The sequence below is a fragment of the Lepidochelys olivacea genome (assembly GCF_965140295.1).
Source record: "Lepidochelys olivacea isolate rLepOli2 genome assembly, chromosome: 6".
NCBI lineage: Eukaryota > Metazoa > Chordata > Testudines > Cheloniidae > Lepidochelys > Lepidochelys olivacea.
Genome location: NC_140416.1, coordinates 112,717,154 through 112,861,332, shown reverse-complemented (window position 1 = coordinate 112,861,332; position 144,179 = coordinate 112,717,154). Strand labels below are relative to the sequence as shown.

At 42.3% G+C, this 144,179-nt stretch overlaps 1 protein-coding gene and 1 long non-coding RNA gene across 5 annotated transcripts; one reads left to right on the top strand and one right to left on the bottom strand.

Moving 5' to 3' along the window:
- Positions 1 to 23,203: 23,203 nt before the first annotated feature.
- On the bottom strand, positions 23,204 to 33,889 carry LOC311522098. The gene is made up of 3 exons (XR_014712056.1): positions 33,753 to 33,889; positions 30,110 to 30,284; positions 23,204 to 23,597 (listed from the first exon to the last, which is right to left on the bottom strand). It is a non-coding gene; the product is annotated as an uncharacterized lncRNA (long non-coding RNA).
- Positions 33,346 to 133,266, top strand: NUDT14 (nudix hydrolase 14). Of its 4 annotated transcripts, none has more exons than XM_084631035.1 (5): positions 33,346 to 33,473; positions 92,871 to 92,914; positions 108,369 to 108,433; positions 112,731 to 112,968; positions 132,995 to 133,266. In XM_084631035.1, exons 2-5 carry the CDS (start codon positions 92,898 to 92,900, stop codon positions 133,233 to 133,235), a joined length of 561 nt encoding a protein of 186 aa, XP_084487161.1. In that variant the 5' UTR covers positions 33,346 to 33,473; positions 92,871 to 92,897; the 3' UTR covers positions 133,236 to 133,266. The 4 variants fall into 4 exon arrangements, with proteins under 4 accessions (XP_084487161.1, XP_084487158.1, XP_084487160.1 ...); XM_084631032.1 differs by lacking the exon at positions 33,346 to 33,473 and adding an exon at positions 33,754 to 33,928; XM_084631034.1 differs by lacking the exons at positions 33,346 to 33,473; positions 92,871 to 92,914 and adding exons at positions 102,034 to 102,058; positions 106,029 to 106,077.
- The last annotated feature ends 10,913 nt before the right edge of the window (positions 133,267 to 144,179 follow it).

Sequence of the window (144,179 nt, the reverse complement as noted above, 5' to 3'; positions counted from 1 at the left end):
GATTCTGTGATTCTATGTGTGCAGGCATGTTGCTGACCAGAGAGGGGGCATGGCCAGGGGATGCCCTGATTCATTGCACCCTTCAGCAGCCTCCCCAGCAGTGCTCCTGCATATCCATTGCCAGAGCTTAAGGCCCAACTCAGAAGAGCCTGCTGATTCAGGTGACCACTTTAAATACACGCTTAACTTTAAGCCTGTGCTTAAGGTCTTTCCTCAAGCTGCCCCTAAATGGTGTAGCCCACACCAAACCAGGATGCTGGAACAACACACTTTCTCTCCTCCCAGAAGAGAGTCCTGATTCCAGAGCCCTGGCTCTTCCTGGAACAGCACCTGAGATGGACCCAAACACGAGAGCTCTACATGTTCTGAAAGCGAATGGATACCATCTTGCCTTCATGTTGATTTACTTCCACTGAAAGCTGAAACCTTGATGTGAAGTAGCCTGGTGAGTTAAACCTTGTGTCATGGGGTCCTCTGTGGGGTAGAGGAGCCTAGTGGTTAGCGTCTGCTCATTGCGGGGGCAATGGTAGGGGAGCCCGGGTCTGCCCACTCCACCAGGCTCCGATCCAGGGCCCTAGCAAGGTCAGCAGCGTTTTACCTCTGGAGGGGAGGGACCCTTCTGAGCTGCCTTTCCTGGGTCACTTCCTACCACTGCTTCTGGCCTCAGATAAGTTGGGGGGAGGGAGGAGAAAAAAAGGAAACCAAAACAGCTCTTTTTGGTAGGAGCCTTCTGAATACGTCTGCACTCCTCCCCAGCTGCCCCCTTCTGAGCTGGGTTGATCCCTTTTTAATCCTATCTTCATTTGGAGCATGCTCTGCAGGGCTGAAGGGATGGGGCTAGCTGGGCCCCATGTAGTCCTTTAACCCCTGCCATCCCAGGGTGAAGTGTGAATACCCCATCACACTCTGATAAAACTTTGTACTTTTAAAGCACCTTTCAACTTGAGGATCTCATCATGTTTTACAAATTGCAACTACTTCATTAAGCCTCTCTGTATGCCTTTCAGGAAGGTAAGTATGGCTCCCACTTTACAGATGGAGAAGCTATAGTGCAGGGAGGTTAACGTGACTTGTCCAAGGACTAACATAGTCTTCAAGGTAGGTTCTGATAGGAGGTAGGTCCTATTAGAATGAAAAATTGATCTCTATTGGCTGTAGAGCCATGGTGATTCTCGTGTTTCTCTCTTACTGTCAAACTCAGGTGGATTATACACAAGTTTGATATCAGGTAGAATAAAATGTACCAAAACACGGAGAGCCAGAAAGTAGCATTTATCCTATTGCTTATTTAAAAATAAGAGGGAGACTATTTTACGCTTGAGTTACAACCATCTGGCTGTGAAGGTAATGATAGTAACAGCAGGAACATGCAAACATGGGACTAATGCAAATGTAAAAAAAACCAAAACCGTTCATTTATATGTAAATAAAAGAGGATCCCAAAAAGCTGACTTTTGTAATGGTGTTCTTGTCTCATTGTAATTTGTGTCACAGGGATGATGCTGTGTGTTTTCCTTGTCTTTACTTCAGGACAGTTACACACTGCCTAACAAAACTCAGCTGTGACTTCTGATCAGAAATGTGAAATTTAGGATACTGAACTCAACAAAATTGAAACGTGTGGTCCTTAAACCTTAAAATCCCTCCTGATCTGCAGACTTGATTTCACTGAATCACTGAGTTCCTGTAAAATAAGACTCTCCCTTCCTCCCAGACAGTGGCAGTATAAGGTTGGAGGACTGTAATTTGATCAAGAATCCAAATTATCAAAGATATTCAAGGACATTGCAAGATCAAATACACCCTTGCGTTGGCTCTGCCATTGCTGCAAAAACACCTCAAAGCCTGACTGAGCAGATGAAGAGACATTGATCTTAGACTAAGTTAATGTATTTTATTATATTTGCTTAGAAGATGCTAACACAAACATAAGAGACTCCTTGACTTCAATAAGTCTCCACCTTGGTATACGGGTGTGACTTGGATGTTGCAGCTTGCAGGATCAGGACCATAGGGCCCTACTCAACACATCCGTTTTCCTTAACAGTTAGCTAAATCAGTGGACCAGCTCATAACACAACGGTAAATTAATAAATAGTACTCCTGTAATTCCATGTGCCTGGGAGATAATAATATGGTCACAATTAGAGAAGAGCACTTTTCATGCCCTGTGAATCCTTGTGAACCATTTTATATTACTGCATGCTATTGTCCATTCTCTTTGCAGCACAGAAGGGGAGTGTGTGTAAAGGTCACTTTGCGCAGGGAGTTTTAAATTAAGTGAATTGTGATTTTGCTGTTCTAGATTAGTTTCATTTATTAGATTTATAGGAAATGTTTCAAGGCAGCTATCCAGGGCTCTAGTTCTTTTCAGTAATTTTTAGCTTGCAGGTTGTATGCAGGAAGAACTATCTTGGGAAAGGCTTCTTAGATCTAGTCTACCACAAAGACTTTAAAAAACTTTACCTTTAGTTTCAAAGATGTTGAAATAAACAAAGGAGCTAGATTTCTGAATTATTATATTTATGGTGTCTTTCAACTTTTTCTTTTTCCCAATGGCTTTACATCTGTCTGTGGGTGGAGGTCTAATGCTGACACATGCAATTCAATACTTTAATCATTTTTTAACTACAAGATCAAAGCAAATAGGTTTTTATTACTCTGGTATCCAATAGTTCATAACTATTTAATGCCAGGAGTCAGGATTTCTTGATGCATTGTAGTAACAGAGCAAACCTTACTGGTTATAATAGGAGTGTTAGCCTTAGGCCAAGTGATTTTTTTTTTAAGGTTGAAAGTATTTTGATAGTCATTCTGTATAAAAATGTGTCCAATGAAATGATGCAACTCTCATTTTATGTCTAGCCTGGAACTGTGTATGCAATATACTGCATAAGGAGAAACCCAATAATAGACAGACATCATTAAAACATAATGTTATTTTCTAGCTTCTAGCACTTTTCTGCATCTTGTTTTGCTGCTCTGCAGGGCTCAGAGAACTTTAGGGGATGACCTTGAATAGTCTCTAGGAAGAGTCGGAGGGCATGTAATTACCCACTGGTGGAAGCAATGGGCGAGTTGTAGTGCAGGAAGGGGTCAGATATTTTTACCACAGTGTTGCCTAACCCTAAAAATGCCTGCGCCATGTCTACACCACAGCTTCCACCATTTCTGCCACCAGAGGAGCTTTGCTGGCTTTGAATTACTGCTGTGAAGTTTGCTAATGCAGACATGTCCCTGGGCCAAGATGTTTACCCTCTCTTGTCTGGGTGTTGCGGGAATGAAATTTGCTAGACTTCCTGTGACACCTTAAGGATTCCTTCACACTAGTATTTTTTTTCTGAAAAACTTCCCATCATCACTTGTACCAGCGGAGCTCCTCTGCTAGCATCAGTGGTGGGACCACTAGCATAGGCAGGGCCACGTTTGGACCACTGTTATTTCAAATACACAGACAAGCCCATTTCAGGGGAAATGTCAAAAATTTCATATTCTTGTTAGATTTTTTTCAGGGAGAATTGGCCAATATTGGTCCTTCGGTTATATTAAAAATTAAGCATGGCTTGGTGCTTTGTTTTTGTATCAACCCCAAAGAACTGAAGTCCATTTCTTTACCTCACCTTTTGACTCGCTCTAGATCTGCATCTCCAGCATTTCTTTCTGGATGTCCTTCTATCATCTCTGTCTCTGCATGGAAAAAACAGAACAACCATCTGGCTTCCCAAATCCTCCCTCATATCTCTTGACACCACCCTCTCAACTGGCCACTTTAATTCATTGTCAGATTTCTCAAACCATGTCCAGGGTTTTGCCAGCTCCTGTCTCTTCTTCCTCTATAACATCTCTAAAACTCCTCCATTCCTCTCCATCCCTCTAAAATCCTTGCCCTATAGGCTGCTGTATCTTATGTTGGCTGCCAGAAGCCCACAGAAGCCAACCCTGCAGCCAATGTTTGGCCATATGCAGAGGTGTCCCAGACATATCTCCTTTTCAGTGGCTACACCCCGCTACGCAAGGACTTGGTGGTGGTGGTATAAGAGCTACTTACAGCAACCCTATGCCATCCAAGTATCCCTACAGATGGGAAAATCCACAACTGGCCCTTTAAGACTGATTTACGTGGCATGAAGCAGATGGAATACGGCTGAGGATGAGGCCCCATATATCCAAAATGGCGTGTCCTAGAAACTCAATTTTTTGGGGCCTTGCTAAGGAGAAGTCCCTCTTAGTATTTCTTTTTTGATGGCAGAAAAGGGGTTCTAAAGCTAGGAAGAGGAGATCTTCAGGCTAAAAAGAACAACATTTCAACTCATCAGCATTATATATGCTCAGATAGCCTGAGGTGCCAGGGGAGATTGGAAGGATCAAGAGAGAAGGAACCTGCAGGAATCAAGGCAAGAGGTGGCCCAGGATTTTAGAGGCAGAACTTCTCTATTTGTGTTGTGGACTGGGGCTGGCAATAACAAAGGTGCCAAATTTGCTCATTCCTCACTCTAGACCTGGGCCAAGCATCGATCAGCTGGCCCAGAGTTGGTGGGCTATCGTGAATCAAAACAAGTTAGAAAAATCTTTAAAGAATGAAGGGCTATTTCAGACCAAGATGAGGCCTGATTCTCTGTTGGCTTTCACTTTATCACTAAGGCCAATGCAAGGTGCCAAGCACTTCTGATTTGGTGTTTTATACCCACTTTGCACAGTGATGGTGACGCAGTGCAGGACAATGACAAATTTGACCCAGGGAGGCTAAGGGCTACCCGATTAAAGTCAATTGAGTTACAATTGGTATTATTGTTAGCGCACAAGCAGTGCTAGATGGCCCAGCCACAAAACACATCTTCTTAAAAACTTTCCCAATACTTCAAATAAAATTCAGCTTCATTTCTGGGAGCAAGGTCTGATGTAACATGATGGAGATAGAGAATAGGATGGGGTTAAATGTTATCATTATCATCTTCCTCCTCTGTTAGTTTGGCCAAACGCTATATACAGCAATTTTCCAATATGCAAAACGTTAAAAACTGCTTTGACTTAAGAGTATTCTCACTGGTTTGCAAAATGACAAAGTTAATCTGTTTAAAAAAAAAGAAAAAGCTCTTTTTCAGTCCTTTTGGCTGAACTCGGAAAATGTGATTATACAATGGGAAAGGGCAGACCCACCCTCCCCTCTCCCCTGCCCCCACTTTTTTTGTATGACAACAATGGCAGGATAAGGGAGGAACCACTTATTAAAAGGGATACACTTTAATCAAGTTGCCTAGCACCAAATATTTGCTCTTATACCACTGTAGAGGCTGATGTTTGTTTTCAGTCTGAAGGAAGAAACAGACAACACTCCTTATTTTAACAAAGATCTTTCAGATTAAACAAACAAATTACCTAAGTCACAGAACTTAATTTTGTGCTTGATTTGCAAGTGACTTAGGAGGTAAAAATATTTCTCTTCTCTCCCATTATGGCTTTCCCAAAGAAGCCTTAACACTTTCATGCTCAGTTGCCTAGTTAACTAATGTGAAACTGTTAAAGGGATGGATTCTGTAATCTTTACTCCAGCAAAACTTCCCATTATTTTCAATGGCAATTATGCTTGAGTAAGATCTGCAGAATTGGATTGTACATTTGCATACACTGCTATATTGCATAATTGAATGATCTGGAATGTTGCATTGCAAGAGTGTAGGTGAGAAGTAGGTTTTCATAAGACAGAGATGAAATTTTGCTTGTGACTGTATTTATACATTTTTCAAAATCAAATATGCCTTTGCTTCTAGCTGCCCCAACCCCCCCCCCCCAAATCCTCCAGGCATTAGATAATCCAATATTACTAACTCTCACCACTTTATCATGAGTCTTGGGATATTTTATGTGTCTTTTATATCCCCAGCTCTTGGGCTCATGTGTTTATATGACAATCTTAGCTTTCTTTTAAAAGCATTCATTTCTAGCCCTCAAGCTTGTGGAAGAAAAACTTGAAAACCTAAAGTCTCAAAAACCAGAAGGTAAATAAAAAAAGGTTTTGTTTGTTTTTTAAATATCTCATCATATTAAAACCAATCTCATTATTTTTAGTGGTCTACCTTATGATTTCTGAATATTATATGTTGGCAATACTTTTGCTGTTAGCCACTTTTCCCAGCACTCATCTGGTGCACAGTACACATTTGAGAAAAATGATGCAAATTAAATCTATTTGTCTTTAAAAGAGCATAATTGACACTAATAAGTCTTCTATTTTATTCATAGATTCTTAGTTTGAAGGCCAGAAGGAACGCTGTGGCCAAAAAGTTAATGTGATCCATGAATGGCTAAGCTTATGTAGGAATAGAGAGGTTATTTTACCTCTGTATTTGGCACTGGTGGGACTGCTGCTCAAATACTGTGTCCAAATCTAGTGTCCACAATTCAAGAAGGATGTTGAAAAATTGGAGAGGGTTCAGAGAAGAGCCACAAGAATGATTAAAGGGTTAGAAAATATTCTTTATAATGGTGGACTCAAGGAGACCAATCTGTTTAGCTTAACAAAGAGGTTATGGGATGACTTGATCACAGTCTGTAAGTACCTACATGGGGAACAAATATTTAATAATGGGCCCTGTCTTCTGGCACGATCCAATGTCTGGAAGTTGAAACTAGACAAATTTATACTGGAAAGAAGGCGTACAATTTTAACAATGAGAGTAATTAATCATTGGTGGTGGTGATGGTAGTGGAGGATTCTCCATCACTGACAAGTTTTAAATCCAGATTGGATGTTTTCCTTAAAAGATCTGCTCTAGGAATTATTTTGGGGAAGTTCTATGGCCTGTTTCAGAGTAGTAACCGTGTTAGTCTGTAACGGCAAAAAGAAAAGGAGGACTTGTGGCACCGTAGAGACTAACAAATTTATTTGAGCATAAGCTTTCGTGAGCTACAGCTCACTTCATCGGATGCATTAAGTGGCCTGTGTTATAGAGGAGGCAGACCAGATGATCACAATGGTCCCTTATGGTCTTTATGAATTTACATATCATTAAATCATCTAGTCTGACCTACTGCATAACTCTGGTCACAGAATTTCACCCAGTTGTCCCAGTATTGAGCACAAAAACTTGTGCTGGACTAAAGAATAGCTTCCTGAAAGGTATCTAGTCTTGATTTGAAGACATCAAGCTACAGAGAATCTAGCACTTCCCTTGCTAGTTTGTTCCAATGGAGAATCACCATTGGGAGATCTAGGTTCAGTGTGCTGGACAACTGACTTAATACTGATTTGAATGGGAATTAGGTGCCATGGTGTTTTGCAAATCCCACTGTTAGCCTCTCTGTGCCTCAGTTCTCCCCACCCCTGCAATAGATTGGGAGGCAGCATTTCCCTACCTCACAAAAGTATTAAATATTGTGAGGTGCTCAGTTACTACAGAAATGGGAGCCATATTAGTACCTGAGATAAATTAGAATCATAGAATCATAGGACTGGAAGGGACCTCGACAAGTCATCTAGTCCAGTCCCTTGCACTCATGGCAGGACGAAGTATCATCTAGACCATCCCTGACAGGGGTTTGTCTAACCTGCTCTTAAAAATCTCCAGTGATGGAGATTCAACAACCTCCATAGGCAGTTTATTCCAGGGCTTAACTAACCACCCTGACAGTTAGGAAGGTTTTCTTAATGTCCAGCATAAACCTCCCTTGCTTCAATTTAAGCCCCTTGCCTCTTGTTCTAGCCCCAAAGGTAAAGGAGAACAATTTTTCTCCTTCCTCATTGTAACAATCTTTTATACTTGAAAACTGTTATCATAGAATCATAGAATCATAGAATCATAGAATCTCAGGGTTGGAAGGGACCTCAGGAGGTCATCTAGTCCAACCCCCTGCTCAAAGCAGGACCAATCCCCAATTAAATCATCCCAGCCAGGGCTTTGTCAAGCCTGACCTTAAAAACTTCTAAGGAAGGAGATTCCACCACCTCCCTAGGTAACGCATTCCAGTGTTTCACCACCCTCCTACTGAAAAAGTTTTTCCAAATATCCAACCTAAACCTCCCCCACTGCAACTTGAGACCATTACTACTTGTCCTGTACTCTTCTACCACTAAGAATAGTCTAGAACCATCCTCTCTGGAACCACCTCTCAGGTAGTTGAAAGCAGCTATCAAATCCCCCCTCATTCTTCTCTTCTGCAGACTAAACAATCCCAGTTCCCTCAGCCTCTCCTCATAAGTCATGTGTTCCAGACCCCTAATAATTTTTGTTGCCCGTTGCTGGACTCTCTGCAATTTTTCCGCATCCTTCTTGTAGTGTGGGTCCAAAACTGGACACAGTACTCCAGATGAGGTCTCACCAATGTCGAATAGAGGGGGACGATCACGTCCCTCGATCTGCTGGCTGTGCCCCTACTTATACATCCCAAAATGCCATTGGCCTTCTTGGCAACAAGGGCACACTGCTGACTCATATCCAGCTTCTCGTCCACTGTCACCCCTAGGTCCTTTTCCACAGAACTGCTGCCTAGCCATTTGGTCCCTAGTCTGTAGCTGTGCATTGGGTTCTTCCATCCTAAGTGCAGGACCCTGCACTTATTCTTATTGAACCTCATCAGATTTCTTTTGGCCCAATCCTCCAATTTGTCTAGGTCCCTCTGTATCCTATCCCTGCCCTCCAGCGTATCTACCACTCCTCCCAGTTTAGTATCATCCGCAAATTTGCTAAGAGTGCAATCCACACCATCCTCCAGACCATTTATGAAGATATTCAACAAAACCAGCCCCAGGACTGACCCCTGGGGCACTCCACTTGACACCGGCTGCCAACTAGACATGGAGCCATTGATCACTACCCGCTGAGCCCGACAATCTAGCCAACTTTCTACCCACCTTATAGTGCATTCATCCCGCCCATACTTCTTTAACTTGCTGACAAGAATACTGTGGGAGACCGTGTCAAAAGCTTTGCTAAAGTCAAGAAACAATACATCCACTGCTTTCCCTTCATCCACAGAACCAGTAATCTCATCATAGAAGGCGATTAGATTAGTCAGGCATGACCTTCCCTTGATGAATCCAAGCTGACTGTTCCTGATCACTTTCCTCTCATGTAAGTGTTTCAGGATTGATTCTTTGAGGACCTGCTCCATGATTTTTCCAGGGACTGAGGTGAGGCTGACTGGCCTGTAATTCCCAGGATCCTCCTTCTTCCCTTTTTTAAAGATTGGCACTACATTAGCCTTTTTCCAGTCATCTGGGACTTCCCCCGTTTGCCACGAGTTTTCAAAGATAATGGCCAATGGCTCTGCAATCACAGCCGCCAATTCCTTTAGCACTCTCGGATGCAACTCGTCCGGCCCCATGGACTTGTGCACGTCCAGCTTTTCTAAATAGTCCCTAACCACCTCTTTCTCCACAGAGGGCTGGCCATCTATTCCCCATGTTGTGATGCCCAGCGCAGCAGTCCGGGAGCTGACCTTGTTAGTGAAGACAGAGGCAAAAAAAGCATTGAGTACATTAGCTTTTTCCACATCCTCTGTCACTAGGTTGCCTCCCTCATTCATTAAGGGGCCCACACTTTCCTTGGCTTTCTTCTTGTTGCCAACATACCTGAAGAAACCCTTCTTGTTACTCTTGACATCTCTTGCTAGCTGCAGCTCCAGGTGCAATTTGGCCCTCCTGATTTCATTCCTACATGCCTGAGCACTATTTTTATACTCTTCCCTGGTCATATGTCCAACCTTCCACTTCTTGTGAGCTTCTTTTTTATGTTTAAGATCCGCTAGGATTTCACCGTTAAGCCAAGCTGGTCGCCTGCCATATTTACTATTCTTTCGACTCATCGGGATGGTTTGTCCCTGTAACCTCAACAGGGATTCCTTGAAATGCAGCCAGCTCTCCTGGACTCCTTTCCCCTTCATGTTAGTCCCCCAGGGGATCCTACCCATCCGTTCCCTGAGGGAGTCGAAGTCTGCTTTCCTGAAGTCCAGGGTCCGTATCCTGCTGCTTACCTTTCTTCCCTGTGTCAGGATCCTGAACTCAACCAACTCATGGTCACTGCCTCCCAGATTCCCATCCACTTTTGCTTCCCCCACTAGTTCTTCCCGGTTTGTGAGCAGCAGGTCAAGAAAAGCTCCCCCCCAGTTGGCTCCTCTCACACTTGCACCAGGAAATTGTCCCCTACGCTTTCCAAAAACTTCCTGGATTGTCTGTGCACCGCTGTATTGCTCTCCCAGCAGATACCAGGAAAATTAAAGTCACCCATGAGAACCAGGGCGTGCGATCTAGTAGCTTCTGCGAGCTGCCGGAAGAAAGCCTCATCCACCTCATCCCCCTGGTCCAGTGGTCTATAGCAGACTCCCACCACTACATCACTCTTGTTGCTCACACTTCTAAACTTAATCCAGAGACACTCAGGTTTTTCTGCAGTTTCGTACCGGAGCTCTGAGATGTCATACTGCTCCCTTACATACAGTGCTACTCTCCCACCTTTTCTGCCCTGCCTGTCCTTCCTGAACAGTTTATAACCATCCATGACAGTACTCCAGTCATGTGAGTTATCCCACCAAGTCTCTGTTATTCCAATCACGTCATAATTACTTGACATCACCAGGACCTCCAGTTCTCCCTGTTTGTTTCCAAGGCTTTGTGCATTCGTATATAAGCGCTTGAGATAACCTGTTGATCGCCCCTCATTCTCAGTATGAGGCAGGAGCCCTCCCCTCACAGATATTGCTGCCTGTGCTTCCTCCCGGTATCCCGCTTTCCCACTTACCTCAGGGCTTTGGTCTCCTTCCCCCGGTGAACCTAGTTTAAAGCCCTCCTCACTAGGTTAGCCAGCCTGCTCGCAAAGATGCTCTTCCCTCTCTTCGTAAGATGGAGCCTGTCTCTGCCCAGCACTCCTCCTTCATGGAACACCATCCCATGGTCAAAGAATCCAAAGCCTTCTCTCCGACACCACCTGCATAGCCATTCGTTGACTTCCACGATTCGACGGTCCCTACCCAGGCCTTTTCCTTCCACGGGGAGGATGGACAAGAACACCACTTGCGCCTCAAACACCTTTATCATGTCCCCTTTCAGTCTTCTTTTACAGGCTAAACAAACCCAGTTTTTTCAATCTTCCCTCATAGGTCATGTTTTCTAGACCTTTCATCATTTTTGTTGCTCTTCTTTGGACTTTCTCCAATTTGTCCACATCTTTCCTGAAATGTGGCAACCAGAACTGAACACAATACTCCAGTTGAGGCCTAATCAGCATGGTGTAGAGTGGAAGAATTATTTCTTGTGTATTTATTATTATAATAAATGATTTCAGCATCTTTTGCCTAATATCCAAGTTGTAGCAAAAGTAGAGCAAGAAAGTGAAAATGGACTTGCATTTTTTCCTCTGTAAGTGCCATAAAATAACCTCAAGTTGAAATGGGTGTTGCCCAATCCAGTTGTCAGACGCTACTGCCACAATACAAAGATAAATGTTTATTGGCTTAACTTTGAAACTGAAGCAAATGCACTTCTGTTCAATTGGGTAAACAAATGCAGTGCTGAGTATATAATAGTGTCCTTTCAAGTGAATTATGCTTCATAAATCATGTGTAAAGGAAAAATGACTTTTAATATTTATATTCCTGTAAAAAATCATCAAGGTTTTCTTTCTGTTAAATAAAAATTAAAAAAGGTTAAATTATGTTCATTTTGTGACAAACTGAGCAAAGCAAGGCAAGTCAGTGAGGCTGACACTCCAACCTTTATTCTCAGTTATGACAGGGCTAGAAAACAAGTCCCAAGTCTGATCTCATTTACACTGGTGTAAATCTCCACTAACTTCACTGACTTCAAGGAGTTACTCTGGACTGATGTGGGGATAAATGAGATCAGAATCTGGTCAAATGTGAGTTAAGGACAGCATGGCGGCATTCCCTTAAAATTTCCTTTCCTTCCTCATGTAAAAACAAGAGATAAAACTGTTATTATGAGAAATGACTAATTGTATATTATTGGTTTAACCTGAAGCACTGGAATGGCTAGTTAGGTACAAAACAGAACAGCTCGGTCAGATAAATACTTAATTAGACCCTTGCCCTGCAAATGGATCCATCAGTACAGACATTTATGTCCACCCAGAGTTTCAGAGACTGCAGAATCGAGCCTTTAGGCAGTAGTTTAAAATGAAGAAATATTATACATCCAAGTACACTGAAACCATCTCCTCCTGAGGTTGCTTGTTTTGCTTATGCCGAAGGCTAGCCCTTTGTGAGCTGTTACAGATTCTCATGCGCATACATATTTAGACCAAGGATTATATGTTTAATTGAGCAAGACTGCCAAACCACTGGGGATTATATATATATATATATATATATATATATATATAAATTAGCAATATGTATAAACTGCTAAGTAAGAATCCATATTAGTCACTTTTTGGAAGTTGTTATTAAAGCAATATATATTACCTGGATCTGGTGAAGGAGAGAGGTCTTCTCCATGCAGTTGATCTCATTATTATTAAAGCCACAGGGGGGTAACAAAACTAATAACAGAAAAAAGCAATAAGATTGGTGACCCCTGTAACTTTAAAAACACTTACCCCCCCTGGAGGGAGCGCACCCCCCTTCTGACCCAGACTCCCCAGTGGCTTGGCAGTCTTGCTCAATTGTCCTCAGTCTAGGCTGGATTAAATGGGTGTTTCAGGTATGTGAGAGCAAAGCTATCTTTTGGGTGCCCAGTATGAGACAACTAAGACATGATTTTTCAGAGTAGTGAGTGTATTGTCTCACAGAGATGGTTTGATTTTGATAAAACTGTTCCAGAAATCAGACAAGTTTCTCGTGCCCAGCTTGCCTGCCCAGCTCCTTGGCAACTCACCTGGTGGGCTGATGGGGAGTTCAGACTTCCAGAAGCCCCCAGGCTGGCCGCCCCTGAGCCAGGCTCACTAGAGGTTCCAGGGTACACAGCTCCAGGGCATCCAGACAGATAGCACTTTGAATGGTCAAAGTCCAGCTCCCAATAGCTTCCTCTGCAGCTGTGAGTACTCAGCACACCTACAAATCAGACCCCGGGATCTCAAGTCAGGTATCCAGAAAATGAGGATTAGTGAAATGTTTGGTTTTAGTGACATGCCCAGCATCAAACACCACATCACACAGGAACTCCATGGCAGAAGGATAGAATCCAAATCTCCAGGGCAGCATTCAACTGTTTTAATCATGCGACCCTCCCTTTTGTTCCAGCAATCCCTGCCTCATTCGCTGAACACCTTCCAACTTTTGCCATAAATGAAGCAAGGGTCCTACCGACAAGTCTTCTTCACTACACACCCCGGATTCATTCCCAGAGCAGGTCCTAGGTGACCTTATCTGCTCATATGCTAGCACCATCCCTTTGCTGATGATTTACAGAGCTTCCATATCACTCTTAATTTGTCTCAATCTAGTCTTGTATTTTGGCCCATCTGTCTGACCTCGCTTCCTGGTTGCCTTCCTGCCAATTTAAACTTAACATGGTCAAATCTGAACTCCTTCTCTTCTCTCCCAAACACTCCCCAGCTATCCCTTTCCAGTTCTCCATCACTGTCTACACCACCTTTTTTCCTGTCATTCAAGCTCATAACCTGGGTGTAAACTTTGCAAATCCAAACTAAGTCCAAATCTCCATAACATTTCCTGCCTTTCCTTTCTGTCCACACTGCCAACATTCTCTCATCCAAATCACGATCATTTTCATCCCATCGTGTCTGCTGCAGTCTCCTCCTCTCTAGCCTTTCTGACTCTCACCTTACTTCAACAGGCCCATTCAAAATACGGCTCTTACGATAATCTTCCAGGCCCATCATTCTGACCCTGGTACCCCTCCTTACCAAGTACCTCCTTTGGCTTCCATTTCCCCGCTGTATCAAATACAAGCTTCCAGAGTTTATTTTCAAGTTGCTTCACAATTTTGCCCCTTCCTAATAACTGTTCTTGTATCCTGTTGTCTCCCCACTGCACCTGTGACACCAGCTTTCATTGTCTGCTTTATCAACTTTTCCTGCAAGCACCTTTGCACTTTGTTCCTGGCTGTCCCTACGGCATGGAACACCATCCTGGAAAGAGTCTGTAGAGACCTTACCCTGTCCTTATTTGGATCTCTCCTCTAGATTCTTTTCTACTATGATACCGATGGGGAAACTGCCAACTAAGCTCTTTGGGGGTTTTGTTCTGTATTTGTACAGCACCTAGCACTATGTTGTCTTGGCCCTGACTGGAGCTCCCAGGCACTACCTCAAGACAAATAATAAATATAATAATATAATTAATAACTATGAGCTAGGACGGTGACCAGTAGGGATCTCTTATATTTATATCTTAGAATGTATTTTTAATTTTTTAAAAAATGTATCAGCCAAAAATGTATCTAGCTGTGCACTAGAGGTGGTCAGAGAAATTCTGATGAAACATTTTTTTGTTAGAATTGGGCCTATTCACCAAAATCTGAATGCTTCACAGAGATGGTTCAATTTTGATACAACTCGTTCCAGAAACCAGGAAGGCTTCACCTGCCCAACTCCGTGGCAGTCCACCTGGTGGGCTGACAGGGAGTTCAGACCTCTAAGGCCCCCAGCAGTCTGCCCTACAGCTGGGCTTTCTAGGGTGTCCAGGGTCCATGGCTGAAGGGCATCCAGATGGACTTTTCTAGGGCTGGAGTTCCATTCTCCTTACATGGAGCATTTCAGAAGTTGGGGAGTTTATTCCAAATCAGAACACAACCAGATTTCAAAATATCAAAATCCTTCCCTGAATGGAATTCCCTTTCTCGGTGGTTCTCAAGCTATGCGGCCCACAATGTGTTACCTGGGCCACAAGTTGACAACCAAGCATGCCCCCCCGAACCCTCCCACAGACCACTATACCCAGCACCTCCCGCCCAAAGATCCCTCCACAGAGTGGGGCCAGGAGTGGAGCCCTGGGCAGGGGGCCAGGTGGCAGCCCCAACCCTGGACCCGAGCGCATGGGGACAGGTGGCAGGGCAGCTGGGTGGCAGCCCAGACCCTGACCCTGTGTTGCTGGGTGGCAGCCCCGATGCCAACCCCGGACTCTGACTCTTTGGGACTGGGCGGTAGCATCCTTGACCCCGGACCCCGCAGGGCTGGCAGGTGACCGTGACCCTGGGAACCCTGGCCAACAGGAGCTGTGATGGTGGCACTTGCGGGCGCGGGCATCACACAGAGCCCCCTGGCCCCTCCACCTGGGGTCCCTTCCGGGAGCTGCGCGGAGCCAGGGCAGGCAAGGAGCTTGCCTTAGCCCCGCTGTGCTGCCAACCAGGAGCTGCTGGAGGTAAGCGCCGTCCGGCTGAAGCCCACGTTCTGATCCCCCTCTGGCACCCAACCCCCTGCCCCAGGTTGGAACCCCCTCCCGCACCCTAAATCTCTCCCAGACTCTGCACCTCTGCCCCAGCCCTGAGCACCCTCCCAAAGCCTGCACCGTGCACCCCCACACCCTGCCCCAGTCCTGAGCCCCCTCTTGCACTGCTAACTCCTCATCCCCCACCCCACCCCAGAGCCCACACCCCCAGCCAGAGTCTGCATCCCCCTTCACACCCTAACCGCCTGCCCCAGCCCTGAGCCCACTCCTACACTCCAAACCCCTCAGCCCCAGCCCGGAGTCCCCTTCTGCACCCCAAACCCCTCATCCCTGGCCCCACCCCAGAGCCTGCACCCCAAGCCAGAGCCCTCACCACCTCCCACACCCCAACTCCCTGCCCCAGCCCAGAGCTCCCACCTGCACTCTGAACCCCTCATTTCTGGCCCCACCTGAGCCCTCACCCCCACCCGGACCCCAACCCTTTGCCCCAGCTCAGTGAAAGTGTGTGAGGGTGGGGGACAGCAAGCGATGGCAGAAGGGGGATGGAGTGAGTAGTGGGCAGGGCTTTCTAGATGGGGCAGGGCAGGGCCTTGGAGAAGGAGCAGGGCAGGGGAGTTCGGTTTTGTGCAATTAGAAAGTTGGTAACCCTAGAAAACACAGACACAGCAGTCTTTTCCTTCTTACTGTGTGTTACATTCTCTTGTACCTTTGTCTGAATTAGGCTGTAATCTCTTAAGGGCAGAGACCGTCTTTTAACCTGTGATGGACATGTCCTAGTATAGTGAGGCCGTGAACCTAATTCCAGCCTCTAACTGTAAAACAAAATAAAAAAACAGTCTGTTCTTATCTTTTTCTTTTCTCTCTCAGTAAAGTGGAGTATGTTGAAAAATTGAAGTCTTCTGTGTAATAATGTTCTTCTGATAGCTGCAGGCTACATTTGCTGGACAGTAATTAAAAAAATTTAAACAGCATCTGAATTCTGTATGCAAATTGCTTCTTAGTTTTTCACAAGCTATGTTTTTGTTCATTCCTTAAAAAGCAAGAAAACTTAGTCATGATAAATACAGCAATCAGATTTTGCTTCCTATATTTTCCCTCCCTACAGCTAGGTTGTATCAAATAATAATTTGTCATACTGTATTATGAAATAATTTCTTGTAAATGTTCTGATTGATTGTTTGAAATATATATTTATATTGAGAACCTTTTTTCTGACAAATTTGAGCAGGATTGAATTTTTGTGTGTAATCATGCCAATATTTATTTTTACATTGCATGGCTTTTAGTTTCTTCTTTCTTAACTCATTTTGTGTAAGGATTTTAATGATGATATGCACTATAGTGGTCGGTTTTTCATCTGCCCCCATCCCCAATGCGCTGATGGATAAATTAAGGCCCCTATTCTGCAAAGTTATTTGCTTAACTTAATGCATTTGAAATCAGCAGGAAACTACTCATGTTGGAGATTAAGCATATGCATAAATCTTTGCAGGACTGGGAACTAAACGGTGTTTTCTTATTTAAAAAAGGCACATTTTGACTATGCTGACTAAATCCTATGGATTTAAACTGCCCAAACGTAAAAATAAAATCAGGCTGCAAGAGTCTTCTAGCTAAAGCAGGCACAGCTCAAAATGTTATACATGGCAAAGGCCATACATACTACCTGCCTTACTCAAGCGTCCAGTTCCTATGAACCTGATTCTGCACATATTGACACGAGTAGTCCTGCTGAACTCTTCTGATTGGGTCTAACCATGTGACTAATGTAAGCAGGACTGGGCACCTATGAAATTGTTGGACTATAATGGTATGTGTTGTAATGCTGACTTCTGATTGTGTACTTTGTAATGGGAAAGGAACAGGTATTACAAACTAAAATAAAAATCACCAGTCCCACCACTAAAACAAATCCAAGATGCTCCAGGTTTCTATTTACAATGCCAGAGGAATTGTGTAAGCATGATTCTGAGTTTTATGGATATAACCAGGGTGGTTACACCCCAGAACAGAATAATAATTAAAATCTAGGTATTGGCGGCTTTGGGCTTGCTTTTCAACAGCCGCCTAAGGGGTAAACTTCAGTAAGCAAGCTTTAGAGCAGCACCTTTATTGAAATAAGCTAGGGAAAGAAGCTGTGTCTCATTCCCAGAAAGCTGTTCTAGCAGATGCTTCTTGTTATGCACAGAAGGCCCCAAACACAGTAAGATGCTTCAATAATACCAGCTTCAAGTGTTCAAAAATCATGAGTCAGCACCACCCAAAATCATGAGAGTTTAAAAACATATATTGTTCTTAGCCTTTTTATTCACCTTCTGGTGTTTGATCCTTTAGGGATTATGTTTTCCAGCTTTTCTCCACAACCATATGGGTTAGAAATGTACTTTCTTTCTAAAATCATATAACTCCAGGAGCTGAGGCTTTAAGAAAAATCACCAGATGAAATCACCAGAGTTAGCCGCACTGCATAGGCCTCAGTTGATATGCAAGGATAGCCCGGATCACAGTGACATGGTGGTCATATGTAATTGCTTGCCTGCCAGCCAAGTGAGACAACAGGTAGAGAGACCCTATTTCACCTTAGAGTTAAAAACTTAACAAAAAGGCTGCAGTTAAAATGTGATTGGGCATGAATGAAATGGGCAGCTCAGGCACTTGGCTAAGCTGCAGCAAGAAGAGGGAAGTGGTGTGTTGCAAGGGACATTCCTCTGTGTCCAAGGTAAACATCAGGCTGCTGTCTGAGCAAGGGCTAAGGCAGACAGCAGAGGGCTGCGCTGACTCACTGCACTCACACAGGCAGGTGCAGATGGGCGGGTGCGCTGAGACCCTGCAGCTGCCAGAGGCGGGAGAAGGGCAGAGGCAGCAGGATGTCTAGCGCCAGGCTCGCGCGGGAAACATTCCCCAGCAGCAAGACCCATTATGTCCCAAAGCAAACAGCCATAAAACAAACGCTTCTTACAATGATGCAACCTGACCCTCTGCAGAGCAACGGGATGCAGAGCCCTTGCTCAAACAGTGGGATGGGGCAACAGCAGAGTCTCTGCTGAAACCACACACTTTGGGCTTAACCAAAAGAATAATGTTGTTTAGATGTATTTCTGGCAACAAACGTGGTTTCCATGGCATCAATAGAGCATACACTGTGCTTTGCAGGTGGGTGAGTGTCAAGTGTGCCTCTGAAGTCCCTCTTAAAAAGTCCCTGGGTTCCAAAGGTGCAACTCCTAGGAGAGAAGCAAGGATTCCTTTCCTCTTGTCCCAGTGGCTCCTATCTTGTTGATATCCCCTCAAGGACAAATACACTCCTCCTGCACTCCTCTTTCATTGCCTACTTGTTTTCGATGCAGTCACATCACTCAATTCTTTGACCCTTCAGCACTTATGTGGGCAAAACTCCTCTTGATTTCAGTGGGATATTTTCCTGCACTGAGACTAAAGAGCTGGGTAACAAATTGGCAGCTCCTACGTATACACAATAGTGCCACAGTCCGTCCTATTTCTTTTTGCTTTTTTTAATTTGTAGGCCCAGGAAATTAAAGAACTTTTGGGGAAAGCAGTTATGGCAACAGTTGGAAAGTTAGATGTGAAGTGGGAAGGAGTGTAGCATATATGATAATAATAAAAGAAATGTAGCTCTTACTGGAAACGGCAAACTGTCCATTCTGACCCCTTCCTGAACAAATTTTTGGGAATAGGATTAACAATGAAACATACCCTCGGATGGCACAGAGTACATATTTCACAGTCATGTCAACAATTCATTGTGTAGCTTGTGCAAACTGAAAGCTAAGGTATGCATTTACAGGTGGGGAAACTGAATGGCTAAATGTCCTGTCCTGCAAGACATTCATACTAATGGGAGTTCAAGGGTGTGCACTATCTCTTAGGATTGGGTATATGCCTTGGTCAAGGCCACGGAAGAAGTTGGGATTAGAATTCAGGAACTCAAATGCATATTCCTGTGTCCAGACTAATATGCTACACCACTCGCAAAGTTTACTTGTGATTATTCTGCTTGCCACTGTCTCTGTTATTCTGCTGTGTTCAAATAAATGTTACTTGCCACATGACAGAGAGGTGATTGTGATGCTGAGCTCTTTTGAGAGTTACTGTGTAATATAGTAAGTGAGGCACTCTGGTGAGGGCTAAATCTAGTAAAAAGAAAAGGAGTACTTGCGGCACCTTAGAGACTAACCAATTTATTTGAGCATAAGCTTTCGTGAGCTACAGCTCACGATGAAGTGAGCTGTAGCTCACAAAAGCTTATGCTCAAATAAATTGGTTAGTCTCTAAGGTGCCACAAGTACTCCTTTTCTTTTTGAGAATACAGACTAACACGGCTGTTACTCTGAAACCTAAATCTAGTAGTTATTCTAACCTATGATCAATATGTCTGCTGTTGTATCGATGGCATTTTTGGGGTTCAGGTGCAAGTCCTTCAGGATTAATCCATTTTTTCCTTTATTCCTCCCAGGACCTGCATCTGAAAGACCTTTTCTTCCAGCCAAGAGCTGGCTGAATGGATTCACTTCCCTACAAAGCATCTCAACATTGGTCCAGAGCAGGAAAAGAGGTCTTGTAGTGGCTGGAAATGTCCACATCACTTACTCCTCCCCTCAGGCTGAGTATGCCCTCCGTAGAGATGGCATTTTAAAACTGAAGAGGTACAATAAAAGCTGTGTTATCAGGCACTTTATCAACCAGAAAGCTCTATTAACCGGCATTTCTGATATCACCCAATACAAATCTTCAGTCTAGTAATCGGTACTAGTATACTGCCCAGGAGGTTATGCAATTGCACATTCTGTATTTTACTTTTATGTAAAAGAGGCAGAAGACAAGTAAGCAAGCTGATATCAGGGATTTATTCAAAAAAGCAGCTTCCAGGGTGTGTCATGGGGTCATTACAGATTCAGCCCAAGCTCCTACACTTCTACATCTACAATAATAATTGATGCTGATAATGATGACCCTGAGGCACTGCAAGATCCTGAAGTGCCTCCTGAATTATCAAAGAGAGATTAAATTATGTTCAGTATAGTTTTAGTGTTAAGTGTATTTTTAGGGATCTGGGTGTATGCCATGCACTGCCTATAGTGATATGTAGTGTATAAGATAACCTACTGTATAGAAAACTTTAACTGTATACACCTAGGTGCTTCAGGAAATCAACCACTGTGCAGTGCAGTACTACTAATGGATTGGTGAGTACCTGTATACCATTTTATACATCAGGGAACGGCAACCTTTGGCACATGGCCCATCAGGGAAATCTGCTGGCAGGCCGGGGCGGTTTGTTTACCTGCAGCATCCGCAGGTTCGGCCGATCGCAGCTCCCACTGGCCGCGGTTCGCCGTGCCAGGCAAATGGGGGCTGCGGGAAGCAGTGGCCAGCGCATCCCTCGGCCCGTGCTGCTTCCTGCAGCCCCCATTGGCCTGGAACAGCGAACAGTGGCCAGTGGCAGCTGCGATCGGCTGAACCTGCGGACACTGCAGGTAAACAAACTGGCCCGGCCTGCCAGTGGATTTCCCTGATGGGCCACATGCAAAGGTTGCCGATCCCTGTTATACATTATTCATTTTATTGTATTCTAATTCTTTGAAAATTGGTATTCCATTGGTAAGTATAACTCTTAGTTAACTAGAATTTTTGACTAACCAGTACCTTCCATTCTCTCAACATGTCAGATAACAAAGCTTTTCCTGTATATGCACATTGATACTTACAGTCTCATAGCATTTTATTAATCACGACTAGATAGTGTGTTTTACTCACATATGGGGAAGTGAAACTCACCTCCATCTTCATTCTCGGCCTTGTAGGTCCTTGAGTCCAGGTCTGGTGCAGTGTGCAGCCCATGGTCCCCAGAGACTCCCCCTTGTCAGCAAGTAGGTAGATAGTGAGGTGTAGCTTTGGTTAGTGTCTTCCCTTACCCCTGCAACTTGCTGGTCAAAGTAGCTAGCCAAGCACAACACTGGTGGGAAAGTAAACATCATCCCTTTAAAGCTTGCAGCAAGTTAATTCCCCCTTCCCATCCTCCAAAGGAAGACGTGGTACTAGGGGATGAACTGTGACTCTAAGGCTATGTTTACGCTACAGAGTTAAGTCAACTTAAGTTATGTCGACAATCATAAATTGCTGTAATTACACCACTTTTGCATGTTCACACAATGCTCCTTGTGCGTGTTGGTGCTCTACCATCGACAGAGAGAGCAGTGCGCCATGTGTAGGTATCCCACTGCAAATTGCCACCTTCTGCCACTAGGAGTTCTGGAAATGGATTGCAGTGCATCATGGAGGTTGGCTCATGCAGTTTTCTACATCCCAACATTCCATGGGTTTCTGACTATGTTTCATGCCATTTTTCAGCTGCCCCTGTAAACAGCGTGTTTGCCATCTCTGCCTGATAACATGGATCCTGCACTGCTCTCCACTCTTGTGAAGAGCATTATGAACACAACATGGCTGATCCTGCAGTATTTCATGAGCTGAAATCTGAAAAAGAATCTGTGATGTCTGCCATTCTGTGTGCCATGGAAAGAAACAATTCAAGATTGATGTTGGCATTCATGGAGCAGCTGCACATAGTGGACCATCACCATCAGGATCGGGAAACAAGCTTTGAGTGGTGGGTTCGCATTGTGATGCAGCTATGAAATGACAAGCAGTGGCTGCAGAACTTTCAGATGTACAAAGTCACCTTCTTGGACCTGTGTGTGGAGCTGGCCCCTATACTGCAGCACAAGGACACCAAAATGAGAGCTGCCCTCATGGTGGAAAAGCGAGTGGCGATCACACTGTGAAAGCTAGCAACTCCAGACTGCTACTGGTCAGTTGTGAAACAGTTTGGAGTTGGAAAGTCCACTGTGGGGGTTGTGGTGATGCAAGTATGTAGGGCCATTAACCGCCTCCTGTTACAAAGGACTGTGACTCTGGGCAATGTGCGGGAAATAGTGGATAGCTTTGCAGCAATAGGATTCCCTAACTGCAGCACTGTGATAGATAGCATGCATATCCCAATTTTGGCCCCAGACCATCTTGCGATTACGTACATCAATAGAAAGGGCTACTTCTCTATGGTATTGCCAGCGCTGGTGGATTACCAGGGTAATTTCACTGACATCAATGTGCGGTGGTCAGGAAAGGTGTATGATGATGGCATCTTTAGGAACACTGCCTGTATAGAAAGCTGCACGCAGGGATTTTCTTTCAAGACCAGAAGATTCCAATAGGGGATGTGGAAATGCCCTTTGTGTTCCTGGGAGACCCAGCCTACCCTTATTCCCATGGCTCATGAAGTCTTACAACCGGAAACCTTGACAGCAGCAAGGAGCACTTCAACAACAGGCTCAGGAGATGCAGAATGACCACTGAATGTGCTTTTGGCAGATTAAAGGGTTGCTGGTGTTGTCTTTTTGGCAGGTTAGACCTCAATGAGGAATATATTCCCAAGGTCATAGCAGCCTGCTGTGCTCCGCATAACATTTGTGAAGCTAAAGGGGCAAATTTTCCCCAGGGGTGGAGCATTGAGGTGGATTGCCTGGCAGCTGATTTGGAGCAACTAGATACCAGGGCTATTAGAGGGGACTCAAGGGGGCGGGGGGAGCTGTTCGAATCAGGGAGGCTTTGAAGCAGCATTTTGACAATGCACTCCAGTAATGTGTCTTTCTGTAATGCATTCAGTCTGGCATTGTTTACTTGCTGCCTTGAATGACCCTTCTAATGATTGCTGCCTGAGCGTTAATTGTAATCTGAAAATGTGCTGATTGCCACTTTGTATGAATTTCTGCAGCAACAACCATGTGTAGGACACAAAAAAAGAATCATTCTATTTCAAGACTAGATTTTTATTAAACAGCAATACACAGATTTCCACTTCTAATGAAACATGTCTCTAGGGGTGGAGTGCAAGGGGTACTGGGTCGGGCCAGGAACATGCAATGAATGTGGGGGAGGAGCTTGGGGAGGGCCTGGAATGCAGTTCTGTATGGGCTGCAGGGGGAGTTGAGCACAGATGTGTTCCAACTGCAGCACAATCAGGGACCTCACCATCTCTGTTTGGTACTCAGCTTTATTATCCGCTCCTGCCCCTCTATCATCCTCTTCTACCCGTCTCCTCTTCCGGCTATCCATTCTGATTTTTTTGTGGATTGTCTCTCTCTACACTCTGTGCTTGCTATCTGCAGCATCAGATGATTGCAGCACTTTTCTAAACATATCCTCCTTACTCCTCATTATTTGCTTCTTTATTTGATGGAGGCGCTCCGCCGGTGTGTAGGAGCTGGACCTCAAGGGCACATCTGCATAAACAAAAGAAACAATACACACTATCAGTATAGGGAGTGCACTCACAGCCTTGAATCATAAAAGTTACATACACCTCTTTCTCACTTTTCCTTTGCCTGCACACAGCATGGCAAGTGCCCTAACCATGGTGAGTTTGGCCCAGGAGGGAAGGGGCAAGATACAACACAGGGTCCGAGAGCTTCAAAAGGGGATCAGTACATGCGCCTAGGGACTCTATTCTGAATATTGGCACTGTTTGCCACAGGCAGGGGTGATCAAAGCTGGTATCTCTCTCTTGAGAACAATCGAGGATGCAAGGGTGCATCTCCTGCATGCGTGCAGCTTCAGACTGGGTCCGTATGCTGCTCACCTGCATGCTGCTTTGACTCCTGCAGAAGTAATTGATGATTGGCGCGACAATGTTTCCTACAGTGGGGGAAGAAACAAAGGAGCTCTACCTAGGAACCTTCAGCAGAGGATTGCAGAGTACCTCCAGGAAAGGTACCTTGAGATCTCTAGAGAGGATTCCTGGGAGATCCCCATGTGCAATAACAAACTTTTCTGCAGGGCACTCACTTGTGCAGCTGCACAGGGTAATGAGAAGCAGATGCAAACTGTCCTAGTGCTGTTAATTTCTATCCCTTTCCCCACTTGTACAATGTAACAAAATAAAGGAGACCTATACCTCATGTCTCCCTGCAGTATCAAAGCAAAATGAGTACTTTCCGGAGCTCCCCTCTCCTGCTTTAGGCATGCCAGAGCCCAAGTAGTGGGACTGGCTAGACCCCTCCGGAGTCAAAAAGCGGTCCTGGCTTACCACGCCACCACATGACCCTGTCCCATATCCTCCTCCAATTCCACTTCCTTGTCCACCACTTTGTCCTCAGGGTTGACTCGGCTGGCCGTTCATCCAGTTCCCCTGAAGTATCCATAGGGCTCTTGGTGGTGGAGGTGGGGTCGCTGCCAACGATGGCATGCAGCTCCTTGTAGAAGCTGCATATCTTTGGCACCACACCAAGGTGATGGTTGGCCTCTCTTGCCGTCTGGTGTGCCTGCCTCAGCTCCCTGAGCTTAGTTTGGCACTGCTGCATGTCCCTTTCGTGCCCCTTGTCCTCCATGCCACGAGCAAACTGCTTGTAGGTATCAAAGTTCCTACGACTGGAGCGGTGCTGTGACTACACAGCCTCCTCTCCCCACAGACCCAGCAGATCGAACAGCTCCGGTGTACTCCAGGCAGAAGCATGTTTGCTGCGGAAAGCCAGCATGGTCAGATGGGAAGATGCTATGTCAATGCTGAGAAAACAGGAAGTGGCATTTCAAAAATTCCCAGGGCTTTAAAAAGGGAGGGGTGTATGCCTGTGTACCTGGCTTCAGGGCAGCAGAATTGAAACTGCTGACCAGAGTGGTCAAGATGGGCATTGTGGGACACCACCCGGAGGCCAATTAGGGCAACACATAAGCAAGCACAGTGTCTATACTGACACAGTGTCACTCTAACTTTGTAGCTAAAAACTATATTCCTCTAGTCGAGGTGGTTTTATTATGTCAGTGTAGCAGGAGAGTTAAATCGGCGGGAGGAGCAGTGCAGTGTGTACACCCCCACTGTTTTGTTGACAAAAGCTGACTTTTGTCCACAAAACTGTGTAGTGTAGACAAGGCCTTAGTCACAGTTCCTTCCCAGCACTGCTTCTGGGCTAGAGACACTAAATGCTAGGCCCTACCCATTTCTGAGCCCAAAGGCTCAATCTAGCCCTTAATGAAGAAGCTTAATGAAATCCAAGCCCAGCTGCTCTGAGTCAGTTCTGCCACTCATGTCATATTTTTTTGTAGAGACAACATGGGTGAGGTAATATCTTTTATGGGACCAACTTCTGTTGGTGAGAGAGACAAACGTTCGAGCCACACTGAGCTCTTCTACACTGCATACATTTTTCTATTCATTTGCTCACTCAGATTTCAGACTACATAATGATAACTCTGAGCATGTTATGTAAGGTCTGCCACTCACTCTTTACTCATTAGATCCTTAGCTTAGCTAGTACCTTCGCGAAGAACATCGTAAACCTCATTCCTTATCAGAAGACTTCCTTTTCTTTGGATTACAACCGCAATTCCACAACACCAAAAAACATATGGCTTTTTCAGTGAGAATTTTCTCAAATATATTTCCCATTCAACTTCCATTTATTATCAAAGATGATTTACTTCAATGCCTCACACATAAAGTTAGGAACATGTGTGTTTGTAGAAGTTGGTCTATGAAGTATCACAGGTCATAAATATATATTTTAAAATTTAAAATTCTAAAAGCTTCCTGTACAGCACAGAGAATGGTATGAGCAATCCATTATACACAATGATCTCTCTCTAAAACAAAACAAAACAAATGTAAAGTGGGGTCACAATGTTTATTTCACAGAGTAATCTGATTGGCTGAACAGATTCAGATACTCTATAACTTTTAATATAAGTATACAGTGATACTGTAAACTTACTGCACATTGGAACTGTGTTTATATTCCAACTGGGCTGGGAAAATTGAAGTAATTTTAAAATAAAAGTATTAGTTACAGTTCACTGGAGTTTTGAATGATCTGAAGATTATTTTGACCAAAGGGATACGTAGGGACAAATTCATGTCTGGTGTAATTCCATTTACACAAATGGAGTTATGACAGGGATTATCATATTTTTCAAATTATATAATCCAAGTAAATCAACTAATAATACACTGTGGTTTATTCATTACAACATACATACTTTAAAATATAATACTATTCAGTCCCATAATATGAGCGACAAAATATTAAGATTTTATTAGAATTGATGGTAACGGCTCTGAAATATAAAAGATAAATAATTTATCACTAAGTAAATTTTATGATACTTAGGGAGTCAGGGGGTAAAGAGCCACCCTCTCAACCTGAGTGGGTGGGGCCAGACCAAGCTTACTCCAATCCCTGGACGAGGAGGGGTGGAACCGGAAGTACAAAGGGCGAGGCCCTTTGCCCAGTGAGGGCAGCACCAGGGAGGGAGACAGACACAGGCTGCTGGCTGTTCCCTCCAGACCCTGCTGCCGACTCAGGGGAGGCCCTGGGCCAGAAGAAACCTGGCCTGGAGGAAGGACTGAGGCGACCAGGACTGCCAGTTGCTGAGTACCCGGAGGACCTGGAGGGGCCAGGCTGCAACCCGGGCCAGCGTGAGCCTGACACAGAGGGGGAGCTGGAGCTGCCAGCAGCTGAATACCTGGACGAGCTGGAGGGACCGGAGAGGCCCGCTTGAGAGACCGGGTAGAAAGTAGCCCAGGGGCAGAACCGCACAGTGCGGTGTGGTCAGCGTGGCGCGGATGGTTCCCCGCTGACCCAGTGGCGGGACCCTCTCCTCCCGCCACTGTCAGGGCCCTGGGCTGGAATGCAGTGGAGTTGGGTGGGCCTGCGTTCCCCTACGCCGGCCAACCCGCCTTGGGTAGCAGAATCCCGAACGCCACTGACTCGTGCTGGCGCTCCCCCTGCCTGAGGGGCGCGCCGCAGATTCCTGCCAGCGCTCCCCTGCCTGCGGGGCGCGCCGCATCCTCGTGTCGGTGCTCCCCTGCCTGAGGGGCGCGCCGCAGACTCGTGCCGGCGCTCCCCCTGCCTGAGGGGCGTGCCGCAGACTCGTGCCGGCGCTCCCCCTGCCTGAGGGGCGCGCCGCAGACTCGTGCCGGCGCTCCCCCTGCCTGAGGGGCGCGCCGCAGACTCGTGCCGGCGCTCCCCCTGCCTGAGGGGCGCGCCGCAGACTCGTGCCGGCGCTCCCCTGCCTGAGGGGCGTGCCGCAGACTCGTGCCGGCGCTCCCCTGCCTGAGGGGCGTGCCGCAGACTCGTGCCGGCGCTCCCCTGCCTGAGGGGCGTGCCGCAGACTCGTGCCGGCGCTCCCCTGCCTGAGGGGCGTGCCGCAGACTCGTGCCGGCGCTCCCCTGCCTGAGGGGCGTGCCGCAGACTCGTGCCGGCGCTCCCCTGCCTGAGGGGCGTGCCGCAGACTCGTGCCGGCGCTCCCCTGCCTGAGGGGCGTGCCGCAGACTCGTGCCGGCGCTCCCCTGCCTGAGGGGCGTGCCGCAGACTCGTGCCGGCGCTCCCCTGCCTGAGGGGCGTGCCGCAGACTCGTGCCGGCGCTCCCCTGCCTGACGGGCGTGCCGCAGACTCGTGCCGGCGCTCCCCTGCCTGACGGGCGCGCCACAGACTCTGGCCAGCGCACCTTCTCCGCTAATTCTCCAGTGACTGAAAGGTGTGACTAAGGCCTGCCAGTGGGACCGTAGCTCTCAATCACCCCCTAGAGACTCGGTGGACCGATTGAAACCTGTCATAATAGCAGACTCCTCTCATTTTAGTCATATTGGTAAGGTTCTTACTATTATATGAGATGGCAATAACCTTTGTAGATGATGTAACAAAAAAGTATTAGATTAGAAGGCAAAAATAAACAGATGGCTGGCATATCAGAATATTGTCCTAGTGCAATCAATATATTGACAAAATAGTTTGAGTTATGGGGTGATTGCAGAATAGTTGTGCACACAGACATCTGCTTTAAGGTTGTATGGAAAGTGAACATAAATCACAGCGATAATAACCATGACAAATTGTGAGCTTCTGTTGTTCAAAAATGTAATGCTGTTAAATCAGTATTGAGAGTATCAAAAACATGAAAGAGAACCTAGCCTTCTGTTGTGCATTGATAGCCAAACTCCTGGTAAAACCAGCAGACCTTCAGATCTAATGATGATCTCTTTAAAAAAACATGAGAAGGATGATTAATAAGAATGTTTTTGGTAGATGGGAATAGTGAAGTCAGACTAGATGATCACAATGGTCCCTTCTGACCTTGGAATCTAATAAAACTTCCATTTATTCTTCTACCAGAGAAGATTGGTGTTTATGTTACTTCCATTTCACATGCAACAACAAGGTATTTTATATTTAATAACAATGAAATTTTATTACCTTGCCTTTTACACTTCAGGGAATATGAAGATATTTTAGTTTTTGCAATATTGTTAGTCTTTTTTATTCCAAAGCAGAAGTTTTTGAAACATGTTTTTGAATTAAATAGCTTCAAGCAAGAAAGTACAAATGCAATAATATTTTTGCTCATATTCCATTTAAAGAACCCTATCAACTTTATAAATATTAACAAACTTAGCCTCACAACAGCCTTACACTGTAGGCAATGCTTATTATCTATTTTATACATGAACAAATTGAGGCTGAGACATTTCATGCACCATTGAAGTCAATGGGGTTTTGCCACTGATTCAATTAGAATAGGACTGGGCCGTAAATTCTGTCCATAATTCACACCGGGTGGCAGACCCTTAGTTGGCAAAATTGGGATAGTGCCATTGAGGTAAATGGTGCTATGACCATGTTCATCAGCTCAAGATCTGCCCCAAGACTGCGACAGAACAAGGAATGTAATAATCCAGCTGTCCTGACTCCTAGTCCTGTACATGAATCACAAGCCCGTAATTCCCAAAGCAGCAGAAACCCATCTGCTGACCTCAAAGGCATTGTGTAAGGCCCTTTTCTTTTCTTGGCCAACAGGTGCTGAGTCTGAGGGTGGTATATAGTTTAGTGGGGACCAAGAGTCATCCAGTGTAAGCTATTTTTAAAAATCACACAGGCTCCAGATAGTATGTTTTATAAATACACTTATATAAATTAAAATAACATGAACTGGAGGTGATGATATTACTGAAATAAGTTACAAGTCCAATGCACAGTAACAAAAATAGTGAGTAAATATGGGGCACTCTTATGAAGTATATAGGCCATAAAACCAATGATATCTGCTTAGAATTAGAAAGAAAAAAATCAGACAAAATAGATATCAGTAAAGGAAAAAGTTTCTGTTTATAAAATACTTTGAAATAAAATAACTGTATAGTACAAATATCAAGTAGTATTATTTATAAAGTTTTGTCATTACTCCACAATCACCATCACAACATTGTAGCATATAAAAAGGCTGACAAATTGGAAATTAGTGTTTGAATTTATTATTGGTTGATTGTATGTGTATATTAACCATTGCATTGCAGTGAAGAATTTAAGATATTTCTGCCTGTATTGTACTTGCAAAAATGTAATAAACGAGGTAGGTTATGTGGACTGTGACACTGAAGTAAACTAGCAAATTATACAGTCACTTGCATAATTCATTCTTACTAGCTAAAACATAACTTTTGGCTTTGGTGTTGGTAACACTTAAAGTAATAAGCTCTGTTTAGGAAGACACTTGTACCCCCAAAAAATTAAGTGCAGGCTTAAGCAAAGATGTCAGAGACATGAAATGCATGAATGCATCCAATGAAGTGAGGTGTAGCTCACGAAAGCTTATGGTCCAATAAATTTGTTAGTCTCTAAGGTGCCACAAGTCCTCCTTTTCTTTTTATGAAATGTACAGTTTACTTAGTTGGAAGATCCAGCTTTTAGGCTAATTGGCAATGGATTTTTTACACATTAATCTTGTAATTAAAGTACAATAAATTTACCAGTAGTAGGCAGCAATTTTACCACAAGTCTTGCAATATGTGGAGTTTTTCTTAAAGCTCCAGCTTTAAGCTGAAATCATGCTATTTGGTGAGACTCTCAGCTTTCTTTCTTTCTTCTTTCCTTCAAGTACGTTTCTAGCCCTTGTGGTTGAGGAGAACAGCTTGAAAATGTGACCTGAAAAGTCAAAAGCAGCAGGCAAATAAAAACAGCCCAATATTTATTATATTTTAAAAAACCATCATTCTAAAGCCAGTTTCATGATATTTGGGGGCCTCACTTGTGACTTTTGAATGTGTGGATTTGGAAATACCGGGTGGGACATAGAATTAGGGCCTAATCCTGCAAACATTCCATCAAGCTTACTTCCAACTGCTGTGAATAGCCCCGTTGACTTCAGTAGTATTATTCATTATAGGTTTCAGAGTAGCAGCCGTGTTAGTCTGTATTCGCAAAAAGAAAAGGAGGACTTGTGGCACCTTAGAGACTAACCAATTTATTTGAGCATAAGCTTTTGTGAGCTACAGTTCACTACATCAGATGCATTCAGTGGAAAATACAGTGGGGAGATTTATATACACAGAGAACATGAAACAATGGGTGTTACCATACTCTAATGAGAGTGATCAGGTAAGGTGAGCTATTACCAGCAGGAGAGCGGGGGGAGAGGGGGACTTTTGTAGTGATAATCAAGGTGGGCCATTTTTCCAGCAGTTGACAAGAACGTCTGAGGAACAGTGGATAGCTCACCTTACCTGATCACTGTTGTTAAAGTTTGTATGGTAACACCCATTGTTTCATGTTCTCTGTGTATATAAATCTCCCCTCTGTATCTTCCACTGAATGCATCCGATGAAGTGAGCTGTAGCTCAAGAAAGCATATGCTCAAATAAATTGGTTAGTCTCTAAGGTGCCACAAGTCCTCCTTTTATTCATTATAGTAAGCGTTATAGCTCTGATCTTGCCGCTGTATCTACATGGACAGATCCTGGTATCTGCATGGAGTCCCATGAAGTCAATAGATCTCTGTGCAGGCACAGGAGCTTGCCCACATGGTTATAGTTGCAGGAATGGTATCTAAGGTTGGTAGAGCAGTGTTTGCCAGAGCGGTAATTTAGGCCTCAGCCCTCCAACTGAATCTGTAGGGGTGGACCCTTGTAACAGCTTATAACCCTAATGAAATCACTGAAATTCTGAACGTGTACAAGTGTTCACTCGTGTAGATCCAATTATAGGAGCAGGGCTGTAGTTATTTTTGCTATTCTCATTTGGACACAAACTGATAGCTTGTAGTCTTCTTATCTATATTTTTACTTGGTATATACAATTACGCACACAGACATGGGTTACAGTTTTGTTTTATTTAACCAAATGCTACAATTTTCATTAGTTAATACATCTTAATGTTTACTGATTGTATTTCCCAAAATGCTATGTATACTCTCATTGTACTTAGGCTATGTCTACACTAGCACTTTTGTCGGTGTAACTTATGTCACTCAGGGGTATGAAAAAAACACCCCTCTGAGTGTCGTAAGTTACACGGACAGAAGTGCCAGTGTGGACAGTGCTATGTTGGTGCGAGATGGTCGTTGCAGTTGGTTTAATTATGTTGATGGAAGAGCTCTCTCCCGTCGGCATAGAGCAACACATGAGCAATCTTACAACCGCACAGCTGCATTGATAGTGTAGACATGGCCTTTGTGTGCAAAGTTAAACACAACACGTGTGCTAGTTTTTGCAGGATCAGGGCCTACGTTTCCATTTTATACAAAGGTGACAAAATGAAGCGGGGATACCAAAATACTAAGTTCTGAAATTTAACATCAATTTAAAAAAATTACTTCACAAATAAGTATTACATTTTGTGACCCATAAGAGTATAAGATTGAACCCGCCCTGGGTCTCCATCCCTGTTTTGCACATAGGATATGGATATTCACAAGTCTGTTCAGAGATTAAGGAACACAAGAGACAGAAGCAATTTTTAATATATTCATTATCAAGATGCATAGCTGTGTTAGAATGCTCAAAACCAGCTTAGCCTGGGATGTGGGGATTATATCCAAGGAAAATGAGCAGAGAAATATATCTTTGTTTTTTGGGGACACGTAATCAGTGGTGCATGGGAATGTGCGTATTTTGAAGGGATGTTTGTGAGAAGATGACGTGTTGTGTCTTGGGGTGGAGATGTACTTTTCAGAAGGCAACATGTACTGTATGGGGGTACAGCTTGGGGACCTGATCCCATTTCCCATAAATACAAACATTTTATTTTAAGCACTAGGCCATTTCAGTGGGGGTACTCATGTGAGGACTTGTCTATAGTTAACATTTAATTAGACCTAGCTGCAGAACTCAAAGTGTGAAAAATTCACCCATGCATGCTGGAGCTAAACTGACCTAATTAATCAGGGAGGTGACTACCGCTGCTCAAGGAGGTGGATTACCTAAGTAGGTCCTACATCCATGGAACAACCACTTCCAGCAACACAGGAAGTGTCTACACCAGTGGTTCTCAAACTGTGATCCACGGACGACCAGTGGTCTGCGAGCTCCATTCAGGTGGTCCGCAGATAGTTCCCTCTAAGGTGCACGCCTGAGTGGCCACACATGAGAGAATAAAGGGCCGCGGATCTAATTAGTAGAGCTGTGCAGGCGTGGCTCTACTAATTAGGTGCCTGGACTCTGGAGAAGACACACATGTAAGGTGAGGTGGTGGCCTTGGGGGGAATAGAGGGTAGGTGGGAGGGAGCAGTGGGGTGAGAAGAGGGGGTGGGGGGAATTTGGGATGTGTGGGGTTGCAGTGACCAGAGAAAGAGGTGACTTTCCCCAACTCCAGGGCTGCGGCTGCTGTGGGGGAGATGGCCCTCCTTCCCAGCCCCAGCTCTGTGGCGGGGGAGAGACCCCCACTCCTTCCCAGCCCCAGCTTGGGGGGCTGCCGCAGCAGGGGAGAGCACATCCATCGCATTAGAAAGGTCAGACTGCTGATATTAAAATATGAGTAGTGTGCTTTTATTTGTAGAAGAAAAAAAGTTTATTATTAAGTTGTTTGTTTTTTTTTTACATAGCGCTTCTGTTCAAAGTGCTTTACAATGGTTAGCTCCCCGTGCAAACAACATTTGGAAAGACCATTAAGTGAGCCGCCAAGCCCCTCAGCGATTTTCTAGTGGTCCATGGGGAAAAAAAGTTTGAGAACCACTGATCTACACTGCAGAGGCTTGTGTCCACAGTGTAGACGTGCCCCTGGCCAGTGAAGGAAGGGGGCCAGGAAAACACAGCAGCTGAAATCCAGGCTGCACTGAAGCGGAGGGGATTTTTTGCCATTGACCTGACCCCCGCCCTGCGGGCCAAGGATTTCACCAGGCATGTAGACGTGTGCTTGGGTGCAGGGAGAGGGGTTCACTTCCCTCTGGCTTGGGGGGAGTGTGAGAGGAAAAAGGAAAACCCCTTCCCCCTTAGTTGGACGGTTTTGTGGGGGAGGGGGTCCTGGCCTCTTAGCGGGTGGGGGGGGCAGTTTCCCCTCAGTTGCGGACAGTCGGGGGGGGGGGGGCGCCTTTCCCCGTTAGCTGGACCGGGGTGGGGGGAGGGGTTCCTTCCCGGTCAGCAGGGCGGTTGCCGCGGGGGAGGTTCCTTTCGCCTTACCGAGGACGGTTGCCGCGCAGGCGGCGCGCGACGCCGCTCTAGTCTGCAGGCCGGGGTGAGCGGCCGCAGGCTGCCCGGGGCCGCTCCTGCCGCACATGGAGGCCATAGAGGAGCTGGCGCTGGCGCCCTGCGCCTCCTCCCAGTACTTGCGGCCCTTCCGGCTCCGCTACCGGCAGGTGAGTCCCGGCTCCCGCGGCACGGCGGGCGGAAGCCCCGGCTCTAGCCGGGCCTACGAGCGCGCCGGTGCGGTGCGCTGCCCTGCCAGGAAATGCGGCCTGGCCCGGGGCTGTATGGTGCCCTCCCGCTTCCCTGCAGCCTCCTGCGGACCTGCCCCCGTGGCCTGCCAGCCCCCTTGCTCCTAGTCCTCACCAACGCCCCCTTCGCGCTCGGCCCCTCCCAAATCTTTCCCTGCCCCTAGGGTCCCACTCCGCTCAGGCTCCCTTGCGCCCCCCTTCCTCGCCCCTGCCAGTCCTGCGGACGTCGGGCTTTGTCTCTGTGGGTTCCTTGTTCTCCTAGCTGCCTCAAATCAGGAGGAGGGGGGAAGATTGGAAAGAACCGACATCTGAATGAGGGCGACAGAACACCAGAAGAGGTGACTTTAGTTGTTCTACATCATTTTCCATAGCTGAACAAGGCACGAGTGTCCCATCATAATTTCTTCTCAGGGGGCAGGTTTGTCATGGTTAGGATTGCTTGTGGTCTTTATGTGGCAGCAGTAATATTGTCCTGAAGAGTGCAGTAGTAGTCTTATAATGCTTGTCAATTATGATCTTTTCTATGAATCCAGTCATATATACAGTACCTTTCATCCCCAAGCACTTTACATTTGCTGTGTAAACAGGAACCACTTGATCCACCTGCCACTGAAATACAGTCACCTCGGGGGTAGAATGCGGCTGTTGTTTAACAGCACACAGCAAACTACATAATAGTTTAGGACTGGAAGTGAAGGCAGATACCATAGTCGGGGATCTGTCCTGCTTTGAGCAGGGGGTTGGACTAGATGACCTCTTGAGGTCCCTTCCAACCCTGATATTCTATGATTCATATATGATTGAAGTTGGTACTTTCATTGTAAACTGGAAATAGGCCAAAACACACCTGCCCTTGCAAAAAGTACCATTGGGTTTTGTAAAGGACTGCAAGTGGTCATGTATGTGGTGGTCAGACTCGGAACCTCGGTTTTATTTCTCATCTGAAAGACTGAATTATAGTGCCCCCTATTGCCAGTGCGTGGGCATTGGTTTGGTACTGATTAGGGCTGAAACACTACTGTCTGCAGCAACTTAATTTTCTTTGCAGGTCTCACTAAATACTAACCCATTTGGACCTTGCTTCTTGAGTAATGTCATGTCAAATCATAGTCAGTTAGTTGCAGTAATTGGAGCAAAGTTGAATGATTGTCTAGATCATCAAAAATGATGAAACTGCCATGTACAGCCAACTTTACAGCACCCATGTGGGAAGCAATGGAAGTAGTAATAGGAAATCCTTTTCCTTATAATGTCAATACAAACATGAATCTCCTTTCAGATGATCCTTGAGAATTAGAGCCCTCAGCAATACAAAGAGTACACATGATAAAATGAGATTAGTGTCTGCTAATGTAACATATTTGTGTTTTTTCCCTTCAGAATCGGTTCTGTAAATAGGTTTCTAACTGTATGAAGAGCAGTTGTTTCTCTAATTAAATGTACTGTAGTGGTCGCTCCAGTCTCAGTATTGGCCTAGTGAGGTCCATTTGTTCATTGCAATTCCATGGCTGTAGCAAATACAGGAAAACCCTGTGCGTGCAGAAATTAGCAATGCCAAGCTACTTCTCTTCATTCTGCTTCACCCTTTTTTTGGGTTTGTTTTAGGCCTGGCCTACGCTACGGAGTTACGTCAACTGTAAGGCAGCTTATGTCGACCTAACTCTGTAAATGTCTACATTATTGTGTTGCTTCTACTGATGTAAGTTGCCCACTAGACTCACCTAATAAGTCCTAATAAGAGACATAGAATTTAGATTGATGTAGTTAGGGTGATGCAGTGTCTGTGTTATTTACATCACCTGTTGGTTGTCAGCCCCGTGTGGGCCCCAGAGCAGGCAGGACTCCAGCTGTCAGTGCCCCACAATGCCCCACACAGTTAAGTCAGTGGAAGTGGCCTGGTGAGGACATACACTACCAGGAGAGGGGGCATAGTGTGGACATGAACCACTGCAGTAATTACTGTGGTGGCTGTACGTCGACATAACTTAAGTCGACTTAATTTTGTAGTGAAGACTTGCCCTTAGACACATTCATTAAGGAAGGAAGAGGAGGTGTGTGTGGAGGAGATATATTCAACTCCTAGTCTTAAAGTGTTGGAAAAGGAAAAGCAGGAGGCGATCAAATAGACAGGGACAGAGTAGGAGGGAACATTTTGAAGTTGGGAACTTCTGCATATCCCAAATAGTGTCTTCCTGCACAAATAGAAAATATAAAGAATTCTTGTAAATAAAGTTTCTGATAATGGATTACCTTTAAATATTGATGAACTCTAGGTACCTCCAAGACATCACTAGTGATCTTTAATTCTTAAAATTCTTTAAATCTTTAAAGATTACAGTATTTGGCTGGAGATTCAATTGTAAATTCCTGAATCTTTCTGATCCTATCTTCACAACCAAAACCGTCAAGTCAGACAACAGTGGTTAAACTTAATTGAGGTCTAGATGACTTGCATTACAATTTAGCCTGTAGGTATGGCCTTGTCCAGGCAGGCTGGACCACATTTAGTTTTAAACCAGTAGGGCCATAGCCATGCTCAAAAGCCATTGTTGAACTTGCTTGTTTTCATAGTGTAACCAAGGCCAAAAATATCTGATGCAGAAAGTTGCCCTGATGTATTTCAGAAATTGAGGTTTCCCTTGGGGACTATATTCCCTTCAGTATAGTACATTTATTCACTATATATTTCTTATGATTTGATTTCTTTGAAGAGAGAGAGATGTGGTCTAGTGTGCTAAGCAGAGAACCAGAATCTCTTGACTTCTAATCCTAGTTCATACACTGACTACCTGACACGGGCTTTGTTTTAGAAGCTTGTTCTGACAAGACAGCTCTCATCACTGCTTCCTACCATTTAATTTTTAGTGTATGATCTGTCAAGGAACTTTTGGAAGTGTACAGGCTAGACTAATATAAACTGCAATTTTACATTTTCTAGTATATGTGGGCAAGCCTGTGCTAGAGTGGAATGGTGAACAAGCATCTATTTGAATGATGGCAGGACATTCAAACTTATTGCCATGGGATGTCATGATGGCCAAAAGTATAACTGTGTTCAAAAAAGAACTAGATAAGTTCAAAACTTCATGGAGGATAGGTCCGTCAGTGGCTGTTAGCCAAGGTGGTCTGGGATGTAACCACATGCTCAGGATGACCCTAAATCTCTTACTACCAGAAGCTGGGAATGGAAGACATGTGAATCACTCCATAATTGCCCTGTTCTGTACACTCCACCTGAAGTTCTGGTGCGTGCCACTGTCAGAGACAGGAGATTGGGAAAGATGGACTGTGGTCTGACGCAGTATGGTAGCTCTTATGTTCTTATGACAAACCGGAAAAATTGTTCTATGGTGCCAGTTAGAATCTAATGAAGTTTTATCAAATAAGGGGACCGATTGTAACAAGAAACTTTATTTTTATATGAGCTTTACTGTTTTCAGAGCTTCAGATGGTTTAGTGTTTGGCTTTGTCATTTTGTTCTATATTGATTAACTAAGGTTTCCAGTCATTCATTCCTGAGTTAAACATATAATACATAAAAAATGAAATGGAAGTGGGAAAAATCTTTTTAATGTGTGGCCTTTTCTTTTACTTTTAAGGGAATAAAAACATTTAAAGTTATTAACATTATAAAAGTTTGGGGTTTTTTTAGAGAATGTTGTGGATCTGAATCTGTTGTGTACTGTGTAGTGAGCAGAAAATGCCCCATGTAAAAAGGGAGTTGGGTGTAATTTAACAGTGGATTTCGAACAAGGATTCCTGATTTCTAAGAGATCTGACTCTGATTTCCTCTGTGGCCTTGAGCAAGCCCCTTAGTCTCTGTGTTTCCACACTTTAAAATGCGATTTAAAATTTACCTATCTCACTGGACATGAGGATTAAGATCCAATTCTGCAAGGAACTCCATGCAGGGAAAGCAAGATTGGGGCCTCATTAATGGCCTGAGAACTTTGGAGATAAAAAAGCACTAAGTTGTTATTAATAATAATTATTATTTATTATACTGTACCAACTAATTCCACATTTAGAACTAATTTTTATATAGTAGCATGAGTGTTCCCAGCTGCCTAAAACATTTGCTGAAGCTTCATTCTGCTTTTTGGTAAACATAGAACATTCTTTTCTAGTTTGACAGTTAAAATGTTGCTGTGAAAATAATAAACAGAATTTTAGATAACCTGTTCAAACAAGTAACACTGGTCTGTTGAATCTTCAAAGACTCCAGTATTAAGAAGTGTTCATTTGTCAAAGCAATCATGTTATGGATGATGGTGTTATTTCTTTTGCAGATTTTTTCTGAATTCCTTCAACCTTTCTAGTACTCATAATATTAAATGCAAAAATAATAAGACAGCATTTTGGCTGAAATGACATCATATAGCATATTGTATGCATAAACATAAGGAACCTTGAAGTGACAGTTTTCACAAGCAGCATGAGCATACACTGTATTTTAGATGAACGGTGGTCTTGAAGTTAAGGCACGGGATTGGGACTAGAAGTGAGGGGACCTGGATCTATTCATGGCACTGCCACAGACTTCTGATGTAATGCTATTCAAATTTCAAAATTATTTTAGCATGAGATGTGGTTGGGAGTTGCTGAAGGGAAAACATGAAGAAAATTTGGAAAGTCAGAGTAGTAGTAGAAGGGAAACATAAAGGTATTTTTGTGTGTGCTGTAATGAAGGTTTATTTTCATTCAACATACTTTGGCCACCAAGCTTGCACCTGTTCCTAGTGTGAAATAGCTTAGGGACAGTTAGAAGGTAATGGCTGGTAATGTAGAGATTGGTGAGTAGTGGTTAGCAGTGACAGAAATTTCCAGCTTTTTACGTTAAGCATAGTCTTTATCTTAATTTTAACAAATTCTTAACAGTAAATATCATCTTAAATTGGGGATCTTGCTCCTAATGGTTTCATGTATGCAACTGAATGAAACAAATTAACTGAACTCCATCGATTGTGTCTGTTTAATTGTATAATCCCAAGAGAATGGCAGGCATTTTACAGAACAGTAAGAAGATACAACCTCTACATGTAAGAGATTGCAATCTGCATACAATGGAGTACAATCATTTTTCATGTTACTTAATTACAAACAGGCAGCAGAAATCTTAAATTATAAAGATAAAAATATTAAAAATAAGTGTACTTGTGTGAGTGTAGTGAGATAACTTAATGTGAGAGTTGAGAGATTGTTGGGAACGATAGGCTGGGAAGGCAGTGAGAAACTGAGGTAGCATTGTTTGTTGTGGACATATGGGTGTGGAGTTATGAGGGCAACAGCTGATCAGAGAGCAGGAATTCACTTTGCATTCATTGAAGTCAGTAGCAAAGGTGCCAGTAATTACAATAATGCAGGTTCAAGCCTGCGATATACATTCTCTGTATACAATTTTTACAAGTATGTCTACATTTTAGAAATAAATTAAGTAAACAATGGTGTTTTGATTTAATGTCCAAAGGTCATTAGTAGCCAGAGCACAGAAACTGGCATATTGGTTATTGAGAAACAGCCATGCACTTATGTAAATCAGACTCCAAAGTTTAGAATAACTGTGAAATAACTCAAAAAGAAAAGGAGTACTTGTGGCAACTTAGAGACTAACCAATTTATTAGAGCATAAGCTTTCGTGAGCTACAGCTCACTTCCTCAGAAATAACTGCAGTTGAGTGCTAGTAAATGTATTTCACCAGTATGCTATGGTTAGCTTGGGTTATTCCACTTCACAATAATGATTGCTAAGGGCTTCTTTAAATGGGGACATGCAGAAAAATTAATCCAAATGAACTAAAGGTGTGAATTCAAAGTGGGTTTGTTAAACTACATTAAACTCCTGTGTGTACACTCTCATTCAAAACTAAAATGATGTTAATTGGGTTTATCTTAATTCACTTCCAAATTAAGGCTGGGTCTAATCTTAAAAATTAGATCGACCTAGCTATGTCGCTCAGGGCTGTGAACAATGTTGTGCCCTTAGCACCATAGTTTCGTAGACCTAAACCCAGGTGTAGGCACAGCTAAATCAACAGAATAATTATTTTGTCAACCTAGCTATCATGTCTCCGAGAGCTGGACTGACAATAGAGAAAGGAAAAACTCCTTCTGTCAACGTAGGAAGCATCTAAAGTATGGGCATAGCTACACTGGAAACTTTCAAAGCGCTGCTGCGGGAGCGCTCGCACGGTTGCGCTTTGAAGTGCAAGTGTGGTTGCACGTGAGCACTGGGAGAGAGTCCTAGCGCTCCTGGTAATCCACCTCCACGAGGGGATTAGCTCAGAGCGCTGGGAGCCTGTCCACACTAGCACTTTAAAGCACTCAAACTTGCTGCACTCAGAGGTGATTTTTCAGACCCCTGAGCCAGCAAGTTAGTGCTATAAAATGTAAGTGTAGGCAAGCCCTATGCCACACTACAAGCATTTACACACATCTACACTATAGCAGGACACCTGCAGTGCTGTAGCTGTTCCACTGTAGTGGCTGTACTGTAGATATACCGTAAATTAAACCAAATTAAGGCCACTTGAATGCTGAAAGAGAGTGCGCACATGGGTTTAATGAGGTTTAACTAATCCACTTTAAATTTACACCTTTAATTTGAATTAATTTTCCTGAGTGTCCCCATGTACACAGGCCCCAGGGTGGAAATAATCAGGTCCAGAGAAAATGAGCCACTTTACCACATCTAATGTAGATTTTTATTACAATTGCTGTGTTTAAAAAAAAAAAAACAAAACTGGTGTTTTGTATACTCCTAGTAGTATTCTCGTCACATATTTTGTACAATCTTTAATTTGTGTTTTTGTTTAAATTATTATTCTTTTTTATTTTATTTTTTTTATAAATTGAGCTAGCTCGGAGAAATGTACCTGTATATGTCTGTAATTTTTCAATTGAGATTAAAAATACATGTCTGGTTAGAGATAAGTAAAAATGGCTACCTGTTTCCCAATATAAAAAATTCTGTTATCTGAAGCAGTGTAACATGTAGAAGTATACATACAGTGTACGTTTTAATACAGATGATGAGCAGTAGTGTACAAATGTTTACAGTGGATTTGGATGTTATGAAGTTATAAAAATCTTCTCTAAGTGGGAATATTTTGTAGAATGTAAAGACAGAAAACAGATTTTAATGCTTTATATTAAATGAGTATCGCACATTGTGATTATACCTTGAAAACACAGCTTAAAGAATAAGAAATTACATATAAATGGCTAGTGATATTGAATATGCATTTTTTACATTTTGCAACTCGTATGTTTTGTAATTATTTGCTTTGAAAACACTATGTAGAAAATGATGACTTAGCATAAACAGGGACATTATATTTTTTTTATTCCACAGAATATGTAAAACAACTGTCTGACTTAAATTTGTGTGTGAATTAGTCTTTCTACATAATTTATAGCTAAATAAAGCAGCATTCCCTGATCTCCAAGAACTTAGATTTCAACATATTGTCCCTTAAACATAGACCAAGGTCTTGTTAATATAGTAATACTAAAGTTTAAACAAACTAAAGCTTACTTTTCATTAGTGGTCAACTAGTGTCACACGAAAGCCATGATCGCTGATCAAAACAACGTTAATTATCTGTTTCACATTGTGCATGCTGTGTCAAAATCCTTTAAATGTTGCATATGAAGCTGAGAGGGAACCTTAAGGCCTGTGACAGAGCAGCTGGTCTGGACATGGGCTGATGCCCCAGTTGACAGGTTGTTGGATTAGAAAGAATATCAAAGGCAATGAGTAAGATTAGGGATAAGTGAACATCTGACAGCAGTTTGCAGCAGGGGAGAACAGATGATAAACAATGGGAGCTGGGTACTTGGGTGGGGGGGACCGAGAGGTGAGAAGGCCATGGGAAAAGTGTGGCAGCAATCGTTAAAGCTCCAGGTTGCTGAGCCTCATGAATAGAACAGGAAATAGGATTTGCTAGGACAGATGTGCTGAGTGGTGATGAATACATTATAGGGAAATGAGGGCAAAACTCCTAAAGGTGAGGGCTGTTCTTTCTCCAAAAATGTTAAATATAAATGTGGGAAAGATTCACCCGTCCGTAAAAAACAAAACATTCCAGTTTGTTTGAAAAATAATGCAGAAAAGGAGGGAATACAGCTGTTGATTTTGACTTTATTAAATGTTTGTTCTTCAGTGATACTTTTAACAAACTACAGCACACCTACTGGTAAACCAATAATATCACAGGTACTTATTTTGACAGCCTAAAATGAAGAGATGGAAGTAGTGGCTTTTTTTAGATGATTCTTTGATGCTTTTTAATTTGTTTGCAGTACATGGTATCTACAGAACATAGTGGTGGGTTATGTTGCAGATATCTACAATTATTTCTCAGAATAACTGTGTGGCACTTCCTGGGCTTTTTGTGCCACAAAACTATGATTCTTGTTGCTACTTCTGGCTGGATCCATTTCCTCTGTTCATGATATAGCCAGTTTGGCAAAGCCAAAGGACTGGCAAATATGTTCTTTGTGTAGCTCCTAAAAAACCTGGATGCTGACTCGTGTACTTCTGCCACTTTCATTTGAGGCCTAAAAAAGTTATTGAAACTTGAAACTGAAGTAATATATTAGTTTATCAAGAAGAAGAAATGTGTGGAAATGTATGTGAGCCTTTGGTACCCAAGAGGGTATCAGTACAGCTTGTTTCCAGACTTCTAGGCAGTTGTCCCACTAAATAAAATATTTCCCCAGATTGTAGAAGGCACCACAGGCTCATTAAGCCAGGGTAGAAACTGAGAAGATGTGAGAGTGCAAGCCAACTCACCGACTGGGGAAACAACTGTGCAGTCCAGGACCCTTTCCTCATGAGCTTATGCTCAAATAAATTTGTTAGTCTCTAAGGTGCCACAAGTACTCCTTTTCTTCATGGGGAAATAATTTACTTTGTGGAATGACCCATCCACTCCCAGTCTCTATTCAAGCCTAAGTTAATTGTATCCAGTTTGCAAATTAATTCCAATTCAGCAATCTCTCATTGGAGTCTGTTTCTGAAGTTTTTTTTGTTGAAGAATTGCAACTTTTAGGTCTCAGAGTAACAGCCGTGTTAGTCTGTATTTGCAAAAAGAAAAGGCGTACTTGTGGCACCTTAGAGACTAACCAATTTATTTGAGCATGAGCTTTCGTGAGCTAAGGTGCCACAAGTACTTGCATCCGATGAAGTGAGCTGTAGCTCACGAAAGCTCATGCTCAAATAAATTGGTTAGTCTCTAAGGTGCCACAAGTACTCCTTAACTTTTAGGTCTGTAATCGAGTGAGCAAAGAGATTGAAGTGTTCTCCGACTGGTTTTTGAACGTTATAATTCTTGACGTCTGATTTGTGTCCATTTATTCTTTTACGTAGAGACTGTCCAGTTTGACCAATGTACATGGCAGAGGGGCATTGCTGGCACATGATGGCATATATCACATTGGTAGATGTGCAGGTGAACGAGCCTCTGATAGTGTGGCTGATGTGATTAGGCCCTATGATGGTGTCCCCTGAATAGATATGTGGACACAGTTGGCAAGGGGCTTTGTTGGAAGGGTAGGTTCCTGGGTTAGTGGTTCTGTTGTGTGGTGTGTGGTTGCTGGTGAGTATTTGCTTCAGGTTGGGTGGCTGTCTGTAAGCAAGGACTGGCCTGTCTCCCAAGATTTGTGAGAGCGATGGGTCGTCCTTCAGGATAGGTTGTAGATCCTTGATGATGCGTTGGAGAGGTTTTAGTTGGGGGCTGAAGGTGATGGCTAGTGGCGTTCTGTTATTTTCTTTGTTGGGGCTGTCCTGTACTAGGTGACTTCTGGGTACTCTTCTGGCTCTGTCCATCTGTTTCTTCACTTCAGCAGGTGGGTATTGTAGTTGTAAGAATGCTCGATAGAGATCTTGTAGGTGTTTGTCTCTGTCTGAGGAGTTGGAGCAAATGCGGTTGTATCATAGAGCTTGTCTGTAGACAATGGATCACGTGGTGTGGTCTGGGTGAAAGCTGGAGGCATGTAGGTAGGAATAGCGGTCAGTAGGTTTCCGGTATAGGGTGGTGTTTATGTGACCATCGTTTATTAGCACCATAGTATCCAGGAAGTGGATCTCTTGTGTGGACTGGTCCAGGCTGAGGTTGATGGTGGGATAAGATTCAATTAGCGTAATGACCGAGCCATTCCCAGTCTCTGTTCAAACCTAAGTTAATGGTATGACAGATAAAGTATGCTTTAGTATCGTTTAGTTTCAGTGCTCAACATAACCCTATTGCTACATTTGGACCAAATCGCAATCTGAAAAACTCCCAGTTTGCCTTAGGGTTTAATGTTTGTTTCTGCTGCTTAGAGATCATTTGACAGTATTGCTTCTTTGGAATACATCTATGTATTTAAAATATTATGTTGCATTTATAGAGAGCCTTTTGTCCTGAAGGTTCCCAAAATACTTAAGCAAGTCACTCAAGTTCAAGTTGTCATTTATATTTCTCTGTTAGGTAGCAGATGTGTTGTTTCGTACCCATATCTTCAATATAGGTGTAAGTTAGGAGAAGCTACTTCTTGAATCTTTCTACATTTTTCAGCTTTCTCAAATGGGAAGATGAGGAGTCAGTCTCTGTTACAGAAAACAGATGAAGTTTTAGCTTTTTTTAAATTAAAAGGTAAAAGTAATAAGAAAATATGAAAACATGGATCTAGTTGCATCTGTTAACTGTGTGCTGGTTTTGTTGATAGTGGGGGAGGGCAGGAGGATGAAAGGTCTTAAGGATCTTTGTGAGAAGTGCCTGTGAGAAAGTCTTAAGGGGAAATCTAAAGATTGTTACTAAGCCTTGGCTTCCATTAGCCCCCTGCTGCTGTTCTTCATCAAGTTATTTTAATGGCTTTCAAAGCAAGTGAGTGGAAAATGGTTTCTCTGGAACTTTAAGGAGACTGAACTGCAAACTGTCATTGCTTTACAAGTAAAACACATCAAAGGTTGATGGAAGAATTGCTTGTTAAACACATTAAAGATTCTAATTAAAAAATGGAGATACAAAAGAGACATCACAGTCATCATAATTACTCAAAGGTGAAAGCTTAATGGCTTGTCATCTGCTGAGGATCCTGTGTTAAAAGTACCTCTTTCATATTTTTTGTATTCCTTTATATATTTTGGAGTTCTTTACATTTGCATGAATGAAGGACATGTATTAAAAAAAACCCGCTTAAAATGCAAAGTAAAATCTCAAATTAATATGCTTTGCATATATTCAAGGATGCCTTTGAAGATATCTGAACCTTCAAATTCTGACATCTGTGAATCTTTTAAATATCTAGCTGTTGTTTCTCTGACTCTATGTAATACAGTATATAAAAATATTTCGTATGTGTACTCTGTGAGAGATACATATGGATATTGTATATGTCAAACACAGTAAATAACCTTGTAAGTATTTTCTGTAGAACCTGCTTCTGTCCATTTTCAACCCCCTCCCCTTTAAAAAAAAATATTCTGGATGTCAGTGTTTTAGCGCTATATAGTTGATACCTTCTGAATAGAAAAAAGGGATCAGTGCATATAGAAAATAACACTTCTACTGAGAGTTTAAAAGTCTGAGCCTTCTACTTCAAAGCAAGATGCATACTGTAGTGTATAAGGCTGCTCAAGATCAATGTATACATTTAATAAACAAACATAATTTAATACAGAGGTACCTTTCTACAATATGAAACAGTGATTTGTTAAATACTTTATTAGTAAGCACAAAAAGCACCTATTCCATTATGCTATTCACTAGTCCTTTTCCATACTGCAATTGCAAAAGTCTCCTGTAAAGTTTCAGTCTAAATTCACAAGTTTTTGTAGAGTTTTAGCAAGTGAAGTGATTTTTCATTTATACACACATTCTTAATTAAGAAAACAATTCTTGTCAGTAACATAAGTGGCCATAGCAGTGAGTGGATTTTTGCACATGCTGTGGTTAAAGAAAAATAGAAATGGTATAGAAAGTCCTAATATGTTAATAGTAAAAAGTCTCTAAGGACATCAGTGTCAGACAATCTCATATTTAGAGGAGGAAATAGAAAGGTACCTTGTTCAAAATTAGATTGAGAGTTTGGTAACATTTTATCATAAGTATCTTAATAATATCTACATTACAAATTATATCACTTTATGCTTAATTCTAATACTGGATAATCATTAAGCATCACTTCTCTCCCACCCTTCCCCCATAAAGATGTGTAAATGTATTCTGAAAATCTGTGTGAAACTAATTATGGAATCCACAAATCTTCTCTGGTTGTAACTTGAACCTTTAAAACTTACTTATCCCTGGCAGGTATTTTATCATTAGGTAATGAGTACAATTAACTTGAGAAGTAATAAATAGGATGTTTTATTGAGCTTCATATTGTTTAAAAACACTACGTAGTATAACAGATATGTAATACACTAAAGTCCAAAACCTGAGGTTCTACTGTATATTTTTATATATAAAAGTCAGTGGGACCATGATTTTACTTAATCCCTTTCTGAGGGAAACTCCAAAACAGTTTAGCTAATGAATTACTTTTTCAGAAAGCAAACATAGAATTATTGCCATTGGGATCATCAGTGTCCTTAGGGGGTGACCAGAAACTACACTTAGTAACAAAGTAAGCTTTAATTCAACACTTGGAGAAAATAAAATAAATAGTATAACTTCTTAAACTGTGTTACTAACAGTGTTATTCTCAATAATTATTTTATTAGAAGTCTGTAAGATATACAGATACTTCTGCTATTAAAGGTACTTTTAGCTGATTGCAAACAAATTGAAAATCACCTTTATAAAATAAAATTGGAATGAAACTGCTGACTATAGTTCAGTTCTTTCTGATTTTTAGTATAGATCTGTGTGATTGTTTGATGGCTGCTTAAAAGCATATTGAGCTTGAAGCGACAACATTGAGCAGCAGTGTGTGTAGAAGTCTTGTTTTCCGGCAGGTCTGTCATAGTTGTTTTTTATGTATGCAGCTGCACTTAGGACTCTTTTTGCTTTTGGCATTATCACAATCATGGTATTCGTAAAATATTGTGATTCATTTAATAAGTGGACTATTGTAGACCGCTTTCAATGAAAAGAGCCTTTCAGCACTACCTTAGGAAACTCTTGATAATTCCACCAATCAAAGTTTTTCAGTTCTTCGCATGTGTATGATTTTTTTTTTAATGGAGCATTTGCTAGAGTGTTTTGTCTGCAAGGCATATGTTTGTTTTAAAGACTTAATACACCTTGAAGCTTGATCAATAACTTGTCCGAGTTGGAGTGCTTAGATGAGTCAATGGCAGGTCCATGAGAATCTTGACATTCTCTCAAGTTGGAGCAGCAGAAAACCTATCATCATAGTTGTCAAGGTTCCTTCCCCACTCTGAACTCTAGGGTACAGATGTGGGAACCTGCATGAAAGACCCTCTAAGCTTATTCTTACCAGCTTAGGTTAAAAGCTGCCACCACCAAAGTGTTACACAAAGAACAGGGGAAGTGCCCACTTGGAGACGTCTCCCCCCTCAAAATATCCCCACCAAGCACTACACCCCCTTTCCTGGGGAAGGCTTGATAAAAATCCTCACCATTTTGCATAAGTGAACACAGACCCAAACCCTTGGATCTTAATAACAATGAAAAAGCAATCAGGTTCTTAAAAGAAGAATTTTAATTAAAGAAAAAGTAAAAGAATCACCTCTGTAAAATCAGGATGGTAAATACCTTACAGGGTAATCAGATTCAAAACATAGAGAATCCCTCTAGGCTAAACCTTAATTTACAAAAAGACACAAAAACAGGTGCATATACATTCCATTCAGTACAATTTATTTTATCAGCCATTTAAACAAAACAGAATCTAACCCATATCTAACTAGATTGTTTACTAACTCTTTACAGGAGTTCTGACCTGCATTCCTGGTCTGGTCCCGGCAAAAGCATCACACAGACAGAACCTTTGTTTTCCCCCCCTCCAGCTTTGAAAGTATCTTGTCTCCTCATTGGTCATTTTGGTCAGGTGCCAGTGAGGTTATCTTAGCTTCTTAACCCTTTACAGGTGAAGGGGCTTTTCCTCTGGCCAGGAGGAATTTAAAGATGGTTAGCCTTCCCTTTATATTTATGACAATAGTCCAAAAGAATGATCAGAATAACTGCTTACTGGATATTTATCACTGATCTTACTTACTGTTTAAAGAGTTTCTAGTGTACCAATATGCACAGCATTAATATTATAAAAGTGCTATTAATTGTCCAATGTAAACATTGTTAAATGAGAGAAAATTTAAAGATAGTCTTATCAGACCCAGCAGTTTAGGACTGGCAACAGCCTAATCAGGGAAAATGTTTCATCAGAAGAAAGGAAAAACTAGAACATTTTGTTTTTAATTTCCCTCTTTTTCACTTTATCATTGTTTAATAAAAACTAGTGACCATTTTGCCAATGTGATATCTTCCCCTCTATTCTATATAGGCTCTTGTACAGCCCAGATCTCTATACTAGGTGAGTGCCTTCCAGTACTGAATTGAAGGATGTGATGAACATCTGTCTGGTGTGGTTTGTTTTCTCCCTCATCATCTCCAAGGGGAGAACTGTGTATACAGTGTGGATTTTGTTATTTTTTTTTTTCAAATGTACATGGTGCTATATGTGTGTTAGAGTAGGCAGGTCGAAGAAGTATGCCTTGCAGGTAGAGCTAAAAGTTAGTGATAGCCCTTAGTTCCTGGGTGAGTTTGTCCCTGTTGGTCTCCGGAGAAATCTCTTGTCCCCTTCATGGGTGAGCTTTACCCTTACAGTAAAAAGGTCCATTGTGCCTGAGAAGCAGAGATGTTGACCATGGTCTTCATTGTGGAACCATAGGCTCTTTTGTTATGCTGGGCTTAGGCCATTGAATGCCTGGAAGATAAGGACTGACACCTTGACTTTCTAGTCCCTTGGAAGCAAGTGGAGAGAGCAACGGACAGGTTTGATGAGTGTGCAGGAGCCTGTGTTGTTGAGGAGATATACAGAATGCTGCAATGTTAGCTGGAGGTTCCTAGGCCTTCACTATAAAAGGACCTGGGGTAGAATTGATTGGCTGGACTTCTCTTGAGATTCTAAAGCAGAGCAGGATGACTTCTCTACCTTCCTTGCATCATGGAGATACCTAGGTGCAGCAACTGGCTTTGTTTCCAACTTCACTGGAACTCACTAAGGGCCTACAGGAGTTTGTGTATTGCTTGATAACCTTTGCTAATCTTGTTAATACTTGTTCTTTGTTGACCAAAACCATATCTGTATTTGATGCAAGGCATATTTCATTGAGCTGCACTCCTGCATTGACTTGATTTGTGAATCTAAAAACATTTTCTCTTACAGGGCTTAAATAATAATTAGCAAACAGACACTTTATTAAATAAATTTACATATCACATGCTGATGGTTTAGCAAGTGGATTTACAAAACTGTGTGGCCTAAGAGAAATCCATACATCACAGATACTGCTTTCTAATCCAGTTTCTAATAATCCATGACTAAACAGACAGGTACCATGCTTTTCCCAGTCGAACATTCTGCTGCAGGTGATTTAGTGAAGTGATTAAATCAAGACAGAGCTTATTGGCTGCAGTAAAAAAGTAATATTGCTGTTGAAACTAGTATCCTCACTCACCTGTCTCATGACTCTTGAATGCAGGTCTATCATATTTTCAAACAGGTTACAGAACAGGGGATGGAAGGGGTTGTTTCTTTCCCTGCTGGTTACTCTTCAGCTGAGGAAGGTATAATGGGGTTTACAAACTCCATACTGAGCATAGGCAGAAGGGAAAGGAGCGTCTTTCCCCACTTACAGGCAATCAGGCTGACCACCCCCCAGCCCAGCTGCCAGAATGTCCAATCATGCAGGCATGCACCCCCACCTGGGACCAATAAGGAAAACAAGCCCAGCTATAAAGGAAGGACAGAGAGGAATGGGGATTCTATACAGCCTGGGATAGGAGAGGTGCAACAGCCCCACACTAGGCTGCCTCCAAGAAACTGATAGGGTGACAAAGGAAAACTGCAAACCCGGGGTTTTTAGGGGCTGATTGACTCATTTTAGGTTAAGTTGATGGACTGGGCTAATGGGAGATGAACAGAGGGAGACCAGTTAGGAGAAAGCTAGGACTTCTGGAGAGACTGCTCAAAAGAGCTGTTGACAAAGTGGTACCAGAAGTCGGGTTGACTTTAATGGTCCCTGCAAAAAGAAAAGCTAAAAAAATCCAAGCAACCAACACAAAATCTCTTAACTTTTTGCTGATATATACCCGAGTGCTAGGAGGTGAATCAGCCCCTGCAATAGTTGACTGACTCACAAGCACAGCAACAACCGAGGCAACAACAACTGTTTGAACAGATGGCATTGCCCCAGCAACAGTTGTTGCAATGGATGGCAGACCTGATACCAGATACTCTTCAGGGTCCCGCCACGGGGAATGTGTCCCCTGCACTTCAGCGAACTACTCTGACCCTGATGCTCTCTTAGACGACGACAGATAATGACCTGGAGTCATTCTTGGTAACTTTTGAAAGGGTGACCATGGCCTGTCAATGGCCCCCAGTGCAGTGGGGACTCCAGCTCCTTCCATTCCTTGTTGGGGAAGCCCAAGCATCATACCGGGGACTTGAAGACACAGCAGGTCAGGACTTTGAACAGGTGAAGGCTGCCATATTGTATCAGCTAGGTCTAGATGAAGAAATCTGTCAGCGTTTCTGCTATAAGCTATACCCCCCAAAAGCTTAGCTACAGACAACTGCCCAAAGACAAAAGGACTTCTGCCAGCATTGGTTAAAGCCAGAGTTTCGAACTTGACCCCAGAAAGCAGAACACGCAGTTAGTACAGATTCTTCCACTGGTGGGCTACGACTGTGTTTGCAGACACAGACCAGTAGTCCTAGTGGACACAACCTGATTTATGGGGGACTACATGACTGCTCATAGAATCGTAGAATATCAGGGTTGGAAGGGACCTCAGGAGGTCATCTAGTCCAACCCCCTGCTCAAAAGCAGGACCAATCCCCAATTAAATCATCCCAGCCAGGGCTTTGTCAAGCCTGACGTTAAAAACTTCAAAGGAAGGAGATTCTACCACCTCCCAAGGTAACGCATTCCAGTGTTTCACCACCCTCCTAGTGAAAAAGTTTTTCCTAATATCCAACCTAAACCTCCCCCACTGCAACTTGAGACCATTACTCCTTGTCCTGTCCTCTTCTACCACTGAGAATAGTCTAGAACCATCCTCTCTGGAACCACCTCTCAGGTAGTTGAAAGCAGCTATCAAATCCCCCCTCATTCTTCTCTTCCTTAGACTAAACAATCCCAGTTCCCTCAGCCTCTCCTCATAAGTCATGTGTTCCAGACCCCTAATCATTTTTGTTGCCCTTCGCTGGACTCTCTCCAATTTATCCACATCCTTCTTGTAGTGTGGGACCCAAAACTGGACACAGTACTCCAGATGAGGCCTCACCAATGTCTAATAGAGGGGGACGATCACATCCCTCGATCTGCTCGCTATGCCCCTACTTATACATCCCAAAATGCCATTGGCCTTCTTGGCAACAAGGGCACACTGCTGACTCATATCCAGCTTCTCGTCCACTGTCACCCCTAGGTCCTTTTCCGCAGAACTGCTGCCTAGCCATTCGGTCCCTAGTCTGTAGCTGTGCATTGGGTTCTTCCGTCCTAAGTGCAGCACCCTGCACTTATCCTTATTGAACCTCATCAGATTTCTTTTGGCCCAATCCTCCAATTTGTCTAGGTCCTTCTTCTGTATCCTATCCCTCCCCTCCAGTGTATCTACCACTCCTCCCAGTTTAGTATCATCCGCAAATTTGCTGAGAGTGCAATCCACACGATCCTCCAGATCATTTATGAAGATATTGAACAAAACCGGCCCCAGGACCGACCCCTGGGGCACTCCACTTGACACCGGCTGCCAACTAGACATGGAGCCATTGATCACTACCCGTTGAGCCCGACAATCTAGCCAGCTTTCTACCCACCTTATAGTGCATTCATCCAGCCCGTACTTTAACTTGCTGACAAGAATACTGTGGGAGACCGTGTCAAAAGCTTTGCTAAAGTCAAGAAACAATACATCCACTGCTTTCCCTTCATCCACAGAACCAGTAATCTCATCATAGAAGGCGATTAGATTAGTCAGGCATGACCTTCCCTTGGTCATATATCCAACCTTCCACTTCTTGTGAGCTTCTTTTTTATGTTTAAGATCCACTAGGATTTCACCGTTAAGCCAAGCTGGTCGCCTGCCATATTTACTATTCTTTCGACTCATCGGGATGGTTTGTCCCTGTAACCTCAACAGGGATTCCTTGAAATGCAGCCAGCTCTCCTGGACTCCTTTCCCCTTCATGTTAGTCCCCCAGGGGATCCTACCCATCCGTTCCCTGAGGGAGTCGAAGTCTGCTTTCCTGAAGTCCAGGGTCCGTATCCTGCTGCTTACCTTTCTTCCCTGTGTCAGGATCCTGAACTCAACCAACTCATGGTCACTGCCTCCCAGATTCCCATCCACTTTTGCTTCCCCCACTAATTCTTCCCGGTTTGTGAGCAGCAGGTCAAGAACAGCTCCCCCCCAGTTGGCTCGTCTAGCACTTGCACCAGGAAATTGTCCCCTACGCTTTCCAAAAACTTCCTGGATTGTCTGTGCACTGCTGTATTGCTCTCCCAGCAGATATCAGGAAAATTAAAGTCACCCATGAGAACCAGGGCGTGCGATCTAGTAGCTTCTGCGAGTTGCCGGAAGAAAGCCTCATCCCCCTGGTCCGGTGGTCTATAGCAGACTCCCACCACTACATCACTCTTGTTGCTCACACTTCTAAACTTAATCCAGAGACACTCGGGTTTTTCTGCAGTTTCGTACCGGAGCTCTGAGCAGTCATACTGCTCCCTTACATACAGTGCTACTCCCCCACCTTTTCTGCCCTGCCTGTCCTTCCTGAACAGTTTATAACCATCCATGACAGTACTCCAGTCATGTGAGTTATCCCACCAAGTCTCTGTTATTCCAATCACGTCATAATTCCTTGACATCACCAGGACCTCCAGTTCTCCCTGTTTGTTTCCAAGGCTTTATGCATTCGTATATAAGCGCTTGAGATAACCTGTTGATCGCCCCTCATTCTCAGTATGAGGCAGGAGCCCTCCCCTCACAGACATTGCTGCCTGTGCTTCCTCCCGGTATCCCGCTTACCTCAGGGCTTTGGTCTCCTTCCCCTGGTGAACCTAGTTTAAAGCCCTCCTCACTAGGTTAGCCAGCCTGCTCGCAAAGATGCTCTTCCCTCTCTTCGTAAGATGGAGCCTGTCTCTGCCCAGCACTTCTCCTTCATGGAACACCACCCCATGGTCAAAGAATCCAAAGCCTTCTCTCCGACACCATCTGCGTAGCCATTCGTTGACTTCTACTGCTCAAGCCATCTAGGGGCCCTCTGCCTCAGAAATACCTGCTCCATGCATAAGGGAGAAGGAAATAAAATTCCAAAGGTGGGGGGGTCCCATTTTGGGTAAACCCCAAGAAAACACAGACCCCTAACAGGTCGTTGGGCCTTATGGGTGACAGACGTGCCTCTCAGGGTCTGTGAGTAAGATTCCCCTGAGACAGCAAGCCTACAACTTTAAACAATCCATGTACAGCATGCCCCACACCAATGTAGGAACCTGATCGTGTATTACTCCTATCAATGGTAGGGACAGGTTTTGCAACTGTCCCTCCATGGAATGTAATTTCGGGCAGGTGTGGACAAAGAGAATAGGGCCCAGCAAAAACCCTGGGACAGTGAATGGCCCAGAAACATTGGCCCTCATAGACACAGGGTGTGACCAGATGTTTCTCAGGGAGCAGATAGGGGGAACAGTAGGGAAGCTGGCAAAGGAGGAAGTTGCCCCTAAATGCATCCATGGAGATATTCTGTGGTATCCCAGCATGATAGTAAAATTGACTACTGACAGGAGCCAAGGTCATATGAAGGTATATGTGTTTCCAGATTACCCCTACCCAGTGATATTAGCCTGAGACTGGCTGTATTTTCCAGAACTCTTACAGAAGTTTGCCTTAACACAGGAGCCTGAAGAAGGTGCTCCAAAAGAAACATTAGAGCTCCTGTTCCCTTTTAAGGACCCTAATGTATTTAAATACTGGCCTAGAAGGAAAAAGTTACCTAGAGAGAAGTGGATAGACAGGAAAGAGCAGAGAGAAGTGAGAGGCTACCCCCTCCATACACATAATGGAGACAACAGACTCTGTAGTCAATCCAGGAGATGCAGAAGATTCATCTCTGTGTGGACCCAAAGAGGCTAACGGGCTTCTAGGATTTCTGCATGGAACAAAGAAACCATGAGACTTGAGCAAGTGGCAGTGACAGACCCCGTGAAGGCATTTTGTCTTTAAGTGGGACTTGTTGTATCACGTAGACCAGGACAAGCCAATGCAGGAGAAACAGACCAATTACTAGTGCCCTAGGTATACAGTTGTGAGCTTCTACACCTAGCACACGTAATCCCATGTGTGGGACACCTTGGGAAGGATAAGATACAGTCTAGGACCCTGTCCCGATACTTTCGGCCAGGGGTCCTTAAAGAAGTTGAGAATTTCTGTGCATTGTGCCTTGAATGCCAATTAGAAGCCCCCAAAGGAGTTCCATGGGCTCCACTAGTACCTCTTCCCTTGGTGGAGACCCCCTTTGAACGAATAGGCATCAACCTTATAGGCCTCCTAGAGAAGTACCTCCAGACACCAGCATACACATGTTATTGTGGACTACACCAGCTGATATGCAGAAGCCATATCACTCCTGTCAATGAATGCCAAGACTATCACTAATGAGCAGCAGAGGGCCTTTATATGGGAAGGGATTCCCAAAGAGCCCCTGATAGATCAGAGAACAAATTTCATGTCCTGGCTGATGAGAGAGGTCTGTGGTCTACTGATAGTTAAAGTATTATGTACATCCGAGGATCATCTGCAGACACGGCTTATTGGAAAAATTTAATCAGATGCTAAAGAGAAGTCTTAGGAAATGTATTACTCTGGACTCTTTGACAGTGGGATCAATTACTCATGGCCCTATTCTTTGCCATTAGGGAACTACCCCAAGCTTCTACAGGATTTTCACCATTTGAACTGCTATATAGGTGATAGCCAAGAGGCATACTAAACCTGGTTCAGTAGATATGGGAAAACTAGGGTCCAAGAGCTGAAAACCTTGTACAATATGTCTTAAAGTTATGTGTGAGACTGGCGACTATGGGGGCTTACACTAAAGAAAACCTCAAAGAAGTACAGGAATGACAGTAACATTATAACAAAGGGGTACAAGTATGCACCTTCCAGCCAGGTGACAGAGTTCTACTGCTTTTTCCAAGCTCTGAATCAAAGCTGATGGCCCAGGCCCTTATGAGGTGGTAAAGAAGGTAGGACCATGCACTATTTAATCAGACAACTAAGGGGCACGCCCTCCCCAAATTTGCCGGGTAAGTTTGCGAAAGCCAGGGAAGGTCTCTTCATCATGCCATGTCCTGAGAAACCAGAACTGGAACCCCAAATTAACAACTGCCTGTAAGAAAGCTCAGTGCCCCTTGAGAGAACTTAAACCAGAAGCAAAAGGAACAGGCACTCCAACTGGTGGCCACTTTTACAAAGGTATTCTCAGCCCATCCTGGGGAGAGGTCCTTTTTTCACCATCACAGTAATAGGGAACCAAGTGAAATAATATGGGAAGAGCTCTGACCAATCCCCAACAAATTGATAAGGGTTGTTGAGAGCACTCAAGGCCATGTTAGAACTCGGGGACAATAGAGGAATCCCAAAGTGACTTGATGAGTACTGTTGTGCTGGTTCCAAAGCCAGATGACTCACTGCATTTCTGTATAGACTTCAGAAAGGTTAACGCTGCTTGCCCTTCAGGTTACACAAAGTGGCGGCTATTTTTCAACATTTGAATGACCAGTTACTCTAACAGCATAATCAATATGCAGCGGCATACTGGAAGAACATAGTAATTTATAGAAAGGATTCCCATCTGGATAAAATAGCTGCCATTCTCCAGTCACTGAGAGAAGCCAGGTTAACAACTAACCCAGCCAGTGTGTGATAGGAAAACAGGAAGCCCGTTACATGGTCAGTGGAGGGAAAATCCACCTGTTGGTGGATAAGGTTCATACCTTACAGGCACATAAAACTGTCAAAAGGCAAGTTCGGGCCATCCTAGGTCTAACTAGCTACTATCATTAGTTCATATCACATTTTCCCATCATAGTAGCCGCAATAACCAACATAGCTAAGGGCACCACCTCAAAATAGGTCTTATGGATACCCAGATGCAAACTTCAAGAAGGAATTTGTATTGCAAATGGATGCATTGGATGTATGGCTAGGGGTGGTCCTTTCCCAAGAGGTAGGTGGAGAAGAACGCCCAATAGTGGACATCAGCCAGAAACTCTTTCCTCACGAGTTTGGTGATACTTGGTGATAGAGAAGGAATGCTTGGCCACCAAGTGGGCAATAGAAAGCTTATGGCACTGGGTCCTGGGGAATGAATCCACATTAGTTACAGATCATGCTCCCTTGTGCAGGCTGAATTTACTGGAAGAGACAAACCCGAGGATCGTGAGATGGTGCCTGTTGTGGTATCCGGAAGGCATATGATTGCAACAGCTGGCAGGAAGTTTGCATTGCAGTGCTGATTTTTCTGTCAAGAGAAGTAGCCTTTGCCAGTCAAGGCGGGGCCTCAGCCTTGAGGGGTGGATATGTAATGGGGTTTACAAGCCTCATACTGAGCAGAAGGGAAATGAGAGTGCCTGTAAGTAGGGAATCAGGCTGACCACCCCACAGCACAGGTGCCAGAATGGCCAATCATGGAGGCATGCATCCCCACCTGGGACCAATAAGGAACACAAGCCCAGCTATAAAGGAAGGAGAACAGTGAGAGATGGGGGTGCAAAATAGCTTGGGATAGCAGAGGCACAACAGCTCCACACCAGGCTGCCTCCAAGAAACTGACAGGGTGACAAAGGAAAACTGCAAGCCCTGGGTTTTTAGGGGCTGATTGACTCATTTTAGGTTAAGTTGATGGACTGGGCTAATGGGAGATGAATAGATTCATAGATACTTAGGTCAGAAGGGACCATTATGATCATCTAGTCTGACGACCTGCACTACACAGGCCACAGAATTTCACCCACCACTCCTGCAAAAAACCTCTCACCTATATCTGTGCTATTGAAGTTCTCAAATCGTAGTTTAAAGACTTCAAGGAGCAGAGAATCTTCCAGCAAGTGACCCATGCCCCATGCTACAGAGGATGGCGAAAAACCTCCAGGGCCTCTTCCAACCTACCCTGGAGGAAAATTCCTTCCTGACCCTAAATATGGTGATCAGCTAAACCCTGAGCATATGGGCAAGATTCACCAGCCAGATACTACAGAAAATTCTTTCCTGGGTAACTCGGATCCCACCCCATCTAATATCCCATCATAGGCCATTGGGCCTATGTACCATGAATATTTAATTACCAAAACCATGTTATCCCATCATACCATCTCCTCCATAAACTTATCGAGTTTAATCTTAAAGCCAGATAGATCTTTTGCCCCCACTGCTTCCATTGGAAGGCTATTCCAAAACTTCACTCGTCTGATGGTTAGAAACCTTCGTCTAATTTCTAGTTTAAATTTCCTGATGACCAGTTTATATCCATTTGTTCTTGTGTCCACATTGGTACTGAGCTTAAATAATTCCTCTCCCTCTCTGGTATTTATCCCTCTGATATATTTATAGAGAACAATCATATCTCCCCTCAACCTTCTTTTGGTTAGGCTAAACAAGCCAAGCTCCTTGAGTCTCCTTTCATAAGACAAGTTTTCCATTCCTGGGATCATCCTAGTAGTCCTTCTCTGTACCTGTTCCAGTTTGAATTCATCCTTCTTAAACTTGGGAGACCAGAACTGCACACAGTATTCCAGGTGAGGTCTCACCAGGGCCTTGTATAACGGTACTAAAACCTCCTTATCCCTACTGGAAATACCTCTCCTGATGCATCCCAAGACCGCATTAGCTTTTTTCATAGCCATATCACATTGGTGGCTTATAGTCATCCTATGATCAACCAGTACTCCAAGGTCCTTCTCCTCAGTTACTTCTAATTGATGCGTCCCTAGCTTATAACTAAAATTCTTCTTCTTAATCCTAAATGCATGACCTTACACTTCTCACTATTAAATTTCATCCTATTACTATTACTCCAGTTTACAAGGTCATCCAGATCCTCCTGTAGGGTCTCCTGTCCTTCTCTAAATTGGCAATACCTCCCAGCTTTGTATCATTCGCAAACTTTATTAGCACACTCCCACTTTTTGTACCAAGGTCAGTAATAAAAAGATTAAATAAGATTGGTCCCAAAACCGATTCTTGAGGAACTCCACTAGTAACCTCCCTCCAGCCTGACAGTTCACCTTTCAGTAGGACCCGTTGTAGTCTCCCTTTTAACCAGTTCCTTATCCACCTTATTCACCTTTCAATTTGCCTATTGATCCCCATCTTATCCAATTTAACTAATAACTCCCCATGTGGCACGGTATGAAATGCCTTACTAAAATCTAGGTAAATTAGGTCCACTGCGTTACCTTTGTCTAAAAAATCTGTTACTTTCTCAAAGAAGGAGATCAGGTTGGTTTGGCACGATCTATCTTTTGTAAAACCATGTTGTATTTTGTCCCATTTACCATTGACTTCAATGTCCTTAACTGCCTTCTCCTTCAAAATTTTTTCCAAGACCTTGCATACTACAGATGTCAAACTAACAGGCCTATAGTTACCCGGATCACTAATTTTTCCCTTTTTTAAAAATAGGAACTATGTTAGCAATTCTCCAATCATACGGTACAACCCCTAAGTTTACAGATTCATTAAAAATTCTTGCTAATGGGCTTGCAATTTCATGTGCCCATTCCTTTAATATTCTTGGATGAAGATTATCTGGGCCCCCCGATTTAGTCCCATTAAGCTGTTTCTACCTCAAATAGGTAATGTCTACCTCCATATCCTCATTCCCATATGTCATGCTACCATTATTCCTCAGATCCTCATTAGTCTTATTAAAGACTGAGGCAAAGTATTTGTTTAGATATTGGGCCATGCCTAGATTATCCTTGACCTCCACTCCATCCTCGGTGTTTAGCGTTCCCACTTCTTCTTTCTTTATTTTCTTCTTATTTCTATGACTGTAGAACCTTTTACTATTGGTTTTAATAGAGGGAGACCAAAAAGAAAAGAAATACTTGTGGCACATTAGAGACTAACAAATTTATTTGAGCATAAGCTTTCGTGAGCTACAGCTTCCTTCATCGGATGCATTCAGTGGAAAATACAGTGGGGAGATTTATATACATAGATAACTTGAAACAATGGGTGTTACCATACACACTGTAACGAGAGTGATCACTTAAGACTAGCTATTACCAGCAGGAGAGGGGGGAGGGAGGGTGGAACCTTTTGTAGTGATAATCAAAGTGGGTCATTTCCAGCAGTTGACAAGAATGTCTGAGGAACAGTCGTGGGCGGAATAAACAAGGAGAAATAGTTTTACTTTGTGTAATGACCCATCCACTCCCAGTCTCTTTTCAAGCCTAAGTTAATTGTATCCAGTTTGCAAATTAATTCCAATTCAGCAATCTCTCATTGGAGTTTGTTTCTGAAGTTTTTTTTGTTGAAGAATTGCAACTTTTAGGTCTGTAATCGAGTGAGCAAAGAGATTGAAGTGTTCTCCGACTGGTTTTTGAACGTTATAATTCTTGACATCTGATTTGTGTCCATTTATTCTTTTACGTAGAGACTGTCCAGTTTGACCAATGTACATGGCAGAGGGGCATTGCTGGCACATGATGGCATATATCACATTGGTAGATGTGCAGGTGAACGAGCCTCTGATAGTAGGGCCTAATCACATCAGCCACATGATGGTGTCCCCTGAATAGATATGTGGACACAGTTGGCAAGGGGCTTTGTTGGAAGGGTAGGTTCCTGGGTTAGTGGTTCTGTTGTGTGGTGTGTGGTTGCTGGTGAGTATTTGCTTCAGGTTGGGTGGCTGTCTGTAAGCAAGGACTGGCCTGTCTCCCAAGATTTGTGAGAGTGATGGGTCGTCCTTCAGGATAGGTTGTAGATCCTTGATGATGCATTGGAGAGGTTTTAGTTGGGGGCTGAAGGTGATGGCTAGTGGCGTTCTGTTATTTTCTTTGTTGGGGCTGTCCTGTACTAGGTGACTTCTGGGTACTCTTCTGGCTCTGTCCATCTGTTTCTTCACTTCAGCAGGTGGGTATTGTAGTTGTAAGAATGCTTGATAGAGATCTTGTAGGTGTTTGTCTCTGTCTGAGGAGTTGGAGCAAATGCGGTTGTATCGTAAAGCTTGTCTGTAGACAATGGATCGCGTGGTGTAGTCTGGGTGAAAGCTGGAGGCATGTAGGTAGGAATAGCGGTCAGTAGGTTTCCGGTATAGGATGGTGTTTATGTGACCATCGTTTATTAGCACCGTAGTGTCCAGGAAGTGGATCTCTTGTGAGGACTGGTCCAGGCTGAGGTTGATGGTAGGATGGAAATTATTGAAATCGTGGTGGAATTCCTCAAGGGCTTCTTTTCCATGGGTCCAGATGATGAAGATGTCATCAATGTAGCGCAAGTAGAGTAGGGGAATTAGGGGACGAGAGCTGGGGAAGCGTTGTTCTAAGTCAGCCATAAAAATGTTGGTATGCCATGCGGGTACCCATAGCAGTGCCGCTGATTTGAAGGTATACATTGTCCCCAAATGTGAAATAGTTATGGGTGAGGACAAAGTCACAAAGTTCAGCCACCAGGTTTGCCGTGACATTATCGGGGATACTGTTCCTGACAGCTTGTAGTCCATCTTTGTGTGGAATGTTGGTGTAGAGGGCTTCTACATCCATAGTGGCCAGGATGGTGTTTTCAGGAAGCTCACCGATGGATTGTAGTTTCCTCAGGAAGTCAGTGGTGTCTTGAAGATAGCTGGGAGAGCTGGTAGCATAGGGCCGAAAGAGGGAGTCTACATAGCCAGACAATCCTGCTGTCAGGGTGCCAATGCCTGAGATGATGGGGCGTCCAGGATTTCCAGGTTTATGGATTTTGGGTAGCAGATAGAATGCCCCAGGTCGGGGTTCCAGGGGTGTGTCTGTGCGGATTTGTTTTTGTGCTTTTTCAGGAAGTTTCTTGAGCAAATGGTGTAGTTTCTTTTGGTAACCCTCAGTGGGATCAGAGGGTAATGGCTTGTAGAAAGTGGGTGTTGGAGAGCTGCCTAGCAGCTTCTTGTTCATATTCTGACCTATTCATGATGACGACAGCACCTCCTTTGTCAGCCTTTTTGATTATGATGTCAGAGTTGTTTCTGAGGCTGTGAATGGCACTGTGTTCTGCACAGCTGAGGTTATGGGGCAAGTGATGCTGCTTTTCCACAATTTCAGACCGTGCACGTCGGCAGAAGCACTCTATGTAGAAGTCCCGTCTGTTGTATCGACCTTCAGGAGGGGTCCACCCAGAATCCTTCTTTTTGTAGTCTTGGTAGGAAGGTCTCTGTGGGTTAGTATGTTGTTCAGAGGTATGTTGGAAATATTCCTTGAGTTGGAGACGTTGAAAATAGGATTCTAGGTCACCACAGAACTGTATCGTGTTCATGGGGGTGTAGGGGCAGAAGGAGAGGCACCGAGATAGGACAGATTCTTCTGCTGGGCAAAGAGTATAGTTGGATAGATTAACAATATTGCTGGGTGGGTTAAGGGAACCTCTGTCGTGGCCCCTTGTGGCATGTAGTAGTTTAGATAGTTTAGTGTCCTTTTTCTTTTGTAAAGAATCAAAGTGTGTGTTGTAAATGGCTTGTCTAGTTTTTGTAAAGTCCAGCCACGAGGAAGTTTGTGTGGAAGGTTGGTTTTTTGTGAGAGTATCCAGTTTTGAGAGCTGATTCTTAATCTTTCCCTGTTTGCTGTAGAGGATGTTGATCAGGTGGTTGCACAGTTTCTTTGAGAGTGTGTGGTACAAGCTGTCAGCATAGTCTGTATGATATGTAGATTGTAATGGATTTTGTACCTTCAGTCCTTTTGGTATGATGTCCATCTGTTTGCATTTGGAAAGGAAGATGATGTCTGTCTGTATCTGTATGAGTTTTTTCATGAAGTTGATAGATTTCCACTCCATACGGCTAAATTCAGTGCCTTGCATAATGACAGGTTTCAGAGTAGCAGCCGTGTTAGTCTGTATTCGCAAAAAGAAAAGGAGTGCTTGTGGCTAACAAATTTATTTGAGCATAAGCTTTCATGAGCTACAGCTCACTTCATGAGATGCATTCAGTGGAAAATACAGTGGGGAGATTTATATATATAGAGAACATGAAACAATGGGTGTTACCATACGCACTGTAACTAGAGTGATCACTTAAGGTGAGCTACCAGCAGGAGAGCGGGGCGGAAAAAACCTTTTGTAGTGATGTGGCTCCAGTCTCTTCGGGGGCGTGGGTTTGGATCCCACCACTGCCACCAGTTGTCACGGAGTCCCTGGATACTCTGGAACTGCTCCCTACAAAGCCAGTCAGGACTGTGGTGAGGTCTCCTCTCTGGGAGCAGCTTCCACCTTCCTGGGTCTGATTTCAGAGCATTCAGCATCCTCTGCCCCTCCGTGAGCTTCCCACACCGAGTCCGCCCAGGTGGGGTCCTGGGGAAGCCAGAGGGTCCTGCCCCTCAACTCCACAGTCAGACAGGACTCTCAGCCAGCCAGTAAAACAGAGGTTTATTAGTTGGAAGGAACATGGTCTAACACAGAGCTTGTAGGTACAGAGAACAGGACCCCTCAGCCAGGTCCATTTTGGGGGACAGTGAGCCAGACAACCACATCTGCACTTCACTCCACGTCCCCAGCCAGCCCCAACTGATTCCCCCTCCAACCCCTCCTCCTCTGGGCTTTGTCCCTTTCTCGGACCAGGAGGGCACCTGATTCCTTTGTTCTCCAACCCTTTAGCTCTCACCTTGCAGGGGGGAAGGGCCAGGCCATCAGTGGCCAGGAAACAGGGTGTTGGCCATTCTCTGCGTCCAGACCCCTGCACACACCTGCCCTGTAAGGCTGTGCAATGATCATACACTCTTATCCCACCACCTAGATACTTAAGAACTGCGTAGGGGAAACTGAGGCACCTCCACAATATTCAGAGAAAACATTAAGAACAGTCCCACTTCGTCACATCATAGGACTTCTGGAGAGACTGCTGAAAAGAGCAGTTCACAGAGAATTCAAAATGGGCAATATTTAAGAGACCGTGGCATTCATTAGCAAAATGACTATAAGAGGAATAAGAAATATTAGCAAATGGTGGTTGTTGTTGACATTTTCCTAAAGCGTTAGTGACAGCTTAAGCCATGGTTTTATTGTGTTCTCAGTGCTGTTTTCCTACTTCCATCCTCGTGTGATGCAGCCACTGCAGATCTGTAAAACTTGTATGGCACACTAAGTGGGTCTAATGATGATGAAAGGATAGTTTCTTCCCTTCTCTTGAATGAGGGTCTTGACACTGGGCAGCAAAGACTGGAATGAAAGGAGAGATTTCATTTGTGTGGTAGTAGACTTGGGACTGATCATTTTAGGGTTCATTCTCTCACTCTGCAAACTATTCTCATGTCTGCTGGTTGCCAGGTTGTTCTTAGCTACCCGCACTCAAATGCAGTGAGAACCGCCCGCAAAGCCCCCAGAAATCAATGGAAAGACTCACTGAATTAAAGCAGCTCTGGATCAGACTGAGACGAGGTCTTATCCTTCAACAACCACAGTTTCTTCTCTACCTTATACCCCTGAAGCCCCAGGAGAGTAAATGGAATAAAGTTGCCAGGGTGTAACTTGTGCAGAGCAAGAGTTTGACTGTGTGCATCATTCTGAAAAGATTACCCCTTCAGGCTTCTGTTTCAATGCGGTCTCTTTGATTTTGTTTACTTCTGTGTGGATAGTTGCTATTGTCTCTCAATCTACACTTCATCTATGGCAGGCCTAGATGTACTATGTCAGGTGTAAAATGATTTCCTCTGTCTGTCATTGGGTATCACTATTCTGAGATTCTCCAAGGACACCCTTTGTCTCTTTAGTTCTGCATCCAAAATGAGCATGCTGCCAGTGGAAACAGAAGAGACTGATAAAGGAGTTCCTGTTACAAAGAACATAAAATGAGCCTCAGAAATCCAGGAGATTTTCTTCTTTGCAGGTAAAATCTTCAAAAGTCACCTACCCCTGAAAGAAAGTGAATGGGATTTAGGAGATTTTGGAAAATTGTACCCTACATCTTTATTTTTACTGTGCTCACTGGATGTGGAATATACACAGTAAGCTTCTAAAATTTCTGACTATTACAGATGACAATTTCCTAACTGAAAAAGTGGTTGTATCCAATATAGGAGAAATCCATGTAAGACCTCATCTTGACAGATAAAAAGGAACTGATCACAGAAATAAAAATTAATAGTAACCTTGGTAAAGTGATCAGGATTTGATCACGTTCATAATGTATAAACAATAAAATCCAGAGCAATAATGTATATACTTGGTACTCTAAAAGGGCCAGCTTCACAAAGCTGAAAACAATTGTTAAGTTAGCTGGGAGAAAAAATTTAATCAGAAAATATGAATGATGATTGGGAATTGTTTATGAACACTTAATTAGATGCCTAAAACAGCCAGAGTCCCACAAATTGAGGAAGAAGGCTGTATTGATTTAAAAAAAACTGCTTTAGAGGGGAAGTGAAGTTAGCTATAAAAAATAATAGCTATTACAATTGGAAGAAAGGGAAAGTTGGTAGTACTGAATATAAATCAGAAGCTAAGAATTGTAGAAAATTGATAACGAAGCAAAGGTTGACACGGAGAAGTCTGTGGCCAGCAGAGTTAAGGAAAAGAAGGAGTTTATATTAGGAATAAAAAGAATACTCTCAATTATATTTGTCCATTACTAGATGGAAGTGACAGAATTATCAATAATAATGCAGAAAAGGCAGAGGTGTTCAATAAAAATTTCTGCTATTTGGAAAAAAAAATGATGTAGTAGTATCATGATACTATGGAATGGAAAGAGTGTTATCTTAGGAGACTGTTAAACAGCAGCAATTAATGTTAGACATTTCAGAATCAGTAAGTCCAAATAATTTGCATGCAAGAGTTTAAAAAGAGGTGGCTGAGGAGCTCACAGGACCATTCACATTGATTTTCAATAAGTCTTGGAACACTGGCGAAGTTCCAGAAGACTAAAAGAAAGCTAATCTGCCAATATTTTAAAGGATAAGTGGATGACCTTGGTAATTATAGGCCTATCAGTCTGACATCGATCCTGCACAAGATAATAGACTCAATAAATATTAAGGGAGGATAATATAATTAGTGCGAATCAATATAGACTGAACATCCACACAGAACACCGTAAGGACTTAACTGGAGATCGATCTGAATAGCTCTCAGTCTGTAAGATGGTTGCATCCCTTTGGGTTTTGCCTTGATTTTAGTCACTTGGATTTTTTGCCTGCTGTGATTTTGCATACACCCTCTGCTAGCTTGCTTACAAAATTGGAAGGTGATTGTTCAGCAGTTGTACTTGACAGCAGCCTTAGTTGGGATTCCTGGCTTTAGTCAGTAATAAGGATGGTAAATGTCATGGGAACTTAAAGAATAAGTTAGAAGGGGTGAGTTCCTGTCTTTTGTCTGCTGGTAAGTTCAACTTGTTGCACATATTTTTTGTTAGGGCTAAAAAATGTTCTACAGACAAACATTACTGACATATAAATCATATTTGAGCAATTGGCACATGAAGAGCAATAACGTAGACGAAGAACAAACTTTGGAGCATGTTAGACTTCTTACAAAAGGGTTGCAAAAAAAAGTAAGAAAATCAAGGGGGGGGAAATTGCCAGAGAGGTGATTTTTTTGTGCTCTTGTTCTCTCTATATCAATTCATTTTCATCAAGACACCAGGAAAAATTCAAATACTCATAGTTTGTGTTCTGTGTCTTGGTTTTTGTGTTTGCCATTTCCATGAGATTTCTATAAAATAAAAAGATTTAAAGCTCCTGTTAAGGTTGAATCAGAAGTTTTCAGTTTAATTAGGGAGTTGTGACCAATGCCTGCATAATATAGTTGCAAGGACTCAAGAGGAAAACAAAGTATTGCGCAAGGTTAAATGGGAAGACACAAGTAGTTAATGAAGCCCAACAGAGATCCTTCAGAAATTGAAAGCCAAATGAAAGGAATATAAATTATTGTAGGTAAAATATGAGCTGAAAATAGATCCTGTCAAACTAACCTGATATCTTTTTTTAATGAGATTACAAGTTTGGTTGATAAAGGTAATAATGTTGATGCAATATAGTGTTGAAGTAATATACTTAGATTCCTGAAAGGTGTTTGACCTGGTACCACACAACATTTTGATTAAAAATACCCCTAGAACAAAATAAAATTAACATGGTACACGTTACATGGATTAAAAACAACCTAATTACAGGTCTCAAAATATAATTTTAAATGGGAAATCATTGATAGGTTGTGTTTCTAGTGGGGTCCTGGAGGGATCGGTTCTTTGCCCTATGCTTTTTAACTTTTTTATCAATGGCCTAAAAGAAAACAAAATAATCACTGATAAAGTTTGGAGATGACACAAAACTTGGAGTGGTAAATAATGACGAGAATAGGTTACTAATCCAGAGTAATCTGGATTGTTTGGTAAACTGGACACAAGCAAACAATATGTGTTTTAATATGACTAAATGTATACATCCAGGAACAAAGTACTTAGACCATAATTACAGAATGGGGCACTTTATCCTGGGAAGCAGTGACTGAAAAAAAAAAATTGGGGGTCATGATGGATAATCAGCTGAACATGAGCTCCCAGTGGAATGCTGTGGCCAAAAGAGCTAATGGGATCCTTGGATGCATAAACGGGAATCTTGAGTAGGAGTAGAGATGTTATTTTACCTCTGTATTTGGCACTGGAATGACCACTTCTGGAATACTGTGTCTAGTTCTGGTGTCCATAATTCAAGAAGCATATTGATAAATTGGAGCAGGTTTAGAGACGATCCACAAGAATGATGAAGGGTTTAGAAAACATGCCTTATAGTGAGACTCAAAAGAGCTCAATCTGTTTAGCTTAATGAAGAGAAAGTTAAGAGGTGACTTGATTACACTGTGTAAGTACCTACATTGTGAACAAATATTTGATAATGGGTTTGTCAGTCTAGCAGAGAAAGCTATAACAATCCAATGACTAATTCAGACTGGAAATGAGGTGTAAATTTTTACCAGTAAGAGTAGTTAAACATTGGAACAATTTGCCAAGTATTCTCCATCACCAACAATTTTCAAAATTAAGCTTGGATGTTTTTTCTAAAACATATGGTCTAGGAATTATTTTAGGAAAGTTCTGTAGCCTATGTTATATAGGAGTTCAAACTAGATGATCGCTGTGGTCCCTTCTGGCCCTGAAATTGATGAACCTTTCAAAAAAACAAAACAAAAAAACCCCACCCCAGAACAGATTCAGTACTCTGCCTTCTTTCTGTATAGCAGGAAGGGGTTAAAGGTTTGCTTTTAATGTGAGAGTTCCTGGTTATCATTTCTGCTCACCCAGATAGGTTACAGGCAATCTTAATGAAGATTGAGCACAAAACTCCAAATGTCTGTTTTAAAAGCATTTATCTCAGCCCTTTTAGTCCCTGATCTTGCAAACACTTAAGCACATGCTTAACTTTATGCATGTGCGTTGTCCTGTTGAACTGAATGAAATTAAGCTTTTGCTTAACAACTTTCATAAACGGGCCCACCGAGTGTGAGAGTTGAGGTTAATGTTAAGGCTAACATTTAACATGTAATGCGACTGACTTTACATTAACTGAACAGTCTTAATTTTTGAAAATTCCTAGTTTTTGGTGTGGTTTTTTTGTTTGTCTGGAGCTTATGATCTTGCAAACTGAAATTGAAATTATTCTAGACTGTGTTTAATTTCTTGTTTATTGTCAAGAAAAAAGGTATAAGATGGGGGAGAGGGAGGTGCTGAAGGCAATAGCTGTAGTAAGTCCCTTGCTCTGCAGCCTTTCAGCAGTAGAGCTTGTAAGTTCTTCAGCAAGTACACATGAAATTATCTGTGCCACACATATGCAATAGATTTGTATTTTAGTGTGCCTCTGTAAATTTACAGATACACTGTTCAAAGCCACATGCTCAGTGCATAGATTTCAAAGGGTTATCTCTTAAATCATTTTTTTTATTTCAAACTATGCAAAGACATTTGTTCCTCATGAGTACTGTGTCCAGACCAAGTTTCAAACTTCAGCTGTTTTGATTTAGGTTTTTCTAAAATGTGTGGTCAGAAATTTTTAAACCAAGTGTATTTTCCCCTTCATCCTTGCCTTCCATTTTGCCCATTTTTTGGGGGTGGGGTGTAAATCAGTATGGAAAACGTCAGCACCAAAAATAAATGTATAGGAAAGTTATGAGACACTGAAAATGGGGTACAATCTATTTGCAGCCAAGCTCTAAATGCTAGGAAATTAGTCAAAATGCTATGAAGTTTAATATTCAATTTAAATTCTGTCCTATATATTAAATATCATTACAGTTTTCTAAAGCAAACTGTGTAACTTTGCAATTGGTGACTTGCTGGAATTTATCAGAAGTTAACATGGTGCCAGAAGAGCCACGTCTGAATCACAGGTTATAACCTTAATTTATATGCTGAGCTGATGGTGTAAAATGATGTTAGTGAAAAAAGTCATAAGTTTGATCTGCAAATATATCATGTTTCTTAGTGCAAGCACCACATCCCGACTCCTAATATTGATTTCAATATGCTTGGAAATTAAGTATGTTTTGTATGTAACGAGCAGTTGATTTTAATTACAATGTTATATTGCAAATGTGACTGAATTTAGCATATATTTAAATATAAGAAAAAAAACCCTGGTCAATTCTCACGTTTGTATTTCATTCAAATTTAATTGATAGCAATAGTAGGCATATGCAAAACTAAACTTCAGCCACTACATTATTGGAAAGGTACACAATTTATCTTCTGTGTGTATCTGAAAAGCAAACTTCCCATGGATTATAAGGGAAGCTTTACTTACACATCAAAAATCTTAGTTGTACTGGCAGTTGATAGGTATGAAATAATGAAGTGGCTTGGCCCAGCTATTGCATTAATAGTTGAATAAACGAATGTGTGTTCTCAACTGTTTGTTTTACCTCCTAAAGTGTGAAAAAATGCACCTTTGAACAGTAAACTCTACTACTGTAACCATCTGGCTGCAGTTTCATTATGAACTCCCACTAAACTCTCGCTTTGAAGAGAAAAATTGATATGGGTTGTAAAAAATGATAGTCTCTGACCTTAGGTTGTGTGTTTTTCTGTGCTCCTCTGATGAGGTCTCTACTGATGTGTACTATGACTTCTTTAAGAAGTAACTTAGCTGGCTAATGGCTTCAAACTAATGTGAGATACAGAATCACATCCACGCATCAGATTAGGTCTGATCTAGCAATGAGCAGAGCACCCTTAGTTCTTGTTCAAGTTACTTACAAACAAAATAGGTGCTGCACAGATCACAACAGTGTTAGTTTGCCCAAAACTGCAGTACCAATGAGTCTCAACTACACTGGTGGGACCACCTGTAGGGATACTTCAGCCTCCAAGATCTATTCCATCCCTGGTCTCGGTCATTATAATTGTCAATAAGTGCCAGCTGTAGCAGAAGTTTTTGTGATTTGGATGTGAACTAGGCTCCTTTCATGTAGACTGCTGAATTACCATCAGTTAATTGGTTAAACCTCTAGGTTACTCATCTGCATTCGCTTTATATTTTACAGCTTAAGTTGTTTAAATATTGCATTTGGGGATTGATACCATTAGGGGAGGATCTATAAATGGAGATTCCCTATGTCCTCCTAATAAGGAGGAGAGGATGGAAGATGATAAAATGCAGGTAGGATCTGATGAGAAACAGTCAAAAGAAAAAAAAGTCCAATTCAATTACATCATGTAATGGCAGACAGCTAAAAAGTGACAAGTTTTTAAAGTGCTTATATACCAGTGCTAGAAGTCTAAATAATAAAGATGGGCAAACTAGAGTGCTTCATATTAAATGAGGATATTGATATAATAGCATCACAGAAACTTGGTGGAATGAGGATAATAACTGGGTACAAAATACATCGGAAGGATAGAACAGGACGAGGGGTGGGGGGAGTGGTACTATATGTGAAAGGAAGTGTAGAATCAAATGAAGAAAAAATCTTAAATGAACCAAACTGTACCATAGAATCTCTATGTACAGTAATTCCATGCTTGAATTGCAGTGGGGATGTTACAGACCACCTGACCAGGATGGTGGTAGTGACTGTGAAACACTCAGGGAGATTAGAGAGGCTATTAAAATAAAAAACTCAATAATAATGGGGGATTTCAAATATCTCCATACTGACTGGATACATATCACCTCAGGAAGGGATGCAGAGAGAAAGTTTCTTGACACCTTAAATGACTGCTTCTTGGAGCAGCTAGTTCTGGAACCCACAAAAGGAGAGGCAATTCTTGATTTAGTCCTAAGTGGAGCACAGGATCAGGTCAAAGAGGTGAATATAGCTGGACCGCTTGGTAACAGTGACCATAGTATAACTAAATTAAACATCCCTGTGGCAGGGAAAATACCACAGCGGCCCAACACTGTAGCATTTAATTTCAGAAAGGGGAACTACACAAAACTGAGGAGGTTAGTTAAACAGAAATTAAAAGGTACAGCACCCAAAAGTAAAATCCCTGCAAGCTGCATGGAAACTTTTTAAAGACCATAACAGAGGCTCAACTTAAATGTAACCCCAAATTAAAAAACGTAGTAAGAGAACCAAAAAAGAGCCACTGTGGCTAAACAACAAAGTAAAAGAAGCAATGAGAGGAAAAAAGGCATCCTTTAAAAAGTGGAAGTTAAATCCTAATGAGGAAAATAGAAAGGAGCATAATTTTTATTTTTTTTAAGTACATCAGTAGCAGGAAGCCTGCTAAACAACCAGTGGGGCCAGTGGACAATCAAGATGCTAAACGAACGCTCAAGGATGGTAAGGCCATTGCGGAGAAACTAAATGAATTCTTTGCATTGGTCTTCATGGCGGAGGATGTAAGGGAGATTCCCAAACCTGAGCTGTTCTTTTTAGGTGACAGATCTGAGGAACTGTCCCAGATTGAGGTGTCATTAGAGGAGGTTTTGGAACAAATTGATGAACTAAAGAGTAATAAGACACCAGGACCAGATGTTATTCACCAAGAGTTCTGAAGGAACTCAGATGTGAAGTTGCAGAACTACTAACTGTAGTCTATAACCTATCATTTAAATCAGCTTCTGTACCAAATGACTGGAAGATAGCTAATGTGATACCAATTCTTAAAAAGGGCTCCAGAGGTGATCCGGGCAATTACAGGCTGGTAAGCCTGACTACAGTACTGGGCAAACTGATTGAAACTATAGTAAAGAACAATATTGTCAGACATATAGATGAACATAATTTGATGGGGGAAGAGTCAACATAATTTTTGTAAAGGGAAATCATGCCTCACCAATCTACTAGAATTCTTTGAGGGGGTCAACAAGCATGTGGACAAGGGGATCCAGTGGATATAGTATACTTAGATTTTCAGAAAGCCTTTGACAAGGTCCCTCACCAAAGGCTCCTAAGCAAAGTAAGCTGTCATGGGATAAGAAGGAATGTCCTCTCATAGATGGGTAACTGGAAAAAAGATAAGAAACAAAGGGTAAGAATAAATGGTCAGTTCTCAGAATGGAGAGAGGTAAATAGTGGTGTCCGCCAGGGTCTGTACAGGGACCAGTACAGTTCAACATATTCATAAATGATCTAGAAAAAGGGGTAAGCAGTGAGGTGGTGAAATTTGCAGATGACACAAAATTACTCAAGATAGTTAAGTCCAAAGCAGAATGTGAAGAGTTACAAAGGGATCTCACAAAATTGGGTGACTGGGCAACACAATGACAGGTGAAATTCAATGTTGATAACTGAAAAGTAATGCACACTGGAAAACATAATCCCAACTATTCATCTAAAATGATGGGATCTAAATTAGCTGTTACCACTCAAAGAGATCTTGGAGTCACTGTGGATAGTTCTCTGAAAACATCCACTTAATGTGCAGCGGCAGTCAAAAAAAGCTAACAGAATTTTAGGAATCTTTAAGAAAGGAATAGATAATAAGACAGAAAATATCATATTGCCTCTATATAAATCCATGGTAAGCCCACATCTTGAATACTGCCTGCAGATGTGGTCGTCCCATCTCAAAAAAGATATATTGGACTTGGAAAAGGTTCAGAAAAGGGCAACAAAAATGATTAGGGGTATGGAATGGCTGCTGCATGAAGAGAGATTAATAAGACTGACTTTTCAGCTTGGAAAAGAGATGACTAAGGGGGGATATGATAGAGGTCTGAAAAGGAAGTGTTATTTACTCCTTCTCATGACACAAGAACTAGGGGCCACCAAATTAAATTAATAGGCAGCAGGTTTAAAACAAACAAAAGGAAGTATTTTTTCATACAACACACAACCTGTGGAACTCCTTGCCAGAGGATGTTGTGAAGGCCAAGACTATAACAGGGTTCAAAAAAGAACTAGATAAATTCATGGAGGAGGTCCATCAATGGCTATTAGCCAATATGGGCAGTGATGGTGTCCCTAGCTTCTGTTTGCCAGAAGCTGGGAATGGGTGACAGGATGTATCGTTTGATGATTACCTGTTCTGTTCATTCTCTCTGGGGCACCTGGCATTGGCCACTGTTGGAAGACAGAATCCTGGGCTAAATGGACCTTTGGTCTGACACAGTATGGCCATTCTTATGTTCTTAATTATAAGAGATCATTTCAAGTGGTTTCTCAGTTCCACCATTCTGGCATTCTTGCTTTTCTGTATGGAATTTGCATTCAAAACACATTTTTCTGTTGTTAGTAGTATGTTTTGTTTTGTTGTTTTTTTTAAGTAATGGTTCTCAATACTTCATTAACGGAATTAGAGAAACTTTGGAAATCCCCTTTCCTCTGACTGTTGTAGTACATACTAAAAACAAAAAATACTTTGTTGCGCCATAATTCTGAGAAACAAATTCCTGATTCTTCCTAATAAGTTTGTTTTTAGAAACTTGTTAGTAGGAAATAATTCCTTGATATCACTACTTAATTCTACAAACTGCTTTTGAAGATGAGGCTTAATTCACCCCAGCATATGCAGTGTGATGCAAATAGGTAAGTGAGTGGAGACACTGAATGGTGCAGGTCTCTTGGCAACTCTGATTAAAGCTGTTTCTGGTCAGAGGTTTCCTGTCACTCTGAAGTCTTTTCAGATAGGTCAAGAGTACTGTACTTGTTTAATATAAGATCCGTCAAAAAACTAGCATATTAATATGTCATGTATGGTTTTCCCAAGGATAAAAAGGAGAAACTTAGATCAGACATACTGTAGCAAGTTTTAAATATGTAAAATTGGTTATGGAAGAGGGTAAACAATATATCTGGTTATTGAATTGTTCTTTCAGATTTAGCATGGTCTATAAGAACATTACTAACTTAATTGATTTTCTTGTTTAATTATGGGACTGATAATTCTGTAACAGTTTCCTAGTTCTGATACACATCTTCAAAAGGAAACAAAAGAAGATGAGGAGTGAGATCCTCACTTGGTCTGAATTGACATAGCTTCATTGACTTCTATGGAGCTACACTGATTTATGCTATCTGAGAATCCATCCTGAGGTTTTGAAGTGAAGAGACTCCTACTATACAAAATATGTTTAAACGCAGTGAAGGGCTATCACACTTCATATCACAAATTAAATGCTTAAAAGTAAGCAAAGACAAAGTTAGATTATACATCAATACTCCATAACACAGAATTATTTGTTCAGCTAAAGAGTAAAGAGATTTGGGATTATCCCAGCTCTCTGTGCATATTCCTGTGCTGAACAGTATTTATGAAAGACCAGAACTCCTTGGAACCTATTACTGTCAGCTCTTTATCATCTATAAACATATGGTACAAAGTGTACATTTTAAGGAAAAAATAAGTTTGAATCCTAAAAATATTTTACTGTTGTGATTAATCTATTAACATAGGAAAGAAAGTGGTGTATAATTTTGTTATACAGAAACCCATTGTGACATACCAGGGTTCAATCCAGACTAATGAGCAGCTGTGTCTCCCTTGCCTGGCAATCTTGGGTGCCTTAGAATGTCTTGCTGAAATAGCTCCCACCTGGGCCACTCATAGACAGCATTCAAGCCTGTGTGTGTGTGTGTAACTGCAGTTTGCAAGCCTGCCACACTTAGGTTACACTCTGGCGCTCACCGGTCTCAGTTATACTGCAGGATGACCCCAATGCACCCCCAGTCCCAGATTTTCCCCACAGAAATGTATGTCCTGAACTGCCCCGCACTGTCCTGGATAGTACAAAATATTTTAAGTTAATTCTTAAGGGAATAATATGGTAGTTGATTGTCTGAATAACTATTTGAGACAATGATTTAAACACACTGAATTAGATAATCATAGACATTTAAGACTGGAAGGCACCTCAATAGGTCATCTAGTCCAATCCCTTGCACTCAAGGCAGGTCTATGTAATAACTAGACCATTCCTGACCGGTGTTTGTTTAACCTTCAATGATAGAGATTCCACGACTTCTGTAGGCCAGTGGTTTTCACCTTTTTTTCATTTGTGGACCCCTAAAAATTTTCAAATGGAGGTGCAGACCACTTTGTTCTATGGTAACAACAACCTTTCATGGATCCCTTAGAAAATAACAGAACGCCATTAGCCGTCACCTTCAGCCCCCAACTAAAACCCCTCCAATGCATTATTAAGGATCTACAACCTATCCTAAAGGATGACCCAACACTCTCACAAATCTTGGGAGACAGGCCAGTCCTTGCCTACAGACAGCCCCGCAACCTGAGGCAAATACTCACCAACAACCACATACCACACAACAGAACCACTAACCCAGGAACTTATCCTTGCAACAAAGCCCGTTGCCAATTGTGCCCACATATCTATTCAGGGGACACCATCACAGGGCCTAATAACATCAGCCACACTATCAGAGGCTCATATACCTGCACATCCACCAATGTGATATATGCCATCATGTGCCAGCAATGCCCCTCTGCCATGTACATTGGTCAAACTGGACAGTCCCTACGTAAAAGAATAAATGGACACAAATCAGATGTCAAGAATTATAACATTCATAAACCAGTCGGAGAACACTTCAATCTCTCTGGTCACGCAATCACAGACATGAAGGTCGCTATCTTAAAACAAAAAAACTTCAAATCCAGACTCCAGCGAGAAACTGCTGAATTGGAATTCATTTGCAAATTGGATACTATTAATTTAGGCTTAAATAGAGACTGGGAGTGGCTATTTCCTCTTGTTTTTTCCTACCCCCCCCCCCAGATGTTCTGGTTTAATTTGGATTTAAACTTGGAGAGTGGTCAGTTTTGAAGGGGTTTTACCAGCAGGAGAGTGAGTTTGTGTGTGTATGGGGGTGATGTGAGAAAACCTGGATTTGTGCTGGAAATGGCCCACCTTAATTATGCACATTGTAGGGAGAATGGTCACTTTGGATGAGCTATTACCAGCAGGATAGTGAGCTTGTGTGTGTGGTTTTTGGGAGGGGGGTGAGGGGGTGAGAGAACCTGGATTTGTGCAGGAAATGGCCCAACTTTATTATCATGCACATTGTGTAAAGAGTTGTCACTTTGGATGGGCTATCACCAGCAGGAGAGTGAATTTGTGGAGGGGTGGGGGTGGAGGGTGAGAAAACCTGGATTTGTGCTGGAAATGGCCCACCTGATGATCACTTTAGATAAGCTATTACCAGCTGGACAGTGGGGTGGGAGGAGGTATTTTTTCATATTCTCTGTGTATATATAAAGTCTGCTACAGTTTCCACGGCATGCATCCGATGAAGTGAGCTGTAGCTCACGAAAGCTCATGCTCAAATAAATTGGTTAGTCTCTAAGGTGCCACAAGTACTCCTTTTCCCTTAGACACAGTCCACTACCCCCACAGGTTGAAAACCAGTGCCCTGGATATACCACATCTATTACTTCCTCTCATCCACAAGGCTTGTTACTCTATCAAAGAAAACTATTATGTTGTTTTGACAGGGTTTGTTCTTGATAAATCCATGTTGACTGTTACTTATCACCTTTTAGTTGCTTGCTTGATTATTTGCTTCATTATCTTTCTGGGTACTGAAGTTAAGATGACTGGTCTGTAATTCCGCAGGTTGTCCTTATTATCGCTTTTATAGATTGGCGCTATATTTGCTCTCTTCCAGTCCTCTGGAATCTCTCTTGTCTTCCATGAGTTTTCAAAGATAATCACTAAGATATCTTCTCAGTCTGTTCCTTGAGTGTTCTAGGATGTATTTCATCAGGCCCTGCCTACTTGAAGACATCTAACTTGTCTACAAAAAAAAAAGGAGTACTTGTGGCACCTTAGAGACTAACAAATTTATTTGAGCATTAGTCTCTAAGGTGCCACAAGTACTCCTTTTCTTTTTGTGGATACAGACTAACACGGCTGCTACTCTGAAACCTAGCTTGTCTAAGTAATTTTTAACTTGTTCTTTTCCTATTTTAGACTCAGATCCCACTTTGTTTTCACCAGTGTTCACTGTGTTAGATATCTGATTGCTACTAACCTTTTTGGTGAAAGTGGAAACAAGAGGCGTTTAGCACTTCTGCCATTTCCACATTTTCTGTTCTCTTCCCCTCTCTCCCCAATTAAGTAATGAGCCTATCCTGTCCTTGGTCTTCCTCTTGCTTCTAGTATATTTAGAATCATAGAATATCAGGGTTGGAAGGGACCCCAGAAGGTCATCTAGTCCAACCCCCTGCTCGAAGCAGGACCAATTCCCAGTTAAATCATCCCAGCCAGAGCTTTGTCAAGCTTGACCTTAAAAACCTCTAAGGAAGGAGATTCTACCACCTCCCTAGGTAACGCATTCCAGTGTTTCACCACCCTCTTAATGAAAAAGTTTTTCCTAATATCCAATCTAAACCTCCCCCACTGCAACTTGAGACCATTACTCCTCGTTCTGTCATCTGCTACCATTGAGAACAGTTTAGAGCCATCCTCTTTGGAACCCCCTTTCAGGTAGTTGAAAGCAGCTATCAAATCCCCCCTCATTCTTCTCTTCTGCAGGCTAAACAATCCCAGCTCCCTCAGCCTCTCCTCATAACTCATGTGTTCCAGTCCCCTAATCATTTTTGTTGCCCTTCGCTGGACTCTCTCCAATTTATCCACATCCTTCTTGAAGTGTGGGGCCCAAAACTGGACACAGTACTCCAGATGAGGCCTCACCAATGTCGAATAGAGGAGAACGATCACGTCCCTCGATCTGCTCGCTATGCCCCTACTTATACATCCCAAAATGCCATTGGCCTTCTTGGCAACAAGGGCACACTGCTGACTCATATCCAGCTTCTCGTCCACTGTCACCCCTAGGTCCTTTTCCGCAGAACTGCTGCCTAGCCATTCGGTCCCTAGTCTGTAGCTGTGCATTGGGTTCTTCCGTCCTAAGTGCAGGACCCTGCACTTATCCTTATTGAACCTCATCAGATTTCTTTTGGCCCAATCCTCCAATTTGTCTAGGTCCTTCTGTATCCTATCCCTCCCCTCCAGCGTATCTACCACTCCTCCCAGTTTAGTATCATCTGCAAATTTGCTGAGAGTGCAATCCACACCATCCTCCAGATCATTTATGAAGATATTGAACAAAACCGGCCCCAGGACCGACCCTTGGGGTACTCCACTTGATACCAGCTGCCAACTAGACATGGAGCCATTGATCACTACCCGTTGAGCCCGACAATCTAGCCAGCTTTCTACCCACCTTATAGTGCATTCATCCAGCCCATACTTCCTTAACTTGCTGACAAGAATACTGTGGGAGACCGTGTCAAAAGCTTTGCTAAAGTCAAGAAACAATACATCCACTGCTTTCCCTTCATCCACAGAACCAGTAATCTCATCATAAAAGGCGATTAGATTAGTCAGGCATGACCTTCCCTTGGTGAATCCGTGCTGGCTGTTCCTGATCACTTTCCTCTCATGCAAGTGCTTCAGGATTGATTCTTTGAGGACCTGCTCCATATTTGTAGAATGTTTTCTTGTTACCCTTATGTCTCTAACTACTTTAATCTCATTTTGTGACTTGGCCTTTATAATTTTGTCCCTAAATACTTGTGGTGTTTGTTTATATTCAACCTTTGTAATTTGACCTCGTTTCACTTTTTGTAGGACTTTTTTTTTTTTTTTTTTCCTTTTTAGGTTAAGATCACTGAAGATCTCCTGTTTAAGCCAGGGTGGTCTCTTGCCATACATTGTCTTTGTCTTTTCTATGCAGTGACATAGTTTGTTCTTGTGTCCTTGATCATGTCTCTTTGAAAAACTGTCAACTCTCTCTAACTATTTTTCCCTTTAGACTTGCTTCCCATGGGATCTTACCTACCAACTCCTTGAGTTTGCTAACTCTGTTTTCTTGAAATCCATTATCTTTATTGTGCTGTTTTTCCACCTACCATTCCTTAGAATCATGTACTCTATTATTTCATGATCACTTTTACCCAAGTTGCCTTCCGCTTTCAAATTCTCAACTAGTTCCTTCCGGTTTGTCAAAATCAAATACACATCCGCCTCTCCCCTAGTAGCTTTCTCCACCTTCTGAAATAAAAAAATGTCTCCAGTGCATTCCAAGAATTTATTGGATAATCTGTGCCCTCTTGTATTATTTTCCCAACAGATATCTGGGTAGTTGAAGTCCCACATTACCACCAAGACCTGTGCTTTATATGATATTGTTAGTTGTTTAAAAAGCCTCATCCATCTCTTCTTCCTGGTTAGGTGGTCTATAGTAGACCCTACCATGACCTCACACTTGTTTTTTACCCCTTTTGTCCTTATCAGAGACTTTCAACAAATCTGTCTCCTATTTCCATTTCAACCTTAGTGCGAGTGTATACAACTTTGTAAACAAGGCAACGCCTCTTCCATTTTTTGCCTGCCTGTCCTTCCTGAGCAAGCTGTATCCTTCTATACCCATATTCCAGTCATGTGTATTATTCTACCAACTCTCTGTGATGCCAACTGTCATAGTTGTGTTTATTCACTGGTACTTCTAGTTCTTCCTGTTTATTCCCCATGTGTCTTGCATTAGTATACAAACATCTAAGATATTGATTTGATTTCCCCTCTGACACAACAGTTTATTAATTACAACTTTATTAACTACAAAGAAAGAGATTTTAATTGAGTATAAGTAATGAGGCATAGAAATCAGAGATGGCTTCAAGAAAAATAAAGATGAGATGTTTACTAATACCAAACTTAAACTATATGAGATTCAATCAAAGTTTCTCGCCACATGCTTTCAAGCAGTCTTACTGACCAAACCCTGTAGGTCAAGATCCCACCCCCAGAGTCCAACAAATGCTTCCTTTGTCTCTGCAGGTGCAGTGAATGCAATGGGCAAAGAGAGGTGTCTTGGGATGTTTGTCCGTCCTTTTTATATTTTCAGTCTGTGTGGAAAGATGTTCCCTGTTGGCTTTTTCTCACCTGTTTGAGCTTTCTTTGTTTCTCTTCCTGCATGATGACTCTGTGTACTGCTTAAATGCAAATTAAACAGAGCATATATTCCTTTGTTCAGAACTGACCTGTTTGCCAAGCTCTGTTTGTGCAGGGCTGTGGGGTTTGGAACATGTGTTAACATGATAGAGGGAAATCTTACAAGTTCACATGCAGTGTTGTCATGCATTTTATCAGGACTGTAGTGACCAGCAAATTGTGAGTTTTCAAATCATACCTTACAAGACATGCCTTGTACAAAAGATTACTACAATAGTGTGCAAGGTGTGAATTCTGCTACACCCATACAAGTCCAGGCTTGCTGTGTCATTCTTTCAGTATATAATTTGTTGATTTATACAGATTTCACAACAGCATGTGTAGTTGAATAATGGAGGCTTGGATAAACGGGATTCTATTGTATATGGTTTTATTTTTTTCACAAAATGTAAAAGCTAAAGATTCTCTGTAAAATGCAATTCCCACGTTTTTCTGTGGCAAATGGATTTCTAGGCTCCCTGGTGATTAAGTTCTGCAGGAACTAACTGGCCCTGTTCCTGTGGATTTTGGCTTTCTTTGAGACTGGCCACACAAGCATAGTCACTCATCTGCTCTGCCACTGGCTCCTACCGCAAGGAGGTCAATGTGGTGCAAGTTTAGAGTGTCCAAATGCAAAAAGCCCAGACTCTGAACACCACACTTTAGTGTAGATAACTTTATGGAAAGAGATTAGCTCTCTAGAGCAGTGGTTCTCAAACTAGGGCCGCCGCTTGTTCAGGGAAAGCCCCTGTGGGCCAGGCCGGTTTGTTTACCTGCCGCGTCCACAGGTTCGGCCGATCGCGACTCCCACTGGCTGCTGTTCGCCGCTCTAGGCCAATGGGGACTGTAGGAAGCGGTGCGGGCTGAGGGATGTGCTGGCCGCCCTTCCTGCAGCTTCCATTGGTCTGGGGTAGCGAACTGCAGCCAGTGAGAGCCACGATTGGCCGAACCCATGAACGCGCAGGTAAACAAACCGGCCCAGCCTGCCAGGGGCTTTCCCTGAACAAGCAGCGGCCCTAGTTTGAGAACTACTGCTCTGGAGCAAACTGCTTGCATTTGGAAATAAACTGCAAGAAAAAGTGCTCAGATATGTACAATTTGAGAAGTAAGACTCCAAATCTTAATGGAACATTGAGAACAGAATAAGGCAAAATTTAACCATTTACATGTAACAAAGCTCTAAAACTCTAGAAGGTGGATTACCGGGGATTAAACAGGGTTTGGCACCACTGACTTTGTCTTGAGACTGTTATTTGGCAATTCATTCTCTTATCTGATTTAATTTAGAGTCTCACTTTTATTGTAGGAAAGATTACCATAATTTCCTTGCACTATGGACATTACCTTCCTGTATGTTTTTTATAACCCTGCAAAGAGAATAAGTGGATCAGTGAGAACACAATTTATGATAACTTCATAAAGACTAAGTGGCTTACAGAAATATGGAATGTTTCATCTCTAGATCACTTGGTTGAATCCAGTCCAGATTGGTAGAGACCAAAAGGCCACTACTGGTTCTGTCATAAGAAGCTCACTACTCACAATTTGTCCATATAGGCAATCTGTACCAGAATATATTTGCCTTCCCGCCTCCACTCCCTCTGTTTATACCCACTTGGGTCTGCCTTCTAACTGGATTGTAAAGTCATTGGGGCGGGAATTGTTCCCACTATATTTGTTTAGTGCCTGGATCTTTGGGTCTGTAGATGTTACTGTAATGCAAACAATAGATAATAATTGCCATTGGAAGATTTCTCTGTGGTTTATGTGAAATTAATTTAGCAGTTTATTTTGGGTGTATATCCACAACACAGAAAATCCCACCATCATAAGCAGCGCTATCTGTAACCCTGATTGTCCAGCCTCTTTAAAGAGGCCAAGGTTTGAATAGGCATGGAGTATGAAACCTTCTTGTTGATGTTGGGGCAGACTGGTAGGAGGGTACATTCTGTGGACGTTTTCTGTTAATCTGTGCAAGTAGCAGCTTCCGGTGACTAAACACAGGTTTAATAGACAAGTGCCTTCAATCCAATAGCTTTCCTGATTGTTAAATACCATAAGTATATCCAATAAAATAGAAGCCCCAAGTAATTACCCAGAGTTTGGCTAAATGTGGTTGAAACAAAATTGTATAACTGTTTGTCCAAAACACATTGTCAAGTTTTGCTCTTCTTCAAACCAGTGGAAATTTAAAATAACTCTTGATTTCAGTGGTAGTGTACTTGATTTCCACCAAAGCAAATGAGAGAGGAATTTAGTGTCTCATCGCTAAATATTTAGGGTTTATAATATAGTAGATTATAGACACTAATAATATTTAGCAATTATATGGCATATAACATATTTAAAATGCTGCCTTTAATTATTCCTGTTTTGTACATACTGCTATAAATTTATACATAAGGTTGTAACTTCCAAAAAGACTAAGACATTTAAACTTTAAATTCCAATTTTACTTTCTTACTATATATTTGCTTATGTGGAAGTTGCTGGGTTTACAACCTTAAAGACTGAATCTCTTTCTTTACACACACACACACACACACACACACTACAGGATAGCATAAGCTGCATCAGTGCAAGCTTCCCCATATGGCCCAGCAATTGTACTGCAAGACTGATCTCTTGGTTACATGGCTCAGTCAATCCTTGAAGCCTGTACTAGGACTGCCAACTAATGGCAGTTTTGAACATGATTTTGTGATGTGGGTACTTGTCTAGTGGAAACCACCAAACTCATGTCACATAGGCCACCAAATACCTTTTGGATATGACCAACCTGTACTGGTTTTCTGGCCCCTCCATCTTTGACTCAACCCACTGTGTGATATGTTTACTCATTCCATATTTTACATATTTTCATATTCACTGCAAGTCTGGGCGCACAATGTTAAGTTAAGGACAGCAGTAGCTGCCTATCCCTGTTCTAGTGCAGGTGTCACTAGAAGTTACATTGTAAAATGAACAGTGTTTATCAGCTGAGATATCAGGGAGGGATAGAAAAGAAATCTGCATACAATAATTTAAATTAAAGATCTAGAGAATTATTTTGAACAAAACGTTTTAAAAGTGTATTTTACCCAGTATGTAGCAAAGCAGGCAAGCAACAGGGCTAACACACAAGCCTCCAATGAGCACCCACCTTCTTCGCTCCCCAACAAAAGTGACCTGCTGTGTTCAATAAGGAGGGTCTAAGGCTTGTAGTTAACTGCAACTGGTGCAGTTTTTTGCAAGTTTGGTTTAGAATGTCCTTGTTAACGTGCTAGAAGAAAATGCTGCTCTAACATGACCCATGCTGGTTGTATCCCAAGTGTTCCTAAATGTTTCAGGCTACAAACAATAAAAAAAATACAGTGCAGCACAACTTTTGGGGTAGATGCTATTGATATAATAGGCCACATTTTGCTTTCTATTACACTGACCTTCAATGCCATTAATTTCAGTGGCATTGCCCAGGGATAGCAGCAGAATTTGGCTCTATGTATGAACTTTTCTTTTGTAGCATGGTGGTGTGGTAGAGAGAGCAGGAAGAACTAAATCTGTGTACTTATAAAATTTTATTACCTGGACACATTTTTATCATTAAAGGCAAAGTTCTTCATGGAGTGCTTGCTCATGTCCATTCCACGTTAGGTGTGCGTGCGCTGCATGCACAGTTGCTGGAGATTTTTCCCTCAGTGGTATGCATCGGGCTGGCTAGAGCGCCCTCTGGTGCCATGCACTCCTGCGCTGGTATAAGGGGCCTGGCCAGCTCCACACCATCTCCGTGTCTTTTTACCGACCATGACAGTCACTGGAAGAGCTCCTCTTGCTTCGACAAACTCTTACTAAGTGGTCTTAGTTTAGTCCTTTTTGCTGATTTCCCTATCCCAGTTCTTTATTTTCTCCGTTTGGACTGTTGTAGATTACGTGTATATAGTTAGTTGGCACTTCTCGCCCTACTGGAGTTTCGTCTGCTCCTGGTGCTGGGCATGCCCCGGGTTTCAAGCCCTGTGCCACCTGCAGCAAGTCCATGTCTGTGAGTGACCTGCACTCAGTTCTCTGAAGGGCCTGAGGGAGAGTCGTATCAGGAACCGCTGCCTGATCTGTCAAGACTTCAAGACCCGTATCAAGGACGGGGAGGCCAGGTTGAAGTCCCTCTTAATGGAGGTGGTGCTCCATACCTCTTGGCGTCAAGCTGGTCCAACCTGGCACCCAGTCGAGAGCTGCTGGGAGAAACTCTCGGCATCATTCTCCTTCACCAATGCCGAAGAAGAAACATAAGAAGCAGCTGGCCTTGAGGGAATATTCCCCAACTCTGAAGAGAGCCAAGCACAGGGAGCACAGTGGAGTCCAACCTGAATCTGGCTACTCGTCTGCCCCCACTCCCAGGGCGGCACCATCAACTCCGCCTCGTAGGCAGGACCATTGAATTCTGTCCTGGACCATTCTTCGGCACTGGAGGGTCAAAGCAGCACCAACAGGATTGCGGTACTGTCTACACCAGAGGCGTTCATTGAGACCAGGGACTTGCTGGCAACCCTGACGCCACTCGCTCTCTTCGCAGATCTGATCTCACAAGATCACAGCTGATTGTTCCATCTGAACCGCAAGGCCCTTAACCTCAGCATGTGGAAGCTCTATGGTTAAACTCAGCGGAGCGGGCCCATTCAGAGTAAGTCCGCCAGGTATTGCTAGATAGTAGGAAACCATCTACTAGAGCCACTTACCTCGCCAAGTGGAAGCGTTTCTCTGTGTGGCCTCAATGAGGCCCCTCACCTCCTAGGTCACCTATCCAGTCCCATGCCAGAGTATCTGCTTCATCTGAAACAGAAGGGCCTAGCTATTTCATTGATTAAGTTACACCTAATGGCCATTCCCACCTTTCTCCTCTGGTAGATTGTAGGTTGTTTTTTTTGTTTTTTTTCCAAGGGCTTGGAGAGACTCTACCTGCATATTCATGAACCTGTTCCATTATGGGATCTAAATCTGGTCCTGTTAAGACTCACAGGCTCTCCCTTTGAGCTGCTGGCATCGTGCCCCTTGTCATCAGGGCTGGATTAACTCTCCTGTGGGCCCGGGGCTATTAGATTTTGTGCGGCCCCTGTATACAAGTCTTTTTCTTGGGAGGGAGTTTGGTGCAGGAGGGGGCTGGGGATTGGGGTGTAGGAGGGGGTGTGGGGTCTGGGAGGCAGCTGCTTCTGTGCTAGCAGCCTGCCTGGGTGCCCTGCTGCACTGCAACACTTTTAGCGGTCTGGAGTTGGAGATTGCTGCCTGTGATTTATTTTTGCACCCCCAGGCCTCCTTGAGCTGGGGCTCTGGGCTACAGGAAGGTCGCCTTCCTGGTAGCGATTACCTCAGCCAGGAGGCTCCACATAGCTCTTTGTGATAGTAGCAGATAGGATGAAAAGCCTGTCAATTTCGGCCCAAAGAATTTCATCCTGGATCACTTCCTGCATTTGCACATGCTATGTGAGCAGGCAGGTGCCACACCTCCTTCTGTCTTGACTACCCACTTGAGGAGAGCTCAAGATTCCTCAGTGGCATTTCTGGCCCAGGTCCCTATCCAGGATATTTGTAGGGCAGTGACTTGATCATTGGTGCATACTCTTTCATCTCACTAGCAGGCTAGAGATGATGCCAGGTATGAGCGCATGGCACCAGAGAATGCTAGAGTCGTCCCCATGATACCACTGACAGAAAAATCTCTGGCGACAGTGCACGCAGCACACGTACTCCTAACGTGGAATGGACATAAGCAACACATCTCAGAAGGGTTGGTAACCATTCTTTCTCGTGTACTGTGCTGGGTTGCCTGGGAATTTAAGCAAGGATAATTGTATATATGTGGTTAAATTCCCAGTGCTATGAATATTTCTTTTCGGTTTATATATGTTTCTAGAGCCTGCATGAGACTAGCATGAGAGTTGGGAGAAAGGAAATGGATGAAGGTTCAGGTGAAAATAGGGAACAGGGAAGGGCCTGATTCAAAGCCTGCTTGAATTCAGTGGAAAGGTTTCCATAGACTTCACCGGACTTTGTCTCGGGGCCTTAGTTCCTCAAATTCTCCTTTCCAAATGCATAAGCTGAGAAACCAAGATTGTATGGTTAAGTGGAAGCTTGCCAAAAGCAAGTGTGGTTTCTGCCTTAGTCTTGGAATGGATTTTTACCATTACTCTTCTCCTCTGTTCACACCTGTCCATAGACACCAACTTCTGTTGGTGCCGGTGGATGCTCGACCCGCCTCTGCCCCGGCCCCCCCGACTCTGCCCCTGCTGTGCCCCCATTGCACCCCCTTGCCCCAATTCTGCCCCCTCCCTGCCCCATTGGACTGCTTCCCCAAATCCCCGCCCCGGCCCCGCCTCTTCCCCGCCTTCTACCCTGAGCGAGCCACATTCCCACTCCTTCCCCCTCCCTCACGGAGTTTGTTACACCGCGAAACAGCTGTTTCACGGCAGCAAGCACTAGGAGCTAGGGGGAGAAGCAGGGACACGGTGTGCTTAGGGGAGGAGGTGGAGGTGAGGTGAGGCGGGGGTGTGGGGAAGGGAGCTTGGCTGCTGGTGCATGCAGAGCACCCACCAATTTTTCCCCGTGGGTGCTCCAGTCCTGGAGCACCCACGAACCTGTCCCTTCATCCTCCTGGAAATGAGGAAAATTTTATTTCTTCCTCTGGGTAACTTTTATTTTATATTATTTTTTAAGAAAACAAACTATACCTTTAGTTAGGGAGGCATCATTTATTTTGTTTGTGATTTCCAAAGGAGACTAATGGAGATTGGCAGTCAAAATGCTGAAATCCCTCTCAAAATCCCAGCCTATATCTTTTGTGACATGAAGTCTGAGGCCATAAGTTTCATTACATACTTAAAAGGATTTAAATAACCTCTTAATTTCAGTTATTTCTTTTTGTAAACTATAAAAGGACTAATATTTTGATTTTTTTCCCCCTATGAAAGGGATTTAAAAAAGTAAAAGACTGACCCAAATTTGTGCTCTGGTTTTTGAACTTGTGACGATTTTATTTATAATGGGTTTTTATTAAATAATTGTTTTCACACTGCTAAAGTTCTCATTCAGACTTGCCTTTCCAGGAAAAAACAGACTATTTAGTTTCTCCCTATGTAAATAATCTCTCTTTCAAGTAATATGAGACTGAAATTGTCTCGCATACTAGCTTTCCTGAAATACAACTCTTGACTTAAACATACCATGTGCACGAGTGCAGTATTGCACCACAATAGAGCCTGATCACTAAATACAGAAAGGGGATATGGTTACTTTGTGCTTAGAGATTTATCAATTCACATAATATATATTATCCTAGGATGTTGTTTGACTGCCAGAGCTGCCACTTGGAAACAGGTAAAGGCTAACATAACATACAGTATATCTTTTTCGGTGTAAGACATGTTTACCAGCCACTGCTGGAAGACAGGGTACTGGGCTAGATGGACCATTGGTCTGAGCCAGTATGGCCGTTCTTATGTTCCTGTTCTAACAATAATTGTTTAAATATATTTCAGATTTAAGGTACTCCTCTTTTTCATAGCATCTGAGTTTAAACCTTGCACAAATCTGTAATAACTAATATATACCATTGAGAGATATTTTGATCAGTCTTTGATAAGCTTTGTAAATGGCACTATTTTATAAATGTGTGTATATGTTTTAATAAAATGAAGTGTGATATATTTTTAATTTCATGGAAAGATTATTCTGTTGGAATGACAATGAACATAGTTATCAGTGCTTCAGTTCTCCCAAACTCCACAGCAGCCGTGGTAGCAGAACACCATCAAAGGCAGGAATGGGTTATTTGCACACACAAAGAGAAGCAAGAATAAAGTGACCTATTTCATCAGTGCAACTTAAACTACAGTCTGTGTAGCACATAGCTTGTTTAGGATGACTTCTATATGTATAAAACTATGCACCATTTTATGTTGTGAATATATATCTTGTGTTAAACAGAGGAAAGAACTCAATAAAATGATACTACTTACTGCTGGACAAAGCTGGTTAGATTTTAATGTACTGTAAAGTACATAGAGCAGTATAGGAACCATTGGTAACTGTTTACATGCTATTAATAATTAGCAGCCTTTATGCTAGTCTGTTAGCAGAGAGCCAGGCATTTGGCACAATAGAAACTCAGCTCTATACAGTTGACTTCAAATTACATTAGACTTGGACAATAGGAGTGAATGGTGCTCATTTGAGTTTTTGCCACTGTAAACAGTGGAATGTTGGAATGTTTCATTTGTTTATTGATTTATTTATTTGGACAGGTGCAGGTTGGATATATAAAATGGATTATTATTCAGATATAACCACAAGATACACTTACAGCATTATCCGATCAATGCATGATGATGAACAGCACCTTGAAGGACCCAATGCAAATTAGTTTAACCCTTTTATGGGTGTGACACTGTACATTAAAAAGTCAGTAATAATAATGAAACCTTTCAATGTATTTACCATCTAGATAATGAACTGTATGTGGGCAAATGCTAGTCATTTTCACAGAAAACATGGACTTCCTATCCTGATAACTTTAAACAGAAAATAAGAGACTCCGAAATAAAGGAGTTATGTACAGCTCATAGGCCAGATCCCATTATTGTAAATGGGGGCATATGTGATCAGAGGGGATTCAGATTTGGTGCATCTGTGTTGGGGGCACAGGAGAGCATGATACCAGCTCCATAGTATAATTTTCCTCAGCTCTGTGGAAACCCTTCTATAAGTGTTTCATGGCAGTCAGGTTCTGTAATTTGCAAAGCACAGGAGGCCAAGAGGACTGCTGCACCCTCAAAGCATAATCTCAACAATCCCACAGGGATTAATTGCCTACATTTAAATTAATGCTTCATAAACTTTAATTCAGGCTCTGTTCTCCCTCTCCATAATCTGAATATCCACCTTCCTCAAAGAGATTCCTGGGGTGAGCAAAAATAGTGTGGGGCATAAATGAAGGCATGACGGTTCCATTTAAGGTATACTGCTCTTCCATTAAAGTAGTGGACCAAGGAGGCACCAGTGGGGTGTGTCCTGTGCCAGGACACCCTGCTCTGGCTCTGACTCAGCCAGCACCGTTGACTCTGGCTTCAGAGGGACATCTATAGAGTCCGATTGTAGTGGACTCCCACGTGTGGTAGTGTTGGGAGGATACCTCTGAGGCGGCATGGGACCTCATAGCGATGACAGCGCAGTCCCCCACACTGACAATGGCACTGGTGCAGCAAAGAGGCACTGTGCCCTCTGGGGCAAGCCGATGATGATGAGGCACCACTCGCCCTCACCACGGCACCGCTCTGCACTGTCAGAGTCCTCGTTGGACTTGGAGGTGGAGTTGCATGCCTCTAGGTGAAGCCATCACTGCTCTCAGCACTGCTCGAGACAAGAGGAAGGGCAGCAGCTACCCATGATGTCCTGGTCTCCACAGTGTCAAGCACCGGCTCAGTTGCCCTTTTGGACCCTGTGGGCCTTCCAACAAGCCCAAGGGCCGGGGTCTAAATCCTTGTTGGTGGCTTTGGAGCCACGGGTCCCTCCTTCATTGACAACCTGGGAACCTCCGCAAGGGCAGGAGATGGGCATGCAGGCTGACACCACTGCGGAACCTGGCAACGGGGCCAGTACCAAGAAGGGTGCAGGCCCGGAAATCAGCAGCACTCCTGGCACAGCATTTCGGCACAAGGGGATCCCTGCAAACCAGAGGGTCAGGAAGACCCAGTGCCCCCACGGGCATCTTCCTCATCCTCCCCGGATGAAGTGGTGATGGGCATTTCCACCACACTGCCTGCCATGGACAACAGGGCATACCAAGACTTGCTCAGGAGGGTGGCTTAGGTAGACGAGGTGTCAGAGACCGACTGACCCTATGGTTGACATTCGGTCCCTGAAGGTACTTTGAGGGTGGCTTTGCCCCTCATTAAGACTATACATTAAACCACTAAGGTGTTGTAGCAAAAACCCTCCTCTCTTCCCCCCCTCCCATAGCAAAAGGGGTGGAGAGGAAATATTTTGTGCCCTCCAAAGAGTATGAGTATCTGTTTACTCATCCTCAACCCGGTACTCTGGTGGTAGAGGCTGCCAACCAGCAGGAAAGGCAGGGACAACTGGGGCTGACTCCTAAATCCAAGGAGGTGAAGAAGCTGGATTTCTTCAGTAGGAAGGTGTATTCTACCGGGGGTCTCCAGCTTCACATTGCCAACCAGCAGGCAGTCCTTAGCTGCTTTAGCTATAATTCCTGGAACATGCTGTCCAAATTTCAGGAACTGCTTCCGGTGGACTCCCATTTGGAGTTTGTGGCTGTCCTGGAGGAGGGCAAGGTCGTCATGAGGACCTCCTTGCAGACCTCCATTGACTTGATGGACTTAGCAAGCCATATGATAGTAACTGCGATAGCCAGGAGATGGAGCTCATGGCTTCGAGTGTCAGGACTCCCACACAAAGTCCAATAGACTATTCAGGACTTGCCTTTTGACTGTTTAGGACTCTTCTTGGAGCAAACGGACACTAAGCTCCACAGCCTGAAAGACTCGGGGCAACCTTGAAGTCCTTGGGGCTTCATATGTCACCCCACCAAAGAAAGCCATTTAAGCTGCAACGCTTCTACTCAGCTCCTCGTAGACAGGACTATAGCAGGAGTAATAGATGGAGGCCCTCTCAGTACTCCACTAACCCAGGGCCAAGGTGCAGCAAAGCAGCCCTCAGCCTCTAAACCGAACTTTTAAAGGTGTGCCTGTGGGTGACGCACCAGTTCAGATCCCGAATCACCTCAGACCAATGGGTCTTGAGCACAGTAGAGTTGGGATATTCTCTCCAATTCTGTTCCCTCCTCTTCCCTCTTCAGGGATCCTTCTGAAGAGCAACTTCTAGTGCAGGAGGTGCAAATACTTCTACAACTCAGCGCAGTAGAAGAGGTCCCTCTGGAATTCAGGGGCAGGGAGTTCTACTCACGGTATTTCCTAATCCCAAAGGCCAAGTGTGGGCTCAGGCCTATTTTAGACTTGCGAAACCTAAACAGATTCATGAAGAAGTTTAAGTTCCTCATGGGCTTCCTGGCTTCCATTATTCCCTCCCTGGATCCAGAGACTGGTACGCCCCTCGACTTGAAGGATGAAGACTTTCATGTGTCCAGAATTCCGTCCCACAGATAGTTCCTCTGTTTCATGGTCAAAAACACCCATCACAGTTCTCCCCTTTGGCCTCTCAGTGGCCCCCTTGGATGTTCACCAAGTGTGTGGCAGTCATGGCAGCCTTCCTGCGGAAGTGATAAGTGCAAGTATTTCCATACCTAGATGACTGGCTAATCAGGCCCAAGTGGAGGTCCATGTGAGCCAGCTGCGGATGACATTCCACAGGCTTGTCCTCATTCTGAAGGTGGCAAAGTCGACCATAACTCCCACTCAGAGGATAGAGTTCATCAGAGCTCTCCTAGACTCAGGTCAGTCCAGGGCATTCCTCCCGAAATCTCGCTTCCTTGCCATGGGCGCCATCATAGAGGATCTCAGAAGATTCCCCCGTAATATGGCACGAAATTGCCTGAAACTGCTCAGCCATATGGCTGCTTGCACGTATGTGGTACAGCATGCCAGGCTGCCGCTCCATCCCCTTCAGGCTTGGCTAACCTTGGTATACAGGCCGAACCAAGACCACCTAGACAAATTGGTCTCACTCACTCCTCCAGTCCTCGAGTCCCTCCGGTGGTAGTTTGATCTGCAAGCAGTATGTGCAGGAGTACCCTTCTCCAGGCCTCAACCATCGCTGTCCCTAGTCGCAGATGAGTTGGCGATGGAATTGGGAGGGCGGGGGCGCGCAGCCAGTCAATCTCCTGCGGCCAGAGAAAAGGAACACTCTTTCTTACCCCACTGACCCCAGCCAGGAACTGACCTTCTCAGCCCCTCCAGCTCCTTTTAGCTGAGCCTGCTGGGCTCTGATTGGCTGCTTCCACAAGGCCTCTATAGGAAGGCCTGGAGGACCCACCTTCTTTGCTCCTTCCTGGGGTGGGATGTAGTAGGACCACAGGTTCTCCAGCAGGGGGCCACACCCCATCACAGTATCTTTTAGATATCCAAGTCCTCAACAGGTCTACCTCTTGCATGTCCAATTAAAGAAAGGTGGTTACCAAAAGAGGTGATTCCTTCAGGTGGCTCCCAATTTATCATGTAAACCCAAAATGTGATTTAAGGGAATAAATCTGTAGGCCACATTTCAGCTGATGCAAATTGGAATAGTTCTATTCGACTTCAATGGAGCTTTGCTGATTTACACCATCTGAGAATTTGTATTTAAGGTGATGGAAAAGGGCTTATTCTTGTGTTGAGTTCATCTGAAGTGTCTTAATAGATATACCATAGACTATACAATGTGAAATTATATGTCTAAAACAAGTGTCAACATATCTATTAAATCTGTGGGGGAAATGATTACAGTTTAGGGGGTCAAATTCAGCTGTGATGTTGGAAGCATAAGTCTATTGAATTTGGTCCAAGATTATCTTGGAAGTAAACAAGTGAATGGTAGGTAGCACAGTAGATTATCAGTTTTAATAGATTTTATTCTGTTGCAAATATTTTTAGCTGTTATGTGCATGCTTTTGCCATCTATCAATCCGGATGAAACTATTCAGTAGCATATTCTTGTAAGTGAACATCGTTCTGCTGGAAACTAGAGCCTAGATTGTCAAACATTGGGTGCCTAAAGCCAGTCTCCTTAAGGTACTTAAGTACTCCTGGGTACTTAAATCAGAATAGACTGAAGTCACTGGGAGATATGGGTTCTTAGTACTTCTGAAAATCAGGCATCTTTGATTTAGGTGCCTACATATAGAGTTAGGTACCTATTTTAGGCACATGTTTGCAACATATTTGCCTTTGCTCTTACAAAGTGGTAGGTAAGCATTTAGTCCCTTCCTCAGCCCTTTCCAGTTTCTAGTTGAAAATTAAATAGTTGTACCTGCAACACTACTGTTTGTGGTCAAAAATCAATAAATATATTCCAGATACAGCCAGCTTTGCCAAAGAAGGAAGTTGCTGCTGTTAAAATGATGTTTGACTTCAGGTAGCCAATTTTCATTGGGAACTAATTGTATTGATGAGGTTTTTTTGTTTTTTTTTCTAGAATGGCACTAAGAAGTTTTGGGACTTTATGAGGACGCATGACAGGTAAACCTGAACAAATGAGCTCATGTCTATTTTCTTTTATCTATGTGTCATATTTCATTCAATATTATCTTCAACAGTCCCAATCCCAGTGTACCAGATCCCCTTTTTTTCCTCATTTAGATCCCTTCTAAAGGCCCACTCCTCCTGTGATGCTTGCAAATACTAACCACCTTCAGTCAAATGCCCTCTCAGACCCACAGTTTAAGACAATAGATTTTTTTAAACTTCTTTTATTCTCTAACACCTTATCTACACAATAGGGTAATGCACTCTATGGGGGTGTGAATTCTGAAGCACACTTTTGGTCCATGTAGACCCTGCTGGTGCTCACTAAAGGTCCCTAGTGTGCTTTAACGTTATGCTGTTTGAAAATATGCTATGTGCATTATTTGGTTTACATGTGATGTAAGAAATTCTATTTTAAGTCTTATCAAGTCCTATTATTACAGTAGCCTAATTAATCTAGCAATGATGTATCAGGCAAGGCCTACCTCAAGTGACCGTGAAAAGAAAAGATTACAACGTCATAAAAATTCCCTAATCCTGCCACCCAGTTCACATCACAGTGATAACAAATAGAGAATACATTCAGCAGACCCAGTTCATGAGCTGTCCATTGCTTAAACATTCATTGAGTAATTTCCAACAAGTTCGTAAAATTCAGGTCTGATATTTGAAAAATTCATGAATAAAAAATAAGGGTAAAATTAGACTAATGAATTGTTCTTTATAAATAGCTTTCCCAGCTCTTTTTAAAGTAATAAATGTTTTACTGAACTGACCTTAATGGAAGTCAAATGGGAAGCTGCTTTGATGATGTGAGATCATCAGGTAAAACAATTGCTTTCAGGAAATTGTCCAGTGTTAGACTCAGTTGGACCCTTCTAGTAAATGGCGTCATATGTAGCTACTTGAGAGATGAATGAAGTGGTAGCAGTAACCAGGCAGGCCTTTGCATATATAAATTTTTATCAAAATGGAGGATACAAAGGTACGAGTTACAGAAAGAATATTGAAAATCAGACATATCTGGATCCATCAAAAAAAAAGTGTTTGCAATACTTGAGGATGAGGATAAAAGGGGTTGATATTTAAATATTACAGTTCACACTGACTGATGGAATCTGTCTAGAGGACAAACAGATTTCTGTCTGTACTTACTTATGGGGATGTGTGTAGATTTATGATCATAGATACAAAAGTTTGGACTGATAATTGATTGTTGGACATGTAATACTTGCCCTCTGGTTCCAGACAAACTAGTCCCGCTTCAGGTCATAGTGTTGTTGATTTTTTTTTCTGGAAGGCAATTGCTTCTTGTCTGATTATTTTTTTAATGTAAATCTTAGATTGTGCATACTAACAAAATGATAAACAGCTGGATGGGGATAAATACTACAGGACCAGAGTGTTAGTCTGTATCCGCAAAAAGAACAGGAGTACTTGTGGCACCTTAGAGACTAACAAATTTATTTGAGCATGAGCTTTCGAGGATAAGCTGGATAAGTGGATTAGTCCATGAAAGCTTATGTTCAAATACATTTGTTAGTCTCTAAGGTGCCACAAGTGCTCCTGTTCTTTTTACTATAGGACCAGTTTTCCATGAACTTCTTGAGAATAATATTTTTAAAGGACTTTTTGTGAACATTTTTTAAATAGTTGGTAACATGACTGCATAAAAGGGCTACAGCCACATGTCACGCCAGTCATCTCTGGTCACGTAACATTTGTTAGCTTAACATGTACAACAGCTGCCATCCTAACTTCTTAGTGATTACTGTGTTAAACTGTAGAATGCATAATGTTAGTTTCACAAACAATTTAAATTCAACCTCTGTCATTTCACAGGAACAACAAAAGCTTCCTTTATTTGTAAGATTTCAGTTTTCTTACATAAGCCCTATCCATGAATATGAGACCAATTATGGTCAAATAGATCATAGTCATAAACGGGTTCAAAATGCTGTAAATTGACTGAAAACTTTTATTTTACCTTATTTTAGTAGAACAGTTTGTGGATGTTTGTGCTGGTTGTATGGCTAAGCTTTTCTTTATAGTTGGAGATTTGTTGCTAATGTGTAATTGTTTGGTTGTCTCTGTTTTTGTGGCACAAAATAAATGTGCTCTATTTTGTTGTAAATTGTGTGCGAGGGAGGGAATGTTCTTTTTTATCATGTCACTAATATTGTGAAAAGTGCTTTTTTAATTAGTGTATAATATTCTAAAATTGAATAAAAACACCAAAAAAACAGATTGTAACTAAACCGATAATTGTATATTTGTAGTAAGGGTTCCCTTTGCTAGTCTCTGTACATTTAGATTTGAACTCTAATGTCTCAGACTGTACCAAGCTGTTTTGCAGATGCTCAGAGAAGGAATAAAACTGTAAAAAGGGGGAGGGGAGAGAATAGTTATAAACTATAGGAAGTCATTTTTAAATAAGCTCAAAATGTTATAACAGTGTCTTTGTAATGTTACTAAAATAGCACTGCCTACAGATCTTTGTAGTTAGAGGACATCCTGAGGTTTTTTGTAAGACTCATTATTGTTAATGAAGGACATTTTCAAAACTAGGGGTGAAATCCTGGCCCCATTGACATTAATGGCAAAACTCCTATTAACTATTGTGGGGTCAGGATTTCACCGAAAGAGTGTAAAATTAGGCTCCCAAATCAATATGTATCAGAGTAGCAGCCGTGTTAGTCTGTATTCGCAAAAAGAAAAGGAGTACTAGTGGCACCTTAGAGACTAACCAATTTATTTGAGCATAAGCTTTCGTGAGCTGCTCAAATAAATTGGTTAGTCTCTAAGATGCCACTAGTACTCCTTTTCTTTTTGCAAATCAATATGTAGGCCTCTAAAAATGACCCTGCTTCAGGGAAGCAACATTGCTCAGGAAGGATGTTTAGACAAGTGCTTAGGTGCTCTCTAAAATTGGGGCCTGATTTTCTAAAGTGCTAGAAACTTATTTCTTTGCATCAGAGTCAGTGGGACCTGTTGGGTGCTCGGCACTTTTAAATGTTAGTCCACTTATTGAGACTATTGCTTTGCATAGTGGGGCTCTAGTCCCTAGTGTCTCTAGGCACTACTATAACATAAATAAAGCAAATTGGAACTAAATATAAAAGGAAATTGTTCTGTTTATATTGTGGATGAACCCAAAGGCTCCATTCAGAATGAGGGCCTCATTCTAGTAGGCATTGTACAAATACATAGGCAGATGTCATTCCATCCCTGTTGAGCAAAGCACTTAAGTATGTGCTTAAAGCGAAGTTCCTTGCTGAGTAGAGCTGGACTTAAGCATGTGCTTAAATGTTTTGCTCAGGTGGGGCCCCAGAGAACTTCACAGGGTTCTGCTGAAATTAGGATAAGCATGAGTTTAATGTGCATCAAATATACATATGTACAAGTATTTAAATGTATTTATTCAGTATTTCGGTTCCTTACTGACAACTTTTAAAGGAAACCTAACAACTTGAAAGCCACCTTTCTATCTGAAAATATTGTAATCTACTATTGCTCTGATCCTACAGTGAGATCTGCTAGTGCAAACCCCTGTGGAGTTACCTTGAAGGTAACAGGGCTTTGTGAAGCGGCGGGGTCAATGTTAGCAGATCTCATTGCGAGATTGAGTCCTATAATTTAGAAATAACACCCAAGTGTACAGTGACTGAAAGAAGTTAGGTTAAAAAAATCCTTTAATTTTTTTCAGTTGTTTTTATTTAACATTTATATTGTGGTAGTGCCCAGGGGGCTCAACTATATCTGGGACTCATTGCGGTAGGCCCAGTACATACAGTAAATGACAATTCCTGTCCAGTTAATCTAAACTTTGTGCATTTGACAGCACATAGTTCATAGTCATTTCATTTTTCCTCTGTGTTGTCTGTCTGTTAGTTTCTTTTCTAGAAAAATGTTTGTAAGCATCAACAGGAGAACAATGGGGAAAACATATATACAGGGTTTTTTTTAATGGGATTTTTTGTTTATATTTCAGGATACTCTTTAATGGGGGCTGTATCAGAAAGAATTGCTTTTTTAAAATATCAGGATTGCTTATAGATCTAGCATTACTTATAGATCTTTGTAGTTAGCAGTCATCCCAGGGTTTTTTGTAAGGCTCATTATTGTTAATGAACGACAAGATTTTCAAAAGTAGGAGTGAAATTCTGGCCTCGTTGACGTAAATGGGGTCAGCTTTTCACCCAAAGTGTGTAAAATTAGGCTCCCAAATCCATAAATTGTCTTGAAAGTGTCCCTCTTACAAAAGTGTAATGGCTTTCTCACAAACAGCTAAAATACAAATACAAACAGCTAAAATAATACAAATTAATAATTGATGCCTGTAAAAATAAACTGAAGTAATAAAACTAGATCGGTGTTTCCATTTAGATCATCCCTCACCCTAATTTTGCTATATTTAGTACACTAAGAGTTTGAAATGTAATACTTTAGTTTTGTGTTCATCAACTTTGTAGAACAATATACCTAGTTCATTTCAGGTTTCAATGACTTCTCTGAAACTGATCCAAGATTTTTTTAAAAAGACAGAATTTAAGAATTTATAAAGGTCAATATGCAGTGATAAAAGTAGGAATAAGAAATAATGTAGTGTATGAGACGTAGAATTGGAACATAAGGATACAGTGCAGTGGTTGACAAGTAAGAGAATAGCTTTCAGGTTATGATGTGAATTGGTATAAAGCAAAGGTGATGGAAGTTTATCAGTTTAAACAGATGGGAAAAATCAACATAAAGCACACTTCATGTAAAAGAAAAACTTTGAAGTCACTGTAACGTTAGCTACTGGAGTCTGTGGATATTGCCACGTAACTGGGTTATAGTCTTTTGTAACCCTGAACAATGTCATGTGACTAGAGACAGGCAATATAGACCATTCTCTTACCAGTACTCTTGTGGCTCCTACCTAAATCCTAAACACAAGTCAAATGTCACTGATTAATGGCTCATTAGTCGTCCCTGTATTAAATATATGTTTTTGTTGGAAAATCTTATGAAGTCATTCCTGAACATTTTAAGAGAGGGGGAAAAATATCACCTTCTTTTAGAATTCAGTAGGGGATAAATTCACTTTATGATTACAGCAGCTAAAGGATAGAGACTTTTTATTAAATATATCAAGTAAGATAGTGATTACTTTTGTAAAGACTGCTGAAAAATACAGTTTTCCTGAAGGGCTTGCAGGGAAGGATTTGCCAGGTCTGTAGGAAGTCCAAGAAATCAGCATTATACTCAATAGTCTCCTGCAGATTCCACAGAAATAGTCTGCACTTCTCAACTGCTATTATGTATGGAGAAAAAGGTTCTTGAAACATACTCTTAAAGCTATTCTAGATGGGAAGATAAAAAATAGATATGTACTCAGTTCACTACAACATGCTTTAAATTTAACTCAGTGAAGGGGGTCTGACCTGGCCCCTTTGCATCACCAAGCCCTGCAGTGGCCTTGAGCAATGCAGAGAGAACCTGCCAGAAGAACAGCTTCGCTAGGAGATTTCTGCACCCATTTTGTGCCATGAGGGTAGACCAGATTACAGGTCATTAGAACTACACAAGTGCCATGGAGGAATTGTGGTCACTTTTTCCAGCCCATTGGCTGCAGCAAGCAGCTGTGGAGACTGCATTGCAGCCATATACTCTGAGCACATTATGGGAGCAAATTACCGTCCCTCTGCCTATTCCCTGTGCTAGATCACTGGTGCTGTGTGTGAATGAAGTTAGTTTCATCCCGTGTGTATTTCCTATGTTATGTACAAATGTATTATGATATATTGTGAAATTTCACTTGTCTTTCTTTTTATATAAGAATTAATGTATTTTAACATGAAAACTAATATGATACATCACAGTTATATGTTTTTGCTGGCTGACATGCTGCTGTGTGCCATGTCATACTGCTATACCACAAATCATATTTTTCTCTCTAATTTAATGCCTTCAGTTTTGCCAGACTATAACTAGAGGCATTTTCTTTATCCTGTTTCAAGTGATGGTACAGAAGGTGGTGCATATTTCAGCTCAGATAATTATATTATTTGTTTGCCTGTGATCTTCTCAAATAACATGTACTTAGGGCCTGATTTTCAGCTGAGGCTTGGTAGGGCTTCTGTTTATGTGCCTGCAGTTTTACAGGACAGTTGCTATGCTTTGGCTAGCACCTGATTACATCCTCAGATCCGGCTAGGTCACTGTAATGAGGTAAAATTGCACCCACAATTGTTTCATTAATTTTGTTGTTGACTATATATATGTTTTCCTTTATTATGTGGGAATTGGGTGGTAGTGAGCATCCGCTTACATTTAAAAAATTCTACTGAAAATCATTCTTAGATGGACTGATTTAAAAAATTGTGTATAACTTGGTGCTTAACAAGTAGGTACTGTAGTTAAAATCTATATTTCAAAAGTATATGTTGATGGAATTGTTAACGCATCTTAAATAATTGCTACAATTCATTCTCCCACCAGCCTGGTGATTAACCAAACATATGCTTCCTACTTTACGGTATCATGAGCAACTTCCTGCTACAGTTAGATTTAAAGTGAGACAAATCTTTCTTTTCATTTTTTCCAAAGTAATGTTTGTTTTCTTAAATGTGCTTGTCTCATTTTTTATACAGAGTTTACTTAATATTAACTACATTTAAACGATGTTCGAAAATAGCTTGGAAGTGTCATCAGAATACATTAGTCTTTTAGACCTCTCTAATTATCTTTTGCCAAATCCACTTTATTTGTGATTAGTATGAAAGGCTGAATGTTTTTGTCAAGAGCTTATAGCTTTGCTTTTGTGATAGGCTGCATTTTAAGCAGCTGTTTGGATTGGTGTCGGCCTTTGAAAAATGTAAAAATGCTTTGAAGGAAGATTTAAATGAACCAATAAAGATTATGCAAGCACACACGCATTCAATCTCAAGGCTTTCTGTATTACAGTTAAAGTTCTGGGAAACTAAAGGAGTTGCATCGAAGGATAAATCAAAGGCTGTAGCTTTATTAAAGTTTTCTGAAAATTTAAAGACTGTTTTTTCTCTGGCTTAAACTTCTAGGTGCCTGATAAAAGAAAGAAGATACCACTTCAGATATCCCATTATAAATTTCAGGGGCAATTCCAAATCATATTCTGAAGAAATGAAGGGTTAATTTGAGTTGAGAAGTAACCTAGGGTCTGCATGCAATTGCCTGCTCTTTTGTGTTCACAAAGAAAATATTTTTTGGATAGATTGTTCTAGATGAACTGAGCTTCTTTGAAGTCTATACCCCGAAAAGTACTTAAGAATGTGACAGGTTTTGGATTGTGTTGAACCTCAATAGAAATTCTAATTTCATTTTTAAAGAAATAGTTTTACAATTGCACGTATACACATTTCTTAGCTGAACGGTAAAATGATGCAGTTTCTCTTCATTTCCCTCTCTCTGACTGTAGCTTACTTCTCAAAGCTACTTTATTTCTTACTAAATTTAAAGATGGACTCAATAGGAAGAACAACATGGAGAATTTGGGCTCCACTTCGGATATGGGGGTGAGCAAAGAAAGCCAAAGTCTTGAAACTTTAAGAAAAAACAAGATCATGCTTTAAAACTGAAATATTTGAAGCAAAACTAAAATGTTTCATTTCCCCTTCGTTTTTATTTCTTATCTGTTTTATTGGTGCTGGTATGTTGGTTCCCTTTCAAGCCGACCTAGGCAAAAACATTTTACATGTGTTTTTTTTGTATCCAGAAGTGCTTCACCAGGATCACGTCTATAAAAGGTCATTTTCTACAAAGATCTGTGTGGTTGCATGCTGTGCCTGGCTTTTTTCTGTGTACTATATCAAGAAGATTCTTAACACTGGATATCACTTGAGAATTGAGATTCTGATTGATTCCATTCTTTGCCCTATTTATTCCTGCATGTCATCTCGGTATTTCTTTCCTAGGCATTTTCAGTTCTGACAATTTTTTGTTCTCTTCTCAGACCGATGCCAACTGAGTGCCCACACAATGCTCCATAATATTCAAAGTAATATATTCTGCCTAATGCCCTTACCAGGTGCTTCAGAATATTATTTGCAAGTGGCCTGCAAGAATCATATTCATTATCAATTCAAAAGTCTACTGGATTCTTAACCTTTTAGTAAAACAGTCATGAGTGTCTGAGGAAGAAAACTAGTAAGTGGTTGCTTTAAATGTTTTTGTACTGGGGGAGCTTGGATCATTCCGTGTTGATCCGATTATCCTAGATGTCTATGGGATGTGCTTATTGAGGTGCCTTGATAATGATTAGAGTTACGGAAAGGTCAGTTTCTTTGCCCTTATTATCTCATCAACTACTTAATATAGTATTAGTGTAAGCTCCTATAGAAACCTGGTCTCCAGCTTCTGGGAATCCTGTTTCAGTCTCATGAAGACATGAGCCATCACTGACCCTGCTACTTTTAGCTGCTGTTATTATTTACTATATATTTGTGCACATTTGCATTTAAAGTTCCCTTTGATGTGATACCTAGGGGCCATTAAAGGCCTTTCTTCCATTAAGAGGTTTTTCAAGTTTTTGTTTCCAATTTATGAAAAGCAATTAGTAAATGCTAGCAATTGCTTATGGATGAACTGTAACCCAAGTAATCAAGATAGCAGATTACGAAGCAAATTACTATATGGTGAAATTGTGCCCATACCAAAAAACATACTGACAATCCTGAAAAAAATATGCTCATGGATTTGAGTTTTGCACTTGAAAAAATCATACTCCAGCGGAATGGACTAAGCAGACTTTGTATTCCTCTTAGTGTCGGACAAGTAGATCTTTACCTTTTTTTTTTTTTTTTTTAATAGCCCTTTGGAGATGCTACTTCTAGGAATGTCTCATAAAATGTGTCAACTTCCACAATTACAAGGAATTTAGAGTTAGGCCAGATTTTTTGTTAAGGTAGTAACTCAAAAAGTTTTCTTGCCCAATAATACAATTATAAAATTTATAGCTGAAGTTCTTGGACAATAAAAGGTGCATTTAGAGTGAACATCCTTCCTATTAAAAAGAGTCTTAAATTTGGGAGTATCTTTTTTTTTTTTTTTTAAAGAGTTATACTAAGGGACTGGGACTTTAGATTCCTGTGTTCTGGTTCCAGCTCTGTATGGCCACGGGTAAGTAACTTAAGTTCAATTTACCCATTTTTTAAAATAAGAAGCAAAATACCTGCCTGTCTCAGATGATGTGAAATGTAAAATGTTACTCCTGGGGGAATTCTGCGCCACTGTGCATGTGCAGAATTTATGTCCCTGCATATTTCTTTGCTTCTTGCAGAAAAATGACTTTCTGACGGGGAAACCACAAGAATGGTCATGTGACCCTTCCCAGTAGTATGTTTCAGGTGATCAGGGCAGCCAGCAGAGAGGTAAATCACTTTGGGGCAGAGGGCAGGACTGGGGAAGACCCAGCTGGGAGCTCCTACCCTGCACTGGGTTCAGCTGCTAGCCCCGGCTTGGCTGGGGAGGATGGGACTTCCTCTTCTCCTGCATGGCATCCGGGGCTGGGTCAGACCCACCCCCAGATTTCTCCCCTAGCTGCAGGAAGCTCTGCAAACTACACACACACACACACACACACACACACACACACACACACACACACACACACACACACACACACACACACACACTCTCTTACTTCCTGCACCCATTGCTCCTCAGCTGCAGGGGGAGGCATCCATGTATAGGGAGCTGCTCCCCAATTCACCCAACCCCAGTGCATCCAGACCCACTCATGCCCAGACCATCCCACCAACTCTCACCCCTCTGTACTCAGAACCTCCCCGATGAGCCCAACTCCCCTGCACCTGGAGCACCCTGACAAGCCATCTACACCCCCACCCCACTGAGCCCCAACCAGCTGCACCTGGATCCCCACCCCACTGAGCCCCACTCCTGCAGCATCTGGACCCCCCACTGAGCCCCACATACCTGCTTACCCAGGTCTATCGCCCCTCCAGACACCCCCCTCCCGCTGAACCGAAACCACTTTCACCTGGACTCCCCTGCAGAGACCCATTACCGTTGCACCCAAACCCCCCCCAACAAGCCTCCGTGCATCCAGATTCCCCGGCACCCAGATCCCCCACTGAGTCACCTGCTCCCAGATTGCCCTACACAAAACCCTCTCAACCCTGGAGCCCCCACTCTAAGCCCCTCCACACTTGGCTCCTGCCTTGCTGAACCTGCCTACCCACACCTGGTGCACCTGGCACAGAGGGGCAGGGCCGTGGGGTGTTTCTTGGGCAGACTCGGTCTTTGTGCTATGTCAGGGTTTGGTGCAGCCTCACAGCTGTGTCCGTGTCCCAGGGCAGAGCTGGACAGTGATCTCCCACCTCTGTGCAACCAGTGGCCTATGCTCCCCAATGGCATGTTGGAGTCTCCAAATTTATTTAACAAATAAAATTTGCAGAATTTTAAAATATTGTGTGCAGAATTTTTAATTTTTTGGCACAGAATGCCCTCAGGAGTATTAAATGGTTGACTCTAATGAGCTTTGAGATTCTTGGCTGAATGGTGCTGTATAAATGTCATTACTGGCCTGTCAATACTGGTCTCTCTCTGAACAAATGCCATATTAAACACTGAGTCCAAGTCGACAGCATCATTTATTTTAAGTCCAGTCCCCTGTGCTGAGGCAGGATCAAATGAACCTAGATCATAATAAAGCCACCACCAATTTTTCATATATTTATGGAAAAATAAACCAGTGGCCCAGACCATCCCAGGGAACCCTGCACACAGGGGGAACCTTGTTTGGGCATAACTCATCTGTCCCACGTGGAACAGATGATTTTCTGCCTGCACAGCTTTGCTTCTTGGGAACCACAGGGGAAATGGACACTTGGCATGAGCAGCTGAAGGGGGCATGCGATCTCCCACCAACTCTGCAGTCATCACTTGTACTAGCTTATGATACCTTTTCTGCCACTCCTTTCTGCTAAGTTTAGTCCTTAGGGCAGCTGCAGTCACAGTTACTGTGAAGAATCCTAACCCTCTTTCAGATCCAAGGTGATCTGTGTGGCTTGGTATCTCATTCTGAGGGGAAGCAAACATTAGCCTGCTCCTGGACTGATCCTGGGAGCATTTTGAGGAGTTTTCTTTTCCTGTAGTCTCCTTCCACAGGGTGAGCGAGGGCAGTATATTAGTCATATGTTCACTCTGTAGCTTGTTTTGAAATAAGAGACCAGTTCTGGAGCTACCGTCTTACACCTGGAATGAGTTTTCCTTGGGAATGACCATTAAATTTTCCAGGAAAGAAACAACAAAAATAAATCCTATGCATCTTTTAGCCATGTGTGCACACCAAATCTATTGTTAGACTAGGATCTTTGTTGTCAATATTGGATTAAATTCTGTGCAGACCTCGTACATTCCAAAGAAGGTCTACAGTTTTCCTGTTCTTGTGGGTCTGTGTCATTGCTCTCATAACATAAAACTTGGGCTGGGTTAATTTTTTATGTATTATGCTGCCAACCATTAATCACAAGGTTTGCTGTGTACATTTCCATTTTTACTTTTTATCATTTTAAAGTCTATATTGTATATAGACTACTTTAAACCAAGGTTAACTGTAATGCTCTTTTAGGAAATTGCTATGAAACATCAAACATGCATATAAATGTGTTACAGTATTTGGCCAATCAAAGACTTTACAATTCTGGCTTTACAACACATTAGGCCCATTCCACAGCATACATATACCATCCAAAAAAATTTTCAGAGTAATTTTTTAAAATAAATTCTCTCTCTCTCTTATATGATAATATATGCATGCTTAAGGATTTTTTGTACCCTTAGAGGGCCAGATTCTCCATCTGAATCCACACACATGGCTGCTGTACCCACATGGAGTCCCATTGAATTCAGTGGGGGCTCTTTGTGGGCTCAGGGATCTACCCATGAAAATCCAGTTGGATGATCTGGCCTCCACTTAGTGGATTTTTCAAATACCTGATCCCCTGATTTTAGAAGCATGGAGTTTCACAAGTAAAAAGGTACAAGCCTCATCATAAGCTGTGAAAGTATATTTCATGGTCTCAAGGATGAGGTTTGATGAATTAAAAAAAAAATCATACCAAATTGCACTCTTATTGTAGCAAATGCATCTCAGAGAGATTTAAATCTTAACCTGTTAGGTTGTGACTCTCAATCTGTGTAAGGAAACATTAGAATTCATCTGCCGTAATTTTAAAAAAGCTATAAATGTTAAACATTGTGTTCAGAATTTTGTCAGTCTCTGAGAAAATTAAAAGTAATGAAGAAAAATGTTCTACAAATCTGTGGCATCTCTGTGCCTTTTCGTCTCAAGATGGTGTGAGAGACTGACAATTGTAATAACTTGGTACTACTCAATTCCAGTTTAATTTGATCTTGTTCCTTAATTTTGACAGATTGTTTCCAAGTTTCCCATCTGTTCCATAGATATCTCAGATGACTGAATCTTAGGAAAATGTCTAATAGCTGATCCTTCTAAGTAGATGCAAGTTATTTAATGTGATATCTTCCTCTCCAGATGCTAAGGAGGCCCAACCAAAGTAAAGGTTAGACCTGCATTAGGGGTGTAAGAAAGGCTATACAACCTCAGAAGCTAGTCTATCCTTCAAAGGGTCTCCACTATCCCGTCTAACTTTACGCTGTTGATTCAGCTTCTCAGGTGACTTATACTGTTTTGTAGCCACAATATAAAAGAAGGGAAGTTGTGACATGCCCCAGGGTGCAGTCTGGACTATGGAACCACTGTGCTCCCTTTAACTCTCCAGCCCAGGCTGTCTCCTACACTACTATGCTAGTGAACAGCAAACCCTACAGGCTCTGTTCACTCAGCCATCAGCATGCAGAGGCACGCCCAGCAAAGCACATGAATCCTCTCCCCAGCCACTCATGAACTGCATACAGGAGACACCAGCAAATTCCCGCCAGCCCCAGCCTTAGCCTTGCACCAGAAATGTGCCTTCTACGCTGCTCAAGACTTTCTTGAGCAATGAAAGCTCATTAATTAGTTTGTTGTTCTGCCTTCAGTGTAGGTGAGGGAAGAGAGGTGAAGTGGTGATGTCATTGTCTCTTATTTTATACTTTCTTCCAGGTGCTGGAAACATCCTTGCTGTGTCATGGTGGTTAGGCAGCCCCATGGTGTATGTGCTCAAGCAACTGTCTTTCATGTGAATTGTAAATCTCTTGTTTACAATTCCCGTGCTGGTGAAGGCCCGGTGATGGCTGCTTAACACCTGGCTGGATGTTGGTCACTCCTTTGTTGCTACTGAAGAGCTAGTCTGTGGGCATTTCCCAGTCTTACAATGTGTTTCAGTAACAAACATATAGTAAAATTTCATGACTTCATATACAGTGATACATTTGCACCAAACAGTGATGTTCAACAGATTATAACTTTCCAAATGATACCTCATAAGACATACTTTGTACAAAACATATCGTAACACATACATAATCATATAATAGTGGTGAATATTGGGGTTTAGGGTGCTATTTGAGGTACAGTACATCACAGAAGTTCAATAGAGCAACAAACAAAAAATTACTCTTATAGGGACAGAATAGTATCCAGAAAAAAAGAAAGAGAAATTAAACATAGTCAAAGAACAATGCTGTGGAAGATCACATAATATACCGCAGTCCAGCAAACTGAAATATTTTACAGCTTCAGACTTAAATTCAGTCCTTCTCTCTTTACACAATATTTGGCTGATAGCCTAATATTCAACCAGAGAGAGAATCTCTATCTGTAAACAGAAAAAAAATATCCAGCCCTGCACAATAGCCCAAAAAAGCTGTGTCCCTCAGTTTAAATTACCCTGCAAATGACATCTGGGGCAGGAGCCATCAGTATCCAACAGAGGTCTCTGTGTATCGCCTCAGCTGAGCCAAGCGCAGGTTTCTAGTGGGAGCAGCAGCACTCACTGCGGGTAGTCCCTCTTTATAGCCTACCATCAACTTTCTCCAGTGACAACTGAACATTTCCACTTACGTCCTGTAAGTGTGCGTTTACATTATGGTTGCACTATAGGCGCTTGCATGTTTCAGGTGGGTTTGCACAGTTACAGACTTCAAGAGCAGTGAAAAAGGTGCATTTTGCCCAGATTTGGACTTCTTGACTGGGAGTATAAGGCGATTTTTTTTCTTTGTTGCACAACATTGTAGATTTGGAGGTGCGCATTAGTTGCTGGAGTTACGTTATCTTTCCAAATGGGATTAAAATCAGTGTGGGTGCGGAGTTGTTTTTGCCCTCTTATGTCCTTGCACAGGGGTCAGCCAAATTCCAGCACCTAGTGCCCCAATATGTACATTAGGGTCTAGTTTAAAATAGATTTCTATATAGATAACTTACTCCTGGTATAGAAATGCTCTGAATAATGATTTTGACATTAGATAGAATTTTAAAATACTGCTAAAGTTTCATAAAGATTTTGTATCTTAGTTGTCCCTTCAGTTATTTATATTCGTAATAGTTTAAAAAAAAAACAACCTAGTAGCAACTGTTTGTTAGTAAATCCATAGTAAAAATCTATAGACATCATCATTATATTTCAAATATTGTTGAATACTTCTGCAAATATTCCATCATTAACTTAACCCACTGGATTGAAGAACTGTATGATTCATTGAATAATAAACGATCTTTCCAGTGATATGTACCTGCACCTAGGCATTGCAGATGAAGGGCTGACACCATGATGATGAGAGTGGTATAAACTTGCTTTTGTGAGTTTTAAAGGGACACCAATTAGCAATCACAGTTTCATCTGAAAATGTTAACTTGTTGTGTGTTACAAATAAAACCCAAGATTACTACAATGGAAAGAAATTAGAGACAGAAAAATAATTCTCTACTTTTTCGGTACTCTGTGAAGTATCAGTTTGTTTCCCCAGTATGGTGAGTTAGTCAGTTATATGTGAGTCTTTCGTATAGAAACCGGAGAAAAATCTTTAAAAAAATTTGTGAAACCACAAAAAACTGGTAGTAGCTGAAACTATTTATGACTTGATTTTGCAAATAGATAGACTTTTTAGTCCATGACTTCAATGGGGCTCCTCCTGAGTGCTAGGGTGCACACATGAAGATTTGATTCCAGGTTTATAGCTTATATGTGTCCCTGATATCAGAAATAACTTGATTTTGGAAGCTCTTCCTGCTGTTACAATTAATAACTGTGTTCTTAGTCTTTTTTTTTTCTGCAAAGTGACTTAAGAGTGGATAAAGTCACCCGTGTTTTGGGGCCTGATTCTAAATCCACTGAAATCAATGGATTTTGTATCAGGCCCTTGTTGCATTGAACTGTTAATGAACATCATACATGTCTATATAGTCAAAAATAAAAGTCATGGGATGTAAGGTTAATAATACTGCATTAATCCATACTGGTTTATTCAGAGTGCATTGATTTGTTTTTTTCCCCCTCTTCCTTAGTGTCTCAATCCTGATATTTAATTCCTCTCGGCAATGCTTTGTTATGGTGAAGCAGTTCCGCCCAGGTAATCCTCTTCTTTAGCTTTACTTTTGCTCTCAAGTGAAGCAAGCTATTAAGGGTTTAGCAGTTAAAAGTTGGGGGGTGTACAGATAGTTGTGATAAAATCTTTGTTCCATATTCTATTCCTTTGTACTATAGCCCACTCTATTCTCTAGATCAGCATTCCACAGAATAGGAATTGCCTTACTAGATGAAACCAGTGATCCAGATAGTCCATTAGTCTGTCTTTGGCTTTAGCTACTGCTATGCTTCAGGGGAATTTCCAAACAGCCCTGTAGTGAGCAATTATGGAATAAGCTGCTCCTTTAGGAAGTTTCTTCTTGACCTATGGTAATTAGCAGATGGCTTATGCCCTGAATCATTTAGTGTTATGTTCCTTATTTAAAAAAAAAAAATCTTATCTAATGTGAGGCAGTATATGCTTGGGAATTTAAAACAGACCTCAAAATTAGGGGCTATTGATACACTGTGCACAAATATATTTTTGCTTTATTGTATTCTGCAATGTAATAGGTAGACTATTGGCTCTCTTACTTGTAAGAGGGGTTGATACCTTAAGAAAGAATCTATCTAAATTAATTTTAATGTTTTTGTGTCGATTGTTATAACTTCTGACAGTTATTTATTTTTTGGAGGTTAAAAATAAGATGTATTTTTCCTCAGCATGTTGGTTTTAACCAAAAAAAAAAAGAGAGAGAGAGAGAGAATCTAAACGATATTTCTCTCTCTTTTTATCTCTGTTGCTAAGAGACTGTTTCAAGACCATTCTGGTAGATGTCACTGGAAACTTTCTGGTGCAGTGTCTTACCATTCGCACTTGCCTATAGTGATTGACAGGCAGTTCAGTGGAAAGCAATAATATTGTAACTTGTAGCTCATGTTTTCATTCAGCACTCTGTTGCCTATTGTAAGGAATAGGATTTATTTATATGCTTATTTAAAATCCTTATGTCTTTTATTTGCAACCAAATAGAAACTGCTAGTATGGCTAATACTCTCTTTGAGGCATTCTTAGGCGGCTCTAACTGCAAATATCTTTCATGATGCCTTTTTTCTAACAACTTTACGAAATTCACTCCTGTGCAGAGGGCACAAGGCTCAGTGCACACATTAGCCTTTTAGTACTATGCAAGACAGAGCTGGGCACATTTTGTCTTTGAATCAGGTCTAATGCATAATAAAGTTAATTGTTTTTGCAAATAAAATACTGTAATATATAGTGTAATAAAATAGATTATTTTCAGGATGACTTTCTCATGACAAGAGAAACACATTAAGCTGCTAGATAATATGAAATTAGGTTGGTCCATAAGCAAAGGGAATAGAGAAAATTGACTAAATGTAATACTCTAAGTGTTCTGGCCAAGTGGATACCTCCAATGTGCCATCTCCATGGAAATCTCAGATTCTGCTGGCTCTAGAAGGCCTAGTCTTCCAAAAAGCCTTCTGTTTTGGTGTTCTGTTCACAGAGATCAGAGAGGGCCCTGACTGAGCTCAGAATGGCTGGCCTTCTCTGCAAATGGGCAGTCAAAGTTTCCAGTGCAGCTACTGCTCATACCCACTCCCACCAGAGTATTTGTGATAGGGTTAGCTTTCCATTGCCTGGGGATGATCTGCCATACTGTCTGTAAAAATGCATAAATTAAGTGATGGTTCTCTCTCTGTGTCCTATTTGCTCCCCTGTCAGAATCCCAACAGAAAGAGGATAGGGGAAGGGAACATTTCTATGGATATTTGAGTATTTGGATGATAAGCAGCAGTTTAAATCACTAGGTGTATCTACTACAAGTGTGACTGTTGTATACCTGTGTCTGCCCCTCCTCAGACAGACAAGAGGTTAGGACTAATTAACTCTTCTGCTAAAATGAAAATCTAAAAGAATATTGCAGTAGTTTCCACTTTAGTCCCTTACAGATGCCCCATTGAGAGACTCTAGATATCATTAATTTGATAGTCAACGGACCACAACTTTCCAAATACGATTAAACAGTATGTAACTGGAGAAGACTTGGGTTAGTAACACTAAACATACACCATGGGATTTTCAAGTTAACGTATAACAGCCTTTAATTGGATTGTACGTATTTGCTGTTCCAGTGACTCAAAATACATTGCACACAAGGCTTGTCACCAGCCAGGTTTTACCTCAGAGGGCTCCCAAAACAATTGGTGAAAACAAAAAGAAATCAAAAGTTTAAACAGCAAACCAGTTCCCTCCCTGAGCTGCTAAATTCCAGAAGCCTCTCCAAATCTGTACTACTGACTCCCCATTCTTTTTCCTTGGAGCGCAAGCAAAGCTTTTGTTTCAGTTACTTGAACGGGCTTGTTTTGGGTAACAATATCACCTGGTTTGACTAAGGCAGTTCAACTCTCTTCCCTGTGCCACAGCTGCACAGGAAAGAACTCGCATAGTTAGGACTTTCCACTATGAGAATCCACAGATTTTGCCTACATGCTGGATCATTAGTCAAGATTCATGATTAGGGCCCTACCAAATTCACTGCCATGAAAAACGCATCACGGACCTGCGAAATTTGTTAGAGTAATTCTGAGCTGAACTGCGGTTGTGTGTATTGGAGGTATTTAGCTGCCTTGTCTGAAGTCAAGACTGGTGGAATCTGACCTCAATAACCACATCATGGCATTTTCCCAATTAAAGAAAGAAACGTTTTGGATATTTTCCCATATTAACCATCTGAGACAAACTCAGATTTTGGATGTTAGAGCAAACACATTAAAAATTCTCCCGGATTTGCTCAGTAAGATCCAACAAATAATGCCAGATCCTCAGCTTCGGTAAATTGTCATACTTCTCGGTGCTATGGCAATTTACACCAGTTAAGGATGTGTCTTCAGGATCTCCTTGACTTAAACCAAGTACCCTCAGTAGTGGGCTACTTCTTTGGGAGTAATATTCCTTTATAACCAACGATAAAAAGGGACAATGAAACACTGGACAAAGTTCAGTTGCTAACATTAAATTTGTCCATTAAATTTGTACTCTCTTATGTAACAGAGTTTTAATATTTGGAATGAGACTTAAACAATAAATATGCACTTTTTTTTCTACATGAAACCCATGTTACACTTATATAGTATATTTTAAACGTTATTAAGGTATAACTGTCACAGATTATTAGATAAAACAGCAGTTTTCATGCTGGGCATCTTATAACATGTTTTTCATATATTAGTATCAGATTTGTTAATAAAATAAAGGGGGTGAAAATGGGAAACTTTGCAAAGAAGAGACAAACGGAGCTACATCTGTAAAAGAAAGTTTGAATGGCTCTATATTTTTGGTAGTGCTTCTCTGTGTTTTAGGACCCAATCCTGCAGACTTTACTTAGGAAAAATGTCCACTGAGATCAGTGAGAGTTTTGACTAAAGACTGTAGAATCTGGCCCTTAGTATTTCCTTTAGGAGTCTATTACAGTGACAGCTGTTTCTAGATTAATGCAAAAGGTCCTTTGCAAATTCCACTCAAGAATCTGTGCAAGGAACTATATGTTCAAAAGAGGATTTTTCAAACAAACATACATGCTTTTCATAACCCTGTTCAAATAACAGCTGAGTTGACAGGCTGAAAGATTCATCATTGTGCACATGGTACAGAATGTACAGACCAACTTCCCAGCAGAGATAAATGCATAGATTAAAATAAACCCTGATATGTACATTGGCCAACAAATGGAAGCTGTTTTGAACAATAGATTTTTAGGTTCAACCAGCTGCGCTTAGTTTTGGTAGCGTGTATGAGACTTCCATATCAATATAAGCAGAACTAATATTCAAAGGACCATTTCACAGAAATGAAATAGAAAACAAAAATTCCACTGCTGTTTTAATTTTTCTCAATTTTACTAAAAATCAACTATTGATTGCCCCATCAGTAGTAAATGCTTCACAATTAAGCACTTGTGTACCTTTATGATATATTGTGGAAACAGATTTTGCAAGGTGTGAAATATTGCATGCTCCAGTCGCTTTTGTGGGTAGTTATTGTGGCCTGTCACTTTGGTATGCAAATCATAGAATTTATCCACACAAAACCCATCGTTGGTGTGTAAAAGTAATAATGTGCAAAAGTTGTGTGTGAATGTGATTTTTGCACACACACCAATGCAGGCACCTTTTAGAATGTAGCCCTACATGATTTATTGTGTCTATTAGTTGGATTTGTTTTAAATTGCATGGTGAAATTCCCTGTGAGTAAGGGGTCTTTTTATGCCACTTGAAATGATATGGTAAGAGTAGATTTTTCCAAGCACAGTTGTTTTTTCTTTTGCATTTTTTTAAAGCTGTTTACATGTGTGAAATGGAACGGCACCGGCCTCAAGACTTTCAAAGTAAAGACCAGGATAGCTGGTGTCCTCTATTGGATCCCTTACCAGCTACAGAAGGCGTGACCTATGAACTCTGCGCTGGCATAGTAGACAAGCCAGGACTTTCTTTGGAGGAAATTGCATGCAACGAAGTCTTAGAAGAATGTGGTTATGACGTTCCCATTACAAACCTGAAGAAAATCACTTCGTTCAGGTAAATAGCAGCCAAGTTGATGCTTTGTATTTAACCTTTTTCAAATGACAATTGTTAGAATTGCCTAGGGGTAAATTAATTTCCTTGCCAAAGCAATGAGCTGGGAGAAACAGCCATCCACGATTGCTTAAGGGTGTAAACGCCAAGAAGAGGAGGAATAATTTAGGGAGATATAAAGGGCAATAGACCTGAGATTAATGAGATGAAATTCAAACTGAGGAAAATTGGGCTAGTAAAAACTATTAGAGTGGGGAATAGAAAACCCCAAGGGAATTGGTGGAAAACCCATTGCTTGGGGCTCTTAAACATTGAGTGGTTGAAGTGCTAGAAAGTGTATTGTAAGAAACAATCCTATACTCACAGGATGATAGGCTAGCTGACCTATTAGATCTTTTCCATCTCTGATTTCCATTGTTCTAATTAAAAACTGAGCCGCACAACATGGGCTTTGAGCCTACATTGATGGGACCGCAGCATCAGGGTTTGTACCACTGGATTTGTTCGCAGGATCAGGGCCATAACTGAAGCTTATATGAAATATGTATTAGGATACATTTTATATCACTTTATTGCTGACGCTGTTATGAACGTTTTTAATTTCAGTGTAAAATATTTCAATAAATTACATCAGAAATAAGAGGAGAATAATATTTGTGCTGTTTGGAATTAAAGAAATGTCAAGAATTAAATAATTTCAGAAGAAAATGTTTTCACAGCCTTATTGCCATTATATCTCCTTACCAGGCTGTAGCATTGTTAAAGACATCTGTTACCATTATCCAAAATACATGTACAAATTAACAGAGAATGGCTGCAGGTTTTTTTACTTCATTTTTACTTGACAGCTCTATTGAACTAGACCCTGTCATTGGTTTTTAATTTGGGAATTGAATACAAATCCACAGCTGTCAATCCTGGCAAATGTTATTTCCTGCTGGATTAACAAGCAACGCTTCTGATGGAGGAGGGTGTGAGGGGTGAATCATAGGAGTTGTCTCTTGCAACTCCTTGAAACTAGATTAGTGGTTTGTTCTACTGAAAGAAACCGTGCTTTCTAGAATTAATAACAAAAGCTGTTCATAGTATTTTGTATTTTGTGTGACATTGATGTGCTGTACCGACACAGATACCTAAAAAAAATCTTTCAAAAAATAAGTTGTGACCCTATTTCCATTGTAAACCCTCCATTTTTAGGGTTTATGACTCAATAGTAAGAATTCCCATTGAGCTGAAACAACATACATTCTCAGTTAACAAATGTCTTTTCATTTTACAGAATATTTTTTTAGTTGAGTTACACAGGTTTTACTTGCAGTGTGACTCCCAGATAAAATACACTTAGTGTGGTGATTTAATTTTTAAGGCCCCTGTCCTGCATTGTGGTCCCTATGGGCACAGCAGTTAGCCTGTGCAAAGGTCTATCGAATGGGGCTCCAGGCAGATGGAGTGATTCACTTTTTTAAATCAAAATGCAGGATTGTGGCTCTAAAATGATATTTTTCTGGCATTTATTTTTCACCTTGGAATAGGGTGTTGGTGGTTTGTTTCAATTAAAAACTAATGTATTTAGGTCACCTGTTGTTGGATTTTTTATAACGCTGCACTGCCACATGGGAGACAGAATTGATTCCAAATCCTGTGTTCCTGCTCCCTTAGAAGGAATATGTTCAGCTCCTGTTAGGGAGAAGGGCTTTTGCATCATTTGTGTCTGGGTCCTGTTCACTCTTCCTCAGCTTGCAGTGTGGTGGTCCAACATGGGCCTTGAGTATTGGCTGTAAAGGCAGAATATGAGAACTGGTCCCCTCTGTCAGGGACATTGAGTACCTCCGGAGGAAGTGGGGAGAACACTAAACATACCAATATCAATGTCTAAAAAAATAGTGTTCTTTAGATTGTTGAAATGCATTCTAGTTAGTATCTTTATCAACCCTCTAATAGCCAATATAAAATGCTGACATAAGACATTATAATGGCTAGTATGTGTTCGTTCAGTGATTTCTGGATTAACATATAGTACATTAATCAGATCCATTATTATAGTATATCATCGCAGTGATCTATATAACAATTTTTCCATTAAGTATTTATTGACCCAATATTGCAGGTCAGTATTGTGCAGAGTTCTTCACATTGTACAGCCTTGCATTTTCAGTCCCCACTGCTTTGTTCCTGGAAGGATCTCAACAGACTTGCACTTGTGAAATCAGTTTGATGTGAACTAAGAGGAAGGTGTCTGGACATATAGTAAACAGTAGCATGTCAGTGCTCATTCTGAATTTCCTTCTTGTGGAAGTTTGAATTTAAGCAGTGAACAGTAATCTAATCTAGTTTTTATTTGTTTTCATAAGTGAAGCCACTATTTTAGTACAATAAAATTAGGAACATTTTAAAGTTATGACTAGAAAAGTAACTATGCAATCAGTACACCTTCTTGCCCAACAGTATGACAGCTATTGTGGGTGAGACTGCAGCTTGCCCTATGGGCCTACATAGGCAGTCAGAGGTTATAAAGTTTTAAGATCAATCCCCTGCCTGGGCTTCCCACACTTGCGCAGGTGGGAGGGGAGTAGGAGGGTGGGGGGTGGGGTTGTGAGCAGAGCTTTTACTCTGCCCCTCCTGATATGCTGACCATCACAGCTGATACAGAACAGAGGAGAAAGTAATCTGCTGTTGTTATAGTCCAGGAGCATGAGTGTAACAGGAAGTGAATTATGGCTCTTAGAGACAAAATGTATTGTCTGGTTTGCTCTGCTCTGGGGGCTTTGGAGTTATGTATCATCTCTTACTCAGGGCAGCTTGCATAGTCAGTCTAGCTTTATGCTATCTGTATTATAGTTGGGGCTGGTAGCCGCACCTATTACTAAGACTGCCTGACAGTTCCCATTATAAAGATTCTGTTTTTGGTTGCTTATAATTTTGCCAAAATTTAAGCATTTGGGCTGAAATTTTATATGCTGAGTGTCTGCATCAGGCTGATTTTTTTTTTCCAGCCAAAATGGTTCAACCATTTCTGAGAACCAGGCTAGTGAAACAATTTTGCTTTGACTATGTTCAAAAACATTCTGGTGCCCTCTTCTTTGAGAAACTTTAGCACCCCGATGCTTTGGAGCACTAGAATGCAGTCCCCTCCAGAGCCTTGAACGAAACCCATGATGTCTGAGTTTCACCATTCCTATGCATTCCTATGAAACCCACTCGCAAAGTGTCTCATCCCACTCATTTACTAATTTTTGGGTGCTTGGCTTTGCAATTTAAAAATGGTGTTTTAACATGGTGGTGTTTTTGTGTATCATTATTTATAGCTCCATCATTGTGCTAGGTACTTTAGAGGCGTGTAAGAGAATAAGACCTGTATTCCATTGGATGCAGAAAAAATTATGATGATAATCTTATAAAAGAAATAAGTTTTTCTGTGTCCTATGAGTGACCAGGTCTTTTGTGTTTTCCCTTTTATTAGATGGTGACAAGTTTCCTCCCAGTCCCCACGTGGGTGGCTATGGTTTCAAATTTGAACTTGTATGAAGTTCACCTGTGAACTAGCTTTTTAGGCTGCAACACCCTCAGTGCCATGCTCAAGCCTTGTTTTATTGCACTACTGAAGAAAAAATAATGGAATTTTTCTTCCTGATTGCAAGGTATCTATTAAGTTCTACCACTCCCAGGAGTTTTAAAATTTTCAAAGTCTTCCAAGAATATTTGTAGAGTGCTTTTTAGATTTTAATAATTCAGCAGAACAAGATACAAATTACTGGTTGTTCTTCTTTGAGTGCTTGCTCATGTCCATTCCATCGTAGGTGTGCGTACACACCGCATGCACAGTCACTGGAGATTTTTCCCTCCGTGGTATCCGTCAGGCTGTCTCTAGCATCCTATATTGCTGCATGCTCATGTGCTGGTATAAGGGGCCCGACTGGCCCCACACCCTCTCAGTTCCTTCTTCCAGCCCGTGATGGTCACTGGAACATCTTCTCTTGCTTTGGCAAGGCGTTCATCAGTGGTTCTTATTATTCCCTCCTTTCTTTCTTTTCAAGTTTTCTTGTCTTCTGTTTATTTCTTTTAGTAGTTGTGTAAATAGTTGGACCCTCACATTTGTTTAGAGGGCATCCTCTGCCCTGAGGCCTGGCATGCCCCTGGTCTCCGGGCTCCAAAGCCAGTGCCTCCTGCGGCAAGTCCATGCCAGTGAGTGACCAACACTCCAGCTGTCTGAAGTGTCTGGAGGAAGCTCATATGTGAGAGCATTGCCAGATCTGCCACCAGTTCAAGCCTTGAACAGTGAAGGACAGTGAGGCTAGGCTAAGGTCCATCCTGATGGAATCTGCAGTCAGACCATCGTCGGAGCCAAGCCAGTCAGACTCTGCACCGAGTACCTTAGCATTGGTGCGGAGTGCTCCTCCAGCAGCACGGGTCTCTTGGCACCATTCCCCTTCACCGGTGCTGAGGAAGAAGTGCAAAAAGCAGCAGTTCAAGAGGGAACTGAGGAAGGACAAGCATGGGGAGTGAAGCAGGGTGAGACCTGTGTCAGGCCACTTCTCTGCCTCTGCCCCAAAAGTGTCAACACTGACCTGCTCACAGGTGCCGTTAATCTGGTGTAGGACCAACTGCTGACACCGGGGGGACAGTGTGGCACCAGTGGGATCATGGTGCCGTCCACCCCAGAGGCATTTGCCACAGCCAGGGATCTGATGGCACTCCTGGTACTACTGACCACGGCAGGGCAAGATCCCAGAGTGGTGAGGATGGCAAGCAGAAGGGAGCATGTTGCCCTGAGATCCTATCCAGCACCGCGTCCTCTGGAGGGAAACCGACCCTGATGATGTCAGCAAAGGCTTCCCCATTCTGGCACCATTCCCTGGACCCTCGACACCAGCCAGTGGAATTAAGGGGTACTACCTCCCTGTGGTCATAGAATCATAGAATATCAGGGTTGGAAGGGACCTCAGGAGGTCATCTAGTCCAACCCCCTGCTCAAAGCAGGACCGATCCCCAGTTAAATCATCCCAGCCAGGGCTTTGTTAAGCCTGACCTTGAAAATCTCTAAGGAAGGAGATTCCACCACCTCCCTAGGTAACCCATTCCAGTGCTTCACCACCCTCCTAGTGAAAAAGTTTTTCCAACATCCAACCTAAACCTCCCCCACTGCAACTTTAGACCATTACTCCTTGTTCTGTCATCTGCTACCACTGAGAACAGTCTAGACCCATCCTCTTTGGAACCCCCCTTCAGGTAGTTGAAAGCAGCTATCAAATCCCCACTCATTATTCTCTTCCGTAGACTAAACATCCCCAGTTCCCTCAGCCTCTCCTCATAAGTCATGTGCTCCAGCCCCCTAATCATTTTTGTTGCCCTCCACTGGACTCTTTCCTATTTTTCCACATCCTTCTTGTAGTGTGGGGCCCAAAACTGGACACAGTACTCCAGATGAGGCCTCACCAATGTTGAATAGACGGGAATGATCACGTCGCTAAATCTGCTGGCAATGCCCCTACTTATACAGTCCAAAATGCCGTTAGCCTTCTTGGCAACAAGGGCACACTGTTGACTCATATCCAGCTTCTCGTCCACTGTAATCCCCAGGTCCTTTTAGGCAGAACTGCTGCCTAGCCATTCAGTCCCTAGTCTGTAGCTGTGCATTGGGTTCTTCCGTCCTAAGTGCAGGACTCTGCACTTGTCCTTGTTGAATCTCATTAGATTTCTTTTGGCCCAATCCTCTAATTTGTTGAGGTCCCTCTGTATCCTATCCCTACCCTCCAGCGTATCTACCACTCCTCCCAGTTTAGTGTCATCTGCAAACTTGCTGAGAGTGCAGTCCACGCCATCCTCCAGATCATTAATGATTCCCAGGTCCCCACAACCTGACTTGTCATCGGAGTCTGAGATGGAGTCATGCATCCAGCCATGGGCCTGATACCGATACCCATAAGAACATAAAAATGGCCATACTGGGTCAGACCAAAGATCCATGTAGCCTAGTATCCAGTCTTCCAATAGTGGCCAATGCCAGGTGCTTCAGGCCTACATTCTGTCACATCCTGGTGTGGGTACCCCTCCAGGCGTTTGGCCCAGTGGGCTGTAGCCTATGCAGGTCCAGTGGCCTTTTCAGAATCTGTGGGGTTTTCCCACGGTACTGGGACCAACTTCCAGCCATTCATACTCGATGGTGTCTGAGAGAGAGGCCCCTCCACCACACCATCCAACACCTGACCCTGACTCTAGTACTCAACCCAGTACCAATACTCAGGACTTGAGGCTATGTGATGTGGGCGGTGCAGAAGAAGAGGAGGAAGACCCCCTTGTGCAGGCCTCCTCCTCCTGAGATGAAGCTATGTGGGGGGTTGAGGAGCTCGGTGACTTTAGCGCTCATCAGGAGCTATGGAAAAGGGTGGCATCTAACCTAGGGCTGGAAGTTAAGGTGCTTAAAGAATCCTCTCACAGCCTGATCAACATCTTGGCTGCAGCAGCCCTGTCAAAGGTGGGCCTACCCCTCAATTAGGCTGTTATGTGTCCAGGCAGATCCCTATGTCAGATGCCATCCTCTCTGCCCCTCACTTCAAAAAGACCAGAGAAAAAGTATTTTGTCCCACCAAAGGGTATGAGTACCTATATTCCCATCCCCCTCCCAGGTCCCTTGTGGTCTCAGTGGCCAATGAAAGAGACAGGCAAGGGCTGCAGGACATGACCCTCAAAGCGAAGGACTCAAAGAAGCTGGATCTATTTGGTAGAAAGAGTTATTCTACTGGTGGGTTGCAGCTCTGCATCTCCAACCAGCAGGCCTTGCTTGGGAGGTATGATTATAATGTCTGGGACTCTCTGTCAAAATTCAAGAACTCACTGGCGCAGGAGTCCAGACAGGAATTCTCCGCTCTGGTGGAGGAAGGGAAGACTATAGGCAGGGCTTTTCTCTAGGTTGCTCTGGATGCAACTGATATAGTTGCTAGAATAATGGTGTTGGTGGTAGTCATGCAAAGGTGCTGTTGGCTCCAATCTGCAGGACTACCACCGGAGGTTCAGCAGTCCATTCAGGACTTTCTGTTTAAGGGAACTTCCCTCTTCTCCAAACAGATGGAAGCAAACCTCCATCACCTGAAGGATTCTAACGCCACCCTCAAGTCCCTGGGCCTCTGTGCCCTGATTCCTTGAGGAAGCACTTCAGACCTCAACAACCAGTCTGCTTCTCAGCTCTGCCACCACGCCAAGACCTGTTTAAGAAACAAAGCAGGGGTTATAAGTGCAGGCAATCTCCCTCTTCTGCCTCAGCCTCTCTACAGGGTCTGCACAGATATCCGGGCAGCCCCAAGCAGAACTTTTGAAGGGGTGCCCAAGAGCACTATATCGGTTCCCATACCGGATCCTGATCCCCTTTTTGTTTTCAGACTGACTCTCCTACTTCAGCCAGTATTGTCCCTCATCACCTCAGACCATTGGGTGCTGAGTACAGTGGAGGAAGGTTACATCTTTCAGTTTTCTTCACCCACCCTCCCCCTCATCCCCATCCCTCTTCAGGGACCCTTCTTATGAGCAACTTCTAGTCCAGGAGGTGCAAGCCCCCCTTTGGATAGGGGCTGTGAAGGAGGTGCATCAGAACTTGAGAGGGAAAGGGTTTTAATCCCGCTGTTTCCTAATCCTGAAGGCCAAAGGGATCTCTGACGCCTCTTGCATCTTGCATTGCCTCACAGTTATCTCAAGAAGCTGACGTTCCACATGGTCTCCCTGGCTTCCATTATTCCCTGCCTGGATCCAGGGTACAGATGTGCCTCCCTCGACTTGAAAGAGGCCTATTTCCACATCTCCATTTTCTGGGGCCACAGAAGGTTCCTCAGGTTCCTAGTGAAGCAGGCACACTCCCAATTCACTGTCCTCCCCTTCGGCCTGTCAGCAAAATGAATGGCAGTGGTGGTGGCCTTCCTCAGAAGGCGCCGGGTGTGAGTCTACCCTTATCTCCATGACTGGCTGATCAAGGGCTGGTCCAAGCCTAGGTGAGAGCCAGCATTGGTCTGTTACAAGCTACCTTCTGAGGCCTGGGCCTATTAATAAGTGAGCAGAAGTCAACTCTTATCCCTGTCCAGAGGATAGATTTTTATCAGTGTGGTGCTTTATCACACCTGGGCCAGAGCCTTCCTCCCATTAGCTTGCTTCCAGACAGTGTTGGCTCTGATAGATCAAGTGAAGACCCACCCCATTACAACAGCCTGTTTCTGCCTCAAACTTTTAGGTCATATGGTGGCATGCACTTACATGGTGCAGCATGCGAGATTGGGCCTCAGATCCTTTCAAGCTTGGCTGGCCTCGGTGTACTCAGTGAACCGTCACCATTTTTCACTCCCCAATCTGACAGAATGTAAGCCAGTTGGTGGGATCAGACATTCCATGTATCACTCCCCAGACAGCAGTAGTCCTAATCTCGGATGCATCCAATCTAGGTTGGGGAGTTTACCTGGAGCACCTCAGGACTCAAGGCTGTGGTCCCAGGAGGAGTTCTCCTTGCATATAAACATCAGAGAGCTCAGAGCGGTCCACCTAGCATGCCAGGTGTTTCTACCCTAGATTGTAGGCAAGGTTGTGCGAGTACTTATGGACAATATGGTAGCCATGTTTTACATCAACAGGCAGGGAGGAGCACACACATCCATCCTGCGTCAAGAGGTCATTGGCTTGTGGGATTGCTGCACAAAGCACCCCATCTACCTTGAAGCTTCTCATCTTCCGGGAGCCTGGAACATTTTGGCAGATCATCTCAGCAGATCTTTCTCTTCTCACCATGAGTGGTCCCTTCATAATATAACAAGGTCCATCTTCCAGAGGTGGGGGTGTCCCTTTGTAGACCGCAGAACAGGAAATCTCAGCAGTTTTGCTCACTCCGCGGTTGCAGCCTGGGCTCACTGAACAGATGCCTTCCTACTCCCACAGGCAAAGTACCTGTTGTACACGTTTCCCCCCAATTCCTCTTATGCACAAGGTCCTACTGAAAGTCAAGCAAGACAAAGCAAAGATTATTCTTATAGCCCCTGCATGGCTGAATCAACACTGATTCGGCCTGTTATTGGACCTATTAGTAGCGATCCTGTTGCCACTCCCTCCCCTCCCGGACCTGATCTTGCAAGATCATGGCTGATTGCTCCACCTGAACCTCAAGGCCCTCCACCTGACTGTGTGGAAGCTCCATGATTAAATCTGGCAGAGCTGGCTTTTTCAGAACAAGTCTGCCAGGTCTTGCTAGGTAGTAGGAAACCTACTAGAGCTACTTAAGTTCCCAAGTGGAAGTGTTTCTCTGGAAGGTCATCCCAAAAAGGCCTCTCACCAACACAGTCACCTCTCTAGTATGTGCTGGACTACTTACTCCATCTGAAACAATAGGGCCTAGTCATTTCATCGATCAAGGTGCACCTAGTGGCAATTTCAGCCTTCTACCCTCTGATGGATGGTAGGTCAGTCTTTTCACACTAAATGTCCATTTGCTTCCTCAAGGACTTAGAGAGACTTTACCCTCAAATTTATGAACCCATTCCCCCATGGGACCTCAGCTGGTCCTGTCAAGGCTCACGGGCCCTCCTTTTGACCTGCTGGCATCATGCCCTCTGAAAGGTCACCTTTCTGGTAGCGATTACCTCGGCCTGGAGGGTCTCAGAAGTTTGGGCCCTTACATCAGAATCCCCATATATAATGTTCTTTAAGGACCAGGTACAAGTTTGCTCCCACCCCACGTTCCTCCCAAATGTGAACATTTACAGTAAATAGAAGAACAGGAGTACTTGTGGCACCTTAGAGACTAACCAATTTATTAGCGTATAAGCTTTCGTGGGCTACTCTGAAACCAGTAAATAGAAGGAGTAAAGGAAAGAACATAGCCCTTATCCTATGGAGCTAGTATTGTGCATTATAGTATTTTCAAAGGCATTATTCCTTCTACATAGTAACCTATGCATACAATCCATTTTTACCTTATTGCATTGTGATGAATAGCTGTGGTACAATAAAATGTATTATGATTAGAAGGATCACCTGCTAGTGCACCTGTTTGTGGACGGTACTGTGTAATATAATTTTGTGTTAATTGCGTCTATTCTTTTTCTTTCCTGCACCTGCTGCTTATAACATTAGAACTGTATAAAGGTCTTAAGACATTACAGTGGAAACTGCACAAAGTTTATCTGAGTAGATTTGGAATGCAGTAGAAAGGCCACTGAGATACTGTATTTACTTGTAAACATGACGGTATGTATTCTCTACATACCAGATTCTGCATCCAAATAAAAGTTGCATTTTATAAATAGATACGTTCCACGTAGAGAACTTCACCTTAATTATGTACATTTAAAGTACAAAGAAGTCAATGTGTGCCAGCTTTAAATGTGAACATGTAGCACTTTGAATGATTGTAAAATTAAAATGAATCACTGTTTAAGAAAGTAGTAGTTCGGCTTTTATATACTGCATACCAGATTTATGAATGAAATTGTATACAGAATCTCATCGTTGCTAACAAAGCCAGTTTACATTTATTGTGCAGTGCTGCAAATTCCTCAACAGGGAAAGTTTAAAATTATGACTAAATTATAATGATTAGATGATTAGCAAGTGAAAGAAGTATGGGCTGGATGAATGGACTATAAGGTGGATAGAAAGCTGGCTAGATTGTCGGGCTCAACGGGTAATGATCAATGGCTCCATGTCTAGTTGGCAGCCAGTATCAAGTGGAGAGCCCCAAGGGTCGGTCCTGGGGCCGGTTTTGTTCAATATCTTCATAAATGATCTGGAGGATGGTGTGGATTGCACCCTCAGCAAATATGCAGATGACACTAAACTGGGAGGAGTGGTAGATACGCTGGAGGGTAGGGATAGGATACAGAGGGACCTCAACAAATTAGAGGATTGGGCCAAAAGAAATCTGATGAGGTTCAACAAGGACAAGTGCAGAGTCCTGCACTTAGGACGGAAGAATCCAATGCACCGCTACAGACTAGGTACCGAATGGCTCGGCAGCAGTTCTGCAGAAAAGGACCTAGGGGTGACAGTGGACGAGAAGCTGGATATGAGTCGACAGTGTGCCCTTATTGCCAAGAAGGCCAATGGCATTTTGGGATGTATAAGTAGGGGCATTGCCAGCAGATTGAGGGACGTGATCATTCCCCTCTATTCAACACTGGTGAGGCCTCATCTGGAGTACTGTGTCCAGTTTTGGGCCCCATACTACAAGAAGGATGTGGAAAAATTGGAAAGAGTCCAGTGGAGGGCAACAAAAATGATTAGGGGACTTGAACACATGACTTATGAGGAGAGATTGAGGGAACTGGGGATGTTTAGTCTACGGAAGAGAATAATGAGTGGGGATTTGATAGCTGCTTTCAACTACCTGAAAGGGGGTTCCAAAGAGGATGGCTCTAGATTGTTCTCAGTGGTAGCAGATGACAGAACAAGGAGTAATGGTCTCAAGTTGCAGTGGGGGAGATTTAGGTTGGATATTAGGAAAAAAATTTTCACTAGGAGGGTGATGAAACACTGGAATGCGTTACCTAGCAGGGGGGGTGGAATCTCCTTCCTTAGACGTTTTTAAGGTCAGGCTTGACAAAGCCCTGGCTGGGATGATTTAACTGGGGATCGGTCCTGCTTTGAGCAGGGGGTTGGACTAGATGACCTCCTGAGGTCCCTTCCAACCCTGATATTCTATGATGCTATGATTTATATGTTGCATTAAAATACGTTAATGCAATAAGTTTGCATATGCCTAAAAGTCAGGAAATGTGAAAGTTAACTGTGAACATACATCTTGAATTCTGACCCCATATATATATGTATCATGATAAGCTGTTCAGAGCAGAGACTTACTCTTACTATGTGTGCGTACAGCACCTAGAGCAACTGGGCCCAATCTTAGTTGCAGTCTCCAAGCACGATGTTAAAAAATTTTTTAAAGGTGATCACATACTATTTCCCTAGTTATAGAGTATAATAAAATATAACACTTATTTAATATAGGCTTAATTATTTAAAAAAACAAAAGTCACAAAATGAAAAGTCCCATTTCTCAGAGAAACACTGACAGCTCCAATACACATCATGTATATTTTATGGAATTACTTAACAACCTAAATATTCAGGACTCAGTTGTGGCTTTGCCACAAGCCTTAAGCAAGGGGCGGCATGACATTGCACTGTTCCAAGAGAAGACTAGATTTGCAATATGCCTACTGTGTTCGCTGTTGCTCTGAGAGGGAAGTATGTGTAACACTCTCTAGCTATGGCCTCACACATTCCCTACCCTCGCAGCGCACTCATGCCCATGTGTGGGGAGAATGAACTGGATTTGCAGAAGCTTCCTCTCCCGCTGTGCTGTTCCCTATAGTATGGGTAACCCACAGATGGGTATAAGAGGGTGCCTTGCGTACCTTTATTCACCTGCAGGCTGTAGAGGCCAGGCCATTATTTGACCCAAGTATGCTAATGTTCACACTTAAAATGCAGGTTTGGAATAGAAAATACAACATTTTTGCCATGTGCCAAGGTAACATTACTGTGAAAATCACAACTTTTTTCATTTCCTGACTTGAAAGTGTTTGCATTCAGAACTTTAATGTTACCACAAGTAACATAGGTTTCTGTATTTTAATTTTCTCTGAAACAAAACAGGAAAAATTTGGGGCTAGTGGACTTGAAGATCTTACAAGCTCTTTGTCTGGAAATTATTGGGTTTTATGTAATTTAGGGGTATGGAATAGCTCCCATATGAGGAGAGATTAATAAAACACTGGGATTTTTCGGCTTGGAAAGGAGACAACTAAGGGGGGAATATGATAGAGATCTATTAAAATCATGACTGGTGTGGAGGAAGTAAATAAGGAAGTGTTATTTACTCCTCATAACACAAGAACTAGGGGTCACCAAATGAAATTAATAGGCAGCAGGTTTAAAACAAAAAAAAGGAAGTATTTCTTCACACAATGCACAATCTGTGAAACTCTTCTGCAGAGACTGCTGTGAAGGCCAAGGCTAACACGGTTCAAAAAAGAACTAGATACATTCATGGATACATCATCAATGGCTGTTGGGCAGGGATGGTGTCAATAGCCTCTGTTTGCCAGAAGCTTGGAATGGACGACAGGGCATGGATCACTTGATGATTACTTATTCTGTTCATTCCCTTTAAAGCACCTGGCATTGGCTACTGTCAGGAGATAGGATACTGGCCTAGGTGGACCTTTGGTCTGACCCAGAATGGCCACTTTTATGTTCTTATGTGCTTTTCAAGTACTAGTGACTTGATGACCAACAGAGCTTGTAAGCTCCATAACATTCAGTTGCAATGATTATAAACTCTACAGGAGAAATTCATCCCTCATCAAAAGTGGATGCAGCTCCCATTGACATCCAAGAGCTCCACCCACTTATGTCTTTGCTGAATTTGTCCCATAGTGATACATGAGTGGGATTTTCAAAGGATCATAAGGGATTTAGGCACCCAAATCCCACTGAAGTTCACTGAGTGCTGGATGCCTACTTCACTTTGGCTCCTTTGACAAGTATAGATGAAACTATTAGATGTCAACATGCTAATAAGAAGCATAGACAAGATGTGGCTGAAATATAGCCAAAATTACATTTCTAAGATCTGCTGGCATGATTGGCTCTAGCATCTGGTGATTGCTGTTTCTTCTCAGAACTGGGAAGTTTATGAAAGCATTGTGGATAAGTTTTCCTTGATTTCCAGGAGAGGTGGTAGAATTAGTGAAGAATAACCCAGAAAGTGTCTCCATGCAGAGTAGAAATAGAACAAGTGGAAAGTGACATATTGCATAGTAAGATTTAAAAACTCAAGAAAATGACAGCTCTAACTAACGCTACGTTTACACTTATGGTCACATGTAGAGGTCAGACACTGAATACTCAGCTAGCACACGTATAAATAGCAGTGTAGACAGTGAGACGTGGTCTAGGTGAGTACAGGCTCTGCATGCCTGAACCTCCAAGGTATATACCCTACACGGCTCTACATGCCTAAGTAACACCTCCCACATCTACACCGTTATTTTTAGCAGTGCAGTGTCTCGCTGCCACCCTGCTGCTGGAGCCTTTCCCCGTCCTCTCCCCTAGTGAAAGGCTCTGGCAGGGGGGAGGCAGCCAGGAAAGGCTCCAGCAGCAGGACACACGGCAGCGATAAATGTAGCTACAGCCTGCCTTTCACTACAGCACGTAGCTCCTGTACCCCATATGCCACTGTAAGTGTAGACACAACCTAAAAGGAATGTATGAAAACCTGAAAGTTCCTTTTCAGCCACCTCTTTATCCAGAGCTGTTCACTTACTTAGATGGTTAAGAAAGAGCCCGTGAAGGGTTGCTTGGATTTCCCAGGGTTCTTGTGAACTGATATACACAACCTATGTACATAGTGTCATTACTACATACAAGCATCCACACTGGTTGTCCAAAAAAAAGGATTATATCTGTGTACATAGAGCTCATTTTAAGGGACTGCATTCTTTTTAGTCCTAGTCTCTTCAATTCTACACACATTTGGTGTCATATCACTTTTATTGTAAAAAATTATTAAGATTGGAATAAAGAATTATGAAATTGATGTTACAGACTAATTTACACCAAAAGAACAAATCCTGCAGCATTATAAGTTTCCTGCATTCATAATTTTTGTATCCCCCTCACTTTGCACTTGTCTCACATTGTACAGCATGTTAGTGCTTGGCAAGTTAAGATATATGCTTGTGTGTGTCAGTAATAAATACAGCTTTTATCTCTGTTCTTAGGAGGCTCACTGTGTGATTGTGAGGAAAGCAATTTTTTTTATTTGAAATTATAGGAAAAGGCTAAGAAGAAAACAATGTGTAGACAGTATATAGAGCAGGAAGGTGGCAGAGGTCACTGAAATAAAAATATCAAAGAGAATAAAGGCACACCAAAATTATTGGAATATTTTGTATAGGAAGTGCAAACAACCATGCAAGCGGATAAAAGGAAAGTGTTTAATGACTGAAGTTTGATATTACTAGAAACCTAAAGAAGTCTTTCCTTATTTACTGGAACCTCTCCCCAAAGAAACAAAAAAACAAACAACTGCTGAAGGTCACATCCCTGAGACTAATATACATTTTCAAAGGGGAATGTTAAAATGCTTTATGACTTCATCAGAGCAGAAGAGGCAGTTAAAACTGCTTCAAAATAACAGGCCCATGTGAGTTGCATTTAGGAATTCTGTAGGAAATAGCAAGGCAAATAAAACATTTTTGGTGGTGATTTTTTGATAGTTCTCTAAGGAAGGGGAGAGTACAAGAGGATGCAAGACAGGTTGGAAATATTGTAAAAGATGGCAGTGGTCAATATTCAGGAATATCTGTTTTAGTAAAGGGCAATCGGCATACATCCATGAGAAGATGATGACACTTAACTGAAGCAGAAGATAAAAAAGCCAAATCATCTAGATCAGTCGTCCCCAAACTATCGGGCACTCCCCCCTTAGAGGGGCAGAGAGGAACATTCGAGGGGCAGGACCCAGGCCAGCCCCCGCTGGGGGATGGAGAGGAAGCGCCGCCCAGCCCAGGTCTGGCCCCAGCCTCAGCTCCACTCCTCCCCCTGCTCCACCCCTAGTCCAGTTTTGCCCTCATTCCCTCTCTGCCTCTAGGTCAGCTCTGCTTTTAGCCCAAGCTCCTCTGCTGAGCCAACTGTGTGCAGTGATGGGAGCAGGGGGAGGGGAAGAAGATGTGGACAGATTCTATTACTGGTAAGGGAGGGCGCGGCAAGAAAAGTTTGGGCACCACTGATCTAGACAAAAAGTAGCAAGTGGGAAAATACTGGAAATAGATCCTTTTTGTGCAGCAAAATATATTGCTTTCTCTTTTGATCTCTTCCTGAAGTAGATGATGTTTTTTGGAAACCAAAGTGAGACAGATCTATAGTTTAACAATGAAAGCATTAGGCATAACCTAGTCAATTTGTTATACAGTAGATAATGTAATGTTATACTAAGTGTGCAAAGTTATCCAATTTAAGATTGAGACGTGCTGTTGAATTAGAATATAAATAGATTTACAAATATAAAGTCTTAGAGAGAGGAGTAAAATAAACTGCAGTGAAAAGCATTTATCAGACCCTTTGTTCTTGTATATAGCTTATTTGGAGGCAGATATTTATTTTAAAACTAATAGCTCAACATGCAATTTAAGGTTGTCTTAAAACGGAATGGAGAGAATACAAATAAAAGAACAAACAAAATGAACCTGTGGCCATATCCTACCACAATTTTTTTTATCCCAAACGTTCCACTGATTTCAGTGGCAAGTTCTATGCATAGTTAGATGGCAAGATATGACCCAAACTGCATGCAATTCCAGGTACTATAGAATAGGAAAGATATGAGATCCAGGCCAAACATCATTTAAAAACATTTTAAGTTTAAGAATAACAGCCAGTCTTGATATGTTGAGTAAGGAATCCATCCGATGAAGTGAGCTGTAGCTCACGAAAGCTCATGCTCAAATAAATTTGTTAGTCTCTAAGGTGCCACAAGTCCTCCTTTTTCTTTTTGCAAATACAGACTAACACGGCTGCTAACACTCTGAAACATATAAGTAATAATATCCTGAAGTGAAACCAATAAGCTATTTGAGATCCTGAGGCAAGAAACTGAATCTCTCATGATGCTGTGACTCAGGAAACAATTTTCTTTTATGCTAAAGAAAAGATACATGGTGGGAGAACTCAGTGATTTCCACAGCTGCAGCTGTTTCAAAAGTAAAAGGTCATGGATAGCATAGGAAGAGATTACCTTGTAAATAATTAAGGCAGAGAGTTTGTATGGAAGGGTCTTTTACATAAGGGTTATATGTTTTTAAACTTGCTGGATTGCAGACTGATCCTTTGCATAATATCAAACTGACTAGGTTACATCTAATGTTTTAATTGTCTAACTACAGATCTGCACCAATTTGGTTTCTTGAAAAAGGTCATGAACTTCAGAAACAGGTTAAAAGGGAAGGGGATATGTTTTAATACTCAAAACTGTTTTTCCCACTTGTTATTTTTTGGGTGAAATATAATATGATACAAATTGCTAGAACTGGTCCTAAAAAGAATGTGTGTAAATCAAGTTGAGGTGAGAGCAAATCAAGATCAGAAGGTGAGAGAGCAACCAGCAATATTTTATTATTTATTTATTCATTTATTATTAAATCCCTATGTAGTTCTGTAATTTACCATGGCACATACAGAGATTAGCATGCGGGCTAAATAAATCCAACATTTATTTTAATTTCTTTAGGTTTCTACTTAAAAATACCAAATCCCAGGCTCTATGTGCTTTTGTAATTTTTAAAAACACAATTTCTCAAAAAAAATCGATGAAGAACAAATCCTACCCTATATAAAGAACAGCAAGAAAAAAGAATATCCCCACCTCTTATAGACTGTGAAAAACAGAGTGCCCCTCATACAAACAACACACAGATCACAAATAGAAAGGGATAGGAAAATGAGGGCCAAGAATTAAAATAAATGTTATATAAAAACAATGTAATATTCCATGGCAAATAAGTCTTTTAAGTTACAATTTTGTTAGACTGAGGTAGGATTGGGAAAAGTTGATAGCACTCAGGGTGGAGCTCAGTGGTGGAAAGCAAGCCAAGGCATAGTTTGACTTCTGTATTTGGGGAGACCGCTCCAGTCAGGCCAATGGGGCTGCGCATGGCGGGTGCAAATTCCATGCTTGCCCGAGGCTTGTTGTTGGGGGTGGGGGGGCAACAACCCTCTTACTTTCCCTCCCAAAGCTACACCTATGAAACAAGGTGAATAAACTGGGGCCAGCATGTTTACAGAACAACTTGGACTCCTCCTAGGATTTAAAGGACTTTCCTGTGATGGATTCTGAAATAACCCTGTTTGTTCTTAATCAGTGATTCATCTCCTGTGTTCCTTTTTAGTACCATGCATTATTGCTTATTAGTACCAAGAAAATATATAGAAGTGTGTTGTCGTCATTACAGCAGAAAGCACACTGATAGCATATTAGCATAAAAAATGACATTCCAACTTTAGAAAACCGGGTGCTGGTAGCAACTTTGTGAAAAATGGGTCTACCTTACTTTATAATGAGATTAGAATGATTAAACCAGCATGGTGGGCTCAGTGTGTAAATCCTGCTGCTTTCAAAGACTGCGTTTCTATTGTGTCTTCTGCCAGTTGGATCGTCACTTGCAACTGAGATGAGTGGCAGCATGCCTGATGGGGTTATTCTTCCGAGCAGCTTCCCATTAGAGAAGGGGAAAGGATGCAAAGGGCAGGGGGGAGTCCAGAGAAGGCATTTGATCTTGTGCCAGTGGTGCATCAAGTCTGTGAATCATTGTCAGTGCTGGATAGCGTTTTTATTGACAAGCCTGCAGTGATAGCCACCATAATAGGATACAAACGCTGAGGACAGTGGCTGCAAAAACCAGGTCATTAGAGACAGTAATTCAGTTTTACTGAGAAAGCAGGTCACATCCTTCAGCAAGAGGGAGGAGAGAAAATGGGAAGCCCCTTAGCCTGTTCTCTTGCTGCCTCCCACTAGGTCACATTATCTTTGGCCAAGGAATGTATCAGAAGAATAGTACAATCACAGAGAAAGCAGAGAATAGATAGAATACATACATAGCACCCTTCATCCTAGTCTCTCGTAAGCTCTTCACAAAGATAAGTAAGTTTCATTGTCCACTTCGTACAGATTCAGAAACTGAGGCACAGAAGTGCCTTGGCCAAGGTCACGCAGTACATCAGTGGGAGAGTTAGGAAGAGAATGCAGCTTGCTGACTCCCAATTCTGTTTTCAGAAAGAAAAAAGATTGTGGCTATTGATATAGCAACAAACTGACTAATTAATATTCGTTGTCCAGCCAAAATAAATAGATTTGTTTGAGAAGATTGAAAGAATACAGCCTGGCTTGAATTCCTGCTGGGGATCTGATTTACCTTGGATTAACTGGGAGATTTAGTTATCTAGAGATTGAGTAAAAAGGGTTTATATGCTATAAGATTTTTATTTTATTAGAAACTATATATATTGAATAAATAATTTTTAATCTACTACAAATCTTTGAATCCTATGTACAGTAATATTGAGACTAATTCTTCAGCATTCATGGCCTGATCTAGAGTTTAGTGGGTTTTGGATCAGCCCCCAATATGCCTTAAAAGTAATTTGTTAAAACAGGAAATGCAGAAGTTGCAATTGCAATGTGACTATTTTCCTGGAAGGACCAAGTGAGTGGATTATGTACTTATCTCTTATTTTTAAAAAATCTAAATGAAATAGTTCTTAAGAAATAGAGGATTAACAAATAAGAAGTATAACACACAGCAAGTGGTCTAGCTGAAGAAAGACTGCATAATCTAAGATATCCTAAAGTAAATCCATGATAACAAATTTAGCTGAGAGGCTGAATTACTTCAGATGCATTCATTCTTAGGGTGGTCCATCTGGGTCAAGGCAAAAGGGTTAGGCGGGGTAGAGAAAAGAATCTCACGCTGCCACTCCATTCTTGCACCTATCCAGGATGTGAATAGAGGTCTCCAGCTGTGAATAGACCTAATCTTCTTAAGCAACAGAAATCTAAAATTTCTTATAAAAATAAGCAAACAAATGTAACATTCAGATACCCTGGGGAGCTTCATCCTATTGTTTGCAGGTTTCTATAGATCAGGGCCCATACCAACTCCCACTGAAGTAAATTGAAGAATCTTCCATTTGTTAGATCAATTATTCCATCTCCTTTCAAAATAAACATTTGGTGCAGCCACAGAATGTAGTTGTAGATATATCTGTGCTAAAATGGAACTGAACTCAATTTTAGTTAACTGACAATTTTAGTTGACTTTTTATGAATAAAAAGAGATTCTAATTGTCATTTTGAATACTTAAAATTCATTAATAATTAATTATTTTTATTTTGGTATTGCTCAGGGGCACTAATTGAGGACCAGGGACCCAGTTTCATAGGTACAAAATAACATTTTTCTTAAATAAATGTGAAGTTTTTCCTCTTCTATTTTTTTTCCAGGTCCGGAGTTGGTGTGACTGGTTCTAAGCAAACCTTATTTTATGCAGAGGTAACAGATCAGATGAAAACTGGAGAAGGTGGAGGCCAGCCTGAAGAGGGAGAGCTGATTGAAGTTGTAGAAGTACCTTTACAAGACTCCATGAAATTTGCTTTTGATGAGCATTTCCCTAAGACAATGGGCGTTATCTTCAGCTTCATGTGGTTCCAAAGCAATGTTGCCCTGGGGCCGCTGAAAAAATAAAATGAGCACCATGATTTTCTAACTTGACAAATGACTTCCTCTTTGTTCTATGGATCACTGATATGGGTAGGGAAGCAGGAGGGGGAGTTGCATACAAAAAAACTGATCATAGACTCTCTAGATTTTAAAATTAAAATGTAGCGTGAAATCCTGGCCCCCCCCATGAAATCCATCGCAAAACTCCCGTTGACTTCAGTGGGGCTGGGATTTGACCCTAAGTGTCTCAGGGTCAAATTTATTGGTTAATGTGATTGCTCAGGAAACTGGAACTTGCATATTAAGGACTTTTCTAAAGAGCCTATTACATGAAAATGGAAAAAGAAAAGTCAACAAACGAAAGACTATAAAGCATCTAGAGTGGCCATGAATCCAGAGGCTATACGTTTTATGCAAATTAATAGTTTCTGCATGAAAGTAAAGATACTGTAAACCATCTTAGCAAGCAGCTGTTCATTGTATCCACCTGAAAGTGAACGTGTTTACTAAAGTTTTCTCTCAACTTTAATAAATGTTGAATAATACCCGTTCTCTTTTCCCACTATTATGGAGTCCAACTCCTCTGGAATTGTATATTGGCAAAGGAACCGAGCGATGGCTGTGCCTGCTCCACCCTTCCCTCAGGTGAGGGGCATGAGGGCATCTAAAGGGAAGGTACAGTGGACGCTGCTGGCCAAAAGAATCCAGTCTTGCGCACATGAGGCATATTTGTACACCAACCAATACTGACAAATAAGTTTGATCAGATAACTCAGTCACTTTGGTGATGGTTGCACGGCAAGTCTTAGGCTTAACATACACTTATAGTAATTGGACTTGTTACTGAATATATATGGTGCATCAAATTGTTGAGAGAGTTGTTTTTCATAACTAAAGCTTTCACCTACTTTAATAAACTAGCTATAAAATTCTTCCATTACGTTTGCATGTCCCCATTGTAGGGACAAATTCAAAATTATAAAGTTTTCTTAGTGATTGTCCACATAGATTCCATTTTTGGTGCACATGTGCTATATACATGGGAGATTGGGTTATTGTGGCCAGCAGTATTTGTTGGGGCTGCCTTTGCACCCTAGATGCCCTCATCGCCCCTTCACCTGAGGGCATAAAGGGCGGAGGGGATGGGCCATCCCTCAGTTCCTTCTGGCCACCCGTGGCAGCAAGACCTTTTGAGTGGCCATTACCCCAGCTCAAAAGATAGGGGTGATTCAGGCCCTCACCTTGGGTCCCCTTACGTAGTGTTTCATAAGGACACAGTCACTCTCAGACCTCATTCCAAGTGCACGCTCAAAGTTGTTTCAGAATTCCATCTGAATCAATTTGTTCATCCCCCAATATTCTTCCCGACACCTCACTCAACCTCAGGGAAACTACACTTGATATAGAACCAGCAATGTCTTTTTACATTTTGCCCTTTGCAGAGAGAATTTTGGGGCAAATAGATTATCTAAGTGGGTCTCCAACTGCATAACATGCTATGGATCTAGCCAAGTTAGATCCATATAGCCATATTAGAGCTCATTCCACTATAAAGAAGGTCTCTATTTCTGAACTCTCTATGGCAGCTATGTGCAGCTCACTCCATGCCATCACAAGACACTGCTCTTTGGCAGAGGCTTCCAGATTGGATGTCATGTAGTCATTGTTTAAGTAGGACTCCTACTACTCACCTCCAAACAAACCCAACAACGGCTTATTCCCCACTAAGAGTGGAATCCATGTGGACAATCACTCGAAGAAGAAAGAACAGTTAGTTACCCCACAGCAACTGATTCTTTAAGATGTCCATGTGGATTTCATGACCCGTCCTCTCTTCTTTTATGGAGTCCGACTCCTCTGGAATTGTATATTGGCAAAGGAACTGAGCGATGGTTGGGCCTGCTCCACCTTTCCCTCAGGTGAGGGGCATGAGGGCATCTAAAGGGCAGGTACAGTGGACGCTGCTGGCCAAAAGAATCCAGTTTTGCGCACAGGCATATGTGTACGCCAAGAATGGAATCCATTTGGACAACACATCTCAAAGAACCACAGTTACCGTAAGTAATGTGCTTTCTGATATAAAAATGTCACCTCCCCAAAATTACTCTCTTTTGATAGTGATGAAAGGGTTATTTGAATCGTGAAAAGAGGAATAATGTAGACCTCCGTGTTGCTTTCCGGCACAGGCATCCTTTTGTGATGATGCATTAGTTATGTCTTTAAACCCCACACCTGATTTTTAGGTTGGTTTTAAAGAAGCTGTAAATGCCTAGACCTGTATCTGAAAATGCCTCTTTTTTCTTCTGATAGGGTCTAATCCAAAACACACTGAAGTCAAAAGCTTTCAGTGGGCTTCAAATCAGGCTCCTAATCCACTTCTAAGATCACTTTGTTCTGCTTCATTTCTGTCACTTATCTCACTTCCAACATGCTATGCCCTTTCTCACAGTTGATTATATGTATTAAAAATTATCCATTTGAATTGTCTATAAATAGTGCTTCCTCACGAGAAATTTTTCTTTTCCATCGTTTGGGCCAGATTCTCTGATGGTATAAATTGGTGGTGGTCCAATGACTTCAGTGGTTACACTAGGAGAAATTTGGCTCTTTCCCTTTCAGCTCCAGATCTGTTTTCACTTGTTCGGTAATCTATGTAATTTTGAGCCTAAACCTGATAGGTGCTTCGTGTCCTCAACTCACCCTGACTTGGCATTGTGGCAGAACTACAGGGTTTGGCTACACAAACATTTAGTTCATGGGAAGCTGGAATGTGAATCTCCCTGCACTAGCCTGCTATGGACTGCCTAGGTGGACCCTGCTGACCCACACCGCCAGTTAGTTGATATTGTCTGATCTAGTCCTCTGAAATGGGACCAGTTCAAAATGCGTTAACAAACTGTTAATGTCAGCAGGGTCCACACACAGTTAGTTCATGGAAAGCTAGTGCTGGGTGCTGGGTAGATGCCTACCCCAGCTTGTCATGGTCTAATTGTTTGGGTAGACAAGCCCTTGCTTTGATTTAAAGACTTCAAGCAATGGAATATTTACCTCATCCCTTGGCAAGCTATTCTAATGGTTAATTATACTCTCTACTTAAACCTGGTGTCTTATTACCCAATTTGAATCCTTCTAGTTTCAAGTTCTATCAAGTTAGAGCTCCAAGTTTGCCACCTGCTTGTTAGGAGCATCCAACCCTCCCCGTTTTGAACACAGTTAGAAAAGAAGTTATGAACATATATTCTAATTCCATTTTAAGCAAAAAAAATAAAAATCAAAGGACTGCACGCTGCTTGATTCTTTCCTATGCACATTATCTCCCCAGCCAAATAATAATACATAGTACATACAAAGATGTAAGACCACTGTTCTGGGAAGAGGGGCAGAAAATTTGCCTTATTTAATTTCCTCAATACAGTTTCTGATTTGGATCCTTAGCTACTTAGGGGCCAGATCCTCAGCTGGTGGAGCTATTCCCTTCAGTGGAGTGACACCAATTTACACCAATTGAGGATTTGGCCCCTAATCTTTTTGGCAGGGTGTTTGCGGCTACACGGTTTCTAAATATTGGGGGTTAATTCCATGGGGAATAGTTCTGGAGTTTGTGGTGTTTGCATTTATATTATATCTGCAACAAACACACTATTGAACACAGACATCAGTAGTGGCAGAGGGTGGATAAAATACAATAAGCCATACTCTAGATATAATGCAGTTTTGTATCCAACAGGTGTAGCTTAATAATCCGTTGTTTTATTTTCAAGTGCCTGCATTTTGCTCTTCAACATTAGAAATTAAGGTTCTGAAAAAAATTAAAATGTCTTCTTTTATTTTCTTAACTGTTAATTTCTGCAATGTTTTTATAAAATAAGTGGGAAGGTTTGAAAACACATGGGAAAGGTTTTTGTTTCAAAATGGTAGATGATTCATATTTATAAAAATGCAACTCTAGAGACTTGTGTACAGCTTCTCTAATCAAAATCTAATCTAAGAAAAGCATAATTAGGGCAAATTAGGTTTACATCTGCCAAGTCTGGGCAAAGTACCAAGAGCTAATGCAATCTTTAAATTCACATCTGTATTTTTAATACCTTTTTTTTTAGGATGCCACACATGCAGCTTTGGTCCTTAGAGAGTAAAAACTTAAAAACAAAACAGATAGTCCCTCTTAATTTGTAACGGGGTTATTATAAAACCCGGATAACACAACTCATTCACATTTCATATAATCTACTGCTCAAAATGAGATTGGCCTTCATTCTGTTACACAGTTAAATCTGCTACATTTATAATTAAAGAAGGAAACCTTAATCAAGCAGAGCTGTAGTATTAAATATATTTTAATATTTATGGTGTGGCTATGGGACGTATATATCAGCCAATGGGAATAAAAATATACACAATTGACAAACTGGGCAAAATCTAACTATTAGACTGGCCATTAGTTATGACCTAAGATGTCATCAGTGCCTTTTAAATACATGGCTACCATTTCCCCCTATTTTTATCGTTATTATTTGTATTAAGGTTGGAGCTAAAGGCCCCCACTGGGACATGGGGCCCATGGTACTAGGCATTGAACATTCGCATAATTTAAAGACAATCTCATCCATAAAACAGAGGAAACAGGCAGGGAGAGAGGAAGTGACTTATCCCAGATCACGCAGGTCAGTAGTAGCAGTGGGACTAGAACCCAAGTGTCCTGGATCCCAGGCTAATGCCTGATCTGCTAGACTAGATCACTCTGAGACAGGTTACCTAGTTCCTTTCTAGAGGTGTAATACATTTCTCTGGTGGTCAAAGTCACTTGCCCTTCAGTCTTATGCCTCAGTACTTAATCCTGGTCCTACTAACAACAAAGGTAAAATTACCATTGATTCCAATAGGACCAGGACTTGGAGGCCATTCAATAAAAGGGGAATACCAATACAGTAGAACAGGGGTGGCCAACCTGAGCCTGAGAAGGAGCCAGAATTTACCAATGTACATTGCCAAAGAGCCACAGCAATACGTCAGCAGTCTCTCGTCAGCTCCCCCACCCCACTCCCAGCGCCTCCTGCCCACCGGCAGCCCCGCTGATCAGCACCTCCCAATCAGCTGTTTCGTGGCGTGCAGCAGGCTCTGGGGGGAGGGGAAGGAGCGAGGGCACGGCAGGCTGAGGGGAGGGGGCAGGAAGGGGTGGAGTGGGGGCAGGGGTTGAGCAGTGAATAGCGCCCCTGGCCCATTGGAAAGTTGGCGCCTGCAGCTCCAGCCCCGGAGTCGGTGCCTGGACAAGGAGCCGCATGTTAACTTCTGAAGAGCCGCACGGGGCTCCGGAGCCACAGGTTGGCCACCTCTACCTCAGAAGAATCCGCTTATTCAACTGCTTGATAAATAGTATTTTTCCTTAATTAGGACAATTGCTAGGAACAATGCAAGGTATTGTTGTGGCTCTATGCATAGGTTAAAGGCACACCCAGTTGTAAAATCAGTTTAAATGACACACCTGCTGCTGTTTGCCCGTGTATTCACAGCGGTTAGCAGGTGTGAATTGGCCTTTGTAGCATTACCTCTCAAGGGTACAGCCCGTCCTACATTTTATGCTGCTTTCTTTCTCCAGGATGACTGATAAATGTGCAGATCAAAGCGTAGTATAGTTGTTTTTAATGTCAAGGGGCAATCATGCCTTTTCCTCCATGACTTCAGCAGAATTGATAGGGTTGTGTGGTGCTAACAGAGACAGTTGGAGAAACCAAGCACCCTGAGCTAAATTCCATTCCCCCAGAGTGAGTCCAAAACTCCCACTGACTTCTAAGGGATCCAAATTTTACTCACCTCCCCAGAACCTGCTTGCACCTCCTTCCCTAATGGGTTGTGGCAGCAGAAGGATCTGCCACTACACACAATTGTTGGCTACTGTCCCCAGAAGAGCTAAGGTTTGCACGTGGTAGGCTCAGTTGCAGAGTGGATCCATGACCTCTTGGGAAGATGACTTCCTTCCCCAGTCCTGTCATGCTTGTTTGTTTATTTTATTAAAAGGTTAAAAAAATATTGAAAATGAAACATTTTGTTTTTGGTCAAATGAAACATTTTGGTTTGCAAAAAGGATTAAAAAAATTCATCTTATGTCAGCCCGAAACCATTTTTTAGTCACATTCTTTAATTAAAAACATATTGCTAGAGAACCTTTTAACCACTCTCCAAATAAAGAATGTGGGGAAAAGGAAAAGCCCGCAACTGGTCCCATTTCGCAGTGTTCTCATATTCGGAGCTCCCAGATCTGGCTCATAAATATTTCTAAGTGCATTTCTTGGCATAGGAAATGCATTGATTTTTTTTTAAACAATATATTTCTGTAGTGTTCCATATACTCAATATCCTGTGCTGGATTTGGTATCTTATAAAATCTTCAATACCAATGGTGCTCTAAGTAACAATTTTCAGACTCTCCGTAGCAGAAATCAGCGATTTTTGCTGTTCGTGGGTTCGTGTGAAAATGGGTTTGGGAATGTGCAGTGTTGGCTACACTGTTCAGTGCTCAGCAGAAACCAAAGTCTTGGGTTGTGATCCCCTGGGGTTTGCCACCCTCAGATTGAAAGAGAAACTTTGGATAAAAAAGCAGAGGTTCACCTGATTTTACATCAGAACCATATGATTTCATACAAAAGTAAACCAATCAATAAAACATTAAGAAAAACCTTGGTTCAGCTCCACTGAAAAAGTATTGGAACCTTAGTGGACCTTTTCATGGCTTGAGTTTCAGGTTTGTAGTGAAATACTGACCAAGGTAACTTCTGTGTGGTTCCCTGTTGTGCTGTGAGCATTTGGCACAGCTCTGGATTACACGTTTAGATTACATGTCCCTTGACTGTAGATGTGACTGTTCTGTTTGATCGGACTGATAATATTCCCCCACCGCCCCTGCATGATTATTGCTTTTGTCTGACGTTCTGAAATGGAATTCTGATTTCTGATAAACCTTGGGGTCTGGGGACAGGCCGGGACAATATGAGGGCAATTAACATAACGGGAGTGAGCTGTTAATACAGTCTCCTGGGGATTATTTCAGACAGCTTTCCTCCATCCTACCATGTCACTTCCATAGTTTCAGGGGCTTCTAAGCCATCTGGCCGAGTAGCTCCTGAGTCACTGTCAATGACTTGCAGGCGGGACAAACCATCTGCCATCTTTAAAACTACTTCCCCTTGAACCTCTGGCAGGTGGTTCTTGCTCTTGGCTAGTGCTTGAAACCAGTTGTTTTTACCTCCTTCCGTTGCTTTGAGCGCGCAGTGGCTGCTATGCTGATTCTCCGTGGGAAAGGATGAGCTCCAGCCTGTGAGGAAAGGGAACAGTTTCAAGGGCCAAAACGACCAATAAAATTGCTGGCAAAATGGCACAGCCTTGAATAAAACATGCTGCAGTCCCCCCCCCACACACACCACCGCTCCCCCACCACCCAGGAGGCAATTCTGGTTTCTTTGTTGGGAATACCCTTTGTATGGAGGTGGTATTTGAGTAATACTTTCACTCATGCATTAATCAGTAAAATAACTGGGCACGTCACAATCAGGCACTCGAAAGTGCTCGGAACAATTTAAGAAATGTTCTTATGACAAATGGCAGTCATTCTGCAAACACCTCTGTGGGATTGCTGAAAGAGGCACTGGTTTCCCCACTACCACCTGACCCCAGAAGAATGCACTTGCGGTGCTGATAACCAGAAGGTTTGCTTCTTTAATAGCATCCTCATGCACTTTTAAAGGGGCTGCTTCTTGCACCTTTTATTTTCAGGGGTTTTAGGAAATTCCTCTTGGTAATAAAACAAGGGCTTCAGATTTATGGGTGGGTTAAAAGTGAGGACAATAAGGCCTGGTTGCATTAGAAAATCAGGGCAGCGTAACTACGTTGCTCAGTGATGTGAAAAATCCACACCTTTGAGTGGCATAGTTAAACCGACCTAAATCCCTGTGTAGAGAATGCTAGGTCGGTGAAAGAATTCTTCCATTGACCTAGTTACCGCCTCTCTGGGAGGTGGATTATCTTACACCAACGGGAGAACGCCTCCCATCGGTGGAGGTAGTGTCTATACGGAAGTGCTACAGCAACAGCGTTTTAAGAGTAGACAAGCCCTAAGTCACCTCCAGTGCCTCTTAAAATATAACAAGAAATGGCAATGGGACTTGTGCTTTGAAGTCACTTAAGTGCTTTTGAAAATCCCACCCTGCTGTTTGGACAAACCTGGCTGTGTAACATTGACTGATATGTGTATTATATTTTGTGTGTGTGTGTGTATATATATATATATATATACACACACAATCATAAAGAGCCCAGTTTTCAATGAGGGCCCAAGTGGAGATCACCATTTGAAATAACTCCACTTGGGCCCTCATTGAAAACTGGGCTCTTTATGATTGTAGGTCATTGCATACATTGGCACAGATCATGCCCCAGACTGCACTGTCAGCAGGTTCTGGACACAGAGCTGGTGTAAACCGTCCCCCCCGCCCCCAATGGGAGAATCACCCCAATGTAAACGGATTCCTCAGATAGCGCAGAGTGGACAAAGCTATTGTCTGCTACTATTGTAAGAGCTATGGCCAGGGCAAAAGGGACATGACTGGAAATCCTCTACCCCATCTCTGGTGGTTGGTTCAGCCCCTTGGGGGCTGGAGCAGCTGGTGTAACTTAGAGCAGGGAACCAAACTGCTGCATAGCTGGCCCAGAAATGGAGAGAGTACAAAGACAGAGCACAGGCCAACTCCCTGGCCCGCTCTGTGTGCTCTGGACTATTTTGTGTTTTTCACCTTCGAGTTTATTTCTCTTTATCTTCATCCCTTTTTTTATGCTCTTGGTTTCCTGTATAATGTGACCCTGGTTTCCCCGGTGAGCACTTTGAAAATAATAATACATCAAAATGGTAAGTACCACCTTAGCGAGGGCTTCAGATTTTCCAAGTGCGGGAGCATTAGCTGTGGCAGAGGTCAGAGCAACGTGCCATGCATACTCTGGCACAGAATTTGGCACACAACTGAACACTAATATGAGACTCCCCATTTTTCTCTGGAGAGAGGGTGTGTAAATGTACCACAGTTACTAATACAGCTCTGCTTACTGCAAAAGTCAGGTAGGGACAGTAAACATAAAAAGGAGATGAAATTTAAGGTCAAGTATCCTGCCTTCTAGCGATACATGACTGATCCCTAATGCCTTGTCCTCTGTCTATCGTTCAAGACTGCTTGACAAAGCTTTTTAATTCAAGTCTCTAAGTAGGATGATCAGAGTTTCTTTAGCTAGTGTTGATTTCCACTTTACCAGAGTCTGGAGTAAGGTATCATTGTGTGCTACAAACCTTCTTACAAGGGATAAAGAAACTGAGACCTCATAGATCCCCTTCTTACCTCCTGGGACCTTCCAATAGTCCTTACAGAGCTCTCTGTAGGTCTTACGTTAGTGTGCTCTGTGGGGTGCAGAGTGTAGGCTGGTGCAGAATAGTGCCATGTACCTCCCTGTGTGTGCCATTGTCATGTGGGAACATGCTAATTAGCATGATGTCCAATCAAACATGGCATGGTAGAAGCACCCTCCGCAGGCAGGTTCAGGATCACCAGGATAATTGAGGGTGTGGTCTGGGTCAATAAAGAGGAGGGAATGTGGTCAGTCTGGCCTAGTGAGTAGGATCAGGAGTTAGTCCTAGTGGTCAGAGTAGGAGTCAGCGCTAGGAGTCAAGCCAGGACTCAGAGCCAGATTCAGAAACCAGGAGTCAGCATCAGGAGTCTAGCCACGGATCACAGCCGGAGTCAGGAGTCAAGCCAAGGGTCAGAGCCAGAAAATACAGCCAGAGACCAAAGCAGGAACCAAGAGCAGGGTCTGTTATAGCAACAGGACAGGTGCTGCCAGGTTGCAGTTTCCTGGAATTCCCTCTGTTTTTAAATAATGCACCTGGACGAATCAGAGGTCATGGAAGGCTGCTGCCAATCGGGTCTTCCGTGGGCTGTACTTCCTGTGATGCTTAGTCCCCGCAGGGTTTACAGCACATGGATGAGAGCTCTGCTACGGCGATGTGGAAGCATCGGTCATCTGCAGACTTGGGTTCTAGTCCTCCGGTTCTTGTAGTAGGTGGATCCAGTTATACACGTGATGCAGCATGTGGTCCCTTTCTGATTTCAGCTGCCTCTTTCTTTTTCCTTTGGTGTGGGAGGTATTAACATGTGCCCTGGGCCTGATTCTGACCTCACTTCCTTACTGGTGTAAATAAGGAGTAACTCCACTGAGGCTAGTGTCAAGTAATTGTGAGTGAGATGAGAAGCTCTGTGTCCCCTTTGCCACTTTCAGGTACCTATGTTGGGTCTGAGTGCTGTACTGCTGCCCTGAAAGGATTTCCATGGCTTGACACTCTGAATACTGGTGTTCTAAAATTATTATGTGCACTATGGTACACAACAAACTTCTTTCTAACCAGATCCAAGGGCATCCTACAGGACGTCTTTCCTTTCTATTTTTTCATATACTTCCGATGAATTTTAATTCCAGTGTTGTATTCTCCTGCCCTGCAGAACTGAAGCATGTGGCTTTGTACCTGTTGGTTCAGTTTCTTTAAACTTTCCTGTTCGGTATAATCCATGAGAATAAAACTGGAGAAAACCTCTGCTGCTTCATTTTTTTAAAATCTTGCCAAATGCTACGTCACGTCAGCGTCCTCATCACTAAGGTGGCCCACAAATTAGATCAAATGCACTTTCTGATTAAGTTACATAGCTTGGATCACATTTCTATGGTCATTCAGGGGAGAAAAGCCCCAGATATTCACTATATTTTTAAAATAGTAAATTAAAAAACCTCACATTTTTGTAAACTAAAATTATTTTCTGGTAAAATGTGTTGTGCTCTAAGCCCCCGATTCTATGCTAAACTTTGTCACATTGTTCAGTGAGTCCAAGCATATGCTTAAAGTTTAGCACATGCATAACTCTTCACAGGACCAGAGTCTAA

Coding starts and splice junctions, on each gene's coding strand:
- NUDT14 (XM_084631032.1), top strand. CDS start 33,848: ATGGAGGCCATAGAGGAGCTGGCGCTGGCGCCCTGCGCCTCCTCCCAG. Junction 33,929..92,870: donor TCCGGCTCCGCTACCGGCAG/GTGAGTCCCGGC, acceptor TTTTTTTTCTAG/AATGGCACTAAGAAGTTTTG. Junction 92,915..108,368: donor TTTATGAGGACGCATGACAG/GTAAACCTGAAC, acceptor CCTCTTCCTTAG/TGTCTCAATCCTGATATTTA.